This window comes from Vigna unguiculata, chromosome 9, assembly GCF_004118075.2.
Source record: "Vigna unguiculata cultivar IT97K-499-35 chromosome 9, ASM411807v1, whole genome shotgun sequence".
In the NCBI taxonomy this organism is placed as follows: domain Eukaryota; kingdom Viridiplantae; phylum Streptophyta; class Magnoliopsida; order Fabales; family Fabaceae; genus Vigna; species Vigna unguiculata.
This window is the reverse complement of record NC_040287.1, coordinates 41,561,813-41,701,971: the sequence shown is the minus strand read 5'-3', so window position 1 is coordinate 41,701,971 and position 140,159 is coordinate 41,561,813. Positions and strand designations below refer to the sequence as shown.

General features: G+C 32.1%; 20 protein-coding genes and 1 non-coding gene across 24 annotated transcripts; 11 read left to right on the top strand and 10 right to left on the bottom strand.

Annotated features, from left to right (window-relative positions):
• Positions 1–2,834: 2,834 nt before the first annotated feature.
• LOC114164012 (protein WALLS ARE THIN 1-like) lies at positions 2,835–6,020 on the top strand. The gene is made up of 6 exons (XM_028048462.1): positions 2,835–3,323; positions 3,417–3,479; positions 3,578–3,694; positions 3,814–4,228; positions 4,834–4,985; positions 5,492–6,020. Exons 1-6 carry the CDS (start codon positions 3,100–3,102, stop codon positions 5,685–5,687), a joined length of 1,167 nt encoding a protein of 388 aa, XP_027904263.1. The 5' UTR covers positions 2,835–3,099; the 3' UTR covers positions 5,688–6,020.
• Positions 6,021–11,786: 5,766 nt separating this feature from the next.
• On the top strand, positions 11,787–13,677 carry LOC114163734. Its single transcript, XM_028048028.1, has 4 exons — positions 11,787–12,079; positions 12,157–13,132; positions 13,221–13,412; positions 13,507–13,677. Exons 1-4 carry the CDS (start codon positions 11,802–11,804, stop codon positions 13,669–13,671), a joined length of 1,611 nt encoding a protein of 536 aa, XP_027903829.1. The 5' UTR covers positions 11,787–11,801; the 3' UTR covers positions 13,672–13,677.
• A 100-nt stretch (positions 13,678–13,777) lies between these two features.
• Positions 13,778–15,835, bottom strand: LOC114163732 (protein MAIN-LIKE 1-like). Its single transcript, XM_028048027.1, has 4 exons — positions 15,548–15,835; positions 14,815–15,471; positions 14,140–14,727; positions 13,778–14,067 (listed from the first exon to the last, which is right to left on the bottom strand). The coding sequence occupies exons 1-4, from the start codon at positions 15,833–15,835 to the stop codon at positions 13,885–13,887; spliced, it is 1,716 nt and encodes a 571-aa protein (XP_027903828.1). The 3' UTR covers positions 13,778–13,884.
• Positions 15,836–17,712: 1,877 nt separating this feature from the next.
• On the bottom strand, positions 17,713–21,553 carry LOC114196147 (protein NRT1/ PTR FAMILY 8.2-like). The gene is made up of 4 exons (XM_028086697.1): positions 21,352–21,553; positions 21,064–21,281; positions 18,686–19,245; positions 17,713–18,561 (listed from the first exon to the last, which is right to left on the bottom strand). Exons 1-4 carry the CDS (start codon positions 21,446–21,448, stop codon positions 17,721–17,723), a joined length of 1,716 nt encoding a protein of 571 aa, XP_027942498.1. The 5' UTR covers positions 21,449–21,553; the 3' UTR covers positions 17,713–17,720.
• Positions 21,554–26,550: 4,997 nt separating this feature from the next.
• On the bottom strand, positions 26,551–28,523 carry LOC114162782 (dehydration-responsive element-binding protein 2D-like). The gene has a single exon (XM_028046759.1). The coding sequence runs from the start codon at positions 28,366–28,368 to the stop codon at positions 27,607–27,609; it is 762 nt and encodes a 253-aa protein (XP_027902560.1). The 5' UTR covers positions 28,369–28,523; the 3' UTR covers positions 26,551–27,606.
• Positions 28,524–33,862: 5,339 nt separating this feature from the next.
• On the bottom strand, positions 33,863–37,108 carry LOC114196322 (glucose-induced degradation protein 8 homolog). Its single transcript, XM_028086929.1, has 7 exons — positions 36,932–37,108; positions 35,961–36,102; positions 35,077–35,224; positions 34,928–35,003; positions 34,722–34,833; positions 34,517–34,608; positions 33,863–34,354 (listed from the first exon to the last, which is right to left on the bottom strand). The coding sequence occupies exons 1-7, from the start codon at positions 36,962–36,964 to the stop codon at positions 34,310–34,312; spliced, it is 648 nt and encodes a 215-aa protein (XP_027942730.1). The 5' UTR covers positions 36,965–37,108; the 3' UTR covers positions 33,863–34,309.
• A 1,595-nt stretch (positions 37,109–38,703) lies between these two features.
• LOC114163182 (zingipain-2) lies at positions 38,704–42,071 on the top strand. Its single transcript, XM_028047319.1, has 5 exons — positions 38,704–39,278; positions 40,214–40,449; positions 40,808–40,945; positions 41,056–41,481; positions 41,758–42,071. The coding sequence occupies exons 1-5, from the start codon at positions 38,870–38,872 to the stop codon at positions 41,833–41,835; spliced, it is 1,287 nt and encodes a 428-aa protein (XP_027903120.1). The 5' UTR covers positions 38,704–38,869; the 3' UTR covers positions 41,836–42,071.
• An 875-nt stretch (positions 42,072–42,946) lies between these two features.
• LOC114163183 (lon protease 2-like) lies at positions 42,947–44,167 on the bottom strand. Its single transcript, XM_028047321.1, has one exon. It carries the CDS (start codon positions 43,977–43,979, stop codon positions 43,110–43,112), a length of 870 nt encoding a protein of 289 aa, XP_027903122.1. The 5' UTR covers positions 43,980–44,167; the 3' UTR covers positions 42,947–43,109.
• Positions 44,168–46,308: 2,141 nt separating this feature from the next.
• LOC114196119 (thioredoxin H-type-like) lies at positions 46,309–47,648 on the top strand. The gene is made up of 3 exons (XM_028086650.1): positions 46,309–46,539; positions 47,063–47,185; positions 47,301–47,648. Exons 1-3 carry the CDS (start codon positions 46,450–46,452, stop codon positions 47,454–47,456), a joined length of 369 nt encoding a protein of 122 aa, XP_027942451.1. The 5' UTR covers positions 46,309–46,449; the 3' UTR covers positions 47,457–47,648.
• A 3,706-nt stretch (positions 47,649–51,354) lies between these two features.
• Positions 51,355–56,441, bottom strand: LOC114195955 (beta-galactosidase 5-like). Its single transcript, XM_028086409.1, has 18 exons — positions 56,069–56,441; positions 55,878–55,973; positions 55,655–55,767; positions 55,492–55,558; positions 55,316–55,408; positions 55,024–55,167; positions 54,845–54,933; positions 54,657–54,762; positions 54,418–54,505; positions 54,088–54,206; positions 53,828–53,992; positions 53,520–53,698; positions 53,142–53,251; positions 52,936–53,045; positions 52,691–52,801; positions 52,490–52,603; positions 52,185–52,387; positions 51,355–51,853 (listed from the first exon to the last, which is right to left on the bottom strand). Exons 1-18 carry the CDS (start codon positions 56,249–56,251, stop codon positions 51,721–51,723), a joined length of 2,223 nt encoding a protein of 740 aa, XP_027942210.1. The 5' UTR covers positions 56,252–56,441; the 3' UTR covers positions 51,355–51,720.
• Positions 56,442–60,043: 3,602 nt separating this feature from the next.
• Positions 60,044–60,116, top strand: TRNAA-AGC. The gene has a single exon. It is a non-coding gene; the product is annotated as a tRNA-Ala (tRNA).
• Positions 60,117–74,216: 14,100 nt separating this feature from the next.
• Positions 74,217–80,822, top strand: LOC114164020 (cytokinin dehydrogenase 5). Of its 2 annotated transcripts, none has more exons than XM_028048477.1 (5): positions 74,217–75,328; positions 75,569–75,696; positions 76,262–76,537; positions 78,322–78,584; positions 78,708–79,826. In XM_028048477.1, the coding sequence occupies exons 1-5, from the start codon at positions 74,752–74,754 to the stop codon at positions 78,715–78,717; spliced, it is 1,254 nt and encodes a 417-aa protein (XP_027904278.1). In that variant the 5' UTR covers positions 74,217–74,751; the 3' UTR covers positions 78,718–79,826. The 2 variants fall into 2 exon arrangements, with proteins under 2 accessions (XP_027904278.1, XP_027904277.1); XM_028048476.1 differs by lacking the exon at positions 78,708–79,826 and adding an exon at positions 79,835–80,822 and having other exon boundaries at positions 74,218–75,328.
• A 748-nt stretch (positions 80,823–81,570) lies between these two features.
• LOC114164429 (ribosomal RNA small subunit methyltransferase I) lies at positions 81,571–85,771 on the bottom strand. The gene is made up of 10 exons (XM_028049099.1): positions 85,482–85,771; positions 85,303–85,397; positions 85,122–85,218; positions 84,919–85,047; positions 84,525–84,633; positions 84,300–84,444; positions 83,857–83,899; positions 82,763–82,936; positions 82,104–82,229; positions 81,571–82,008 (listed from the first exon to the last, which is right to left on the bottom strand). Exons 1-9 carry the CDS (start codon positions 85,641–85,643, stop codon positions 82,122–82,124), a joined length of 1,062 nt encoding a protein of 353 aa, XP_027904900.1. The 5' UTR covers positions 85,644–85,771; the 3' UTR covers positions 81,571–82,008; positions 82,104–82,121.
• A 1,024-nt stretch (positions 85,772–86,795) lies between these two features.
• Positions 86,796–91,277, top strand: LOC114164382. The gene is made up of 7 exons (XM_028049034.1): positions 86,796–87,291; positions 87,389–87,531; positions 88,294–88,565; positions 88,671–88,825; positions 89,121–89,383; positions 89,691–89,753; positions 90,781–91,277. Exons 1-7 carry the CDS (start codon positions 87,039–87,041, stop codon positions 91,024–91,026), a joined length of 1,395 nt encoding a protein of 464 aa, XP_027904835.1. The 5' UTR covers positions 86,796–87,038; the 3' UTR covers positions 91,027–91,277.
• Positions 91,278–93,968: 2,691 nt separating this feature from the next.
• On the top strand, positions 93,969–98,220 carry LOC114164189 (26S proteasome regulatory subunit S10B homolog B). Its single transcript, XM_028048757.1, has 10 exons — positions 93,969–94,181; positions 94,734–94,853; positions 95,144–95,280; positions 95,412–95,573; positions 95,755–95,841; positions 95,928–96,014; positions 96,100–96,237; positions 97,348–97,539; positions 97,623–97,721; positions 97,830–98,220. Exons 1-10 carry the CDS (start codon positions 94,082–94,084, stop codon positions 97,902–97,904), a joined length of 1,197 nt encoding a protein of 398 aa, XP_027904558.1. The 5' UTR covers positions 93,969–94,081; the 3' UTR covers positions 97,905–98,220.
• A 542-nt stretch (positions 98,221–98,762) lies between these two features.
• On the bottom strand, positions 98,763–102,429 carry LOC114163897. 3 transcript variants are annotated; one of them, XM_028048274.1, is made up of 4 exons: positions 102,203–102,429; positions 100,788–101,126; positions 100,162–100,193; positions 98,763–100,053 (listed from the first exon to the last, which is right to left on the bottom strand). In XM_028048274.1, the coding sequence occupies exons 2-4, from the start codon at positions 101,119–101,121 to the stop codon at positions 99,112–99,114; spliced, it is 1,308 nt and encodes a 435-aa protein (XP_027904075.1). In that variant the 5' UTR covers positions 101,122–101,126; positions 102,203–102,429; the 3' UTR covers positions 98,763–99,111. The 3 variants fall into 3 exon arrangements, with proteins under 3 accessions (XP_027904075.1, XP_027904076.1, XP_027904077.1); XM_028048275.1 differs by having other exon boundaries at positions 100,788–101,129; positions 102,203–102,406; XM_028048276.1 differs by lacking the exon at positions 102,203–102,429 and adding an exon at positions 102,167–102,184.
• Positions 102,430–104,459: 2,030 nt separating this feature from the next.
• Positions 104,460–105,674, bottom strand: LOC114162116 (bZIP transcription factor 44-like). The gene has a single exon (XM_028045895.1). The coding sequence runs from the start codon at positions 105,181–105,183 to the stop codon at positions 104,743–104,745; it is 441 nt and encodes a 146-aa protein (XP_027901696.1). The 5' UTR covers positions 105,184–105,674; the 3' UTR covers positions 104,460–104,742.
• Positions 105,675–113,683: 8,009 nt separating this feature from the next.
• On the bottom strand, positions 113,684–116,361 carry LOC114164035 (mitogen-activated protein kinase homolog NTF3). Its single transcript, XM_028048496.1, has 3 exons — positions 116,012–116,361; positions 115,188–115,613; positions 113,684–114,735 (listed from the first exon to the last, which is right to left on the bottom strand). Exons 2-3 carry the CDS (start codon positions 115,608–115,610, stop codon positions 114,043–114,045), a joined length of 1,116 nt encoding a protein of 371 aa, XP_027904297.1. The 5' UTR covers positions 115,611–115,613; positions 116,012–116,361; the 3' UTR covers positions 113,684–114,042.
• A 1,602-nt stretch (positions 116,362–117,963) lies between these two features.
• On the top strand, positions 117,964–123,414 carry LOC114164482 (AP-4 complex subunit mu-like). The gene is made up of 14 exons (XM_028049176.1): positions 117,964–118,169; positions 118,340–118,434; positions 118,935–119,138; positions 119,695–119,811; positions 119,913–120,041; positions 120,167–120,278; positions 120,618–120,712; positions 120,809–120,913; positions 120,994–121,088; positions 122,108–122,195; positions 122,318–122,378; positions 122,473–122,546; positions 122,837–122,964; positions 123,066–123,414. Exons 1-13 carry the CDS (start codon positions 118,112–118,114, stop codon positions 122,933–122,935), a joined length of 1,332 nt encoding a protein of 443 aa, XP_027904977.1. The 5' UTR covers positions 117,964–118,111; the 3' UTR covers positions 122,936–122,964; positions 123,066–123,414.
• Positions 123,415–125,903: 2,489 nt separating this feature from the next.
• Positions 125,904–128,733, top strand: LOC114164261 (omega-hydroxypalmitate O-feruloyl transferase). The gene is made up of 2 exons (XM_028048863.1): positions 125,904–126,560; positions 127,472–128,733. Exons 1-2 carry the CDS (start codon positions 126,150–126,152, stop codon positions 128,366–128,368), a joined length of 1,308 nt encoding a protein of 435 aa, XP_027904664.1. The 5' UTR covers positions 125,904–126,149; the 3' UTR covers positions 128,369–128,733.
• Positions 128,734–135,314: 6,581 nt separating this feature from the next.
• On the top strand, positions 135,315–139,319 carry LOC114195974 (phosphatidylinositol/phosphatidylcholine transfer protein SFH8-like). Its single transcript, XM_028086429.1, has 14 exons — positions 135,315–135,559; positions 135,803–136,097; positions 136,171–136,270; positions 136,354–136,620; positions 136,714–136,791; positions 136,887–136,988; positions 137,091–137,140; positions 137,225–137,324; positions 137,430–137,528; positions 137,636–137,752; positions 137,847–137,973; positions 138,382–138,716; positions 138,826–138,900; positions 138,994–139,319. Exons 1-14 carry the CDS (start codon positions 135,544–135,546, stop codon positions 139,009–139,011), a joined length of 1,779 nt encoding a protein of 592 aa, XP_027942230.1. The 5' UTR covers positions 135,315–135,543; the 3' UTR covers positions 139,012–139,319.
• The last annotated feature ends 840 nt before the right edge of the window (positions 139,320–140,159 follow it).

Genomic DNA, 140,159 nt, shown 5'->3' with positions numbered 1-140,159 from the left:
ATTTGCAACTGTCCTAGTTGACAAACGTCATGCAATTTAAGAGAATTGGCTGGTAATGTTTTTGGTTTTTTTTCTTTTCTTTTTTTCTTCTGGTTAGAAAAAAAAAATGCATAACAAACACCAACCAGGTGTCTTGTTCTTTAACGCAAACATTTATGATTCCTTTGTTACTTTTTAAAATTGTGCAGGGAAAAGAAAATCTTGTCCTCTTGATGACAGAAGCAAGTTGTTAGCGTTGGTCTCTGTTTAATCCAATGATGTGAAGATAAATCTGGAGCTACTACCAACAAGAGGTCTCATTGATATCCTAAAAGGTTATAAAGGAGCAACTTTGGATCGAGGGTTATGTATTTTATCTTGATTTAAGACTTTAATACATATTACTTTGATCAAGATGGAAATAATACTTAATTTTAAAATAAATTAGAAATATTAATACTTTTTGACTGTTTGCCCACTTCTTGAATGAATGGACTGAAGTATGTACCATTCGATCAAAGAGCGGGTCTATGGGTCTATATTTTACAATTTTAAATGTTAAAACCATAATTAATGAGAGAAGGAGAGTAATAAAAGAAGACTATGCAATTAGATATTACTCAAACTTAAGGAGAATGATACTAAGCTGGGAAGTAAAATATGAAAATTAAAAAATGAAGTCAAAATATAATTTTTTTCAAACTTGATTAATAATTATAATCTTAGTGAATTTTTATGAAATTTTCATTATAAAAATCCACGAGACAATGGTGAAATATTATTTAACTTTTTTATTATTATTTTATTTTATTTTTATTTTTAACATCTTATAAAAGTAATAAATAGAAAAAGAAAATTAAAATAAACTTTAAAATAATCGTTTAATGTTACAACTTTCTCAACAAATTTTCAGCGTTGTACTTTTTCATCATATTTTCTCAACATATTTTTGATAAAGAATTAAACTATAGTTGAAATATTTAAAGTATTCAGAGTCTTTTTGTGATATAAGTATAAAGTAGGTGGGAGATCCACGGGATAATATGATTTTATAATATATAAATGAGTAAAAGTTTTACATTACAAAAGGATTTATTAGAATCTAATTAGACTTAAATTTCATCTCTTGACATGATATAAGAACCATAAGTCAAAGAATATTCTAACTAGATTTATTCTTTGTTTGACTTATTGTGTCATACTCTATTGAATCATTATCAAACTATCTATTATGTATATGTCTTGGTGTGAATGAGTGTTATTTAACATTGACTGTTTGTTTTTTGTGTTTTTTATATTTTAGAAGGATTGGGGTAATTCTATTATATAATTTAAATTCATATTTGTTATTAATGATAAAAATAATCAGAAGCCTTATTCCCAAGTTTAAAAGTTAATTATATTTATGATAATTTATATGGTTAATTCATCCCTTCTCTTTTGGTTGATTAATAATTAAAAAGGAAAGAAAAATTACAGAGGTTTGGACCACAAGTGTTTGCTTAGTTTGCCACTTGTACTCTCTATGCACATGTAGTGTTGGCGTCACACTTTATAAATCAATAATCCTTGCAGGTTACACCTTTTTTTTTTTTATGTGCGTGCACGGTGTCAATCCTTTCAACAACTTACATGCATAATTTCTGAGTATCGCTCCCCAAGGCCAGAAAAAGGAACAAGGAAGTTTCAAAATTTACCTTTTAGAACAAATATATTTTGATAATCCGTTTTTAAAATATTAAGAATTTTAAGGTATTTTTATAAAGTGAAAACACGATAGGAATGAAACCACATTATTACCTAAACGAAAGTATGTAAGAAAAGGTGAGGTGCAGAAAGAAAGAAAAAAAAATGATAAGTGTAAGTGTGATCAGGTGCGTAGTTAATATAGTGAAAAGGGAAGGAAGTTGGTGGAAAAAATGATAAGAGTCAGAGGCAGTATCAGTGTTCCTCTTAGTTTGTTCCATCTTCAGCTTTTATCATATAATGCAATTAGTAGAATAGCATGCCTGTCACTCTCTTTATTTTCTGTTTTAAAACATCAAATCTCCTCAGGTCAAAGGATACATACACCCACATCTACATCTTTAAATTCAACTAATTTACTTAAAATAATTTGGACTATGTAATATGAGAATCGGTCTCTAAAGAACTTAATAATTGGCACCATATATGAAAAATGTTACATAATTAGATAACTCTTCTCATAACTCTCCACTTTTGAGTTGCGGAGGAGTTTATAATATTTGGAGACTCTTACTTGTAAAAGGGAACCGGTAAAATTTTAAGTATACAGTCATAATTTAAGTGCAAATAAATAACATATAGAAAGGAAAATTCAAGATTTTGAGTTGAAAAATGTATTAGGTCTTTATAAATCATTTTAAAAGGGGTGGGAGGGGCGGCATTATGTGTGTTAAAGCTAAGGGGATGATTTGAACAACCAATCCGCATATTATGGTAACTTTGGGAGTGGGAACACTTACTTCATTATCTTCCTTTTGAGCATAGTGGAGGAAGTAGCTGCAAAATATTTTTGCATATGGTACGCTTTCATCAATTTTATAATGGCAGAGTTTCCTTTAGACCGGTCATGGCATAATAAAACGCACACTCTGTAATAAGGTATTATTGAATAGGGAAAAAGGGGTTTGAGGGTGGGGTTCTTAGAACAACGCATGGGGCATCCACCACTCCACTCGTGCGCGTTATCTATCAATGGCGGCTCAGCCATTCCTCAGAAAACACTCATCATTATTCGCATGGTGTCTTAATTTCTTTCACTCATATACATACACTCACACATACTAATCTCTCTCTCTCTCCCTGATCTGACCTCACACCCTTTTGAATTTTATGTTTAATTTGAAAGCAAGTGCGGTGAGGGTTGTCTTGTCAGCGAAGGAGGGTGGAATGGAGCAAAGAATGTGGGAGACAAACAAAAACATTTGAAGCCCAACAACAGTTGACACAACGCCTTTTTAGGGTGATTGTGGGTCATACCAATCGCATTGCTTCTTCTCCTCCCTATATTTATATCCTCACTCTCCCCTCTCCCCTTCACCACTTCCCTCCCTTTCTTCCACAACCACCTTATTATTATACTTCTTTACCTTTTCAATGGCTGATTCTGGCTCAGCCTCCTCTTCCTCCAGAATGTGGTGCTCCGTCCCGGAACGGGTTCAGCTGCATGCGGCCATGTTGGCCCTGCAGTTTGGCTACGCCGGATTCCACGTCGTCTCAAGAGCTGCCCTTAACATGGGCATTAGCAAACTCGTTTTCCCAGTCTACCGCAACGTTATTGCCTTATTCCTGCTCCTTCCTTTTGCCTACTTCTTGGAAAAGTTAGTCACTCACACTGCTACCTCTTCTAACATCACATAACATAACAAAACTAACCAATTCATTAATCCCTTCTTTGTTTGTTCTTTCTCCAGGAAGGAGAGACCTGCCATTACTTTAAACCTCCTCTTACAGTTCTTTCTTCTGGCGCTTGTCGGGTATGCCAGATTTTCAGATCATCATGTTGAAAAAGGGAGGGCAAGCAAAACAATATCTATCTTTAATTAATTCTTGTACTTTTTTTTGCATTACACAGGATCACTGCCAACCAGGGTTTCTACTTGCTTGGATTGGACAACACATCCCCAACCTTTGCATCAGCGATACAAAACTCTGTCCCAGCCATTACATTTCTGATGGCAGCCATATTCAGGCAAGCCCTTAATTGCACCGCCACCACAAACAAAATATTTAGATATTGATATATATGATTATAGTGTAATATATATACAATATGCATGCCTAAGGCTTAGTGTGGGTACGTGTTTTCAGGATAGAGCAAGTTCGGCTGAACCGAAAGGATGGGATAGCGAAGGTTGCGGGAACAGTGTTCTGTGTGGCTGGGGCATCGGTGATTACCCTATACAAGGGTCCAACCATATATAGCCCAACTCCACCACTGAACGCTAGCCCAGTAATTGAGTTTGGTTCAGTCTCACTGGGAGATGCAAAGGGAAAGAACTGGACCCTAGGGTGCCTCTATCTCATAGGACACTGCTTGTCCTGGTCTGGTTGGCTTGTGCTGCAAGCACCTGTAATCAAGAAGTACCCTGCTCGTCTCTCTCTCACTTCCTATACATGTTTCTTTGGCCTCATCCAATTCTTCGTCATTGCTCTCATCGTTGAAAGAGATGCTCAGGCTTGGATTTTCCAATCTGGTGGAGAGGTTTTCACCATCATCTATGCGGTCAGTCACCATATATATACAACACTTTCATTCAACCACACCACCTAATTTTGGCTTCCCATATAGGCTTACTTTTTCCAAATAAAAGAAAGAAAAGAAATTTAATGAATGAAAAAAAAAAGAGTCATTTTTACATCAAAGTAAGAGTTATAAACTGGAATTATGCAATTGTGCATGATCAAAGTAATGTTATTATTTAAAACAGCCACTTGACATTTTAAAACGTTTTTCTTCACTTATCTGTTTTAGTTTTCTAATAAAAAGTATTTATTCGCTTTATTCTTATACATAAATATAAACAAACAGTCTATCATTTTATGTCCTTTAGCTTTTACATAAAGACTTCTTCTTTTCAAAATCACAAATCCCTTAATCACTTCTCTTTTTTTTTTATAAATTTTCTGCTTTTAGATTAATGTTAAGCGTGTAAAGAATTAAATACCATGCAAAGGTATCTCCACGTAGGCCCAGCCTCATTTCATAGAAAATGAACACAGTTGGTCGCTTTAATTATAAAAAATGAAATTGAATTTTGTGCAATAATTGTTGAGATATAATTGAGGGTAGGTCGCTTTAATTAGAAAAATTTGGATTATGCATTGCAGGGAGTGGTGGCATCTGGAATTGCCTTCGCTGTTCAGACATGGTGCGTCGACAGAGGTGGACCTGTGTTCGTTGCGGTGTATCAACCTGTTCAAACTCTTGTTGTCGCTATCATGGCTTCCCTTGCTTTAGGCGAAGAGTTCTACTTGGGAGGGTTCGTTCGTTCGTCCTATTGCCTCTGCTCTTCATTTTCTTATTTTAATTACTTTTTAGATAGTCACCTCACCTTCTATATTATAATATCACTAACCTTTTTTAATTTCTTTTTAAGAAAATATTCCATTTCACATGGTAAATAGGGTGAGTGTATAGCTTAAGAATGGAAAAATCAGTTGTGTTGAGTCCGAAAGAAGGACCACTTGGAAAACGACAAACGAAAACCCACTAAACTACAAGTAAGCTGGAGCTTAGGTAACGATTGAGGTTGAAGCTTGGTGACTGAACTTAGAAAAGGCTAAGGAATCCGAAGGAACATCTTTAAATGATTCCGCGTTCTAGAGGGTTAAAAAAGTGTTAGGATTTTTAATAGAATGGAAGGTGCCGTGTCTCTTTTTGGTTTATCTTTTACGCGCGCACACACAGACACTACTTTATTGCGAAAAAAGAAAAGTCCCTTTGAATTAATTTTGATTGTTAGTGGAATGTGTGTGTGTGGTGTAGGATCATAGGAGCAGTGTTGATCGTTGTGGGACTGTACTTTGTGCTGTGGGGCAAAAACGAAGAGAGAAAGTTTGCAAGGGAACAGGCTGCGATTACGTCCTCCACCCCAGAGCACAGTGGCATCAGATCCGCAAGCCATGCCAAAACATCACTCACTGAGCGTCTTCTTCTCCCTCCATCTACGGAGAACGTGTGATCAACACATCCATCACTTCCTGCTGCTGGGGCACCATTTTCTGGGAGGGAAAAAAGAAAAGGGAAAAAGGAAAAAAGAAGAAAATGATACCAGTGATGATACATTATTACTACTTTTATGTCAGGAACCTTGTGTGTGTACGAAGGCCTTTCATCTTCTTTCTTTTCTTTTGGTTAATTCACATGCTTTCTTTCTAGGACTTTTAGAATGAGGTTTTTCATGGGAATCATTACAATGATGGATGTCACGTAAAAGTGGCCTCAGACACCGAAATCCCATATGCTTTATATGTTAATTAATGGTTTGATTTACCAAAGCAGATTTTTAATTTCAGCTCTATGCTCGGTTGTCTCCGAGGTAATGCTAGAGATGATAATGACATAGACGGAAAGAAAAGGTAAGGGAGATATTCTCCCTCACCTTCTCTCAAAAAGCAACCTATGCAAACATCATAAGCCATGATAATATTAATAGTCACTCTCAAACGGAATCATCATTTCGGTCGGGTTTAATCAATATCTTCTATTCTCATCATTGCGCAAGTTTAGCAGCACCATTTCTTAGTAAGGCGCATGCTGGCATAATCCCAAGCACAAATAACTAAAAACCAAAACCAATGTATCAATAGATCGATAATTACTAAGTGACATGATAATCTCTTGATATAGTTTGTAGAATAATGGATTAAACGAATAAATCTCGTTAGGATAGATTTAACTCGTGACTATGATAATATATTTAAATTTAAAGTATAAATTTAACTCAACTTAAATTTATAATATTAACATTAATCATTGAGGTAAATGGATAAGTAATTAAAGTTTGCATCAAATAATTAGTATATCATGTTGGCACAGTGGCACTACTCTATATCGTCTCTATTATGTCTATGGAATGCACATGAGAAGACATAGAAATGTGACAAGCAGCAGAAGGCAAGGAGTTTTCCATAATAATGTGTTTGGAAGATGAATCCATGAGACTAAAATCCAACATCTCATCGTTAATTCCTGTGAAGACACTGGCAAATTGACAAAATTCTAGGTATAATTTATGTACAGGAATGACACGTATGTTTATTTAGCAGATCCCCAGGTGCATCAATGATATATTTATTTATAGGGTCTGAATCATTAAGATGTCCATGATCATATATATCGAGCAATTTCCCTTTTTCTCTGAAAGTTTACTTTATTGACTTTATCATTTACCCGTCGATGCTTTTCCTTTTATGAGGAAGCTTGCAAACCCATCCCTTCACTTTATGTCATCATCAATTCGATCAAATATATTTTCATACCAATAAATAATATATCTCTTTTGACTGAGCACACTAACTTAGATGCCTACTTTGTTTACTTGCTATTATAAAGGGGAAACTTGTATTCTAATTATCAATTCTCCAATTGAATTAATTGAAGATGTATTGGCTAAGGCTCAAACTATAATTAATTTTGAATCACTAATCCTTATAAAAAGAGTTATTAGAAAGTTTTATGAGAATAATTGCTAAAATTCCACTCCACTCTTACTCTTGCTTATGGTATGTTTATAGTCTAGAAAAAAAATGAAAAAGAAAATAAAAATCCTTTTTTACTTGTTCGAATGACAAGAAAAAAACCCTTAGAGATATATAAATAAGCATGTTTTGATTATTCTATAGAAGAGAGTCCTTTATACAAATAAACGGATTCTAAATAATTATAGATCACAACTTATATCTTGTTTTTCTTTGATCATTCGCATCAAACTAAAAAAATGATAGGTTTACATCAATCCATCAACTGTTGAAAATTCACATCAACTAAAAATAAGATCAATTTAGAATATATAAGTAGATGCAAACCTCATTTTATAATTTAATTTTTTGAGAATGAATGAACTTTCTTTAAACACAGTTATCACTCTAACAAGAATAGTCACAATAAAAAAATGTCACTATATAAAAAGTAAAACAATTATTAACTAATACTAAAACAATATTATCATACATACTTTTAAGGATTAAATATATTTTTCATCCTTTAACATTTAGTGAAAAATTAAAATTAGTTTGTATTCGAAATTTTGACTTAATTTAGTCCCTCAACTTAGAAATGCATGGATTTAGTTCATTTAATTAATTTTTGTTAAGTTTATTTGACGATTCAAACTCATTTCATGATACTATTAGAGTTGTTTACACCAATTGACACAGTTCCACTTCAATTTTAGTTGTAAAACACGTTTGAAAAGTCAAATATACTTAACAAAATTTTGTTAAAAGAACTAAATTAACGCATTTATAAATATAAGGACTACAGTTCCAAAGATGGACTAATTCCAATTTTAATTGAAAGTTAAAGGAGTAAAAACATATTTAACCCTACTTTTAATAAATTATTTAAAATAAATTATTTTGTATATACTATATTTTCCTTAAATAACTAAAATTATTTCTCAAATCAAATTATGAGTTTGAGAAGATGGGTGAGAAAATATTATGCGAGTTTATTAATATATTTTAAGATAGTAATTAGTCCAACTTATTTTGAGTTCGTTTTTTTATAAAAGAAAAGAAAATTGCACCAATTGTATTTTAAAGAAAATATTTTTTTTTCGTTAAATAAATTTAGAGGAGCTTTTGAATTTTACTTCTCCTTTTATGTTATTGGAAATACTTCTCCTTCATGACTCGTGTGTGTAAATAGTTATTAAAAAATATGAGTTTTTTCAAATAAATCTTTTAACTCAAGTGCGCTTTCATAAGGATACTTACGACACCAAAATATACATGTTATTTAAGAAATTTTAACTTGAAATACTCATAGGTTGAAAAAAATTATTCAATTACAAAGTACATATACTAATTTTTTTTAAAATATTTCCTTTCTTTGTCAAACTTCACATGGTTCTCAAGTTCTAAAACAAAGTCATGTCAGATTATCTAAAAATATTTTTTACTTTAAAATATTTAATACCCTCCAAAATTATGAAATAGGTTAACGTGAAAATGATTTGTCAGTGATGTAACTGCGTGGAAGGGCAGCTTGAGGAAACTAATGTAGCTCAAAGAACAAATTGATAGATTTGACAGTCGATAAAGTAAAGTAGCCACGAAGAAAATAATAAACCACTAATTAAAGATGAAAACAAATATAAAATTAGTTGTGAAAATAAAATGGTGTCCTTCCAGATTTGTTAAACAGGCCTCCCAATAATAAGCTTTTGTCGGGCTGGGCATGTGCTACTAAGCAGGCCCATGACTTAACCCTTTGAAGACAGCATGCTTGGGGCCTCTTTCCCTGCAACCTTTTCTTTGGGGCCTTCTCCCTGCACCCCAAAAGAATCTTCTGTACCCCCCAAAATTACGCTTATATCCTTATTAATTAACAGTGAGAGAGTGGGTGAAAGTCCGGTGGACGCAGTAAATTTCATTTACTGCGTCACCAACTCCTGCACCCCCAAACGTTATTTGTTAGACTCCGTTTCTTTTCTTCTCCACTCCACATTCATAAATTTTTCTCTCTGTGTTGGTGGTCCCTAAAATTTTTAATTTCTGTCTCATTCCTTCATTCTCTCTGGTTCTGGTTCGTGGTCCTTTGTATCAGTTTCCTTTATTCTTTTTTAAGGAATGTTATTTATTGTCTCACTCACTCGTGGTTCCTGGTTTGTTGTGATCGAAGGTTGAAGGAAGGTGGTTGTAAGAAGTCATTTATCTTCTCTGTAAGTGGTAGTTTCCATCAGGTTAGCCTTTAAACTTTTGATTTTTCTGTTTGCTTGTGAAATAGAAAAGCCGTTTGATAAAAAAATCGTAATGTATGCGAAACGGAACACGAAATCCGTTTCTGAGTATTCTGAAACGGATTCTGTATTCCGTTTCACAAAAAAATTTGCAAATTTTTTTATGAAACGGAATACAGAATCCGTTTCATAATACTCTGAAACGGATTCTGTATTCCGTTTCATAAAAAAATTTGCAAATTTTTTTGAAACGGAATACAGAATCCGTTTCAGAGTATTGTGAAACGGATTCTGTATTCCGTTTCACAAAAAAATTTGCAAATTTTTTTATGAAACGGAATACAGATTCCGTTTCATAATACTCTGAAACGGATTCTGTATTCCGTTTCAAAAAAATTTGCAAATTTTTTTATGAAACGGATTCTGTATTCCGTTTCACAAAAAAATTTGCAAATTTTTTTATGAAACGGATTCTGTATTCCGTTTCACAAAAAAATTTGCAAATTTTTTTATGAAACGGAATACAGAATCCGTTTCACAATGCTCTGAAACGGATTGTGTATTCCGTTTCACATGCATTTTGAATTGTGCATGGTAAAATTACACCCCACCCATTAATTTGAAATATTCTTATGTTCGTAGCTGGTTCTGGGATGCTCTAAGTTGTTAATTTAATAAAGATTTTCTTTTTCTCTGCGAAGAGGAATCCTTTTCACAATTTTTGAAATGGAAAGTGTATGCCGTTTCCGAATCCCTTTCACAAATATATGAAATGGAAACTGTATGCCGTTTGACATATATTTTGTTTTTTTGTTACACCCATTCATTAAAAAATTACACCCTCACCTTGTTCTTTTAAACCTTAGTCGTAAATAAATTTTGCATAAGATTGGTGGCATGCATGTACGTGTTATCCTCGTCTTAAAAATAGAGTTGAAATGCATATTTGCATGGTTGTTTTGTGCGACTGTAGGAAACACTCAAACATCAAAAAACCAAATATTTTTTTTCCAAAAGGATTACATAATCCGTTTCTGAAAGATGTGAGATGGAATTTGTAACCCCTGTAGTTTGTATTGAATGTTGATACGTCTAGTGTGTTATTGGTGAATTTTTAATGTGAGTGAATTTATACTGTGTGAGGGGTGAATTTTCTAACCTAAATAATGCAATCAGTTATAAATATCAGCAATCAGTTTTCCAATTTTGATACGTGTTGCATTCACTGGTTTTCTTATGTGATTCGTCTTACATTCTTTATGCATTTTTTTTAATTGCATTATTTTGTAATATTCTGATGTGAGTAATTTACGTATTAAAATACTTTTTTTTATTATAGTTCATCATGGAAGATCATGAATTTAGTTATTTGAGTTTTTTGGATTCTCAAGCGGATTCTCAACTAAATTGTAGTCTCATGTCGGACTTTTCTGATTTTGTTCATGATATCTGCGAACAAGATTATACATCTCATTTTACAACCGATGATATTTTCCCAACACGTGAAGATTTGATTAAGTGGGTTAGAGGGGTTGCTTATAATCTTGGATTTGTTGTCATTATTCTAAGATCAGATAAATATAATGGACAACCAGGAAGAAAGACCCATGTATTATTAGGTTGTGAAAGAGGTGGAAAATATAGAAAATACAAGTCTGATGCAGAACCGAGTTTATCTGGGACAAGAAAATGTGATTGTCCATTTAGATTGAGAGGGAGACCCATCTCTCAAGGGGAGGGATGGGTGTTGAACGTAAAATGTGGTTACCATAATCACGATGTCTCATCTACTCTAGTTGGTCACCCCTATGCTGGTAGGTTGAAGTCTACTGAACAGTCATTGCTTCTTGATATGACTAAAAGTCAAGTCAAACCTTCAAATATACTTCTCACCCTGAAAGAAAAAGATGAGTGTAATGTTACAACCCTTAAGCAAGTGTATAATGCAAGATATAGGTACAAACGTTCAATAAGAGGTTCTAGAACTGAGTTACAACAGTTAATGTTGATGTTGGAACGTGATCACTACATCCATTTTAGTAGATGTCTTGATGAATCTGATGTGGTAAGTGATTTGTTCTGGACCCATCCTGATGCTGTGAAGTTGTTAAATTCATTCAACATTGTGTTCTTAATGGATAGTACCTATAAAACCAACAAATATCGGTTGCCATTACTTGAGATTGTTGGTGTGACCTCAACAGGATTAACTTTCTCGGCCGCTTTTGCATTTTTATCTAGTGAAAAGCAAAATAATTTCATTTGGGCTCTTGAAAGGCTAAGAGGTCTATTTATGACGTCCGAGGGTGGTCCACAAGTCATTGTAACTGATAGGGATCTTGCTCTAATGAATGTTGTTGGCATGGTGTTCCCTCAGTGTTATCATCTTCTATGCCGTTTCCACATTCAAAAAATGTGCAGGCAAAGTGCAAAATGTTAGTAAATTCTGTTGACGCATGGGATGTTGTACTTCAAGCCTGGGAGAATGTCATGGACTGTGAAGATGAATTAAAGTTTAAGGAGTGTGTTCATCGTCTTCAGGTTGTTTGCCAGCCGTGGCCTGTATTCTTTGAATATGTTAACGACTCGTGGATCATTCCTTATAAGAAATTCTTTGTGAAGGCATGGACGAACAAAGTTATGCATTTGGGGAATACAACATCAAACAGGTATGTTTGTATTTTGCTATTAATTAAATTTTCTTTTATTAATGGTTTATATGATTTCCTTGTATAAATTGTACTAGGGTTGAGTCTGCTCACTGGAGTCTGAAGAAAGTTCTTGGAAGTAGTATGGGAGACCTTTGTTCGTGTTGGGATGGAATTCACAACGTTATTATCTTGCAACACAATGAAATTAAGGCGTCTTTTGAAAGAAGTATAAATCTGATCAGTGACTCTTACAAGGCATTGAGTTATAGAAGATTAGTGGGGAATATTTCTAGATGTGCCTTAGAACTCCTTGCTCCAGAATTGGAAAGAGTAAAGAAGATTGGATTCGATAGTAGTCGTTGTGGCTGCATTCTCAGACAAACTTATGGTCTACCATGTGCGTGTGAATTAGCACGATATGATCCTGGGATTATTCCTCTCCAAGAAATTCATGTCATGTGGACTAGGTTGAGCTTCTCCAATGTCTCGTCTTCACAAACTGAAGGGCAATTATCTATTCAGAGGGAGGTTGATCTACTGCTTAATCTTTTCAAAGAAGTTGATATTGCAGGAAAAGTGACCATAAAACATAAATTACTTGACATAGTTAGCCCTTCCATGACATCGATGTTACCACCACCGACTAAAGTTAAGACGAAAGGTGCAGCTAAGAGTCATAGATCAAAGAAGTCAACCAAACGTGATCCCTCCTATTTTGAGCATGTGGACGCCTCCATAGAGTCCTCAAGACAAGACACATTTGTTGCAAAAACAGAAAACAAGGCGAAGAGCAAACGTGTTATTGAAGAGAAAGTAATACCCATGCTAGAACAGTTCAATCCTGTTTTTCATCCATATATACTGGATGTTGTCGATGTTGTGGCGGACGGTCATTGTGGATATAGATGCATTGCTGCATTGTTGGGTATGGGTGAGGAGTCGTGGCCTCTAATCAGACATGATCTATACAAAGAACTTAGCCAATGGCGAGATGAATATGCAACGTTAGTTGGAGGCTATGATCGTCTGGAAGAACTGAGAAAGTCTTTGCTAGTTCAATCACCATCAGGGGTATAACTTCTATACACCACTGTTGAAATTTATGTATTACAAGTTTTTTATGATTTTGTTTTATTATAATCTAATTAATTATATACAGGCTAATCGAGACAAGTGGATGACTATACCAGACATGGGGTATGCGATTGCTAATCGGTATAATGTAATCCTCGTGTGCTTGTCATCAGTTCAGAATTTGACTATATTCCCACTTCGTACATCCCCACCTACTTCGCAAAGTCAACATCGACTAATTTGTATCGGACATGTTTACAATTCTCATTTTGTTCAGGTATATATGTTTACATATATATATATATATATATATATATATATTATTTTTATAAATAACTTTATTTCTCTATTGTCTAATTGCGTATTTACAGGTTCGTCTACAAGAAGGCTGTCCATTACCGACAGTGGATATCATATCATCTAGCAATTGTTACCCAAAGGCAAAAGGGTGGGCATCATTTTATAGAGATAGGATGCAAGCATTCCTAGATTTACACATAGTGGATCGTAGTTATGTAGATCTCATGGAAGACTAATATTTGTTGATTGTATTTAAGTATTTCACTGTTGTAGTTTGTAATTATTTTACCAATATATAAAATTCTAACTCCTTTGGCCAAGGGACGGATATATTTTGGCCTCATTGCTAACATTAAATAACTTAATATAAAATACCATATATAGATGAAATATCTTAACATAAAATCCAATACAAATGTCAACTCTAACATCAAATACAAATAAATCGACTATCCAGACGTAGATGGTCGTCGACCTCGAACTCTACGTCCTCCTCTAGTCTCTTCCTCTTCAAGTCCATCTTGAGCCATCTGCAATAACTCATGAGTGCGATCCCAGGCAACAGTGCCCTCAGTAACATCTCTACAGTCTATCATCCGCTGAAGACCACCTACAATGCGTTTCACGAGACCCTGTCATAATAACAAGTTAATGTCAAATATTAACAGTTACTAATACTATTAACAACTAAATGTGTGACATACCAATAAACCACTGGAAGATGATGACGGTGACGTCCTCTGAACTGTTATGTCATCTGGCAAATTCCGACGAAGTCGGGGCACAAGCACAAGGCTAGGTCGGTCGGCCTCAGCTCCACGTAAAATATATGGATGGGAGACTCTCCTAAACCACTGCAAATATCCATCCGAACATGAAAAGGGAGCTGGTGCTTGGACCACTTGATGTACAACAAACTGCTCGTGCTTTTTCCACCGATCATCAATAGCCTCAAAGTCCATCATGGGAACCGAACTAGGCGGTCGTGGAATAGGCTGGATGAAGCCAAATTGTCGCAACACACGCTCAGGCAAATGACGTTGTACGACGGTCCCAACCCTCAGGAAGCCAGAAAACATGCTATGTGTTACCAGTTGTCGTGCAGCTCTATGTGCTACATATGGGTTCCAAATCATCCCATCATATGTCAAGCCATCCAACTGGACTCTAACATCAGCTATAGCGGAAATGGCGCGTCCAGTGACATAACGTAGAGCACGGGGTTCGGTCTCCACATATGTATCCCGTACTTGCTTCCTTCCCAATGTAGGGAAGTGCTCGTATATCCAAGCCTGTATCAAATAATATTTCATTTAACCATTATCATATAAAACTAAAAACAAGTGAAATAAAGAATAAAATGTTATATAAATGGGTACCTGCAGAAGAGGTAGATATCCAGCTAATTGCTTTGTATTTGCAAAGCTGGCATCTCCTAGCTGCTCATATAAGTGGACAAGAGCAGCAACTCCCCAACCATATGTACGACATGTGGAAAGATCTCTAAATAGCTCGAGATAATGTGTACGAACATAGGTGGCGCTTTTGTTAGCAAATATCGTGCACCCTACAAGGTGCAAAAGATATGCACGTGCAGCAAACTCCCATAGCTCGTTTTCACAACAGCTATGATACAAGTCTCTCAACCAGCTCAGTCGGACCTGTGCACCCCGACTTTGATTCAGCTCCACACATGCCATGGCCCGGTCAACACCAAGAAGTGTCGTCAAAATCTGAACAGAATCTTCATATTCCAGATTTTCAGTGGAGCAAAAGTTTCCACTGATGGAAAGATGGAGAAGTGACGATACGTCATCCAAAGTCATGGTCATCTCCCCAATGGGTAAATGAAAAGTATTGGTCTCGGGATGCCATCTCTCCACGAAACCCAATACTAACCCAAGATCGATATATTCATACAAAATATCGCACAGAGGCGATAATCCAGAAGCTAACACAAAAGGTGCAACAGAAGGATGAGGACGTCCTAATTTCTTCACCTTTTTAATATGAGAGACCACTTTGACAACTCGATCCTACCAGAAGAAACAAAAAAGACTAAAAATACTTACCAACAATAAAATTAAACCTATATAAAAACTTTTTACTGACCTGACCATCCCATATCATGCGTGCAACATGATCCTGGTACAGGGTCAATAAAGATGTATCATATGGACCCCCAGGAAATCCTCCACCATCGTTATCAATGCCGTGCTCGTCCTCCTGAGGAACGTCAGAAACCTCATTCTCAACAATATCATCCTCAACCACATTACCCTCATGCTGACCCCTTCTACGAGCCGAAGCTGTGGGTCTATTCCGTGCACCACCCTGTCTAGAACTCTTTGGTGCATCATTTGAACCGCGTCTACCTAAATTTCCTCGTGTTCTAACCATATCTGTAATTCAAAGTTTGAAACATTAGAATCCAATATAAATTTCCTGGAAAAATAACTAAATGAAATAAACAACATGATTTTAAATTCCGTTACCAAATGCAATTGCTGTCTAATAATAGGAAACGTAAATTATTGATGCTAGTTAATCATACAGTAGTTCTTAGTACCAACCATGAATCAGCTCATTTTAATCCGAGCTACCGTGTGTTCTCTTTTTTAAACCTCTCTAACCATTCTTTCTTTTTCCATTTCACACACACATAATCTCCAAAGACTAAGCCTTTAATTACATTCAACAAGTCACTGCTAAAACGGATTTCACGAAAATAACAACAAAAAAAACACAAAACGGATACTAAAATCCGTTTCACCAAAATTTGAAAAAAAAAACAAAAAACGGAATGCGTATTCCGTTTCATACGCATCCGACACGGCATTCAAAAGCCGTTTCAATAAAATTGAAAAAAAAATTAAATGAAACGGAATGTGTATTCCGTTTCATACACTCCCCACAACGGCTTTCAAAAGTCGTTTCAGTTAAATTTTTTAAAAAAAAAACCCAAACGGAATGTGTATTCCGTTTCTCACTTCCCACACGGCTTACAAAAGCCGTTTCAGAAAAATTTGAAAAAAAAAGGGCGAAACGGAATGTGTATTCCGTTTCTCAATTCACACACGGCTTACGAAAGCCGTTTCACAAAACAAATGAAAAAAAAATGCAGAAACGGAATGTGTATTCCGTTTCTGATTTCCCACACGGCTTCCAAATGCCGTTTCACAAAACAAAAGAAAAAAAAAATGCAGAAACGGAATGTGTATTCCGTTTCTGATTTCCCACACGGCTTACAAATGCCGTTTCACAAAACAAATGAAAAAAAAAATGCAGAAACGGAATGTGTATTCCGTTTCTGATTTCCCGCACGGCTTACATATGCCGTTTCACAAAGAATTCAAAAAAATAAAAACAAACCAAGATTACAAATTTCAAAACATTACTTGGAGAAGATGCGGGTGGGTCTGTGGTGTTGCAGAAGACGAGAAAAGGGACGCAACAGAGATGGATGAAGACTGTGTTGTGCACGGTGGAGAGAAGAACTGTGTGGTGGAGGTGGAGGATGTGTGCGACCAACGTGGGAGAAGACCAAATGGGAGAAAATGAACAGTGTGTGGAGGCTGGGAGAAGAGGACGAACAGTGTGTGGAGGCTTGCGGGAGCAGAGGACAAAAGAGAGGCGTTAGGTCAAAGATTCCTGATCATGGTGTGGGAATTAGATTCTCTTTTTATTGGAGTTTGTTTTGGGGGTGCAGTGGTGTAGGGGTATGGGGTTTTTTAGGGGGTGCAGCGTCAGGGGTATGGGGGTGCAGGGGTATGGGGTAAAAAACACAAGGTAAATGTTATATTTAACCATGGGCAGTTATGGAAATTAAATTGATTTTGGGGGTACAGACGAGATTCTTGGAGGTGTAGGGAGAAGCCCCCCTTTTCTTTTCTTTACATATTAAAGATTCGAAGACCTGAACAATGTCTGAAATATTTCTAATAAATTTAGGCACAATAAGAAATTATAAAACAATATATATATATATATATATATATATATATATATATATATATATATATATATATATATATATATATATATATGAGAGCACATGTTCCCGATCTATATACAAAGCTATGTACAATATTTTTCAAATACTTTTGTCCTCAAGCATTTGAAAATAACCATTTCTCACTTGCCTGCCAAGCAAGACCTATTATTATTAACAGGAAAAATTGTTGATATTAATGTAACATAAAGATTGATTAAATTACGAAGAACAGCAAATTAAAGAGATGATCAAAGTATAAATGATCAGAAAACTGTACTTGGTAATTCCCCTTCATGGTTGTGAGTATTTGGGATTGGTGAATTCATCATCAGCCATGGCCTCATCCATAACAAGTGCTCCATTCCCTCTGTGACAATGCGCCACAACCAGGTAAACCAAAAAATTGACTCCATTAATAGCCGTTAAAACCCAGTAAAAGTTGTCCAACCTACTCTCATTAAGGTTGTCCCTCAACCACCCTTTGTCTTGTCCACCACTCGCAGCTTCAATGATCTTCACCAGCGCAGTGCTCAACCAGTTCCCGATCCCAATCCCACACAGACACATCGCACTGATAATGCTCCTTGTCCCATCCGTGGCTTCATCGTAGAAAAACTCCCACTGCCCCACGTAGGTGAAAACTTCAGCACTGCCCATTAGCAAAAACTGAGGGAGCAACCAGAACACGCTCATGCTTAACTGCACGGAGTAGTAGTTCCGTCTTTTCATTTCGACCAACGCCGCGGAAGCCGTGGCGAACACCGAGACGAACAGCCCTACCCCTATTCTCTGCAGCGATGTGATGCCGCGGTGGTGGCCGGTGAGGTTGCGGAGAAAGGGGACAATGAGTTTCTCGTAGATGGGTAGGAGGATGAGAGTGATGGCGCCGAAGACAGGGACAGAACCTGTGGGAATTACGAAGCTGACACCAAGTGTTCGGTCCATGATATTGGCTTGGCCTAGGAAGAAGGTTAAGGGTTGAGCGTAGGACAGAGAGAGAGCGATGGTGGAAGCCCACACCGGAAGGACTCGAATGAAGGCTTTGAACTCTTCTACTTGTGTCACCGTGCATATGCGCCACCGGTTGCTTTTGTCTTCAGCATTTACCATAACCGCTGCTTTGTCAAAAAACCTGCACAACAATTGGTTCAGTTAACTTACCACGATAATACTCCCAACCAAGCTACAACCTTTGCCCTGTGTTTTAACCTAAGATCAACGTCTTCGTGAAAAATAATATTTTCATGTCAACAAACCTATATTGTGGGGTGTGAGGAAGCTTGGTTGAGCCAACGACATCGGACTCCGTTGTTTGAACCTCAAAGAGAGGAGTTTCATGATTTGTAAGATAAACCCCGTTGAGATGATTCCTGGTGGAAGCTACCACAACCTGAAGAAACCTAGTGAAAGGGCTTCCCATTGGCTTTTTGAAACGGTAATAAGGGACACCGGCAACTACGATAAGGATAGAACAAATGGCGGCGGCTGCGGATAATCCAAAACCCCAGCGAAACCCAACAGTTTGTTGTGCGTAAACCAATAGCGTAATTCCAAAAATGGCACCGACGTTAATGGCGACAAAGAAACAGTCGAAGAATAAAGGTTTCATCTGAACTTCTTTGTGGTCTGCGTCGTCAAATTGATGAGCCCCGAAGGAGGAGATGCAGGGCTTGATTCCACCCGTACCTAAGGCAATGAGTGCAAGTGCACAATATATGAAAAAGGTTTGACCTTTGGTCGCTGCTTCGCATGCCGTAAAGCCGCAGTGTCGCCATATAGTAGTCTGGGAAGCTGAAAATGTCAGCAAAATCATCCCCTGCATCATTCACCGCATGATTAAAAGTCAATATTTATCTCCTGCACGATCCATGTAGTAATCAGCAATTTTGTTTTCCTTTAACACTACATTGTGTAATAGTATATTATATATTTATCACTTAACAAATTTTTTAGACAATATTTTATCTTTCAAATTTTCTTTTTAAATATTAAAGTTATTCTTTTAATTATAAAAGTATATATTAGTGGGTTGCCCAGATTCTCAAAACAAAATACATTTTCCTATTATATATTCTAAAATATATTCCAAAAGCAATTATTATCTGTAAGAAAAATAAAAAGAGAGATTAATTTTTGAAGTTATATTTGATAAAGAATTTGACATGAATGCAGTGGATAAAAAATTTATTTATTTTTACGTTGAAATGCTTTACAATGGAAAACTCACTAATGTCATTTAACACTGTTTTTTATTAAAGAAAATATCAAATTTATATAACCGTGTAAAAGTAAATTTTCCCATTATTAATTCCTTATCCAGATACCAAACCCTGATTTTATTCACAATCATAATTTATGGGATAAGTTACCAAACCCTGATTTTATATTGAAAATCATAATTTATTGGTATGACGTGGGCTGTTTTCAATATTAGAACAATATGCTTAAAAAAATGCCATTTTGATAAAAATATTATAAATCCACTTGTGGTCTTGCTTCTTTATATTATAAGAAGGAAGATCGAGTAATGTGAATCACTGACAACAATATATTGAATGAGTCGATAAATAAATTTTATATATATATATATATATATATATATGATAATTTATTGTGGAACACGTTATAAAAAATTTAATACATTATACGCCATTTTACACGGGTTCATATATCTTTTCCAAGTAAAAATACGAAAATTTTATAAAACACATTGTTTAAAAAAATAATTATAATAGTATTGAAGTCATATTTTCTTATATTATTTCATTTTTGTTATAATAATAATAGTTATAAAATAATAATATTTTAATATTAATTTTATTATTATTATTATTATAATAATAAAACTTAAATAATTTGGAAAGGTATGATTTTAGTCGAAATGAATTCATGTTTCTTTATATACTCTAAAAAAGATTAAAATGAAAATTGTATTTAAAAAATATGACTCATTATGTACTAGTTTCCTTTAGAAGATTTATAATACCGTTATATATAATTTTTGTATTCTTTCATCAAAATAATGCTTTTAAAATGAAAATAGATAAAACTTTAAAAAGCTGCGGAAATAAGTTATGTTCGAAAAGAATATTTGATTTTACAAAAGTAATGGGTCTAAACACAATTTTTTCATTGCATGGTTTGCTAACAATTTAGAGTGATATATTGGTCTAACAAAAAATAAAACAATATACAGAAATACAAGTTTATTAATCGGTTTTAACTATGTTTCTGTCACTTGATTTTCGGTGAAAATTGAAATGAAATGAGTTATTCTTTGAAACTTTAGACTAATTTAGTTCCTCAACTTTTAGAAATATGTGTATTTAATATTTTTAACCAAATTTTTTAAGTTTAATATTTTAAACGCATTTTATAATAGTATTTGAGTTATTTATATCGTTTAACTCACATCTTCGCCTTGATATTTACTTATAAACATTTTTAAAACCTCAAATAAACTTAACATGATTAAAATAACTAAATTTAACCATTTATTAAGGATGAAAGAATAAATTAATCTAAAGTTAAAAAAAAATTAATTCTAATTTTTATTTATTTAAGAACCAAAAGTATATTTAATCTTAAATAAAAAGACAAAATGCAAATCGAAGTTGGAAAATATAATACATACTGCAGCATAAATGGCGGAGAAAAGTAAGATGGTTCTGAAGTGACCCAAGTAAGCATCAGCTAGAAAGGCTCCGAAGAGGGTAGGCACATAAGCAGCTCCAATCCAACCAGTAACGTGAGTGACAGCGTCGGGAAGAGATTCACTCCTTACATAAACTAAATAAGACACCATGTTCGCTGCAATTGCAAAGAACGCCAACCTCTCCGTCACCTCGTTCCCTACACCCACCACAGAGGTCAAAATTGGAACACTGAACAACGTAGTATCTATATGATGTCTCAGCAGTACCTATGATAAAGGATGAGGCCTTCCATCCTCCCGTTGTTCGCTTGTCAGCAATCCTACCATGCACGTCCAAGAAGCTATGGTTGCTCACTAATTCCATCTTCTCTTTCAGACAATAAAAACTACATCACCATCTAATTAACTCTGCAAATCATAATTTGTTGAAGAAAATTTCACACAGATATGGCATTGTGTGTAAGACATTTAAGAGTCTCCTTTGTTTATTGATCTGCGCCTGTACATAATAAAATGGCATACTGTGCCGGCCAAAATTTTAGACTTTAACTTTAACAATAGAGACGATGGTGACACCATTTGTTTTCTCCCTCCATAGTCAAACTGCCGTCTAATAACAAACTTTCTGTTAACTTCATATTCATGACCTTCCATCTTCTGCTGTCACTTTCTGATAATGATAAGCCTACATTACGAACTAAGTTTGTCGTTTTTATTCGTTAAATGAGGAGTCTTTCTTCACCGTCAATCTGCAAAACTATATTTCTCTTCGGACAACGATAAATATATGCAAGGTTTATTTTACACTTTTACCATTTGATTAAATTGATTTAATATTTTAGTTAAATCAATATAATTGGTTAACTTATATCTGAACCAATATGTCCATGGTAATATATCTACATATTACACAAACACATACTATAATACTATATAACAATATGATACTTATACACTCCTATTCAAGACTATACACCAATTCTAATATGAAGCAAGTAACTTTGGAAGAGATAGGACATTGAAATGAAAACAAATGGAAATGAAATATGAGTAGAAGGAGGCAATGGTTTGGATGGAAATGACACATATAATAGAACTAAAGAAAAAATTATCTACAATATTATTAACTAAATAAAGGGATGATACTTGGATATAGGGTGGTGAAGATAAAGACTATTACTCTGTTCAAGATGCGTATAAGAAGTTGTATGATAAAAGTATAAGGAAAGAAACCATGATTACAGAATTATGGTAGTAAAGGTACTATCATCAGTCCAATGTTTAGCATGGAGGGTCATGCTAAATAAAATACCTACTAAGGAACAATTAAAACGTAGGGACTAGAGGTTGGAAAATGAATTATGAATTATGTGTGGGGAGAGTGAGGAAACAACAAGCCATTTGTTTTTGGATGCAGGATAGCGACTAAATATTGACAAATATGTGATTTTTGGATAGGAGTTAGTAATGTACATTGTAACCATGTAAGAATAAATTTTAATCACTTTCACTTAATGGAACTAAGTAAAAAAGGAAACAACATTTGGAAGGGGATGTGGATAACTATCATATGGAGTATATGGAACTAAAGAAATAACATTTTGTTTCGAAAAGCAAAGGTAGATGAAGAAGAAATCATATATATGGCATATGGTCTTAGATAAGGAGCAAATATAAAACATCCTCTTTCTCATACTCTGATTGGCATATTGATGTCCTCTGCATTGCATTCAAATATTGTTATAAGATGTCTACACAAGTTACTTTGCACAAATAAGTAGGCACTTGGATAATATATAAGACAATAAACTGGAGGGTTACATAAAGGGCATAATTAATTAGGACTAACAGATCTCAGACATTTAAGTCTAGAGGATTATTTTTGCACGAAAATGAACAGAGAATGAAGGCTTACCCAGGACGAAAATCTATTCAAAATCTTTGAGAACTAAAACCAATCAAATACATTGTGATTGAGCAAAACATCACAGGAAAGGAGGTTTGAAGTGCAAAAATTGTGTGAGAAATTCAAATTTCAAAGGCTATGTTCGGTTACATGATGAAATCTTGTTGGACATAAATACTGTATGGACAGAGCACAAGACAATAGACAATGAAATAAACACATTGTGTATGAAGATAACTTGTGTAATTAATATCATACGAAGAATTATAAATATTATTGTCATGATTGAAATATATAGGAAAAAAGTTTTTGGATTGCAAATGTAAGGTATCATCTTATACCATAAGGACAATTTATTTAAAAAACATTGTACATAGTTTTGTATATGGGTTGGAACACTGAGTACTCATATATATATATATATATATATATATATATATATATATATATATATATATATAAAAGTTAATCTTAAACACAAGTAGACACTACTAATTTGTTGTCAAACCAAACTATAATAATAGTTATTTCTCATAATCAACATGAGATTGCTTTTCTTGAGATAAGTATAAGTATAAAATGATTATGTTGTAAGTCTCGTCTATTATAAAACTGGAGCAAATGGCTCATATATCTCTACCGACAAATAATTTTGAGATCCTAAAAGTAAAACTTGATGTTTGCTGAGTAAGGAGAAGTGTGTCAGCTGTTTAGAATTGTTGCTTTTATTTTATTGTTATTCATTCATGTTTTTTGAATCAGTAAAAGTTAATTCTCTGGTTGTTAGAAATTGAATTGGTTTAAGATTTTGAATTTGTTACTTCCATAGAAAAATTGTTATTAACGATTAGTTATTCTATATTGATCATATGATTTTAAATTAATAGAGAAATAACTTACTGTTGTATATTTGTATTTGTTTTTTCTCTGTACAAACCTGCACAAATTTGTAAAAGGAGTTTCATTTTATTTTATATTATCTTTGTCTATGTACTCAGAATATCAACCTGTATCATACATTTATGATTCAAAACTCTTCCTCCTGTTTGTGTTCATGATCCCTATCTCATAAGTGATTATTAACCCTTCCTCTTCTGGCATATGTTTCTGTGCTTAACTAAATTAATTAGCTGTGCCTTCAAAATTTGTTACTATGATTATCTACCTATGACTAATTGACTAGGTACTTAAATATTTGCTGAAAAAACCCTTTCTGATTAAACTTCCACTTGGACCTGTACGTTCTGAATATTATTCACTCTTTCTCCAGAAGTCATTGAAAATAAATAATAAAGCAAAAAGGTTAAATTATTATGAACTTAGTCGAAGTAATATCCTCATTTTGAGTGCTATAAAACTTACAATTTTATCTTTTTATGACTGTTGGGTGAAGCCAGACAATTCAAACCTTATATATTGTATCCTATCAAGAGAGCTTCCACATACATCATTGTTATGTCTTCTTACTCGTTAACAATTTTTTTCTTTCCAAAAGTTGCTGGTAACCATACTTGTTATTAAATATCATCCCATCAAATAGGTAGCTAGAAGATTCATTCAAATGTGGAATACGGAATACTACCCTACTATATATATTGTGTTACAACAGCTTAATTCATCAAACTACAATTTTTTGTTCATCAAACTACAATATTTATATTAGTTCATCAAACTACAATTTTTTGTTGACAGTTTAATTGTTGTTTACAACAGCGCATTTAGAATATGATTTTTATGTTTGGTTAATAAAAATTGATTTAAAATTTTTATATTTAAAGATTAAGTTAGTTTTTAATTTTTTTAAGGAAAATTAGTTAACTTTCGTATTAGACTTTTTTTCTTAGCTATAAATACGATCTTTATATAATTAAAAATATGTTTGGCAAAATTAAAAATAATTAAAGAATACAGAGCAAATAAGAGACATCCGAGTGATTTGGAACTTTAACAAATAAGCTTTTGAAGCATTACCTGAAGTCCAAATAACTTAAAAAAAAAGACATATCTAACAATAGAACTCTGTTTTGGACCAATTTTAATATGCTCAACAAGTTTGAGGTTTTGAGAAATCTAACTTTAAGAAATTTTGAGAAAAAAAAAAAAAAGTGGGAGAGAATTGTTCAATAGAAAACAACTTACAAGATAGAGATAAAACTTCACTAAAGCCAGAAGCAAGATTAAATAGAGAAATCTTGATAAGTTTAAGCGTTTCTGGAATCACAACTCTCACCATTATTTATTTGTTGTGTCTTGATAAATCATAACTTATAGAATCTTATTGATTGGAAATAGATCACTGAAAAGTTTCTAGGAATAAAATTTGATTTACCATATTGTTTTTACACTATCTGACTGTTGAGAATTTTCTTCTTTCTTACTCAAACTCTTGTGGCTAATAACTAAATCTATTGGCTAAATAATTAATAGGTGGTAATTTATAAAAATTACAGATAAATATATGTATGTGGATTGAAAGCGAAACTGTTGAAATTTGATGGCAACAATGTCTTTGATATTGATTTTTTTTTTAGTTAGCATCTTTTTTAAAATCAATTACTTTTATTATTTATGGCCCACTCATTTGAATATTGTGATTATGTTTAACTCTATGTAATTTTTATCTACTAAACTATAAATAATGGGAAAATAATTATTATATGCAAGTATTTGAGAAGACTATCTTTATTATAACATGAAAGTTACTTTAGAGAAACACCTTTTTATATTTATTAAAACTATGGTATATTTTAAGAATCAGATAGACGATATACTGGTTGCATATTTGACTATATACCATAGAAGAAATCATTTCAATCATGATCTTGACATTATCCTCTTCTTTTTGTTTAAGATTTTACCCATAGTATAGTTTATATGTGTCATTTTCAAAAGACATATTTAAAATTTAAAAAGAATTAACATGAAGTATAATAAGACAAAAATCTGAAAATTTTAGTATACTGGTGATAAAATATTAATAATTAACCAAGTAAGAAAATGTAATTAATTATATCTTTTCCAGGACTAAAGAGTTTGTGGCATATATTAACTTCTAAAAATGGAATATATTGGCCTACAGAAACTGGAAATTAAAATGTCTCATTTTCCCTGTCCAATTACAGAAACTGCAAATTAAAATATCTCACTTTCCCTGTTCATTTCAGTGAAGGAATGAAACTAAACAGAGCGGGATTAGACCATATTTTTAGAATGTCTAGTCCAATAGTGTTTTAGGCAAACTGTTTATTGGTTTGGTATTATAAGATTACAAATAATTTAAAATACAAAACTCCATAGATCACCTTAAGATAGTTATAGTTAAGAACCGATTCAATAACTTGGTTCTGGTTTTGTGTCATGGTTTTGTGTCAAGAGATAAATTGTTTTCATAATTTTCAAACTTGACAGGACAGGACACTTAGCATCTTAAAGTTTTAGTGAAATCTTGAATAACATAAGATTGATTAGCTAAAGGATTAAAATTATGTGTGAAATTAAAAACAAATCTTCTAATAAAGTAATTAAACATAGAGAGTAAATATGAACTGTCATAATGCAGATAAACATAAACAGGCATAAGACATCTTATTATTTATGCAGATAAGAAAGTGCATACATACTTTATGACATACAAGTCACAAGCTGCTCTCACATATCTCATAAAACTCATAAGCTGCTTACAAACATATCTCACTTTGCACCATCGGTTAATATAATACTTATTGACATAAAAGTCACAAAACACAATCTGCTTACATATATCTCAGGCTGCAGGAAAGCAACATGATCTCATGCTTGCAGCTTACATATATCTCGCTCGCTGCACAAAACCAACGAGACCTATTGATATAGTACTTATTGAAGACACAGATGGATATTCATATAGTACTTATTGAAGACACAGATGATACACTGCACAAAACTGTGCAAAACCTAAACAAAACAAAGGCCGAACAAACACATAGGGCACAAAATCTAAACAACTTTTGATACAAGTCGTAGGGTACAAAACCTAAACAACTTACTAATACTTTATTGATACAGGACGATAGGACACAAAACCTAAACAACTTATTAATACCTTATTGATACAGGACGATAGGACACAAAATACCGAGACGAGACGATAGATGGGGCACAAAACCTAAACGAGACGATAGATAGGGCACAAAACCTAAACAACTTATTAATACCGAGACAATAGATAGGGCACAAACCGATATTTGAGACGAAACCTCTAAATGACTTATTTGGTAATAGGGCACGAGAGGACACACCACTTAGGGATTATAGAGGACGAAAGGGGACACTTAGGGATTATAGAGGACGAAAGGGGACACGACCACCATCCCTAACACTATTAAGTAATATTTACATACATATATGTGGTAACTTAAAAGACACATACACAATATATATAGTAGTAGTACAGTATCTATATATATTATATCTTATTACCAAACCAGTGGTAACACAGATGTCTTTACCCCTCTATACACCGTGTATATATATATATATAGAAAACACCAGATCGCAGCTACTATAAGGTATAATAGCTGCTTGTCCTTGCCCTTATGAGATGTGACTCAAAGGGAGTTGTGACTCAAAGGATGACATTACATGCACCATGGAGTTTGAGGGTCCCACATATCCACATCTGCCAAGTTGTTGTTCTCCGGTGTGTAAATCTCATTCTCTGCTGCAATTAGAGGAAGATCTAGAGACATAGCAGCTTCGGCCCAGATAGAATCATCAAAAACAGGTAAAGTCTCGTTCATTGTCTCCCAAGATGGAGAAAACTCTCCCTCAATCCCCTCAAGTTTTGGGTAGGTTGCAATTGGCTTAGGATTGGTGTCCAAGGGAAGGGACACGATGCAATCACTGGTGTAAATTGGAGTGACTCCAACCTCCTGAGAGGCCATGGAGACTGCAGGGTTGAAATTGAAATTAGAACAAGTTGGAATGTCTATGTTGTTTTGCATCAGGGGCTGTTGCAGATTCTCCATATCAAGAGTTTGAGTGCTGGTACCAGGAGGTGGTGGTGGGGGAAACTGAGGTGGTTTCAGTGGGGGCAAAGAAAGGTCTGGTAAATTGAGTTTGGCATCAGGGCCATAAAGCTTACGTGCTGCAGCATCATAAGCCAAAGCAGCGTCATGAGAGGTTTCAAATGTCCCTAGCCAGAGTCTAGCACCACGATTGGGTTCACGGATTTCAGCAACCCATTTCCCCCAGGTTCTCTGCCTCACACCTTTGTAGGTGCAAGTGGCATTCTCGGGACCTCCTTTACCTCTCATGCACCCCTTTCTGGAGCTGGCCTGTGCTGTTTTCTTCCCTTTTTTCTCCTCAATTTTCATGCCTGATTTCAGCATTGTGGACATGTTAGGCTTTTGGAGGATTGAGATGATGAGGGAGACACAAAAAGTAGAGATAAGCTCAAGGACTTGCAGATGGAGTGAGGTTGATGACCCTATTTATACTGAAACAACAAGAGAGTAAATACTATGCAGAAGAGATTGCAAGTTCATGAAACGTGGCCCCAAAGTGGGGCCAAGAAGAAACTTGGCAATGTAAGCTACACAGACCGTGTCCACGACCAGCTTCAATGTTGATTTCTCTTATTCACACTTGGCCTCCCCTTTTACTGGCATACTGCAATCTCATGATCATGTGGCAAACACCACCAAATAAACTATGATTATTACTTAATTTATACTTTCTTTTAGTGTTTTTTTTATCTGTGAAGGAATTTTTGTGATGGATAAGATGGAGGGAGAATAAAAAAACAATAAAAAAGTAGAGCAAAGGGTAAAAGAAAATTAAAGGTGTGGGTGAGAGGATGCGGTTGCATGGTGACTGTATATAGATAATTCGGATTCGGATAAGTCATTCATTTACCATAGTGTGGGATCGGTGTGATATTGGAACGAAACGGTTGAAGATAAGTGCTTGCGGGGGTTCCAAAACTGCGCACATGAAAATTAGCAACGATGCATTCAGACGTGTAACGAAAACAATCCCAGGTGTTGGTGTTTCACGCTATGGAAAGGGCTTAGAAATCAGTGAATAGTGAAAGAGATCCAATGGACTGTGACACCACACATAGCAAATGAGACACGGATAAGAGTTTACAGAAATTGGTCGACATTGCACACCCCCTTAATTACAATCTTACTTCTTCATACTCCTACACTACCTAGTGCATTTGCCTTTTTTTGTCGTTTGGTGACACTCCATCACAAGTGTGAAAATAGAAAATGTGGTGTTGAAGAACTCAATTACTTGATGGTTGTCATCACAAAAGAGGACCGTTAGTAATATGGAATATATTTTTCCCCACAACATTAACACCAAATTTAGCGGTGGATCGAAGGGACTAGATAAGGAGTAACACAAACCGAGAGATAAGCAGTCTTTAATGTTTTCTTCTTCATCAATTGCGGAATTCGAGACTCACATGTCATTATTTTTGTCACACTTCACTGTGCTTCACTTAAAACTCAATTACAAACTTGTTACCATAATGTTTTGTTAATCACCTCGGTTGTATAGCAGTAATTGTGATCCAAGTGTTTTATATGTTAGTCCTTATAGTGTTAAGTTTTTACAACAAGGTCAGAACAAAACCAGACCGAATCTTCATAAACTATTGCAAGTGCCTGCAATGTTTAAAGAAAATTACAGTTGACTTTGCAGTGCAGACTTCACTGGAAACATTCAAGTGCAGCCGTTATGAAAAGAAAAAGAAAAAGCAAGAAGCACAACTTCGCAGTATATTTGTTGTCAAAGCAATCTTCGTTTCCTTGTACACTTTATTTTTTATTCATAAAAGAATTAAAAACTTAGAAAGATTGTAATCATCACACTTTATTCATCAACTGTATAGGAATTAAGCTACACACAGCTCACAAATTTTATTTATTTTTCCTTGCATAAGTTGTATGAAACAAACCTCGGATTAACTTTCTTCATAATTTTTGTGATTCATATATGCAATGTTAATGAAATTTGTGTAAAATGAAAGGGCAATTTCATCCTACATTTTAAGAAACAGAGAAACACAAAGAGATTGATTAAGATGAACCTCTTCTGACACCATAGTGTATGGGTTGAGCCAAAACCTTCACCATTTCACAGCAAACAAAATCATTTTTATTTTTATTTTTATTTCAAGTATTAGAATGATAATTAACAAATATTATTTCCTGGGTTGGAATTCTCACACATCATGACGCAATATTTCAAGGCTTAGACACGTTCAACTCCCGAAGCAGTTTGGCAACATCGATTCACTATCACGACAGAGAAAATACTCACTCCATTAATAATGTCAATGTCAAATGATGAAAAATAAAAATATCGTTTTTTCTGATCCCTCGAAGATGTGAATTTGGTTTCAGAAAAAAACAATTTTTTATTCCATTTTTTAATATCTAAAAAAATGTCATAATATTTAAAGATCAATCCAATATTAAATTTCCTGATACTAAATTATTAAAATTAAAGACTTTAAGGACTAAATTAAATCTTTTAAAATGTTTCAGGAGCTAAATTGCATCTGCTAGACACTGTGTATGGATAAAAATGGACAATTTTATTAAAAAAATTAAAAAAAAAATGCCTCGCTTTGAGTGATCTCTGAGACGAGCAGTGATTGCCACGTAGGCGAAGGGTGGTCTAAACACGTGATTCGTTTGTATTTCGACACACATATGAAACACTTGAAGTGACGTGCATTTGTTTAAACACGTAGAAGCTGTTGCATTTCTAGAAAGACATGCGTACTGTGCATTTAGACACGTGACGAAAACACCTTATTATTTTAATTACGATTTTCCTCGCATTTGTCCTTATTAGAGTAAAATATCTCAGGTCTGCTCAGGTCTTGGATAATCTTCTCTTTTTTAAAATAAAATAAATAAAATTGATTTTTTTTATTTATTTTGGGGACCAGTCTGATTTTGCATAAAAAAGTTGTAATGAAATTTGTTTCCTTTGTAAAATCTTTCAAACACTAACAAAACTTATTGTATTCTTCATTTATATAAGTGTTTATCTTGTATAAGTTATTATGAAAAATGTTTATCTTTCCATTAGTATTCCAAATAAGAGTTAGCATTTTTTAAACTTTTTTATAGGCATTTATCTTCCTTATAAGATGCAAAATGACTGATTTTTAAAGTTAACAAGTACATATTAATGATAAGCATTTAATAAATGTAAATATTAGTGTAATTAGTCTGAAATACCCTTTTCCTTAATTGTAATATAAGATGTAGATGTGATTTTTTAAGTAAGTTGTAAATGTCAATTTTCTTTATTGATGTTAGCCCGTTCGTACTGCTTGATTTTAATATATTTAGGATTTCTTAAATTAAAATTTTTTCATGTTTTAAATTTGTAAATTTTAATAAAATCAAAAATTACAATAGTAGTTACTACTGAAAACAAATCAATTATAACTTTATGGATTAAAAAAAATGAAACTGTTTTTTTTTTTTTAATTTTAATAACTAGTTGATTCTAACATCAGTTTTTCTTAAGCAGTGTATCTACATGTTTAAAGTTGGTTATACTAATTTTCATGCATTAAGATACCAAATCAGTGAAAGGTAATTTAATGTCTCATAGTGATTTTCTTTCTATGAATGCTAGCACAAATCATTTCTGAAATTCCTTTAAGTTGACAAGAAAATTAAAAGTATAAAAACAAATACCCACAATTAGTGATTAACATTCTAATATGTGAGAAATGATGTGAACAAAATGAAGACTGTACGAAACTTCATTCATTTGATTCGGAAGAGATGAAAAAAATAGGAAACTGTGAAACCCAAAATAACTTTCACACTTTAATAAGACAAAAATAAAAAATTAATTGATTTTTACAATATTACTTTTTCATTTGTTCGTGTTGGAAAGACCTAGATTACTTAAGTTATACAAGACTCTCTCTCTCTCTCTCTCTCTCTCTCTCTCTATATATATATATATATATATATATATATATATTGAGTAGTATTAATTAATTTTGAATTGAAATCTAACATAACTTTTGTTCTGAGTTTATCAAATAGTCTAACATCGTAGTCGAAATTTAGAACGGTTGAAATATTTGGTTTAAATATTTTCTTTCTTTTCGATTTTTAAAAAAATATTTTAAAGACAAAACTATAATAAAATTTTAGACTTCAAAATAGATAATATCTAAAATATAGTAATTGATCCACCAATATTATATTAGAAACGAAACATTAAAATGTAAAATGAAAACGATTTTCCTTAAAAGTCCTGGAGCTTATGACTTGTCTTACTAATTATGTGCTGATATTCTCCCTGTGGGAAAGGTAGTGTTACTATATAAATATTTCTTAAAAACCTAGTTTCATAACTATAGTATTATACTTTTTGACGTCACAGTATAATATACATCTCAATGGAGTTGACTTCTGAAAAAAAAAAGTAAATACAGTATACAAAACATCATTTATCTCATTATAATTATTGATGACAGTCATACATATCAAGCAATAAAATATAGCACCAACATCCACGAATAGCAATAATAAAGTTTTAATTTTGTGAAGTGATCCATTTTAGGAGAATGTTAGTATCATTGAGAATATCACAATCATTAGTGTTACTGTTAAGAGTAAGGAATAAAATGAAATAAAGATAAACTTGCTAAAATAAAATTAAGTGTCCAAGCAATTAAATAATTAAAGTAAAACAATACTTTTATTAATAATCAATTTACTTTTTACTTTTCTCAATTAAGTAATAATTTTTACTTATACTTTATTTTTTTTCACACACCTACCTCAATTTCTCATTTTTGTATGTCTAATGCAAATGAGTCTCAGACATCGTTGTCACATTAATAATATATTGTACATTACATTTTCCGAATATTATTATATTGGCACCGTCAAATAATACAGGATAAGGATCCCCTACAGCTGGTGAGCACAACGTTTAAGATTCGAGTTTAATACAAAAGTTTTCAACTTCTTCTGAAAACGCCTCTTCAGTATATAAATACTATAAATATTCTCCTTCTGGCATGAGAAAAAAAATATATTCAGAATTAAGAAAAAAAAACATTTATATATCAACGACATAAAATTTATACTATTTATTATCTGATAAAAATTGTGATGTATTATAAATTTGGCTTCCATAACAAGTGGGCAAAGCCCTTAAGATTGCTTTCCTGGGCCTCCAACTTTACATAAATGGGGACGGCTTGCAACCTAATTTTTACTAACTGCACTCCAAACTTACACCAAAAAGACTAAAATATCCTTCTTCACTACATCACACCACCTAATGTTGCTACCATCTATCAACTACACTCCTTGAGAAAAATAAATAAAAACTCAGTTTGAAAATTGTCATTTATGTTTCGAAAAAATTGTTTCAGAAATTAAGTTTTAAAGAATTCGTTATGAAATGCATTTAGGTGGTTTGGATAACTCGTTTTGAAGGGTATCATGTGTTCTTAAAAGTTTATTTTGAAAATATTGTTCCAAAAAACTTTTAAAAGTTTATTTTGAATATACTGTTCCAAAAAACTCGTTCTAGAATATATTTTTTATGCATACCAAAAAGTTAGTTCCAAAAGTTTTTTTCTAAAATCCTATCCACAAAACTTGTTTTAAAAAACTTACTAAACAGAAAAGCCACGTTTACAAAAAATAAAAGTCTTTCAACAATTACATGGGTACAGGAAGAAAAAGCTATTTTATTTTGAGGAAAAATTGTGTCTATGGGCATGAGAGGATAAATAATCAAAATTACATTATTGAATAATAATGGCACTTAAACGGTCATTGTGCATCATAAAAGAAATATCGACAGTCTCTCAAACCAAAATAATGAGAGTGCTAACTGAAATAAAATTATAAAATCATACAATGACCACATAGAAATTTAATCCAGACACGCAAACTTTTCGTACACACTTCAGCTCAACCTTAATGGATTAAAAATCATCTAAATTAAGGGAATTGTGATAATTAGTTTGTCTGTTCAAACTTGTAATGGATAGAAAATAACTTAAATTAGCCATAAACGAAACCAACTAACTGCCTCAGAGAGGAAGGATCATCTCTATCCGGTTCCAATTGCATCTTTTTGCCATAGCTAATCATGGATTACTCATGCTTCACAAAATTGCAGCAAGACCAAAAAGATCAAGATCGCTTAGCAGCAAATAATTTATAGATGAAAAGGTATTAAAAAACTTTACACCTATGATAAAACCATTAATCAATCCAATATGTGACAAGATAGGCTTTTCATTTCCCAATCGACTCTCCATCAACTTTTGAGAAAATCCCTTAAAGAAAATGGTGGAGGCCCATCCTGCAAAGATAATGAAAGAATCAGTTTGAACACCAATTGTGCATACTATAGTAGCTGGCTACATATCCTTTTACTGGTCCAGAAGAGATCAGCAATCCAAGGTCTTGCAGGTTAGATAGAACTTTGCATTAATTCTTAAATTTCATAAGCTACCCCCATTACCTTACTCGCTTCTTGACTTAAGCATTGTCTAACAACTGTGGTCTGCTGTATTAGCCTCTCCATTGCTGTGTATCTGGGAAGATTCAAGTGTGCTGCCAATTACCCACCATCACAGAAAAAAAAATCACATTAAACATTGATAGGAGAAAGTTCCATGATTTGCAACAAAATATATTAAAAATATGCAGATAACAAGTTAACCAACCAAGAATAGCCCGATTCAAACTATCTGCAACCTGTTGCCGATACTCTAAGCTAAGGAGATGAAACATTGGGGATTTCTCTGGCTCCTTGTAAGCAAGAAGGGCCATAAAATCCTGCAACAACAGTAGCATAATAAAAATTCAATCTTAAGCACACACAAAGTCACACACGTAGATCACAAAAAAACTATGTGAAATTCAGACATACTTCAAGTTTTTCCATATATTTGGGCTCCTTTCCAAAAGGGCCCAGCTTGGTCTGAGCAAACTCCAAAGCTTCTGTGCTGCCAATAAAATGAAATTCTATGAAAGTAGGAAGTCTACGGGTTCTTTGAGAGACAATTAAATTATGCTCACCATTTCCTGGAGCAAACAAGCTCAACAAAATGAAGGCTTAGTAGATCAAACTGCAAATCTTTATTCTTCTCTAAAATATCCTGTGCTAGCTGCTCAGTAAGCTCAATAGCCTTGAGTGCATTCCCCTCGAGTGCAAAGTGAAAGATTCCTAAAGAAAAGATGAAATTTATCATCATGATGAAGTGTTTTCATTAGTAATAATAAGATCCAATAAAAAGCCTAATTATCTTCATAGGTGTGTGGAGAATTTCCCAGCACCCTTTGTGTCACAGTAAGATATCTTAAAATGTCAATAGAAACCCGGTAGAGATATCTTAACATAGTAAAAAAGATCCACAAGAAATCTAACATTTAGGACAAATCTCAATTTAATCCTCCAAACTTACAGAAGTTCTTTTAGGCCCTTGAATGTTCAAAAAATAGTTTTATCCCTAAATAATAAATTTGAAGGACATAAAATGTTTATTTAAGGTTGTTTTTAGTCACTCTAATTTAGTGTTTAAGGACTAAAACCACATATTTTTATAAATTTGAGAGACAAAAATGAACTTTTTAAAATTTAAGGAACCAAAACCAGATTCACTCCAAGTTTCAGGAAGTGACACCATAAACAAACAAAAAAAGTCTAATCACAATTCAAATATATTTTAAGACAGAAGTCAGAAGTCGTTTCAAGTAAAAGAATCACAGATGTAGTATTAAAGCACCGCTCGTGTTGGGGTTGACAACGTGCATTTAGATTTGAAAAATTCTTAAAACCTGTGATGTATGAACACTTAGTGTACACACAAAATTCTAGGATAAGCAGGCAAACAAAATATAACCAGAAAACACCAAAAAAATCTTGAATGAATTCTGTGTACCAAAAATAAACACAAACCTACTTTTCCTTTTGTCCATGTCCTCCAAATAATCTGCGGGCTGCTTTGTCCCAGTGCTAGTAATGAATGATTCTACCGATTCTTTGTAGCAATTGTGTATAAGATATGACAGAACAATACTGTGGATGTCATTATCATTTATAGCCTGTAAATTCAAGTAACCAAGAAAAAATTATGGATTAATTACAGTAAGAGAATCAATGGAACCAGAAAATCAACCATTCAAAAACAGAAACCCAACAATGCACACTACAAGGGTTGAATCTCAGCTCAATTCTTTTCCTTTTGTAGATAAAAATTAGAAGGGGGTGACTTCCAAATCCAAGACAAGTGAAAAGTGAAGTCTCTAGACGCAAAGACACTTAACGAGGAACTTAATTTCACTTCATCCCAAAGAAACGAGTGATGGTTTCAAAGACCCAGACATGCAAAACCATGCCTTATCCACTCAACTAACCCACTGGGGATGAATTACATTCTCTCCTAAACATAAATTTGAGGGCAAAAGTTTTAATCACCGGAGCAAAAACGCATAATAGTAGTAATTCATGTGAGAGCAACATAGAGTATACAGAGCAGGATAAATATTACATTCCATGTTTCCAATCCCTCTTCTGTTCAATTTTCTACCATGAGAAATTAGGGTTGGGAAATATCTTTCAGAAATTAATTAATCGGAGAGTTTCCCAGAGAGTAAGAAATCTTTTATCGCAGAAACAACATATTATTAATATCCACAGGGCAACTACTCACGAGGGTCTCCACTGTAGTCAAGACCTCAATAAGCATCTACGAGTTCTACAAATAAGACTCGACGAACAACGAAAAGTGAAAGGAGCACGGAAGTGAATAGTGACCACAGAGGGGATCGGGATATGAGAAATTGACAACACAGTACAGTCGCAAAAGATAAAATCATAACGAAGAAAGTGAAGTCGAAACAGTAGAGCACGGACAAGGAGAAAGAAACATACAACGTTTTCGTATTGACGAGGATCGAGGTCCATGGTTTGGTAGAAGACGAGAGAAGCGAACAGTGAAAGGAGGCGCCAGTCACGAGACTGAGGTGCGGTGGCTACGAAACGATCCGATTGCAATTCACACCGTCCGTGTTCGTGATGACTCCAACGTGTGGTGAGTGTGTGAGTTTTCTCAAAGCAAACACGTGACCTGCCTCTCAACTCGTTTGCTGAGTCAGCCGGGTGCACGTGAGCGAGTGACCCACTGAACCAAATCAACCAATTACAACCTTTTTCTTATTCCAAAAAATCAGATTCTTTGATTTTATTTTTCAACTACCATAGTCTCGGTATTATATTACAATAATATATAAAAGAAATTCTTTTTTTATTTACATTTTATAATATTAATTATACTTTTTATAATATAATTTTTTATTAAATAATATAATATTACTCATATTATTAATATAATATTTTATATATATATATAGTACCTGTATTTATTCTAATTTAATATAAATAAATTTTATATTATATAATTAGTTTTTTAAGAATTTAATAATATTTAAAATTAAGTATCTCTAATAAATCAAAATGTTAAGGTTTATTTTATTTATACCCCATAATAACTGGGACCAGGAAGGTACACATAAATTACCACACGTTATGAATATGGTAGGTCAAAGAGACTTTATGACATATATGTATCTTCTAGAACTTAGAATACAACTGACAGGTCATAAATGTGGACTCCAGTATTCGCGAAAATAAAAATATCAGTATAAATTAGTTTTTACTAAATAGTTAATACCTCGTCTTAACTATGAGAACATATTCTTGGAAGGTGTAAAGTATTTATATGACTAGGCACACACACACGTCAATATAAGGGGTAAACTAAAATCTCTTATATTTTTTCACAAAATTAATATTTGCCAATAGATTTTTAATAAGAAAAGGCAAACATAAACACTAACATGAGACAAACAAATAGACAGTACGAGAAGAAAATAAATCACTCCGCATAAATAAGATTAAAATATTGAGTTTGTACATTTTTTATATTTTTATTTTGCATTAATCATATAATTAATTAGATGTGAAGTGTAATTATTAATTTAAATATTATTTTTCGACATGTTTTACCTTTTTGGTAATTATTCTTAACAATAATCGTTTTTAATAATGATTGACGGACTTGAATCGAATCTGAACAAATTTCATATCTTTTAAATGTTGGTAAACAAATTAAATTACTTTTTCTTCCAACTTCTTTTATTAAATCAATTTTATTTTTAAATATTTTTAATTATATTATAATTAATTATAATAATTATTTATTTTTATGAAAGGTTTAACTTCCACATAATAATTTATTTAGTTTATTTCAATTTTATTCCTAGATTTATACAATGCACTCAAAATATAGAACATTAAAATAGGACAATTATTATAACATTTGCATAGTTTTTCTTTTAATTTTGTTTATACAAACCAACCAGCTGACTTGACTTACAGATCAGATATTATGCAATACAGATCAACACAATTAGAAAAATTAGCTCTTAATTATTATGCAGACCAAATATTAGATGAGTTAAAACGAAATGGACCAACCCAATTTCTGATCCTAGACCAGACTCTAATATTACATACACGCAGTCTTTAAAACAAATCATATGCCTCAGGTACACTCTTTTGCGTGTTCAATTTTGAGACAAACATGTTTATTTACTTTTTTTTTATAAATGAAATATACTAAATTTTAAGTGGATAGAACATATATTGAGTGTGGTTTTGTAGTTGGGAGTTGGGACCGTGTGGATCACTGGATGTCCAGAATCGATCCAAAAGTAGCTTCCTCAAACCTTCTACCACCTACGTTCCTCCTTTCTAGGAATTCCAACTCAAACTCAGCGTTGTTAATTCTGATTTTCCACGAAAGGTCCGATGAAATTGTTGTTGTCTCTCATCCTCCTCTTCACTCTCTTCTTGCCTTTCGCCTCTGCCTCCGACACCTCCGATCTGTTCGAAAGGTGGTGCAAGGAACACGCCAAAACCTATTCTTCCGAGGAAGAAAAACGCTACAGGTTCCGTGTGTTCGAGGACAACTATGCCTTTGTCTCGCAACACAACCACAACGCCAATGCTAACAATTCCACCTACACTCTCTCCCTCAACGCATTCGCCGATCTCACCCACCATGAATTCAAAACCTCACGCCTTGGCTTTTCCCCTTCCATGCTTCGATTCAAGCGGCTTCAGAATCAACAACCCCATCAGCTTCTACACCTTCCTTCTGAGATCGATTGGAGACAGAGTGGCGCTGTTACACCTGTCAAAGACCAAGGAGCCTGCGGTACTCCCTATATCTTCTTTATACGCCCTTTTTCAAAATTATCAAATACTTTTTCTTCTTAATCGTTCAACATTAGTGGCAGTAGTACCTAACTCTCGTTCCATGAGCTCAATTTTGAAGTTGTATCAGACACCAGCTTAGGCCACATGTTTCTTCTAGTAAGTACTTTTTGGAAAAAAGAAGAAGTTAAAGTTATACACTACTGTAGCTTAGTAGGTTCTATTGTACCATCTATTATAGCCCACTAGCATATATTAGTTGTGGAAATTTCATATTGGAGATACTTAATCCTTCGCCTAAAGGTTACGTTAGAGATTGTACATTAACTAGTGATATAATCTCATTATGAAGTTTGGTCAATTTAAGATTCTATGAATGCATATTCTAGTTGTTGTAAATGTTGGGTGGTTTATACCAACCGTTTCTGAATATGGAATCCTACCAATTTGATGCTCACGGCGTGCTAGAGATTCTAGCATATATAAGTGAGAAACAATCTTAACTTGATGAATTCGCTTTTGGGAATATGCTAATCTCAAATCGAAATTCCAACATTTATATTTATAATTAGTGAGTAGGTTCAGAGAGATAATTATTTTTTCTAAATGTTTAATAGGCATAGCCAGATTACTGTTAGGAGTTTAGGGAGTGTTTAGTTGGCCTCTAATTTGACAAACAACTATTGTATGGTCAGCTGGTTTTACGATTTTGCCAATTCGTGGCATAAGACCTTCAAGGAAAATCCGGTTTAGTTAAAAAACTTTTGATACAAGAAAGCTACTTATCTCTCTTGTATATTGTGCAAAAAATTCATTAGTTGATTTTGAATTCGTCATTCTTGGTGACATGCTATTTGTTCTTCTTGGACTTTTTAGTTGTCACTATGATTTGTTCATGATACAATTCGGTGACAACTTAAGATGTGTGTTATCTAGGTGCATGTTGGGCGTTCTCAGCTACTGGTGCAATTGAAGGTATAAATAAGATTGTTACTGGGTCTCTTGAAAGCATTTCTGAGCAAGAATTGGTAGATTGTGACACATCCTACAACAGTGGTTGTGAAGGTGGACTCATGGATTATGCATACCAATTTATCATTGACAACAAAGGGATTGATACAGAGGATGATTATCCATATCAAGCTCGGCAACGGCCTTGCAATAAGGACAAGGTATTTTTGCTTCTTCAGCCGCTTTCCCTCCAAAATGTTGAATTCTTAAGTTTCAGTCTATCAATTGTATACCCACACCTGTTGGTTCAAGCACCATATAGTATGATTTCTCTTTAACCAGTACTTGAGATCAAGTGGAAAGAAAAGAAGAAGATAAAACTTGTTAATGAGTCCACCGAGTTTGACTGAAACTAATCAGTGTTTAATGTGACTTCTGGTACCTACCAAGGGTCTAAAACCAGAAAACTGCTTGTGAAATTTTTTGTCTTTCCTTTCTTCCTTTTCTGTTTATTTGTTTTGCTGATATTAGTATGTTTATTATCTGTTTTCACCCTTTCTTCCTGCATATAATCTACAGTTGAAAAGGCGTATTGTTACAATTGATGATTATGCTGATTTGCCTTCGAACGAGGAAGAGATACTAAAGGCCGTTGCTTCACAGCCTGTGAGTGTAGGCATATGTGGTAGTGATAGAGCTTTCCAGTTGTACTCACAGGTTGGTAATCCAGTGATCAATATGAGCACTGACTTATTTGTATTATTATCACATATATCTGTACCATCTATCTTAAAATTAACAGTGGCTATAAAATATTGATGTATTAGGGTATCTTCTCCGGACCATGTTCAACTGCTTTGGATCATGCAGTATTGATAGTAGGTTATGGTTCAGAAAATGGAGTTGATTATTGGATTGTAAAGAACTCATGGGGAAAATATTGGGGAATGAATGGTTACATACACATGATACGGAACAGTGGCGATTCCAAAGGGATATGTGGAATCAACACATTAGCTTCATATCCTATCAAGACCAATCCTAATCCTCCTCCTCCCCCAGCTCCTGTAAGATGTAATCTGTTCACTCACTGTTCAGAAGGAGAAACATGTTGTTGTGCCACGAGCTTTCTTGGAATATGCTTTTCTTGGAAATGCTGTGGGTTAACTTCTGCTGTGTGTTGTAAAGACAGGCGGCACTGTTGCCCCCAGGATTATCCAATTTGTGATACAAAAAAGAGCCAATGTTTAAAGGTTAGTATTAACTCCTTCTTACCTGTGCTCATCATCACAATTAAATGATCTAATATGGTGCCCAAAACGTGGGTGATCGATTTGTTGACGTTTATGTTCCACTAAAACATATTTCAATTCACAATTTTTAGTTCATTACCATTTGATGCAATCTTTACTAAGAAATACTAACACGTTGTATTCATCCACATAAAGAGAATGTATCAGAAAATTGTGTAATTAGCATTGCATTTTTTAATAAAACAAATATACTTACTGATTTTCTCTATACCGCAGATTACAAATGGGACCACAGCAATCACATCAGGAAATCAGGATTTCTCCAACAAGCCAAGAGGTTGGAAATCTCATTGAAGTTTTTTCAACACCATCCATTTGTATGATTCATAGTTGCTATCCTATTTATTTGTGTTAATGGGTTATTTTATCACGGGTAGCCTATTAGCGCTCAAAAGGAATCAAGTGTTGACAAATGGATTATATTCGATATTGTGTAAGGATATTGATTGGATAAGCATGTAGGGAATGCTTGTACAACCCGAATAGCATATCGTTCTATTATAGAGGAAACGTTTTTGTTTTAGCTACAATCGCTAGCTTCTAAAATTGTGCATCTACATTGGGAGTTTGTCCATTTTAAAGTTGTCGGAAGTGCGTGTCTGAAAATGGATCTCGTATGGGATTTTCGTATCAAAATAAATGTTACCAATGCTAACTTGTGGGGTCTTTACATCATGATGCATGCGTTTTCACACATATGCTTGAAATTGATTATGAACTGTAACATAAATGAAGTATATGATTAGAATAAGTTGAAATAAACTTCGGTTATAAAATAACATAAAAACTAAAACAGGCATTTATTTTTTCTTTACTTTAGAAAATGGAAGAATTAATTTTTAAGCCCAAAACAAAAGGAGCTAAGACAGGGAGGTGACAGATAGTGACAATATAAACCACCCTGAATCCTCCATCAGTGCCAGTTCTGCCAATGTAGATGTTTGTTTTCATTTGCAGGATAAGTGAAAATCGGGTAGCCAATTGTATTAATTTGGATTAGTGATGCTCTGATCTTAGTTTGCACACCTCAAACCTCAGTCTGCAGATACAGACTTGAAACTAATAATCAAATATGTTCAACAAAATTCTAGGCACAAACTAAACATTGTCTCAACATCAATAATTCCCAAATTGCAAATCCTATTAAAATCGAAACGCTTAAAGTCGATGAACAGTCATAACAATTCACATCCACTGAGCACTTAAAAGAGCAAGTTATAGAAAAAGCATTACTAAAACATCATCAACATAGAAGAACATCAATTCATTTGATGTGCATTTTTATTCTAAAACAGAATATGCATCTAACTGTCTGCATCAGGTGGCGAAATGAAACAGATTAAATATTCTATTAGCCTGCAGCACTACTTGTATTGAATCCGCAGATCAAATGGCATATACCATCTTTATCTATCAAGCAACGCAATATATAATAGGTATCTCAGTAAAGAACAAAAATGCAAGCAGAGTTTTCGCACGAAAAGAATTTACATCTATTTTCTCAATATGTTGCCACGAAGTTACACTTACAAGCAACAATACATTGGGTATAGAGTATAAATCACCAATCAAGAAGAATTGGAAGAAGAGGGAAAAACATCTTTAACAGCAGAAGCAGCAGTGAGGTAATTAAGAGTGTTCTTCAATGTTTCCTTCTCCCTCTTCAATCTGGCGGCGGTGTCCTCCAATTCAAGCAGCGCTTGTTGCTCCCTTGGCGCGCCCTCGAAGGTGCTGCCAACGAAGAACGAGAACGGCGTTGGAAACAGGTTTCTTCTCAAATCCCCAACCTCCTTCTCCGGTTTCCCTCCCAACCGGTTGGATAACCGGATAACGTCCTTCATGTAAGTCTCCACCTCGGTGGCCAGCCCGTCCAGATCGAGGTCGGTGGAGGGAGATGGCCGGTCCTCGAGCCACGTCACCTGCGCGACCAGGTAGGGTTTCGTGCGCACCACACTGTTCACTCGGAACCGTTCCTGGCCCTTACAGATGAGGAAGAAGCGGTCATCCACGAGGCGCTCGTGCTTTATGACTTCGCCGACGCAGCCAACGGCGGCGGTTCCGGAGACGGCATCCGTGTAGATGACGCCGAAGCGGAGGTCTGTTTGGAGGAGAGTATGCATCATGATACGGTAGCGGAACTCGAAGATCTGCAATGGGAGGATGGCGCCGGGGAAGAGGACCAGAGGGAGAGGGAAGAGAGGAAGCTCGACGACGTCATCGGAGTTGGGGGAGTTCGTGTGGTGCTTCTCGGAGAAGGAAGAGGCAGAGCAGCGGAGAGTGGAATTAGGCTTCCGGCAGCGGTGGCGGAGAACGGCGAGATTGAGATTGTGCAGAGAGTTTGGGGATTTAGGGTTTAGAGATAGTTTTGTAGGGTTTAAGGAGGGTTTGTGAGGTAAAGAAGAAGAAGAAGGAGAAGGGATAAGCTGTGGGAATGCCATTTCTTCCAATGAGAAATTTAGAATAGAATATAAGAGAAGCAAACGCAGAAGTAGAAGTGAATGTTACAGACAGAGTTTTGTTGTGTGGTTATTATTGGACCTCTTGCTAATTTTATTATTACTATTTTCTGTTCTGAACTTCACAGTGGCTAGCTTCCCCCTGCTGGAGTTAGATTTTGTGAGTTCAAATAAGATTATGTGGATGACATAATAATAATGAAGATTAAGCATATGATAGAAGATTTTCTTTTGTTTGTGGTTCTGGATATACCACGTGCCAATTTTAGATCAAGATAAATCAGGCCCCAAAAATTTTATTGGGCCTAATCTAACATTTGGCCCAATATTCGAATTCAAAACCTCCATAATCTTTTAATGAGTTATAATATTTTCATTAAGAAAATATATATCATAAGGTCAACACAATTGAATGCTGATGTGTCATATGAATATCAATCTTTCAATGAATAAAACAAAATCAAAATCAAGATCATGTATGATAAATTGATTTCATCTATTTACACGTAACTTACTTGGATTTTGGTGTTGAATCCTAATATCATACTTCAACATACATTTCTTTTATATACTGATCTATTGTCACGTAATTTAATACTTGAATTATAATTTTTATTAATGCTATTTTGACGTCTTTAACTAATTGAAACTCTCACTGTTCCAATTATACACGTAAATAAGAGAGAAGTGGATAAAAATAAATATTATCTGGTTGAAAAATAAATAAATAGAAATAATCTTTTTATAAACTATGTAAAACAAAAAGTAGACTAATAGTATTTTTGGAGTATTTAATTTAAAAATTATATTTTTAATAGTATTTTCATTATTATTACTTATGTTGTTCTTATTATTATCATTGTTATTATTTATTTCGTATTATTGTTATATAGAAATAACTTGAAATTGAGAAAAAACATCATAGTAATCGATATCATGACATAATATATCATCGGTTTCAAATAAAACAATTATTGTTAATGTAATGAATTATATTTTATTTTGAGTAAACTTTCTAAGGTTTTCTGTCACATAAAATATTTTAGTTTTTAGCTTTTTTTATAGTTTATTAACTTTCGATTATTTATAGATTATTTCAAATTTAGTTCAATTATTTATCATTTTATATAATTATTACAAGAAAATGATAGATTGTTGACGAATTTTATCTAATGAAAATTTTGATAGTTTACGAATTTTATTATATAATTAAAAATATTAATTAATTAATGAAAACGTTCATTAATAATGAATTTATCAATAAAATTTGTTAATAAATTAAAATTTTTATTATTAATAAATTTATTGATAAAATTTATTGATAGTTTATAATATTTATTTATTGATAAATTATATTGATAATTCTTATCAATAAATTTTATCGGTAAATTTGTTACTAATTAAATTTTTTAAATATTTATCGATAAATTTATCGCTAATTTGACTTTTGTAAAATTTGTTGATAAATTTATCTATGATTATTGTTTTTAAATCTGTAATAATTTTATCAATAAAAAGATAAAAATACAAATTTTATTGATGAGAAAAAATTGATCAGTAATTTTGATTTATAATAAAATTATAAAAATGTGAATTTATTACCATAAAAGAATAAAATATGAAACAATATAACTATAAAATAAAGGTATAAAATTATAGAACCCTAAAATTGTTGGATTATAAGGGTGTCAAATTGTAAAATTCTAAAGCTATAAACTTGTAAAAATATATAAAAAAAATTGAAAAGGCAAAGTTATAACTTGATATCAAGTAATAAATATTCGAGACAAAGTCAACGAGACTTGAAGTTTTTAAAATGTTTTTAAGATCCGTAAGATGCGTGAAATTTACAAAATATACACTATCTGTTTCAAAGCATCTAGTTCAAGAAAGAAGGAAGGGAAACGTTGGTGTTTATTTAATACAGCATCCTCCTTATTTAATTAAGGGTAAACTCTGAGAATATTTAATTTTATTAGTTGTTATTTTTCTTATTTATGTTATCCCTTTATTTATAAATAATATTTCAATTACCATTTGACTTTATTTATTTTTTGTCAAGTAGGTTGTTGTTAAACATATAGTTATTCAAACTAATAGAGTATTATTAATAAAAGATTGGATACAAAAATAGTTTGAGATTAAAATGTATCCGACATTTAATTAATGAATACGAATAAAAATTGTACGCCACAACAAAGAAATAGGTGTGAGAGTTTTACACTCTCTCTCGTCCCTGACGTCATCCATGAGGCACAACGTAAATTACTAGGTAGCCCTTGACACGGGGACTTGCGCCGCTTAAATGTGAACTCGCAATAAACGCGTATTCTTGTACTAATATTTAATATTAAGAAATCTATTTCTATAAATATGTAGGGACTTCTTCTTCCCTATTGCATCCACAAAAAAAGAAAAGAATCCAAAGAAGCAGAGGAAGAGAAAGAGAACAATGGCCGCCGAAGAGGGACAAGTTATCGGTGTTCACAGCGTCAGTGCGTGGGAAGAACATCTCAAAAAGGGACAAGAGTCCAAAAAGCTGGTAATTTTTAACTCCTTAACTTCCTCTCTAGTTTCATTTTCCTCTTTCCTATGTCTTAATTTGCACAGCATTATGCATGTTAGGGTTTTTCACATTAGCTTTTGATTTTTTAACCAACCTTTGAAAAGACTGTTTATTGTGGTGATCTATCTTAGAGTTGCTCTTTCTACTTTGATATTGGGAATTTTGGATTCTTTGATATATTTAATCAATTGAAGTGCCTGTGATGGAAGTTTCAATTGCATGTACTGTCTTGATTAAACTAGTATGGGGTGTTGCTGTTTAGAAGTAGCTGCAGAGGATGTTGATCCCCTGAAAGTACCCTTGTTGATGAAATTTTTAGCTGCCTTTGTGATTTATTAGGTTATTGAAGATCTGTGTCATGATTAGCACGATTCGTGATTCTTTAAAATGTGGCTTATGTTTGATCTGTGTCGTTACTGCCTTCATTTGTGATTCTTTAACATGGTTTATCTTTTCATTACGCAATTTTAAGAATACTGAAATGAAATTTCTTGAATAGATTGTGGTGGATTTCACCGCTTCTTGGTGCGGTCCATGCCGATTCATTGCTCCAATCCTAGCTGAGATTGCTAAAAAGCTGCCCCATGTCACCTTTCTCAAGGTGGATGTAGATGAACTGGAGGTGAATATGACCATCTAAATCTTTCACAGAACATGATTTACTTCATTTTATTCTAGATCCTATAGCATTATCAGGAATTTCCTAATTCATTCTTGCAATCACTTTGGTTCTTCAGTCTGTTTCACAAGAGTGGAAGGTTGAAGCTATGCCAACCTTCCTGTTCTTGAAAGAGGGCAAGGTGGTGGACAAGGTTGTGGGAGCCAAGAAAGATGAGCTGCAACAGGCAATAGTCAAGCATTCAGAGCCTGCTGCTGCTGCTAGTTCCATATGAATGAATGTGTTTAGAATAATAAATGTATTTCTTCAAGTCATTTTGCTTTTACTGTTTTTTGAATCTGTTTGGATGATTTCAGCTTGGTTATGGAGTTAGTAAAACATGGACTGAGTTATGTATAAATGAAATTGTTGCAGTGCCCCTGCATATGTCACCATTAATAGTATTCATTTTAATTTTAGGCGATAACTTAATATGTAAAAGATTAGATTGTGATGTAATTCAACTTATAACTACGAAGTGTTTACAATGAACTATAGGGAACCGATAAATCAGCACGTAATGCATCAAACTATATTCTGCAGATAATATAACTGTTTCATCAAATAATATTATATTTTTAAGGAAATAAAATTATATAATTAATATATCTGTAATTAGACTCTGTTACAATATGATTGTTTCAATCCTTATTAGAAAAATAGATTTTTCTATGAAAAAAACCAAGAAAACCAGAAGACAATAAAAAAGTCAAAAGAATGTTCCTATAGACATAATTGGAAGTGTATTTTGAAGGGAACTTTTTGTCCCAAATTGCATGGTTTTCAAATCAATCCCAAGGATATTGTAAATTCTGATAGTTGAAATAATTTTGAAAGACAGGAAAAGCATCAAAAATAATTTTGAAAGAAAATAGTTGAAACAGATTAATAAAAAATAAAATTTAAATAATGTGGCTTAATAATCAATTATATTTTCTCCATAGAGTTTAAATGAAGAGTGGAAAAAGTAAAAGAAAACAATAAAACTAGTTTTGAACTAAAATATTTACAATAAATAAGTTTAAATAATATAAACATAACAATTGTTCAGTTGAATCAATAAATTTGACATGGTGTTAATCTAAACTAATTATCGTGAAACCCACTCAAATTGCAATGAATTTGATGTTACCTATAGCATAAATTAAACTATCTCTTATTTTTATTTGTTGAAAATGATATGCCAATATTATTAAATATCAAACAGTATATAATATACTTAAATACTTTCATGTTACACAGAGTTGTTAATAATTTTGAAGAAGAATGTTAAAGAGAAGTAAAAGAAATATTTTCAAAAAAGTTTAAAAAACAACTTTATTTCTGAAACGATATAACAAACTGTATATTTAAACACAAAAGTTAGTGTTTTAAACACCTTATAGAAATATATAATTTATTATATAAACAATTAGTGATGTGAATCTTTAAACTTATATCATTGAAAATAAACTTAATTAAATATATCTTTTCCATATTATCATAAATAGATAAAAATTATGTCATAATTTTGTAAATATATGTAAGAAGAAAGAAATGTAACAGCTGTAAAATAAAAAAAAAGCTAACAACCTGACATTGACCTCACACAATAACGGCTTAGTGCGCTTACACTTGACGCTAACCAGCACAAAAGACAAAGCAGAATGAGGGTAATAACGAGTTTCTTTCTTAGCACTCATTTTCTTTGAGTATATTCATAATAAACATATGTAAAAGTTTTTAATATGGAAATTATTAAATTATAAATATATTAAAATTATGATTTTTTTAATTTTTTAATTTTTAATTTTTTTCTTCGTTTCATTAAAGATATCGTATTATAATGTTGGTCGAAAACAATTTTAAATAACATTGATTAAAAGTAATATATGTTGATATTGAAGAAAAAGAATTGTGTTTAATTTAAGTTAAAAACATTATTGGTGTTGACAATAAATATTAACTAATGTTACCTACTGAACAATATTAGTGAATATCAGAAAAAATATTATTGGTCATTAGAATTAAAAATAATAGAAATGATAAAATGGATTGAAAAATAATCTCACTTATATTGAGCCACTAAAAACGAAGTGATACGAGTTAACCCATAAATAAATAGCTTGACAATCCTCGTTATATGCATATATATAATTTTTCAGTCTTTAATTAGATAATCACTGTTTCGGGGGTAGGGGCCAAGAGCCTACTGAAGAACCTCTTCAAGCTTACTCCACTTCTCACCACAGCGATAACTTCTTCTCCAAGAAAATCTACTCCTTCGCTTGATCGGTTGGGATGACGATCGAGGTACCTGTCTAAAGGACTCCGATGCTTAAGTCAGTAATGAGCCGATCGGTGTATCAGTGTAACTGCTGTAATAAATGCGAATTAAAGATCTTTACCAACCTACCTTTGGGCCCTATTTATAGTTTTCGGTGTGGGCCTGTGATTAGGGTTCCTTAATTACGGTCCAATGACCCCTTAATCAAGATTACTGACTCGTTTAGCGTTAATTAACCCGATTGATTGGTTGTTCGACCGCTCGACCGATGGCCGCTTGACCAGATTAGTCGTGTCTTGTTTTTAACGTGAACGACTCGTGTATGGCTGATCGACCGACGTACGCATGTAAAGGATTACGCAAGTCTGAAGAGATTGATCAACCGACGGTTGGTCTATTGATTTGTCCTTTGTTATGTTTAGGTGTTGCTCATGCTTGTCCGATCGACCGATGTGCCATTAGGGATCAGAGTCGCTCGATTAAGCGTTACCGATGGATCGATGGACCTGACTTATTGGTTTAACCGTTTGACCGATGGTCCTACAGCTTGTTCACCAGCCGTTCGACTGATAGTCTTTTAACGATGCTATGTGATTTATTGGCAGAGCCGATTGGCCGATGGTCCTACAGTTTATTTATGAGGCCGATCGACCGATAGCCTTTCATGTATAAGATTTCCAACCTTGGCCAATGGGCCTGGGGATTAGGTTTGGCCGATCGACCGATGAGACATACAGTACAATCCCTGTCTTTAATTTGATAAATAAAACTTATTACTGCACTTATATCTTAAATTATTTCATTACAATTGATTATTGAAACTTAACTTGCAACATTAATTATTTAAGTTGTAATCACATTGCATATTTGCGTTATCTAAATAGTATACTATTAAGATTTTTTTAAGTATTACTTGATTTCTAAATTTTGTTATAAAAATAATTGAGGGAGCTAACAAAAACTAAAAATATCAGCTCCCATTGATTGTAAACTAATAAAATATAACTTTAATGTGTAAATGAATCGAAAAAAAGAGTGTCAAGTTTAACATGTCGCGATTGAAATTTAGTTTGTTAAAGTGTTAATGTGAATATGTTCCAACTCAAATCAAATTCATGATATCTTAATCGAGCTTCTACTGAAAGATAAAATATAAAAAGTTTACAAATTCCTGCTTTTTTTAATAAAACTTTAAATTCTCTAATATTAAACAATAAATTACTCGAATACATTTTTTTTATTTCAATTTATTTAAAACTTCTCTTTCCAAATATTTTCTTTTTATATAATTTTATATTCTTTATAAAATTAAATTAGCATGAGAAGAAACCCGGTCCTTAGGTTTGCTTAGTAATTTAGGCGTTCATAAAGTATTTAATAGTTATCATAAAGGAAGGAAAGTCAACCTTTGACTACTAATATTTAGAATGGAAATAAAGAATGTGGTGGGTTATATTGTTTGTTTAATCACGGTCATAGTTACCTAGAGATTATGATTCTATATGATTAGGATATTAGTCTCGACACCACTTTAATCCTAAAATTTTAAGACAATGATGTTATGGGTCTTTATTTTTATATAGTGTTTAACTTTATCTATTTTATCCAATGTGGAACTTTGACTCACTTGACTATTCCCAACAATCTCTCATCAAATGTGAGTCTCTTATTTTTTGTTTTTTTTTCTTTTCATATGGATATATTTCCCTTCAAATGTATGAGTGACTCCTTTTTTGTTATAATTATGCGGTCAGTCATTTTGGTGATCCTTTTTATTATGGTTATACAGTCAGTCACTCCAAACAATCAACTCTTATATCACTGTTAGATTATATATATATTTTATAGTTATCTAGAGATTGTAGTTCCATATAATTATAGGACATTAACTTTACACATAAGGTTTTTGACACCACTTTAATTCCAAATGAAGACAATGGTGTTATTCTTACACGGTATTTAACTTTTATTAAGAAAAACCAGCGGAAGAGGAGATGATACATAGGTCGTAGTTGAAAAGAATAAATTACAGATAATCTGGGTGTTGGGAACCATAGAATAGAACTAACGATAAAACACTTGCAGCCCTAAACGGTTTAACCAACTCAAGCTGATTTATTGCCAAGTCGATGACTTATTGTTCCAAACCTACCTCTGTTTCAACCAATCCCAACGAAAGCGACCGTGGACACACAACTTCTTATTCAGGTTCTTCAAATTCTCTGAATTGGGTTCACTGCCCATGACCTGCCGGAGTATGTACCATTCTCTTCACCAAAGATATTTTCCAAGGATTTCCGCCTAATTCTTCCAACACTACGATCAAGTTCTTCGTTGGCTTTAGCCAGGACCTCGGAACGTGATACCTGCCAAATTCCAAACACAACAACTGGTAAAATCTCCATTCTTCAAATCATTAGCATAAAATAATATTCAGCAGCATTGGATCTGGCACACCACAAAAAAAGGTTGTGGCATTATCATTACTGTATCTGGAAGGAAATGTAATGATACCGACACGACCAAAGGTAAACACACAAAATGATAAAAGGTTGCGCACTATTTTTTTCACGTGACACTGACATGTCAGACTGCACAAGCTCAACGGCTCCAAACAGTAACAAAATGTTAAAGAAGACTCAATAATAAAGCATGTTATTAGCTTATACGATATCCTTTACAGAAGAAAAGCAGTACCATCGTTGAGTGGGTTGGCCACAACCAAGTTGGCATTTTACAGGACGAAAGCCTCCAGAATAGGAGCAAGAATTACAATCACCCTTTGCATAGGCCAACCAATATCTCCCTATGCTCTGTCTGTTGATCCATACCTGACCCTTACCCATGCTTTCTAGGTCCAAAGCCAGTGGTTCCTTTCCACCAGGTGCATCAAAATAAGCCTGCAGCTCCCAACTTAATAATAGTAAGCTTCTAGTTGTGATAAATTATGTGATAGAAATATACTGTTATATGAATAACACTGATCTTAACTATTATCTCACCTTGTACCATTTCAATTGCGACCGACTTTGTGTACCCTGTGATTCTTGAACCCAATCAACAGACGATACCCCATTGGGAGACGCCAAATCCATATCTTCTCCTCTTAGGCCAACCTATTGTAATTAGAAAACATTTTCTGGTCCCATCAATTGAAACTTACGAATACATATGTTAGACTAACAAGTTTGAGTGCATCAGACCTTGTACGACCACTTATTCCATGTTAAATCTTTGTGTCCCTGGTCGAGACCATGTAGCAAGACTGGACCAGTGATCCCTGTCTCCCATGTTTCATAATGCCGACCAACATTCTTCCAGTGAAAAACAGAAAATCAATCAATGACCAGTAGCATAGTGGTCGAGCAAAGCAATGTACTAAATATACTAACTAGAAAATAATAGGCCATTTCAAGTTGGATTTACAAGCATGGTATTCAGTACTAACAGGTAATCCAACAGTCACGCTGAGAAGAGCAATTTTATTTGTTCCAGCGTGGAGATCTATGGCTCCATTAAATGTACAACTTCTCTGCTCCCTTGTCCCAAAAGCTGACCCTGTAAAAGAAACCAGTTTAACTCAGAATCATTCAATACGCAAAGTTGCAATCTGCAAACAAAGGAACTGCACGTTCAACTACAATCGGAAAAAACCTGAAAATTGCCCATTAACGAACACATGAACAGCGTCTCCAGCAGACTGCACATTAATGCTGGGTTTTTTTCCATCTCGAAGAAAGGTTTCTGATGAACTTATGTCAACGCTGCAGCACGCCGACCAGAAAAAACAGTAAGATTAAAGGATGAAGCTAGCTGACAAGGAAGGATAACAGAATCTATCTGATAAAGAATTTAAATCTGAAATATGACAAAAGTGGCTAGGTTCAGGGAATCCTTGAAAAATAAAAAGCAATTTCTTCGTCATAAATCAGCATCCTGTTCCAATAGGCATTGCATAATTTATTTTGTCATTATGCAGACAACACTAAAATTCAGTTCATTTGGTAGCTTTTAGAAAATCAAGCAAATTACCTGGTTATGTACCATAGGTAGTCACTGGTGTCCCTGGTAACGTTGAGTTGTTCTAATAGTCCAGGAGATGTAATCCTTGAACTCTCAGCCAGAGAAGATAGATCTTCATCATAGCTCTCCCATGAGAACAACTTAGTACTGACAGGAACCATTTTTACCTGTGAAGTTTGAACTCTCACCTTCATGGAGACACAACAATACAGTCAATTTCTTTGTGCAGAGGGAAAGGCTGACAAGAAATAATACTGATGGGAAAAAATGTTTTCATCACATTCATAGCTTTAGAAGGTCTCGTGAAGTATTCTTACTTTTGCAGTATTAAATGCATCAGTTTTGCAATCAGGAAGGATGCTTATGGACCAAGGAGGCAAATCATAGTTCCTGTTATTGAACGTCACCGTAGCAGCAGAGTTTGCATTGTAGTTTGCTAGAAAAGCTGCACATGTTCCAGTACCTGAAGAGTATACATGAGCCTGGAAAATTTCCAAGCACAGAGACAGGACTAACTCATCATAAACAAGCACAAAAATGCCAAGAGGACAATTGCTTCACATCAGAGGCAACTTGCCTGCTGTAGATTTCCTAACGACGCAACTGTGGGATCCGAAGAAACCAAAGCATGTTCACACCGCTTAATAGCTCTATGAAGCTCCTTCAAATGACTATATTTTGGTTGCCTGATCAAACCTAAACACAACACATCACATTGGGTTAGGATGAAACAAACTATAATATGAACTATCTTTGTGCCCGCAACTTACGCAACTTATAAAATACACTTCAACAGAAGAACTATGATTCACAGCTCAGTAGTAACTATATCTATAAGTGGCAATGAATAACGGAACAGACAAATAATAAAAAAAAAAGGTACTCATTATAAGCATAGTTTTCTCACCATATTCATCAATTGGAGCGTCATAGTCATAGCTTGTAGTAATGAATGGGCCTCCAGCTGATCGTCCAAAGTTTGTTCCTCCATGATACTATCATTTTTCATTAAGAACATAAGCGAGATTCAGATTTTAAAGTAACGCAGCCAATGTTTCATCACAAGAGGAAACAGAACTGAGCCTTATCCAAGTAATGGAAGTATTTTTTCATAAAAATAATAAGAAAAACTAGAAGGTGACCAACCATGTAATAATTCACATACGAGCCACCCTTTTGAATGAAACGAGCAACTGCAAATGATAGATCCTGAACTGGTCGCTGGTGAATTGGGCCACCAAAATCTGTAAACCTTGTGATCGTAGGAAAAAAATTACCCAACCGAATCTATAGTTACAGAACCAACTTCAAATGTAAGACACTGTACAGCTTACCAGCCACTCCAAGACTCAGTCCACATGGTAGGCTTGTATGGTTTATTTGGAGTGAAATCATCACAGTAAAAACCATTACATGAATTGATCTGTAACCGAGAATTGGATAGATCATATTCAACCCTCAAACAAATTAATAAGGAAGCAAATGAAACAAGCAAGAGAAGGAGAGAACTTGCCACAGGATCTGGGGCATCATTTTGCTTGCACATCACCCAGGGCACTCCTGTGCCCAATCCAACAGCCATGCTTGCAGCCCAGTTTAAGTACGCACGACCAGCAGCTCCCATTGCTCTGCTCTCTGGTCCGTACTCATTCTCAATCTACAAAAACACGAGACAATAAGAGAAAAGAACACAATTTAAGATTGTCTCCTGAAAAAGTGATTCATTGGTATGAATGCAAGTGAGCGCCAGGTCAGTTTTTTGAGCATTTCTTCACTTATACCACAAAATGAATTGAATCGCATACCTGAGAGAGAATTATTGGACCACCCTGAGACTGGAACAACTTCTCACTCTTCATCATCTGGACAATTTTCTGCGTGAAACCTTGCATTGCTGCCTAAGAATGAAAAACGGAAAAGTCAGATTATCCAAGACCTGAATCAACAGAGAGAATCCATGTGAATGAAATGCAAATCCAACCTTGAAAGGCTCATTATCCGTTCTAAAGCTCACACCGGGAACATACTTCAACCATACAGGAATTCCTCTACAGTACACCATTAAAGAACGACATTAAGAATCACAACCAAATCTTACATTAACAGAGAGATAGAGAGACATGGATTATGGAAGAAAAATGTACCCAAAGTTCCACTCAGCGCACACGTAAGGTCCAATTCGAAGGTTGGCATAAAGCCCCACCTTCTGCACCGTCTTAATAAACCGTACTAGATCATACCTTCCTTCAAAATTATACTGCAACGCAACATTAAAAAAAAAAAAAAAAATCACAAAGAACCAGAAAAATGTTACTTTTTTTAAAGTAAGGTTGATTAATGGGGAGAGAGGAAGATCCAGAGTAGTACATTGCCAGGTGATGGTTCATGGACATCCCAGAAGACATAAGTGTCTATGACATCAAGGCCTCCATGTTTGGCCTTCCTAATTAGATCCTCCCACATCTGAAACCACATAATTTGAAGCAAACAAAACAACACAACAGAGGTTGAAAGCTGAAACACATAAAAAGAGTAAAGAAAATGGGAGACATAAATACCTCGGGGGTGCTTCTGGGATAGTGAATGGAGCCAGAAATGAGGATTCTCCTCTGGCCATTGATGAGAAGAGACTTTCTATCATAGGTGACATTGCAATGTATGAGCTGAGAACCCACAAACAAGAGCGTGAAAAACAAAGGCAGTAACTTGGAAACTGAATTGGTAATGGTAATGGTTTCCATAGGCTTAGGCTTTAGCTAGCTGAGTAGAGGGAAATGTCATAAAAGGAACAAGGTTTAGCCGTTAGTTGAGGTTCTCCTCTTCGGTGTAATCTATGATCTGAAACACTCTCCACCACCAGCAACCATGGATGCTGCTACTGGAAAGAAGTTCCACTCCCTACCCCCTTGCTCTGTTTCTTTATTAATTATCTGTGTCAGATTTGGGATTCTATTAAATGCATTTTTTAATTGTGTTTTTTTTTTCCTTGACATTGATACTAGTTTTTTTTTAGTTGAACTGTCACTCACTTTCCTTTTTCCTAGATTTTCCCCATTTTTTATTTATTCATTTTTTGAAATCTTAATGACTTCTTATTGGTTAATTTTTGAAATGTAAATGATTACAATGAACTTTTTTTTAAACGTGAACTCTGTGAAACAATATGTTCTAGATTTATTATGTTGCGTAAATTATAATGAGAAATAATGTATTTTTCTGATGAAAACATATAGTAATAATTATGTATGGAATTACGTATTATTTTTATCTCTGTGATTGAGTGATGAAAAAGTGAGAACATATTTATGTGGCGATTTTTGAGACGCCTTGTAGGCATTGCCGCCAACTACTCTTTGTTGTTTGCATATATGTCTCCCTCTGCCTTCTAAACCACACTACCGTTAAATCTTCCAAGCTTCAAAATAAATTTCGTAATTGTAACTTTTTTAAAATGTAGAACACTAAAACGGGATACGGTAATATAAATAAAATCTACCAAATTAAAAATATACACTAAATTTAACAAAAATAGCATCACATTAAAAAAAATCGAACGAAAACAATGATCATTATTTAAGCCAAAAATAACTTTTAACTTAAACAAATTAACTAAATATATAAGCATAAAATACTTACAAAAATCAGGGAGTTGAGTGCTACTTCCCTTGTACGTCTTAAACAGTCATCTTGATTTATGATGTTTTGGGTACCTATTCAATTGACCTCTCTAGAACGGGTGGTACTAGTTGACACCCATCAAATAAAAAATATCATTACAACTCTAAATTATAGTATTTTAATTGTACTTAGTTTTATTTTTAATTTAAAATCTTAATATTTATTATTATATTATTAAAATGAGTTGCAAAGTAGGAATAATTTTTTCAACATTGTCAAAATATTCTTTTCCTTTTAAAAATCATAATATATTAAGAATTATGGAGAATATAATAATAATAATAATAATAATAATAATAATAATTTGAATAGTCTTTTAAATTCAGATAAATATATTCTGATATTATTTTATTATTGTAAATAATATTGGTCACTTTTTAATTGATATTTATATGAAAAACTTTAAAACATAAATAAATGAATCCGAAATTTGGAATCATTATTCTTATGCTTTTTATGAATCCAAATTTTTATTTGAGTGGATTACTTTTTGTTTAATTTCGGATGATCTCCATTATGATAGGAGTTCGTCAACTTAGTCAATTACATCCAAAATTTAAAAAAATAAATATTTCGGTTAGAATCAATTTATTATTAACTTTTAATATAAATATAAATATTTAATTTTTAAAAATATATTTATACTTAATTGGTTTTAAATTTTTGTAGTACATTCATTATTTTTTTTTTCGAAATAGTTAACAAAAATTAATGAAAGAAAAGGATAGCTTTTAAGTGCTGTAAGGTTCAATAAAAGCTAAAACGTAGCATCAGTTGTTTATTTACTACATATACATAAACAATAGCTGGTGGCCACAATTTCAAAACCCCAATTTTCTTCATCGATTACCGACGTATGTACGCGGAATGGAATCAATAAAGGAAAATGTACTGATTTTTTTTATGTAAAAGTTTTTTTTTATCTGATTGTAGTACTAGAAAATTATTTCCTTTTAAAATGTTGACAAAATAATATTATTTATCTAAAATATTTTTTGATATTTTTTGAGGCAACAAAGAGAAAATACTTTTGAGTTGCGTGCAAGCAATGCTTTTGTTTAAATCGAAAACGCGATGTTAATAAGCACATATTTCTTCCAAACTTATCACTTATATTTTCTGTTTAGTCCCTTTAATTTATGTACCCCCTTCTCCTCGTTTTTGTTATTCAACATAATAAACTCATTGATGCTCGTGAAAAATCTTATCTTTACCTGTGCACACTCGAAATAATAAATTATTATTTTACAATTATTTCCGGTCTTATTCTAACCATTAAAAAACAAAGAAAGTAATTATTTTTTAATTAAAAGTTAAATTAAGTAGTTGTTTCTTATTAAAAAAAAAAGCAAATCAATAAGATATAGTTAATCAACATTAAATTTTGTAAAAGTTATAAAAATTCATAAGTAACTCTAATATTAAATAAATCCCAACTTTAATAATTATTAGTGTATTTTTATTGTATTTAAAAAGCAAAAATACTCATAAGTGTTACATATTTTATAATTGATAATTTATTTAATATAAAAATAATTAAATAATGCAATAACTATATTTTAAGATTGTTAAAAATTAAAATATAAATAAATACAAAAAAAAATAATAGAAAATAAATATTATATGTTTTTTAATACATACAATATTATGTTAATTGTTTCTTTATTAAAAATAAATAATATATTATTTTTCTACTAATTTTTTTGTGTTTAGTTATATTTTTAATTTTAATAATATTAAAATACAATTATTTTTTTATTTTTTATATCAAATAAATTATCAGCTACAAAATAAATAATTTTTATGGGTATTTTTGTCATCTAAATAAAGTGCACTAATAATTACAAAAGTTATGATTCATTTAACATTATAGTTATCTATTAATTATTACAAAATTCAAAATTAACATTACAAAATTATTTCTTAAATTATCATTTAATAAAAATTAACACTGATATGTAAAACATAATCCTAAAATCATTAATAAATTTAATAAGCAGGAGTTTTGTCTTGAAACTACATTTCACATCTCATAACTTTCATAAATCAAAACGGTAGTTTACCCAAAATATTTTTTTGTAAACAGTTCCCTTTAAATATAACTTGCCAAAACATGTTTTATTCAACAATATGACTCAAAATTATCATACAATATCATATTATTGAAGGTTGAAACATTAAACCCCAAATTCACAATTAGCAACTTAAATATTAGTCTTTAAGAAAATAATTAGAATAAGGTTATATACTAAATATTAACTTTTATATAATTTAATCACGTTATATAAATGAAATCTAATTCCTTTAAGATTAAAATAATCGATAACTATTTATCTAAAGTGAATTAGCAGTGCCTTTGGATATTTAATTTTAAATAATTGTTAATATTGCTATAGTTTATTACATATTTTAGTATAACTCTAATTATTATATATTTTTTATAATAATTACAAGTGTTAGCCAAAATAGTATACTGTTAGTTTTTATATCTTATTTATAATTTTAGTTAATGATAATAACTATACTCTTTGTCCATAATTGTTACTTCATAATTATAAAAAATAAATTTAAAAAACATTTAGAATAAATAAATAAATGTTTGTAATCAAGTAAGATATGTTGCATATGTTTGTGGAATTTAATTTTACACATGAATTGAATACGAGAGAAGATAAATGATGATGCATTAAATATAATTTTAATTTCATTAGTAATAGCATTCATAGTAAGACAATTATTTACATTTTATTATAATTTAATCATATCTTTAATCCTTAAAATTTAAGATTCATTTATTGTTATTATTCTGAAATAATAATGTAATTATAAGTAATGTTACACTTATAAAATAAAAAGGGGATGTAGCTCAGATGGTAGAGCGCTCGCTTAGCATGCGAGAGGTACGGGGATCGATACCCCGCATCTCCAAATTTTAAGTTTTTAAACTTTTGGTCCACGTCCACAGAGAATGGGCCTCGATACCCTGCTTAGCTTTCCAACGGGACAGGCCCATTTACCTGCATCTTCAAATATTTTTTTTAACGTTTAGTCCCATAATATATGGGCCTCATAGGACGTAATTTTTTTTATAGCGACATGGGCCCATTCTATTCACACAGTTTTTTTGTTCACTTTTTCCTCTTCATGCTTCCTAATTATCCCTTGAATCTTCTACTTTTTCGCATTTTTTATGAAAATTAGTTTCTGTAATAATGTGTACAAAAATTTACATGGTAAAGGTAGGACTAGTTTGAATATTTTCAAAAAATCCAAGGAAGACGAAAGAGATTTTATATGTATTAATTAATACCATATGGCATTAAGGTCAAGGCTGTTATTTTATTGGATCGTGAGTTTCTACAGTCCAATTTTGTTTTTAGGATTGATTGGGCCCAAACCTCATTGTCACATTGGATTGAAGTTTCAAAGTAAGGAATATAAACACTCATAAATTAATCTTAAACTTAGAAATACCATATGATGAGAAAAAAAATTTACCAACATTATAAATGTAGTAGCATTTATTAAATCAATAATAATATAGATATTCCGAGCCTGCATGGCTACATTAATCAATAATATATTATACTGATATATGATCATTCAACTGGAAAAATCCTTTTTCTTTATGCCAACATAAACTTGTCCATTTTTTTATATGTACCATAAAACTTAATTTCCATTATACAAGAAAAAGTTAATATAAAGCAACCTATTAACAGAATAGTATAATATGACAACGTTTATTTATTATTACTTCCACATTTTCTTTTCGATTCAGCTCCTCCCTCGTATTTTCGTCTCTATAAAGTTTTCCAATAAAAAAAAACATAAATTTAATCTGTTCCATATATAATAAAGGACATGCAAATTAATGAAAGATGAGTTTAGTATAGTTCGAATTTTGACCCAAAGAAATATCAGCATTTAATTTATGAAAAAGCTACAAACAAAGCGAGGAAGCTGACATATACAAAACAACAAATTGAAGATTGTTAGTTTCATTTTCTTCAGTCTTACTCTTTTGTCCTATTCCTATGCAAAGTAAACCAAGTGCATTATTATTACTAGAGTAAAATATTATCTGATTCATATGAATATGACAGTATTTGTCTACTGATTCTACATTCACAACCATTAATATTCCTTTTATTATAGAAAAAAAAAATGTTTGATTACAAAGAAAAGAACTATTCAAAACATTAATTCAATTATTTTTAATATTTTTATTAGTATCACTATTCTTTAACTGTTCATCGTTATTAAAATTGAAAAAACAAAAAAACAGAACCTATTTAATATGAAAATGTTTTCAATTATAAAATAAAAAGTTGTATGTCACTGAAGCAGTGAGAAAAGTTCGAAGCACTAGCAATATTTTTTGATTTAAAACCAAATTAGTGGAGCTAATGAGTCCAAAATGATTAGCACAGAAGCAGTTCCAAACATTAACTACCAATATTTGTTTTTGTCTTAAGAGTTATAGTGGATCAAATGAGTCCAAAATTACCAGCACACAAGATAAAAAGGGTTTGCAAGTGCAAATAACGACATGTAAAAAATCTTCTGTATTCATTAATTAGGTCATTTTTTTTCTGTTGGAAATAATAAATTAGGAGAGTTAAGCATGATTAGATTAAGTGTTTGGTGTTTTTGTGATGAATATAGACAAACACTAATGTGATGAATAACTTGGTCTGTTCGCATAATAAAATTTAGACAGAATTGATGTTTGGCATGTAGTCACATGGATAATTGTCCTTTATGTTTGCAAGTTGATCAAACATTTAAGAACAAAGAAACAGATAAAACTCCTATATTCATACACCTATAGTAGGCGTTGAATTCCATGTAACCTAAGTAACATAAATAAATAACAATCTTAAATTAAAATTTGGAAATCAAGATAATAACGATTATAGTAACAAATTAGTTTTAAAAATTAACATATATAATATTTAAACAAAAACTAATTTATGATTTAACGGATCATGGATTCTATTTAAACTTTAAATTAATCGATTAAAAATAATATAAGGGTGGTTAATTGTTCACGTCTTATGCTATTATTAATTGGGACCACATGTTATATGATGATTTTGAACCATGTAATAAATTTCAATTTCTTCAGGAGTCTGTTTCTTTTTTCTTTTTCGTGGTTTTACTCAGAGTAATGGAGGTAAATATGTTGTTTGTCTTTTTTGTTCTTTTAGTTTCTAACATTCAACAAATACGTTTGATTTATTGAAGTTACCCTAGTTCAATGAAAACACAAATAATATGATCATGGTAGCATAATTTCACACGTGGTGATAACCTTTTAAGTGTTTGTAAAAATTTTTGTTAAGTAGTCATCTTTTATGAATTAGAACCTTTTTAAAAAATTATCATTAAAATATACTTATTTCAAATTCTGGAGGTCGAAAACATAAGAGAGAAAAAACACTGATATATAATATCATATTGAAATTAACTTTTATTGATTGATTTAGCTTTCTTAACATCGAAGTTGCAATACCTTTAATAGTATTGTAGTTGCATACACATGGTTACATTACATGTCAAAATTACATTATTTTTAATTACAATACTATAAGGAAGCATATTTTTAAAAAAATAATATAGCATACAAATTATAATTTTTTAAATTTAATATTTTACATATAAAATATACTTATTTAACAAGAATTTAAAAGGGTCAGTTTAAATCTATAATCTAACAAGATGACAAGTTAAGTGAAAGGGATGAAAATGAACTAATAAATTTTAAAATGTCAACTCAATCCACCCATGATGAGTTTTGCGATTTTTATTTTTGATTTTGATGTTTTTTTTCCTTCATGAAAGTATTTGCATGTGAACACTTACTTACAGATTGTGATATCCACCCACCTTCCTTTTAGCCAAACAAATAGTTTTTAAAATACAATTAAAAAAATGTAGGGAAAAATAATTATTATGAATACTTAATGTTTGTCACGTTGTTACCATAGCTAGAAAGATATGCATATATTAGCCACAATTTTTCACCGAAACTGTTCTAAAATGTCATGTAAAAATAGGTATTGTATTGCTACACTTTATTGTGCCTAGTTGCACTATGGTGAAAGGCCTCTCTCAAATTATCAAAGCATAATTTTATGTGGAAATAATACTGTTGTATGTAAATTATATATTAATCTTAATATTTTGTACAAACTAATTGCGGAATAATTATATTTATTTATTTACATTTACAATAATAAAATTGATATTTTATTGGAATTTAAATTTATATATTTAGGATCACTACTCAAATTTTGAATTTTTGCGTCAGTGTAATATGTTATTCAATAGCGGTTATAACCACCATTATTTTCTCTACCATCAATTAATTAACTGCCACCGAATTTAACTCCACAAAGTCATTATAACATCGGATTACTGTAACCGTCGGAATAACCGTCAATAAAAATTTTAATGTCGGCTTTAACCGTTTCTAAATAATCTTTAATTTAAAAAAAAATTAGCGACACTAGCAACCGCCAGTAAGATTAGGAATTTAAGAAATTTAAAAAAATTTCGTGATGGTCGTAATTGCTAGTAAATGGTGGAATTTAAAAAATTTCGCGACGGTTGTAACCAAATAAAGAGACCCTTCATTTTTCTTACCATTCAACCTTGTTCCAACGACCAATCTAACATTCAATCTATGTCGTAAGACTCTGATTAAATTCATCACGTCGTATTTCCAAGCAACTAAGCCATCAAATAACGTACAAACACTGCATGACCACAATTACCCCAATCTTAATCATCAACCCTTCATATTTCCCGAACTCCATTTCACAAGATCTTCTAGTAGTAATGCGTGGATCGACTAACATAACTCTCATCCCGATGCATAAAAATATTTATCTAAATCATCCAAACGCCAGGAAAAAATATACTACAAACAAAACAATCTGCCAAACAACACCACCAAATAGTGTATTCTAGGATGTGATCATCGTTCAAGCTAGGCTTCAAAAAAATTTAGGATTAAGATTTATAATCTAAAACTCAATAATCTACACGGAGAAAGAAGAAATACTTCACGAAGAGAGAAAATACTTACAACTTAGCTTTCCGAGACAACAATGGAAGACAAAAGAAGAAATACTTCATGAGAAGAAGAGGATGGCTCCTTGAGAAGACTTCAATCGGGAGGAGAGGATATGGTCGCCATTAGGTGATCTCTGTTGATGATAAGAAATTAACATACAGATGAAGAGAAATGAAGTATTGGGAGGATGAAGAAGCTCATGTAACAAAAAGAGAAATGAATAAGTGGGAGAACAAAAAAGCTAAGATAACGGGAAGAAATTAAAGCACAAATTTTCCGTTAGTTTTAAAATGACCTTAAGTACAAATTAAATTTAATCTTTTAAAAACATTACATCAGTTTTAATAAACCGTAAATTTTCACCACTATAAAATACTTTTCTTCTAGTGGGTAACTTCATAATATTTATTAATTCAGATACATTTAAATTAGTTTTAGATATATTTAAAAAATTATTTAGCGGTATTTCTGTTTTTATTTTAATTTAGTTGCATAAAAAAACTCATTATTTGAACTTTAAAAAAATATCGAATTTAAATGTGGTTTTAAATAATGTAAGACTCTTGTATCAAAATACCTCACCCAATTAAATTTGTGCCACGAATCTAAAAACCCCTTTGGTGAAATTATGCTTTTAAAATCAATAAATAAATATAATAAAAAACTGTTATGACGTGGATATGGAATATGGTGATTGATCTTGTAGAAAGATGAATCTTATAGAAATGTTAAAGTAAAAAAAAAAAAAAAAAACCCTAATTATTCCTCCGAGGAAAAGGTGACACCAAACACAACAAAACAACCACACAAGGATTCTTCTAAGGCACTTGGAACTGAGCTGTAAAAGTTATGAAAACAAAAAACAATGATTTCTTATCTTTCTCTTTGCATTAAGAGATTTTTATTTTATTTTTTCAAACTTTCTAAAACCTATATGTGGCCAGATATCTCGAGTCACGATTCACCCAGACTTTAGAAAAAGGCATGTCTAAGTTAATAAACAAATAAAAAGTAAAATGTGAAAAGTGAAAAGTGGAAGAACCTAACTCAGTGAGGAATCATAATTGGCATTAAGAGAAGAATAAAAAAAGGTGATTCTTCTTTGTACTTTGGGCGCACGTTAATGAGTTCTTGCATGCCATGCACTCATAGTCTAGTGGAATTTTCCAATACAGCAATGTCAGGTTTAAGACATTTTATTTATTTTTTTAAAATTGTAAAATTATGTATCAATATTTAATAATTAATTGATTATAATATTTCATTAAATGGATAGGACGATTAGCTCGTTTAAGTTATGTACGCCATTGTTGGTATTAAACAATTTTTAACTCAGTTTTATTTCAAAATATTTATTTTATTAATTATAATCATCACGGTATTATTTTTATTGTATAACTAATAAGTCTGTATTGAAAAATACATTTAGTCACAATATTTACATTTTTAACGGTAATATTTGCATATTTTTTTATTCACAATATTTAGTCAAACTCTCTCTGCTTAAATGTATTTTTAATCTCTATTTCCGTCTCCTTATTTTCTTATAGATGAATTTCATCCTCATATTAAAAAAAAAAAAACTAATGTCTACTTTTTAAGAATTAATGATATTTTATAAAAGTTAAAAATAACTAACATGTTTTTGAAAGTTAACTAAATTTGTAAATATAAAAACATTACCATGTTTGAAAAGAAATATACATTATAAAAAAATCTTTAAATAACGATCAATTTTACATAAAAAAAATAATTTATACAATTTAAATACTAATTTATAAATTAAAAATAATTAATTTTAAAATAATTATTATTATAAATCAATATGACTTAGATTTTAAATTAATTAATAATATTAACTATCTTTAAATTAGTCACGTAATGATCGATTTCTTTTGTTACTAAAAATAGTTGATATTTAAAGATTTTTATGGTGATAGATAATAAACTCCTTTTAAAAAAATGTATAAAAAATATGCACCACGTGAAAATTATAAACGGAAACAATTGTAATGATATGGTGAATATTAAAATGCAAGACATATTTATAAATTTGTATTAAACATTATGTATATAATGAGAAAGTAAGAAACTTTTAAAGTTGTTTCAAAAGTGTTAAATTCATTCGTTTGCTAGTTCCTTTGCAATTATAAAAATGGCTTACGATGTCTTGAAACTATTTTCACAGTATTATAATAGTTTTCTTGATAATCCTTGGCAATGAACTTAGAGTGTAATAAGTTTTAGAAATAAGAATATAGTTAAGTTATGGTGCTAAGAAAGGAAAACAATTATGGAGACATGAAACCTGCAAACTGGCCACTTGCATAAAGTGTCTAACAATATCTGGGTGTTCCTTTCAAGGTTAAAAGGTCACAAGATCCCCAACAAAGATCTTGGGATAGATTTTCCCATTTTTTTTATTCATTTCTGACCAAAGGTTATACCATGAAAAAGAGTGTGTTGGCCTTTGGTAAACATAAACATGCACAAAGCTTTTCTCACGAACAATATTACTTTTTTACCTTCAACAATAATTCTATTAATAAAAAATTAAAAAATACAAATATCACAACTGTTATCAAAAAATAACATTATGTAAATATTTTTACAAAATATAAATAATTTTCTTATGTTTTTTTTTATCTAAAGTACACTTATTTTCTAAAGGAATGATAATCTAATCTTAGAAGATTCTACTAAGATACTAGAGTATAAGAAAAGTCAAATATAAACTTCAAATATCCTTAAGTATAATAAAATATAGGGTTAAATATGTTTTTGATTTCTCAAGTTTCATTGAATTTTGGAATCAGTCGTTTTTCGAAACTTTATACAAATTTAGTCCTTTATTTTTATAAATGCGTAAATTTAGTCTTTCTTATCGAATTTTGTTAAGTTTATTTGACATTTTAAACGCAATTTATTATAATATTTGAGTTAACATTGAAGCAAAAATGCGTTAAACGGTGTAGACAATTCAAATACTATCATGAAATGCATTTGAAATGTCAGATAAACTTAACAAAATTTGGTTAAAATAACTAAATTCACGCATTTTTAAAGATGAAAATTGGTAAAAAATTTTGAAAAAAGACTAATTTCAAATTTCACTAAAACTAGAGAAACCAAAAATATATTTAATTCTAAAATATACTATGAACTTAGAGTCAATTATATAATCTTCTAAACTCACTTCTTAATTATTTTAAATGATTTAAGATTTGAAGATGTATTATATTTATCTTTGGGATGAAGTATAAGAGAGATGAAGTGAGTGACTCGGTGTGATAGAAAAATTTGATCGAAACATGGAAGACATGATTGAATAATTGAGGAAGATGAGTGATAGGATTTGTTTCTTGTAGGTTTGTCATGAAGTGTTTACGAAGGAAATGCAGCAACATATTGTATCTGTAAGGTGTGAAAGATGGTTAGATATATTTGGTAGGGACATGAGAAGACTCGCCCTGTGTTTTAGACAGAGAAAGTGAACGAAAATGCCAATTTTGTGTGTGCTATTTTGTGGACAAAGGCTGGTCCCAAACACTCTATTATATGCATGCATATCTACTCAATAATTAACCTCATGCAGGATCTTGTCCCAACATATAATTTTTAACTTATAATAAAACTTTATACTCCTTTTATTTTTTTCAGTTTTTTCCTTTCGGAAAAGCATAAATATGATGAGGATTACTAAAACGTGTCATTAAATTGAATGGGAGAATGTTAAATTACTCCCAATTAATTGCATTTGTTATTAATTACAGTCTTTATTACTACCATTCAATGATCTTATCCATAATTTTAAAAATTTTAATTAATAATAAAATATGTTAGAACTAGAATTCAGATGTTTATATATATATATATATATATATATATATATATATATATATATATATATATATATATATATACTAGTGTAAACACAGGCGCTATCGCGCCTGTGTGTACGCATTTTTTGAATTATATTAATAATTGATGATATTGTAATGTTATTAATTTAATAAACAAAATAAAAGTATATTTATAAAAAATAAAATAAAATGTACGGAGAAAATAAGAGAAAAATAACTGTTGATGAATAGTAAGAGAAAAAAGAAAAAGGAGATAAGTAAATAATTTTATAAAAACTTGTAAAAGTAACCGTTAATTTTTAAAAATTTAATAAATAATTAAATTATAAAGGGTAAAGTTGGAATTATGAAATGTGGACACAAAAGAGGGAATCCCCTTTATATATAGTTATAGATATATATATATATATATATATATATATATATATATATATATATATATATTAGTATCATAATCTTTTAATTATAACTCGATTCATTCGATCTACGACAACACAATTAAATAATAACTTGTTATGAATAGTAAAAAATAAAATAAACTATTAAACCTGCATGTTCAACCAATTTTAAGAAGTTAATAAGAAGTTAACGATAAAAAAAATTCTTAAATAATGATTAATTTATTTTAATAATAAAAATATATTTAAAAACTAATTTAGAGATTAATTTTTAATTAAAAAATATTTTTTTATAGCCAAAATTTTGTAGTTAATATTATTGATTAATCTAGAAATAAATTTAAAATAAAAACTAATTATAATTTTTAAATTATTTTAGTTAATAATAGTTTTTAGTTTTATATAAATTAGTCACTATAATGATTAATTATTTTTTATCATTAAAATTAAGAATTGTTTAATGATTTATTTTAGTGGAATTCTTGCTATAGGTTAATGTTTATATTATCTTTCTATCAATTTTTTTTGAATTTAGTGATTATTGTTTAAACTTTATATTAGCAATAAATTTTAATAATTGTTTGAGTAATTTATTTTATATTAACAATATATTCTATCAAACATATCTAAAGTTATAACATGAAAATTTCATGATGAAAGGAACCCGATCAAATGTTAGTATATATAGGGATATGTTTCTTTAAATAAAAAAAAAACATATATAAGTGACTATTTGATAAACAATTTTTTTAAGTAATATTTTAACATCTATAAATAAAAAATAATTTGAAAACTAATATAATAATATTTTTTATTATTTTTTATCGTTAATTTAAAGCATTAATATATATTATTATATTATTAAAATAGTTCGAAAACTAGTATTTTTTTTAAGAATTACCAAATTTTCTTCGGATAGTTTTAGAGTAATTACATTGTAAAAGAATAAATTTATACTTTTTAAGAATTAAAAGACCGTGAATGAGAACTGAGAGTTTGTAAACTACATCCAGGCAAGAATTTGAAAATCTTTATTGAGTCTAATTTTGATATATTTGTCGTGTAAAAAATTAAATTATAAATTAACTAAAAAATAAATTTACGTATAACATTTAAAGTATTTATTATAAAATTAATAGTTTTGTTACATGATTATTTAAAATTTAATTAAGTACGCGCTAATAATGTAAAATATTGTTATATTATCATCATTGAATGCAAAAATATGATTAATATGATTTTTTATATATTTTTTAAATTCAATATAAACTCGTATGCAATTGAATAATATCAGAATTTATGTTCATTATATACTATGATCACATCAATACATGACTAAGGGAGTATTCAATTTGGTATTTTTCGTTCTTGTTTTCACATTATACTAGCAGAGTATTAAATTCAAATATGGCTAGTAAAAAAATAGTTAAAAATTCTAGCTAAAGTCTTAACAATGTCGTTTAATAAATATTATTGGTAAGATTACCAAGTCAAAGCTGATGAAAATTAATTTTTATAGTCATCGTGCTGTAATAAAAAATATATAATAGTTTGGATAATAAGTTTTTCCTCTCCTAAAAACTTAGTAAAAATAAAAAAACCAGATAAAGTAAGACTGTCAATTTTGCCTAAAGAAATAAAAGTTAACATCCTGTATATATTTTATAAATAAAATAATATACGGTATAATTATTTATTTGGCTTGCATAAATTATTTAATTAGGTTAAATTATAAATAAATTTGGTTTATAAAAATAGAATAGAAATTAATAGTTAGAGAGAGAAAAAGTTAACAGTGAATTGCACTTTATTTAAAGAAAAAATAATCTTATATATTATTTTCACACCATGAATTGTTGCAATATTATATATTATTATTAAATGGTTGTATAAATTATGAAAGAAATGAAGCAATCATGCATGTTAAATATGCAGTGAAAACATTTTTGACACAGTGAAATGAAATCACATTGCGATTATTTGATATATTCCTTAATTAGTATTGATTGACAGCAAGGACATAAAAAATAATTGATATAGGTCTCTATGAATGGATAGATAGAGACAAATAGATGAAGGAGTGAGGTCATTTAGGTTTAAGAAAGCATAAAAAAGTCGAAGAAATTAAAACTATGCAGAATCGAGCACATGTATACTAGAGTTTTTTAAGAAATTAAAACTACGTCAATTTCTTTATCCTTAATATTCATCTATGTTTCATGGAAATAAAATATTCATCTATGTTTCATGGAAATAAATGTTGATCATAAAATCACACATGCATATAGCTTCCTTGTTATATAAAAAATATGTATAATTTGAAGGTTATTTATTTTCACATTTTTTTTTTCTGTAAAGATTTTTCATAATTCAACTATTGGTTTTCTTTTTTCATTTTAATTTATATTAAATATGATCATTAAAGTTATAACCATGGATTATGTGAAGTTTATTGATGTATAAGTGCAGGAAAAATTATAGCCATGGATTATGAGAATGAATCATTTGGTGGATGCATGGACAAAACAATGACTCATATGCACCCACCCGTGTAAGTGTAAGTATCGAGCATGCAAATTATATCTATGTTTTTATCTGTAAATGGCAAAGATGTCAAGTTAGATGAAGATATAGGATTAATTCTTATAAATAAAAATAAATAGTTTATTTTTATATAGAGAGGAAAATAGTTTAAATTAAAAGAAAATTAATTAAAAACATATTTAGATGAAAATGATGTTCTAAACACGAAAATATAAAAATAATTAAAGTTTGACAGAGAATTTTTCCGTACTTTAAAAAAAGCATGTTGAAAAAGTATAATTAAGTGACAATAATTATTTTTATAATAATTTTCGTATAAAATTTACCTATGGATAAGTTTTTAAATAAAACATGTTTATTTATTCTTTTCAAATTACACTTTTATCTTAGCAATGAAAATAATATTTAGATTAAATTATATATTTAACAAAAAATTATTTTGACCATTGTAACACAGACACGTATACCTTTCCAACTCTGGAACATTTGTTTATCGTTCGAATGAGGTTGGAGATTGAAGTCACATCTCACTATGCAGCATTGCGTGTAATTAGAATAGAAGTATCAGCTCAATGTTAAAGTGCATATTTTCTTTATAAGTATGATTGATTTCAAAAATAAATGGCACATGTGAAAATATTTTTATATGGCTTTTTCTTAAAAAAATATTTTAAGAAAAGAAAAAAAGTTGAAATACTTTTTTTTTTATATTTTTTCTTTCACCTATTAAGATATGTCTTATAAATATAAAACCATAATACAAATTTCAATACAGACAATATATTAATTTTATAATTTTACAATACAAATTTCAATACAGACGATATATTAATTTTATAATTTCAATAAAACATTATTTATTATATATTTAATTACTTTTTAATTTAACTTTTTTTTATGTTTATATGATTTCTAAATTTATTTTTCTTCTCTCTTATTATATATTCGGTGTTTTACACCTTATGAACCATTTTTCTTATTATCAAATTGATTGCGGTCAACTTTAGTTTGGGTTTACTCTTGGTGAACATTTTGTTTTGATAAATAATAGGTGATAATATTTTTTATAATTAAATTTTTTTAACAATATTTTTTTATAATTTGAGGTAATATTTTTTAGGTAGTGTTAAAATATAGAAAAAAAAACTTAAAATATATTTAATAAAAAATTGTTAAAATTTAATTGTTAGAAATTTATTTTTTATAAATAACAGAGTACTAAACATTATGAAATTGCATAAAACAAAGTTTGGATAAGATGTTTGATTAACACGCAGCAGCGACTAAGGAAGCTAGAATATATTAATTTCACAACACCACTTGCTCCATTGTTTTTTGTTAAAGGAAGAGGTTTAATTAATTAGAATAATGTATGTATATGTAGGTAGTCCATAATAATGAATATTAAATAAAGTGTACAACTACGTGCCCCCATGCAATCTAAGGCTTAGATTCTATGATTTTCTAATTTTGGGACCCTTGAGAGTTGGGAATAGCTAAGGTAGCTTCGTTTCAAATGGGAACATAATTCTGTGATTATGACCTTATCATTTTACATACAGCTAGCATAGCAGACACATTCATATGCTTCTGTTCAGTCTTCATGACTGTCACAAGTGCCTAATTACACTGCGCCAATAATAAGAAAGTGAAAATTATTATTTCACATATTTAAATACTATACATTAATAAAATTTTATAAAAAAACTTTATATCCATTTTTTTTTAATTTTATTTTTATAAATATAAAAATTAATTTTTGTAATGTTTAACATATAGTTGCAGTTGAAGTTGACAAGGATGATCCCAGTGGCAGTGTCTGCACCCACGTGAACCATCCTTCAATTACTGTCCCCACACAGATCCTCCGTATCCATAAATGGACCCTTTATAACCTCTTCTCATCAAATTTACACACTAATTACTCTTCTGCTTCAATCAAATTAATTCATACCTTATTTAATAATTCTTCATTTTGTAGCTCTGTAAAATTGGAGAAATTTTTTACTACAAGCGAATCTTGGGTAATCACAACCTTTACTTTCACCGTGTTTTTTTTTTCCTGCTTAAATTTGCTTGTATCTATCCTCAAAGACATTTCCTTGTTCAATCGAATATGGGACTACTCATTCAATGAAACCTGGGACAGGATAAATGCAATGTGTTATTTAATATGTGTGTGATGCTATTATTTTCATTTATTCTATCGGTCTTCTTATTTTTGTCATATTATCTCTCACTTTCCATTTTTCTTAATCGAATAAAATTTATTAAAACTAATTATACATAACACATCTTTTAAGAGAATTGAGTGTGAAAGATTTTTTTTTTCCTTAACACCCTGTAGTCATTTAAAAGAAAATATATTATTATTATAGTTCTTACAATATTGTAAGCTTGTTTTATATCCATTTTATATAGAAAATTTTATTTTAGTCTTTGTTATTTAAAAAAATATATATATATTTCAGTCGTCAATATTTATGTCACGTCTTAAAAAAACATTTAAATGTAAAATATGAATATGAATATAAATATAAATAAAAATATAAATAATAAAAACAAAGATAAAATATAATAAATAATCACATTGTGAGTTAGGAGTAAAAGTTATTTACTTTTTAAGTGATGTTCGGAAATGGTGGTATATATTACCTTATAGTATATCTAATGAAATCTTGTATAATAAAAACTCGCATAATATATCTTGTGTTTTCTCGTCTCAATTCTTCACTTTCCACCGCTATGTTGTATCTATCAATTAATTCCTTTCTTTAAAAAAAATATTTTTTAATAACTAAATTTTAACAATATTTTAATTTTTTTAAATAATTTATTATTATTTTATTCTTTTATATTTTAAAATTACTTAAAAAATATTGTCAAAATTTAATTATCAAAATATTTTTTTATTTTTTCAGATTACTGTCTACTCCTTCGTACTTGAACTGTGTTACTTTGTAAAGTGAGAAATACTTGGCTAGAGACCTAAAATCAGTGGTCCAAAAGATGTGCTGTTTCCACAATGAGAGGCACGTGTCGCCTCGCTCCTCTCACGTGAACATCCACGTGCCTCTACTCTCACCTTCACCCATTTTCTCGTGGTCCTCTCTCCTATAAATTCAGACCCTGTATCTCACATCCTAGACACACAGTAATCACCAATTCCTCACAATTCACAGCAAGAACCAAGTTTTTTCTATCTATTTTCAATTTCTTTCTTTCTTATGTTGTGTTGTGTTCTCATATACATACATGCATACAGAACATACCCCTCACAGGCTTGCACATAGAGATTTTTCTCTCTTTAAAAAAGAGAAAGAAAAATAATGAGGAGAAAGGTTTGGCAGGAATCGAAGAAAGTGAGAGAGAGCAAGAATCTTCATCTTTCTGCATGTTGCGTACAGAATCTTTAAAGCGAAATCCTGCTTACGTTAACCCACGACGCTGTTCCAAGATTTTGTTCTTTTCTCTGGAACTTCCCAACATTCTTCTTCCTCTCCCTCACCCACCATCACCACCAAAACCCCACAACCCAATAACTCATCATCATCATCGACATCGTACACTACACACATGACATGCATGTATCTTCATTAATTGCTCAGTGAAACCACACGTACTACCGAGCCTGTGGGGTACTTTTCTAAATTAATTATTATCTTGTTCAATTAATGGCCGTCAACAACACCAACAAGCTTCTTCTGTTAACATTCGCCATATGCCGTCTAATAGTAACGGTGGGATTAACGGTGGTCCCGGAGCAGCTCGATGTGGGACTGGAGGGTCGACTGAGCGTGGACACGTGGGAGCTGGAAGCGGCTTCGGTGGACTTCGGGAGGCTGAGCAGAGGGGAGCCTTCGGAGGTGGTGCACCCTGCGACGGCGCAGGACGTGGCGAGGGTGGTGAAGGCGGCGTTGGAGTCGGGGTTCGCAGTGTCGGCGAGGGGACACGGACATTCGATAAACGGGCAAGCACTGATAAGAGAGAAGAAAGGGGTGGTGATTGAAATGGGAAAGGGTGGTAGCGGTGTTAGAGTGTGTGAGAAAGGAATGTATGTGGACGTGTGGGGTGGAGAGTTGTGGATAGAGGTTTTGAGTGCAACATTGGGGTATGGGCTGGCTCCCATGTCTTGGACCGATTACTTGTATTTGTCTGTGGGTGGAACCCTATCCAACGCAGGGATTAGTGGACAAACCTTCAATCACGGTCCTCAGATCAGCAATGTTTATGAGCTCGATGTCGTCACAGGTAATTCTTTCACTGTTAAACCTATCATTTTGGACATGTTGAGATGGTTTTGTTTTGTTAATGTTGGCAAAGTTGGTGGTTTTACTATAAAAAAAACGGTGCGAATGTTGTAGTTGTTCCTCGGGGGGAAAAAGTTTTGAGTAATTAAACAGCGGTGTCCCACTGGTTTGTCACGGTGCTGGGTAGGAATGAGTGTGGTTTGTCTTTAGCGTGGTTGATTAATGGGAAGTGGTGTAACAGGAAAGGGTGAGCTGGTGACATGTTCAGAAGATCGTAACTCGGAGTTGTTCCATGCTGTTCTTGGCGGTCTTGGACAATTTGGAATCATCACAAGGGCTCGAATTGCTCTCGAACCAGCTCCTACCAGAGTATCTCTCTCTCTCTCTCTCTCTCTTACGTACTTTCTCTTTCTTTGTCTCCTTTTCTTGCACACTCTTTTCTCATCCTACTCACTCGTCACCTCTCACAGACTCATAATTTATTAATGCATACACTGCACATTGCACTCGTCATTTTTTTTTCTCTTAACTTTAGAAAAGCAACGTAAATAAAGTTGGTGTGTAAAAAACTGGTAAATGTTATTTCCTTTTTTCCATCCGAAGAAAAAGTCGGTTGAAGATGACAACCATGAGATGAGATGATAGGAGGAGCACACGATACGTCTTTTCTCCAAAATCTTTCTTCACATCAGCGACAAAACCTAAAAAGGGTCGTTTTCGAAGGGATGGTTTGGGTTCCTTATGATATAAAGCTAGTGTTGTTTGCCTGGATATTCTCTAATCTAGTTAATTAATTTCTGTTAACGAACTGATAACAGTATCCACAAAGGAATATTAACAAAATTCTATGGGTGAATGAATATGCAAGTAGACGTGATGTTAAAGTGTTTTTTGATGTAATTAAGATGTATAATATATGATGAAAATTGAACAGGTTCGGTGGATAAGGGTTTTGTATTCGAATTTTGGAAGGTTTTGTGAGGACCAGGAGTATCTGATTTCTCTGCATGGGAAAGCAGGGAGGGAGAGATTCGATTATGTGGAGGGTTTCGTGATAGTTGACGAAGGGCTGATAAATAATTGGAGATCTTCGTTTTTTTCACCAAGTAACGCTGTTAATATCACTTCCCTCAACGCTGATGGAGCTGTTTTGTACTGCTTGGAGATTACCAAAAACTACGACCAACAAAACGCAGATTCTGTTGACGAGGTACACACCCAAACCAACGTAGATTTTCTCTTCTTTCACACTCTCACTTAAAATAATATTATTCACTGCCACACACTTAGTGCGTTGTCACCATAAAACATTCATACATCATTAGATTTTATCTTATACTCTATTTATAACGTGTTATTTTTATTCATACATTATGTATCTCATCACTTTAATGTGGAAAGAGATTCCGGTAAAGAGTAAAGAAGAATATATCAAAAACTGTTTTTCTGATTGAACATCAGCAACAACAACAACAAAAAAAACATTGTTTTCCATAGCAGACAAACATGAAAGAACGAAAACAGCATTATGCTTTATATAACAGTTGTTTTACCGCATTAAACTGGAATGTTTAGTGAGACACTAGTTTGTCTTGTCTTCAAATCATTCTACTACTCTTGAAAGGAACTTCACGTTCTGAAACGTAGTGAGTTACAAATTTGAATGTTCTGAAATCCTCAATTACTGTCACTTTGAATGTCCATTATTTTTAAAAACTAAAATTATTTAGTAATTTCTTAATCACATGAAATCTTAAAATTTAATTATTTTAAAACAGGAGAAATCAATGTGTCAAAATCTCATTATTCACTTAATGTCTTACTTTTTTTGGTTCAGAAGTTCATGCTTTGATCAATAATTCAATATCTGTCAAGTTTTGGCTAAAAGCCAATTGATTAGCACCTCCATACAGCTAGCAATAATATATAACATGCATGTTTTCTCTTGTTATCTCACTTTCTGGTAGAGTTAGATGACAAAGATATTTTATTGAATTTGTTGGCTTATTTTCATAATTTGTTGAATTTAAAGCTTGTGTCGCTGTCCTCGTATATGATTATTCTCTGTACCAAACACAGACCAGTCTGTAGTCGTACAACAGAATGCAATAAACACACAGAAAAGAAAACCTGTGGAAGATCTTGTGCAATCTAGCATGTGGATTCAATCGCAACATTGAATGCAATCTTCACAATAGTTAATTTTACTGTTTAAAAGTGCCGGCATTCACCACAATAATCTCTTGCTTGTTTTTAACTTCTCTTGGTTCTTCTTAAAGTTACACACACACACACACTTGCTCAAAATAATGAGTCTCATTCCGACAAAAGCATGCGGCTACCTTAGCTACCACCTTTCTTTTTCATGTTTGGCTTATTTTAATTTCGAAAAATAATCTATCAATACCCAAAATGTTTTTTTAGCTATAAGACATAATTATATATTCTTTTTTTCATAAGCTATTATATAGAAAAATAGAGACTTTTAATTAATTTATTTATTTAGTTGTTGCGCTGAAGTAGGTGTGCTTTTAATATTTGGTTTTCCTGTTAACTTTTTTACATTCTCACTTTTTATTCCAAATATTTGATCAGTTACATTATTTTAAATAATTTTTTTTATTTGACATCAATCCACCAAAACATCATATTTTTCAGAGTTAAAAGGTATCTAAAACTCCCCCTGCCTAAAGAATAATAATTTTACAACATACAAATTTCTTCAAATTTGATGAAATGCTTACTTCATTTTTATGTTTGATGAAAAATTTGATGGGTTTGGAAAAAAGAAGAAGAAGCAAAATGACTAAACGAAACTGGTTTTGAAAATAGAACAAATAAACATAATTGAGTAAAATTAGATCCGCATGCATTATTATTACATTAGTTAGTTCCGTTGGGGTTTTGATTGTTCTGCATTTTGCAGTTGCAAATTGCAACGACAAGAAGGACATTTTCATAGATTTCTACGTTGTACGTTGTTATGATGAACAGGAAATACAGGGTCTGTTGAAAAAGTTACATTTTATATCAACATCGGTGTTCACATCAGACTTGCCTTACGTAGATTTTCTGGATCGTGTACATAAGGCAGAGTTGAAGCTTAGATCCAAGGGTTTATGGGATGTTCCTCATCCATGGCTCAATCTTTTCGTTCCTAAATCAAGGATAAGGGACTTCGACAAGGGTGTGTTCAAGGGCATTCTCGGAAATAAGACAAGTGGGCCTATCCTCATCTACCCTATGAACAAAAGCAAGTAAGTTTATAAAAGCATATTTCCACATGCATCCATTTACTGCACTGTATATAGTTTCACACTCATCATTTTAACGCATGTCTAGTCATATATATGAAGAATAAAACCACTGCATGCTTGCAGGCATGTGTAGATCTCCTCATATATAAACGACATCTCTGTTCCTGACAACCTCTTATCGGGTGTCAGTGTTAAGGTCTATATCTCATTCCTCTTTTTGATCCAACTTGATTAAGGTATATAGTGTAAACAGAAGGAAACAAAAACACACTATTAAATTCAATGGAGTAATGAAATAGAGGAAGAAGTTCTGTGAAGAATTGGATAAGGAAGAGAAAATCTGTGCAACAACATAATATATAACGAATATTCCCTATAAGTGTGGAACTTAATAATGATAATGCGTCCATGATTGATTGATTGACAGTAGTACTGTTGTCGGAATTAATGGATTAGGGATATAAAAAAAGAACTGTATGTTATCTTTCCCTAATGATCCGTTTGTTTCCAGTTTCATTATCATGTGCAATAATCCAATGTTTGTAGAAAATATCAATAGAAAAGTTTTGATAAGTTGTAAGGTAGTGCAGAACTGCTGCACCCGACCATGTGAAAAAAATATCAGGCAAGCCTAAAAACGAAAGAATGTTTACTCCAATAATTTAAGTGGAAATGTGTGAAAAGAACAAGAAACACAGCTATAGCTATGTGGATGTAGTAGAAAGGCACAGAGACACACGAGGGTTGTAATGTAGCCAACACGGGAGATGAAAATCTTGATCAAAGCCAGCTAGGAAGTGACACGTTTATTTTCTTTCCCTTTGTGAAGACCATAAGAATACAAAATGGATGGCCATGATCATCCAACTGGGGAGATTCTGGTGTCAGAAGATCTTCCATAGGGGCCACTCCTCCAATGGTAGGGATTTACACTAACCTAGTTCCATAGACACCGTTGAGGTCGATTATTTTCAGTTTAGAAAGTGTCAAAATTAAGTATGATGTGTTGATGAAGGAAAAGATAGGTGTTGTTTAGTGTGTGTGTGTGTGTGTATAGGTAAAAAAGAAAGAAAGCAGCACAAAGGGCATAAAGAATATGACAAGGTAGCAATGTGTCTGACAAGTCAAAGGATTGTTAACAACGTAGTAGTAAGTAAATCACAACAAGTGTGTAGTGTGTGTAGAATGATTGCATGGATGAAAAGAAAGATCCAAAAGATGATTTTGGTGATGGTGATGGTGATGTGTAGGTGGGACCCTAGGAGCTCGGTGGTGACACCAGAAGAGGATGTGTTTTACCTGGTGGCATTTCTGAGATCAGCATTGGATACTGAGACACTGGAGTACCTGACTAATCAGAACCGTCAGATTCTGAGATTCTGCCATGGTTCGGAGATCAAGGTGAAACAGTACCTGCCCCATTACACTACGCAGCAGGAGTGGATGGACCACTTTGGCGATAAGTGGACCCAATTCAATGCCAGGAAGATGCAATTCGATCCTCGCAGAATCTTAGCCACAGGCCAGCAAATTTTTCAATTTCATCCAACCTCGGTCCTCACCAAGGAGGATGATATGTAATGTAATTTTTACCTGGTTAGCTAGAAACATGCAAAACATTTTCTCTTTAACAGATAAATAAGGAAATCCAGTGATGGGTTCAAGTTTATCAGTAGTTATGCAGTGCAGAACTTAGTATTATTGTTATTAGGATCTTAGAAAGAAAATGGAAAGAGAAGGATGAAGAGTTGTTATGCGAGGAAGGGTAATAAATTGGAGTTAGGGTTTTGTTATATAGAGTGTGAGAGAAAGAGGCATAATGAGGTAGGTAATTAAGTGGGGTAATTTGGCCCAATGTATTTATTTATGATGTAAGTTGGAAAGGGATGAAAAGGGCAATGTGCATGTGCACATGATATGTCGCTGTGCAGTGCCCGTGATCCCGACCGCCCGTCTGCTTTGGCTGTCTCGTCCATGATCACGCAGCTGTTCCACTTCCACTCCTTTCTCAATCTTTTTCCATTTTCACTCTTTCACATTTTTCAATATATATATAATCCTTCATATCTGTGAATAATGCCAATAGGTTAAGAGTTTAATGCACATGTCTTGTGAGCTTAACTTTTTTTTTACTGTTGATCAATTAGAAGTAATAATTTCATTGGTAACATGGGTGTAACAGAATCCGGTGTAGCATGCACCTGTTTGACATGAGATGCTATCTATATATCAGTTAATGAATTATGTATTCTAAGATGCGAACACTTTTTAGTTTCTTAAGGTTAAGTAAGATGTATCGAAATGGAGCATTGGCAAGATGAATTTGACCTGTACTAGGTAATGTTGCTGCAAAAGCAGTCTTTATGCATGTTTAATGACCTTTGAGTTTAATTGTACAAACCAGTTGCTAAATTACTACATTCTCTTTTAAATAGTGTAATAAGGAGGCAACTCTTTTTGTCCATCTACACATAAGTTTCGATGTTTTTATTTTTTTTTATTTTTATATTTACCATTAAAACTCGGGAATTAAGCAAGACATTCAATTAGTAAAAACTAAGATAACAGATTAGATATAAGAACTAAGATATAATTTGTTTAACTATAAGGATCAAATAAATAATTAAACCTATAAATAATATTTAATTGACTTTTAGCCCTGGTTATATATACACCCGCAATTAGTTAGGGTTGTGATTTCTCAAAAACATATACTACCAAACCACGCGATTTCACCACTGAGATACTCATTGCGGGAAAACAAGCTTGAAGTCAGACTAATTATTCTCTTTAATTCCGCATGTCCTCTAGAAACTTGGTTTGGCATTATGTTAAAATGAACTAACAGAATGGGACTGCAGAATTAATGACATACCAGTACGAAGAAACCTGGATGCTATTGGTTTTGTTGTGTTGAATGTGGACCGAGAGGAGGGTAACTACTTAAATATTCTTCATTGGCGACACTGCATAAGTATATACCTAATTTTGTTATAAAATAAAATCCACAACGCATGATATATTTTAAATAAATTATGTCTCAATCTGTACATCTTACAATGTCATATATTTTACTACTTCAGCTAAAGCCTAAAGGAAAGGGCTGAAATGAATGAATCCTGATAAAATTGGCGCCAGATGCTAAAGCAATATGGAATTCAGCTTTGCCATTCATTTGCCTCGCCATCACGACTCGACCCAACAGCTATCTTGCCCAGAGTAAACATTTAAAAACATTTTTGTTGTGTCATGAAGATCGGAACCTTGGTAGACAAGAATACACTGTGGAGAATTGGCATACCAGCCCAACCATTCTTAATATGATCGCTAATAGAGCTAAAACAGCAGGGATGGATCATTTCATTCCACTCTAGGAGGAAACCCATCACCATCCCGGTTGAAAGTTTGAAAAGAGAATCTTTCGCTGTTAACAATAAACAATTTTACGCTTTAATAGAATAATAACTCGACTAAAATACGGTAATCAGTGAAACAGAAGCAAATAAATATCAAACTTACCTGCAGAAATAGTCCACGCTAATTTGAATCATCTTCCACTTCGAGTTGCTTCCCAAACTTCCTTAATGCCAGTGAATATATAGTTTTCCTACTCACTGATGTTTTCTGGGTGACCAACTTGACAGCCTATTACAGACCCAACAGTTGAACTTAACCAAAAAGTGTGTTGGAATACACATCAAACAAATGCTGAAATTAACTGTGAATACTCAAAAGTTAATTGCCCCGTAAATTAGATAGTTTTACGCTAGTTTCAGGATGATTAAATTCAATTCTAAGGGAGTGAAACAGAGGGAAAGAGATATACGAGGGAATTGTGAAACGCTTTAAGAATGACGACGAAGTTTTCTTATCAGAGCTGAGCAGGATCTTTTTCACAAAAATGACGGGACGACACTAACTAAAAGAAAGAGAAAAAGGCAACCACCATCTTCAGTTTACAATGATGTCATAATATGGATAATTTTTACTCATTCCCCATTTCTTTTAACTCTAAAGCTAGAGAAAATTGATTATCACTTTTGTACACAGCCACCCAGGACCAGCGTTCAAATCCACAAACCATTTTCGTTATCTCGACTTATAAACAACATATAACCATATATCAAGCTTCTGTTTAAACAAAAATTGAACACGCGCAAATGTAAGGAGGTTACTACCGTAGAAAGACTCTCGCCACTTGAAATCAGTTCTCTAAGTTCACTCTCGAGCTCAATGTCTGATGGAGGTTCTACTTTAGAATTTGCTTGCCCCTGAATCAATATAGTAAGTTCTCCCTTCACTTGACGAATAGAAAATACTTCCTTGGCCTCACCGAGTGTACCACGCCAAAACTACATAAGTAATATCTACTGCATCAGTTAAAAAATATCATGAGAGCAGGAATACTGCATATTGATTAAGCTAACTACTAACAAAATTCTATTAAACAAAGGCATACTGCTGGGTTGCTATAAGTGTCAAAAGAATCCATTTATTTGCATCACTACATATTAAGTGAAATATAGTTGCAGAATCAACAACTTCAAAATAACCATAACGGAAATATTATGATAGTTAATTGAAAAGAATGAATTCCATATAGTAAATCTCACACTTATTCTCTCTTCCTCTTCACAAGTACCCCGGTCAACTTCTGCAGAGACACTGACAATTTTTTTCATTCCTCTCACAGTTCCACCTCATCGTTTTCTAGATTTCCGCTCTTTCTCACAATGCTTCTTTCTTTTCTACAATAGATTTTTCTGAACAGATTTCTACTAGGTTCCTCAGTTTTCTTCTATCAATTGCTTGCATTTCTCCCATACTTCTCCTAGCTCTTTCTTTTCTAATTTGTGCTCTTCCTCTGGACAAGGCTCCTTTTTTTTTCAGAACAATTTTCTCTGCCAAGGTTCCTCATTTCTCTTTGATCAATAGCTCCCACAACCAAGATTTTTCCTCTCTAATATATTTTCCGATTTTTATTTCATGGAATTTGAAGTTATGAACTGATGAGGCAAGGTTGGCTCTCCAGGACTTTGGATCCACTAGAGTTATTGCCATTAACTTAGTGGTTTAAAGAAATATGTCAGATGGTTCATTAGCCAATACTAATTCACTCAAACTATCCAATCCAATCCATTCATTTTTATTTTCTATAATTTGATAGCTTGGTTGGATCCGTTTATGGATGAACTGAAGGAATAACTGATAAATAGATTCAATGACCATCCCCATGGAACACTGACTACACAGATTTAAATGCTAAACTCACCTCTTCATGTAACTTAGTCATTTCCCGAGCAATAACACATTTCCTGCAATATCATTCAATTGAAGAGTCAACCAATCTGATCTGACACAATATTCCCTAAGCCACACCTCTGAGATCCTACATTGCCCAGAGGAAGGTTTTGCCGAAAAAGTAATTACCTCCCAGATAAAAAAAGCAAAACGAAACAAAACTTATATAAACTATTACTTGTGCAACTTCCTTCTGTTTATTGAAAACTTTTAATGCATAAGACGTCAAAAATCACTCTAAAGTTGAATGATAAAATAAACAAATAGATCACAGTTCAGAATATCAATTATTAATAAATTGAAAAAATGGCAAACAAATGATTATCCAACTGGGAAATTGGAGAGGAGAGCAAAAGGTATATAAACTAGAAGAAAAGACTGACAAGTGTACACTTTTAAGCTGACTCTCAGTACCTTGCATCACCAAAAACTGAAGAACTCTCATCAAGAAACTGAGAAAGCTTGTGAGGAGGAACGTAATATATTTGTGTAGTAGTTTGATCAGCTGAAACCATAAGCCTTTTTTTTCTAGAACCAGAATGTTTAGGAAGAAAACCAACTGCAAATTAAACATAACAAAAGCCATTTTATGTCCCAAAATACCATGAATGATAAAATTCAATTAATTCAGCACATTACCGAATGTAAATTCATCAGTAGGTAAGCCCGAGGCAGAAAGAGCCGACACCAAAGCACAGGGACCAGGGATTGGCACAACCAGGATATTCTCACTAACACACAATTTTGCCTGCATTTTTTTATTAAAGAAATCCTCTACATAACCAAACAGCCACTTAAGAGACATGTTGGAATATTCACAACTAAGGTTCTAAGAAAAGGTCCTCAACTACAATTGCCATGGCAAATTTATTGTTGTCAACAAGGTTAAAAATTGAGGTCGGGACAGTAATTGTAGCCGCACTTGTCTGCAATTTTCCACATTATGAAGAAATTTGAGGAAACTGCGTTCGCCACGGCAAAAAATGTAAAACCCCGTCGACAACAAAAAATTTGCATGCAAAAACACACTTACCAACTCCATACCCGGATCACTGATGCCTGGCATTCCAGCATCACTTATAAGAGCCACAACATCACCCTGCTTCAACCTCCTCAGCACAACCTGTTCCCTTTGTAATTCGTTGTATTTGTGATAACTCATCTGAAGAACTACCAAAGCGCATCAGAACACGCAAATTGGAAAGTAATCAGACGTTGCTATTGGTCGATACTTACGAGAGGCGTTTTGATGTTATAGTGATGAAGCAACTTCCCCGAGTGCCTCGTGTCCTCCGAGAGTATAACATCAGCTGAGTTCAGCACGCGAAGAGCCCTGCGCGTGAACGTCAAACAAATGCAGAATTAAAATTAAACGCCAAACTGAAACGAGGAAAATGAAGAGTTAGATGTTCTGTACCTCAGAGTGATATCTTCGAGATTTCCGATCGGTGTTCCGACGAGGTAAAGACCAGGTTTCAGAGATTGCGAGTGACGAGTATCCGTTTCTTGACCCTGCGAGTGGAAACTCAAATTCGGCGAGTGATGCAAGATATTATATTGAAAAAAACCCTAGGCATGGCGTGAAAACGAAATTACCGGTTGTGGGGGAAGGTTGATGCCGGAGCTATAGCAGAAGGAGTAGGGAGAAGAGTTAAGGTGCTTTCGAACGGGAATGCGAAGTCCATTTGAACCACCGGAACGACAGGGAAATGGTGCGGCGATCGAAATCGCCGACCAAGGTAATCGTCGAATCAACATTTTCCCGCTTCGGAAAATTGGGAACGCTATCGTTGCAAAACGCAGATGACATGGTTTTCAATTAGGCCCAATGGATTCTACAACAAGCCCAACCACGATGCTTTGACTTTGACCTAAAACTTGGAACAAGACAAGCCTTAGAAGAGGTTGAGAATCAATGGGAATATATAACAAAAAAAACCGGCACCTTGTTAAAAATGTTATATAATAGCTAAATATGTTTTTAATATACTTTTTTTTAATTAAAAGTTTAAATTATAAAAAAACTAAAGACAATTGATATATCAAATTATAACAAAAAAATCAAATTGGACTAACAATAAAAGATGAAGGAGCTCACTGGTAAGGCAGAAAGAAGATGTTATGATTCGGACAAAATTTTGTTGAGAATATTAAATGTATCTTCACCGATTTATATGGAAGTATAAAATATTGAGTATAATTTATTTTAATTGAATTGTATCGAATTTGCATAAGATGAATCGCTTTAAAAATTAAACTGGTTTATCATTAATATGACTTATAACATGATGGAATTTCCTAGTTGTCAAATAAAATCATTTTATAATAAATTTTGGTAAGAGTTTGATGCAGTTTAATTGAATGTATCAGCCCCAGAAATTTTACTTGTTTTTAAGACTGTCCTGTTTGTAGATTTTGCATTATAAATCATTTAATATCTTTAAAGTCTTTAATTCATCTTAATTTTTTCTATATATGCATAACTTAATCTAATAAATCTAAAGTCTTTAATCATTACATTCTAAACGTTTTTATTCAAACAATTTTCTATTTTTCATTTCACTATTTATTTGGCTCTAATAGATATACAAACTTCTTTGATCTATGTACTTAAAAAACATGAATTTTTAAGAGATGAAAATATATTAAAAATGATATGCGCAGAAACAACAAAGCATAAGAATTTATATGTAAACATTACAAGAAAAAATTTCCAAATATAGAAGTAAAATTATTTTTGTTCCGTAAACGTAATTTATTCAATGATTTTTTTCTAACTACAATTTATAGAACTAAAATAAGATTACTAGATTAGACTTTTATTTTACTTCTATCATTCTTAGTTTATAAGACTGGAGTATTTTGATTCTAAATCTAAATTGGTCTGGGCTTGTTGCGAGATATATAAGCCCATTCTGAAGGGGTTTGAGTTTAGCCCGTTCATTTCTTCGCCCCCATCACGGCGAGAAGATTAAGACAGTGTATCAGCTCAGTTTAACTGTGATCTGGAAGTAGAAGAGAGAAGTCCTCGTGATTCCTAAACCAGGTTGCGACCAAGTTTGCAATCGTACCTTGAATCAATCGACACCGAACGCAAACCCTAGAATCAGAAATACAATGGGAATTTAAAGATTGCAGAAGTTGGGAAGAACAATGGCGAAGCATCACGTGGCAATGGCGAAGAAGCGCTGGCCGATAATTTTGGCAGCATTTTTGTCCGTCTCGACGGTGACAGTGCTCTTAATGAGAGCCACCAACTCCGATTCCTGCAACATCAGTCGTTTTACTGTAGCACAGGATAATCTGGTTCGCTCATCCGTCCAAGTCGGAAATGCAGCTTCGAGTCCTCTAAATTTCATGAAGTCGAAGCTAGTTCTCATGGTATCACATGAGCTATCTCTTTCAGGTTCTTTGTCACGTGCAAAACCGAGTCTTGTTTTTCTATTTCTTTTTTTAATTTTTCGTTCCGTGAGATGAAAAAAATAGACTCGATTCACTTACAGGCGGGCCTTTGTTGATGATGGAGTTGGCGTTTCTGTTGAGAGGCGTTGGTTCTGATGTTGTTTGGATCACCAATCGGAAACCGGCGGAACCTGATGAGGTCATTTACAGTTTGGAAAGTAAATTGTTGGACAGAGGAGTGCAGGTGATTTACTTTCCCTTTTAGTGTTGTTATTTTGGTGACAATGGTGTATGTATCAGTAGGTGTGACCTCATGTCATGGAGCTGAAGGTAGAAAAGGGTAGTGTCATAGAAAATCATTTTGTGATTCATTGAATTAGATTGTTGTACAAATCAATACAACATGCATTTATATGATGGGGGAGATGAGTATCATGCAAACTAATATGCAACACCAAATAAATGGGATGGACTTCATAACTACCCTAAAAGCATACACGTACAACAGATTCAGGGATTCACTTATAACCTACTCTCAGACCTAACTAAACTATGTGTATTATATGATTCAAAAACATGTGTGTACTATACAATCACGTAGCTCCAGCGTAAATCATGGGGAGCCAGAATGAGTGCGCAATATGTAATTCAGTTACTGGTTGTATTATATGCCATTCTCCCCTTGGTCTGTTCAAGTTAAACTTTAATTGATAATATTCTCCTAATTTTCTATTTACATTTAAGTCGTAGCAATTTAAAAAACTGTAATTGAAAGTCCTTTGAGGTGAGTGTGTGTGTGTTCAAATATCTTTACACAATTTCAATTTAGCATTTATTTCTTAAAAAATTTGATAGAGAGGACTTTTTCTGCACCCGTTTCTTCTATTTCTTGAATTGATTTTTTTATTAGTTCGAACATCTAAGAAATGTCTAGACCAGCATTTTGTATCCATGTGTCATTGGACTTATAAGTGCATCCTCTATTTACATTTTTGACTCCTCTTAGGTCTTCTCTGCCAAAGGTGAAAAGGCTATAGATACAGCTCTTAAAGCAGACATAGTCATTCTAAACACCGCTGTAGCTGGGAAGTGGCTGGATGCCGTTCTCAAGGAAAAAGTTTCACGTGTGCTTCCAAAGGTTTTATGGTGGATTCATGAAATGCGAGGGCATTATTTCAACGTGGAATATGTTAAGCACGTCCCTTTTGTTGCAGGTGCCATGATTGATTCACATACAACTGCAGAATACTGGAAGAATAGGACTAAGGAGCGTTTAAAGTATGCTTCTGACATCATTTGATAGCTTTTTACTGCTACCTGCTCTGTTTTGCTGCTATAATTTGAGTTAAGTTTCTAACTCTACGCTTTGATCCAACTTTATAGGATGGAAATGCCTGAAACCTTTGTTGTACATCTTGGAAATAGCAAGGAGCTTATGGAAGTTGCAGAAGATAGTGTAGCAAAGAGGGTTCTGCGTGAGCATGTTCGGGAATCTCTTGGAGTGAGAAATGATGATCTACTTTTTGCCATCATAAATAGTATGATTTCTCTCCTTAATGATCATTTTCAGTATTCATTTGATATTCATTTTAGTTCATTGGACTAGTTTTGTTAGCAAGGTATATTACCCAATTAACATCTTGTTTATAGTAATTTGTAGTTTGTCTTTTCTTTTTGTTGTATGCACTAATTTAATCCTACCTATTCATTACACGCACACACAAACAAGTACACACACAAACGCATATACACACACACACACACACACTTGTATTCATGTTGACAATCTTTTTACCAGACTACAATCTGAGCCCTAGGGTGATATTATTGCAGGTGTTTCTCGTGGTAAAGGGCAGGATCTGTTTCTTCAAGCCTTTTATGAAAGTTTGCAACTTATCCAGGAGAAGAAACTCCAGTTGCCATCTTTGCATGCTGTAGTAGTGGGGAGTGATTTTAGTGCTCAGACAAAGTTTGAAATGCAACTGCGCAAATTTGTTATTGAGAAAAAGATTCAGGACCGTGTTCACTTTGTGAACAAAACCTTGGCTGTGGCTCCTTACCTGGCTTCTATTGATGTTCTTGTTCAGAATTCTCAGGTATCCACTGATATATACTCTATTGAATTGATTATGAAACGAATATATATTGCATTCTGTTGTTTTGAAAAATGAAAATAGCAATATAACGGCAAAAGGGTAATAAAGATATAGATTAATAGTAAAAATCTTTAATTTGTAATCTTTCCACTCAGCAAAATTCTTATTCATTCATTGATTTATTTTTTACTGCCATAACATATTAAGTCAGAGTTCAGTAAGGGACTTAAAGATTTTATTTCTAGTGTTTATGTTCTGTATTTTGGTTTTTGGGATTCATTAATTAATGTGCTTCTCTTCATATTAGGGACGGGGAGAATGTTTTGGAAGGATAACCATTGAAGCAATGGCATTTCGCCTGCCTGTACTGGTATTTCTTTTAGTACATACCATAGTGGCCTTGTCAATATGACCTTTCCAGTTATAATATGTATAATTGCCTCTTGTTCTGTACTCTTCATCCAGTTTTATATGATACTTTACTTTGTTAGTTTGTTTATTCCCTTGTCTGAAATCTCTTTTATATTCTTAGAAATTAAACCTAACTTGATCGCACAAAATTAGTTTATAAGATAAGGTATGCACCCATTTATATACTATAATTTGTTATACCTGTAGTCAATAAGGGATCTATAACACACCACACACGCACTCTTGTCTGGATAGATTCTGATGTCATCTTATAAGATGAAATTTAAGTTTAACTTAATAAAAACAAGGTTTGCACCTACTTATATAATTTGACCACTTCAACAAATGTAAGAGAAAAGCGTTTTAAGATATCTTAACTAGCTTACAACAAAAGCTTAGGGAAAGAGAAAAAAGAAACCCTAGGATGCTAAGTTACTGATAGATACAACACAAAACAGCTTTCTGCTCAATTCTAACATTAGAAAAAATATGGGGATAACTTATGGTAACAAAAGTTTCATACTTTGCACTGTTCAACTGAATTTGTCAACCTTTGTCACTTCTTTACTTCCAATTTGTGAAATCTTCTACATCCACCGTATTGTTATCGAAATTGTTTTCAAGGTAAGCTTCTGTGATCATTGAAATAGGGGAGAATTATATTTTAGTTTATGACTTTATACAAGTAATTTTTATCAAGAAAGTGATATTTACTCAAATAGGAAGCTAGTAATCAAGTTTGCTTGTATTTTCGATCAGAGAGGATATACTTTTGCCTTCCAACTATTTCAACTTGCTTACTGCTGTTTGGGAATCTACACAGTTGCAAACTTGTGTGTGCTTGTATATTTGTTGTTCTCTTTTATTTTTGCAAACGTGTATGTGCTTGGCTATTATTTATTGTTGCTGTTGCAAACGTGTATGTGCTTGTCTATTGTTATTATCTTTCTTTTGGTAACTTGTTTGTTCATTAAAAACTTTTCCAGGGAACTGCAGCTGGAGGCACGATGGAGATTGTGGTGAATGGGACAACCGGTTTGCTGCATTCTATTGGAAAAGAAGGCGTGACACCTCTGGCAAAGAACATTGTGAAATTGGCAACTCATGTTGAGAAGAGACTGACCATGGGAAAGAAAGGATATGAGAGGGTGAAAGAGAGGTTTATGGAGCACCATATGTCACAGAGAATTGCATTGGTTCTGAAAGAAGTTTTACGGAAGTCTAGGCAATAGACTTTAATTAACCCACGTTAGGTACTTATCTGTTAAATTGTATATTGATTCCACATGAAAACGAGATTGGTTCGGTTCTGTGAGAATGAATTGTATATCCAAATGTTCTTTAATACCATACGAATGCGAGGAAGTCTCTTGCACTCTTTTGGACACGCCCTCGTTCGTTGTTAGTACAAATCAATGTAAAATGGGCTGAATGAAGTGGCTATTACTCTTTATTTAGGGAGTTTAACATAAATTTAAACTAATCATAATTGTCTTTTATCTAACCAAAAATTAGAGTTTGTTGGAAATAGTGCACATACTTATTTTTCTTACCCACAGCATCCAAGCAAATACTTGGCTAAAATTCAATTAGGTTTAGGTTGGTACATATCTTTTTTTCGATGGTGCCGACTTGTTTTATGGTCGGATCAGGTTATGATAATGAACTCGTAGCCTGTAGAAATACATATTTATGACACCATCATAGTAAAATGAAAGATGTAAAATTGAAAATAATTAGAAAAATCTTAATGACGATAAAAAGTAATATCAAGTTAAAGATAATATATTAAAAGTGTTTATATTATTGTAAATTTTTAAAATGTTTTTTATAAATAACGTTTGAAGTCACATTCCATACCTATTTGCTGACAAAAAAGCATTCGAAATGCATATTATATCTATGCATGTGGAAAGAAAATAAAGGAAAACACAAGTATAATTAAAACTGTTGAAACTTGATTTCAAAATGAGTTTAGATTTTCTTATTAAATTTTTAAAAATTATGGCACGATTCATAAGAGATGTCAAAATGGGTTTCAATCTGGTTCATCATGGGTTTGTACTGGGTTGAGTTGAGAATTTTTTTTTTTAAAAGTGGGTTGAACTGAATCCGACTCACTTAACCTGTGGGTTCTAGACGGGTTGAAGGTGAGTTGACCTACTTAACTCACGAAGATTCTTTTACAATTTTTTTTACATATTTTTGTTATAATATTTTACTACTTCTAATTATATATGTTCACAATTACATATTTTTAAATCTCATAATGTTGTTCAATAGTATTTGAATAATTTGAATGTTGAATTATTTTGTTTGTCAAATTAGATACGTTGATACTTTTATTTTTAACTATTATTCTTATAATAATATTTGGAAAATTAGATGAATACTTGAATTTCACTATTATAACAAATAAATTAGGTCAATTCACTCTCATTTTAATAATGCAATAAATATATAAAATAAATTACAAAAATAAAATTTGTAAGTGAATCAACCTGTGATGGGTCGGACCGAAATACAAAATTTCTGGTTCACCAAAGAGTGAGTCAGGTTGAGTTGGTATTTTTTTAGATCAATCCATAGTGAGTGTGATCGTGTAGACCGAATTGAATCACTTTGACATCTCTCATGACATAAGAATAAAAAAAAAAAAAATCGAGAACGGATGTTTTGTTAGTGGGATGGATATATGAGTCGATTGAGTTTGTTTGAGGTCTGGTTCGTAAAACTTTTTAAAGCTTAATACATTTCACTCATTAAATAAATGGTCTTGCTTTACAATTCAGTATCAGGCACTCAAAGCTTGTAGATAATTGGACTGATTCAAATATTCGTCCAGGCTTTTGAAAAAAAAAAACATTTTATTATAGAATTATGTCACTTTTTCTTTCATTTTTGTCAAAATATTTTTTTTTTATGTGCGTGCTCATGTTTGTATTAGAAATTTTTTTTTGGAAGGTGTGTACTGCTAAAACATGAAAACTATGTTAAACTTATGTAAGCAAAAGATTTTTCAAAAATTACCGTCTTTTGTGATTATCAAACTCGAGGGATAACACTATCAACTGTTTCCAATTTTAATTTGTAGAAATAGGATCAAAAGTTGAATTGAACTTATGATTATAATGTTACTGAACGAATAAATAAATTTAAAATTTTGTATCCCTGATAGGATTGGTTGATGAATGACAAATATTAGTTATCAAAAAGAAGAAACAGCGCTACATGTATAAATTTTTGGCCTAATATATTATTAAAATATTTTTTTCTCCAACTAGACTATTTGGCTCAAAATTTATAAATTGAAATAATAATAATTATAGCAAAAACTCCCGATTACTGATATACAATCTACAAAATTGTAATATTATATCTAATAGTATTTTATAAATAGATCACACTAATCAAATTGTCCAAATTATCCTTTATAATTCTTTTATGATAAACTAGCATAAATACAGACACTGTCACGTCTGTGTGTATATATTTTTTAAATGTGCATGATATTATATTAATAAGTGATAATATTGTAATATTATTAAGTTGTTATATAAACTAAAATTATATTTATTAAAAATAAAGTGAAATATATCAGAACAGATGAAAGAATAATCATTAATAAATAAAAAAGTAGAGAAGAAGAAATAGCCGAATTTATAAAAACATTGTAAAAGTATCTGTCAATTTTTAAAAATTTAATAAATTATTATATTTAAAGAGTAAAATTGGTATTTTGAAATGTGGACACAAAAAAGGGAATTCCCTTTATATATTGTTATTTTTTAAATATGTGTGATATTATGTTAGTAAGTGATATTATTGTAATATTATTAAGTTGTTATATAAACTAAAATTATATTTATTAAAAATAAAGTGAAATATATCAAAACAGATGAAAGAATAATCAATGATAAATAAGAAAGAAGAGAAGAAGAAGAAATAGCGAAATTTATAAAAAAATTGTAAAAGTAACGATCAATTTTTAAAAATTTAATAAATTATTATATTTAAAAGATAAAATTGATATACAATACTATTTTTTATATAAAAAAACTGGCAAATTATTTATTTGAAATTTAAATTTAGTTGGAGGAATGGCAATTTGGTGGTTTAGTTAAAAATACAGGGGGTTAATCGTAAAATACTAAAAATTGCGTCACTTTACGTGCCAGGTTAGGCTTCCATAGTCACAACATAACTCGAGCTACTCCGTTCCGCTTCGGCGTTCGTCTAACCGACCTCACTCTTTCTTCCTTCTTTCGATTTCGAAGCGCAACAGCGATGGCCGACGCAGAGGATGCCCTACGACGCCGTAATGCGGTTGCGGAGTATAGAAAGAAACTTCTTCAGCACAAGGAACTGGAATCAAGAGTCCGATCCGGTTGGTCTATCGTTTTTCTCTCACTTTAATAGCCTCTGCAGTTACACCATGCTTTTAATTTTCACTTATTATCGTTCCTCGTAGTTTTAGGGTTTTGTGATTGTAGATTTGCTTGACTTCGGACAACCCTATTATATTCCTTGGTTAGGTTTTTGTTTTTTCTGGGACAATAATTATGCGGTGAGGTTGAGTTGAGAGTCTGACCTAGAGGAAATTTGTTTGTGATATTTTACATCATATTCTGGGGCCTAGGGTTTCTTTATCAATAGATCTATTGTTATAATCAAATGAGGTTCGTTTGATGAAATAAGTGAATTCCTTGTCGAGTGATGAAATATTGACACGGTTCTTAGTCAGAAAGGACACCGTCGTTATATCTTAGCATGGTTGCTGATGGATAAGAACCACAATCTGTTTTCTGCTGCCCTGTATTGTTTCAGAAAATGGAAACTCCTTTATGTTGGCACAACTCCTTTACTTTGTCTTCTATCTATGATGGACTTGAATCCTTATGCGATGACTCTAGTAACTTACTGACCTTGAAACTTGCAGTGAGGGAGAATCTGCGTGCTTCAAAGAAAGAGTTCAATAAAACAGAAGATGATTTGAAGTCTCTTCAAAGTGTTGGGCAGATCATCGGCGAGGTTCTCAGGCCTCTTGACAATGAACGATGTAACTATTCTGTCCTTTGTTCGACTTCATTCTTTAATTGTGTTGCCAACCTAACGTTTTATAAGCATTGAGTTACATTTAAGATTTTTTTCTTTCTACTTTTTTCACCGACTTTATCCCTGAGAGAATTTTGTTTCTTACAGATACCAAAGACGTGTTGGGATTATTGGTTCTTTTTTATAATTCAATTTCCTGAGCTGATTACCCTGTAATTTTTTCCTTCTATTTCCTGATACAATGAACTTAAGAGTAAGTCATTGGTTATAGAATGTTTGTTATTGTTTTATCAGTGATTGTTAAAGCAAGCAGCGGTCCCAGGTATGTGGTTGGCTGCCGCAGTAAAGTTGATAAGGAAAAATTGACTTCTGGAACAAGGGTGGTTCTGGATATGACAACACTCACCATAATGCGAGCACTTCCTCGTGAAGTAAGTCGTCACAGTTTATTATTTTAATATTTTCACTTTGTGAACATGTTCTTGTCTTGTTGGGATATCATCAGATTTATTTAATCCCGGTGGTCACTATTGTCTCTAATTCTCCGTGTTTGAGTTACCAGGTTGATCCAGTAGTTTACAATATGCTGCATGAAGATCCTGGTAATGTCAGCTACTCAGCCGTTGGTGGTTTGTCTGATCAGATTAGGGAATTGAGGGAGTCAATTGAACTACCTCTGATGAATCCTGAGCTCTTTCTTCGAGTTGGAATTAAACCTCCGAAGGTGATTTGCCTTTCACTTCACTTTTTAGTCTCTGACCTCTATCAGTGTTAATCTTTATTTTAGACAGTTAGTATCTGTGTCATGTCATTTTTTTACATATTTTTTATTGGAAGTTTATTTGTAATAGCTATACTTTTAAATTTTACATTTGATCAACATCTTTTCAACTCATATCTTTCAGGGTGTTTTGCTTTATGGGCCTCCCGGTACTGGTAAAACATTGTTAGCTAGGGCAATTGCTAGTAATATTGATGCTAACTTCCTAAAGGTTAGATTATTTTTCTTTTTTGTCAATTATGTGCTTTGAAGTTTTCTTCATTGTAAAATTTGTTACATTCCTTCATTCTGATGTAGGTTGTTTCAAGCGCCATAATTGATAAGTACATTGGAGAGAGTGCCAGGTTAATCAGGGAGATGTTTGGCTATGCACGTGATCATCAGGTGAGATGTTTGTGTGAATTTGTCTTCCTGTATGTTTACATGTACTAATTAAAAGATTATCTAATTATGTATTTTTCTATATTAGCCCTGCATCATTTTTATGGATGAGATTGATGCCATTGGTGGTCGTCGATTCAGTGAGGGAACAAGTGCAGATCGTGAGATTCAGAGAACACTAATGGAACTGCTTAATCAACTTGATGGATTTGATCAGCTTGGAAAGGTATTTTATTCATAATACCATTAAACTTGATTTAAAAGAACTGGTCAACCCTAACTTCTATAGAAAAGCTTGATCCCTTGCAACAGATTCCGGGGTTAAGGAACCTCTGTTCTTTTACTTATTTTTATTTATTTTTATTATTATTATTATTTGTTGGAGGTGGTGGTTTGTGGTAACCCTGCTCAAAATGCAATTCATCTTTTTTTAAAGAAATTATTATAAACATTGCTGCTAATAATATTAAAAAAATGGAGAATTCTAACCAATGTCATAAGGGTACTGAACTAAGGAATATAAATTGGATAGGTTTATAGATAAGTATTGTATAAAGTTTATAGTTCTCAATCCACTCTCACCAAGTCTGCTACTATTTATATTTATACCGTAAAAACGTAAAAAAGTAACCTGAGTTAATTTTTATCCATGTCTTATATGCTCTCTGTCATCGTCGTTTTACAGTGTGGGTGAAACTTTGTTGTACTTTGCGATGGTTTTGCGTAGAACAAGAGTGCAAAAATGAGAATATGTTTAGGGACTGAATTGGCTAGGACATGATTATGCATGTAGCAATTTTTTGGGCAATGAGTATTCACAATAACCAAATGGATATGTGAAAAATATATATATACTGGATATAGATGCATCATCTATCTTTAGTATCCAAGCCATTAAGACCACTTGTTAAGATACATTTCAATTTATTATTGTGATTTTATTTTCAGCTTCTGATTTTACTTTCACTTATTGAATTGTTTCCAATATGAAAAATGGAGTAGCAAATCGTGTCATGAATTACAGTGTTTACAAATGAATTCTTTGCTGACCATTTACCAAAAAAAGGAGTAAGAACTATATTTCTTGGCTTGGTGATAATGAAATTGTGAAGTAGAAACTCAGTCGTTTACATGCTTTTTATGGTATGAAATATTTTATGCGACAGTTCATTACTTTCTATATTTTTAATTCAAATGAAATAAATATAAAAGCATTGATCTATTTTCTTCTTTGAAGTATTCTCATAGATATGGTGATTTTTCTGCAAAATGACTATTGAACAAAAACTTTAATGGTGGGTTCATGATGACATTGCTGTCTACATTTCTATTGTAGGTTAAAATGATAATGGCTACAAACCGACCTGATGTACTTGATCCTGCTCTCCTCCGTCCCGGAAGATTGGATAGAAAAATAGAAATCCCTCTGCCTAATGAGCAATCAAGAATGGAAATTCTCAAGATTCATGCTGCTGGAATCGCCAAGCATGGTGAAATAGACTATGAAGCTGTTGTGAAGCTTGCAGAGGTGAGTGCAATTAGTTGCTCTGACTGCTTCAGAGACTTTTGTTAACAGGTGGTGCATGTCTAATGTATTTGTAAATGGCGCAGGGATTTAATGGGGCTGATCTTCGTAATGTCTGCACGGAAGCTGGAATGTCAGCAATTCGTGCTGAGCGTGATTATGTGATCCATGAAGATTTTATGAAGGTGAGTTCCTTGTTTTGTAAGTAAACTTTCTATGTATTGATGGTTGCGGAGGACTATCTCCGTTGGCACTTACGGGGACAATAACTTTATTTAACACTTTGGTTCCAGGCTGTTAGAAAACTGAACGAGGCAAAGAAACTTGAATCCAGTGCACACTACAATGCGGATTTTGGTAAAGACTAGAATCTTTGCTAAATTCCTGCAGAGCCATGGATATCTAGGCAGTGCATCTGGAGTTGGAAATACCTCGGGCAACTTACTGAATTCGTAGAGCTAAGCGTGATTTTCCCTTTGGGTTATGGTTTGTGTTATCCGAATTTTAAATTTGGAAGGATAACTTAATCTAACGGTAAAGGGATGTTCAATTGAATTGTATTTTATCGTTGCCCCTCGAACCCCTTTTATCTGGATTTTATTATTGACTCACATGTTATACTGGATCTTCATGTGCACAATTACTTTTATATTTAAAAAAATTAAAATTGCTTAATTTTGCACATTTAATTGATTATCTGTTTATTGTTTATTTAAATAACAGAATAGCTACCTATCTAATTGTATAGCTTTGCTTTTCTGGATGTTATTGTTGTATGTGGAGACGTTAAAACGAGTCTTTTTCGAGAGGAAAAAAAGGGTAGGTGGAGTTGTACATTATTTGCTGGTATAAATTTTAAAAATGGATGGGTTTTTGATTATATAGTTCTTGAAAATATTGTAACGTTCTGTGAAACTCTGCGCTTATAAATAATTAGAGTAATTTAGAAACTGCAAAGAGTTGTTTCCAAAAATAGAAAACTGCACAAAAGGGCTGCAATCGAAAATATGCATTTCTTAAATTAAGTGCCCACAAAATTCTCGGCTGTGGCTGTACAGACGGTATTCAAGCAAACTTTCATTTGCCAATGTCGTCCTGAACAGACGTATTCGTTTAACTAGCGATATTATCTAGTTTTCCTATTTCAATTGCTTGCAAAGAATAACACGCCTTACTATTTTTAAAATTTGCTCGATTCAAAATTAATTTAAAAAGTTACATGCATGTTTCAGAAATTATCACCCACCGGAAGGATTTCTTTCACTTTCAATAATTGGAATGAGATAAACACCGATGACCGTATAGGATTTTTAAGCCGCAAAAGGTAGAGTGCAACAGAAAGAATGAGTATTGCTACAACAACCAAGCGAAGCTTGTGTATTTGTGTCCTTGGCATCTTGTGTTCGTCGATGTGACTTTTAGGAAGTCTCATTCTTGTATGAAGCACGTCAACAAGATTGGTAACTTCTGATGGCAAGTCAAAATATATATCTAAAAGTTCTACTATAGCTAGACTAAGACAAATCCAAACTTTTATAGAGCTAGAGTGCGACTAAAAGCTAGGGCTAGAGGAGCTCAGTCCTTGCGGTATCTGGCCCAAAAGCCCTTTTTCCTAACCGAATCATTATCCAATAGGGAGCGACTCCACTTTGATCCCAATGAAAAACGTCGCCTCAAGAAGGGCTTTCCAAATGAGCTCCTCCTACTGGAGCTAGGCTCCATCTTTGAAACCACGTCTTTTAGGCGATCAAAAACATCTAACCCACCATCAAGGTAGCTATCAACTACTCGGTTTCTGGATATTCTATAGTTCTTGCCCTTGCTCTCTGATTCATTCCTAAGACCCTTTCTGGATAACTTTGACAAGTGCTTCTCTCCAATCATACAAATTGGACAAGTTGGATCACAACTATCTGCCTCTGATGTCATAGTCTCCAAGCATTCCCCGTGATAAACATGACCACACGCCAGTACAGCAACAACTGAGAGGTCACTGCTGCCCATAAATTTTTGGCTACCCCATGCAGTTCTCTCGGTCAAGAGCTTGGAGCAAGCCCCACAAGATTGTACGTCCATGGAGGGAGAATAAGAGAACCTGCTGCTTGTTCCACTCATCTTGTGACGACCTGAACCTGAATACTCGCTGTCAAAAGACCATCTTTCCTTTTGAGATGAGACCACCATTTCAGAAAAGGTGCGCATAGACCAGCCATCAGATGAACCACATTGGGATCCTGATGCCATATCGTTGCTGCAATTAGAGAGTACAAACGATGGCCTGCCTTCAGAAATTGACGGATCAGGTGATTTCAGACCCAGAATTCGACTATCAGAAATTTGTCTCGATAGTGGGTACCCAGGAGAACGATGAGCCCATCTGGATGCCACTGAGGTAGGAAGAGTGTGATAATTATGATTAGGCGTTAAATCAATTGTAGGTGTTGAGAAAACTGGAGATGTTGAGCAATTGGGTATTGAACATTCTGCTATCTCTGGTGATTCGATCAGATTCTTCACCTGAGGAGAAATATAGATAGAGTGAGGCAAGTGCGATGCAGTAAAATGGCTTGCAATTCAGATAATGAACATTTATTTCTTTGTCAAATTTAGCAGTTCAAAACTCACCACTGCAGAGCAATTACTTGACATGGACATATCTGCAACAAGCAACAGAGGAAGATGAAAAATTAAATCCCAAACAAAAAAACAGAAACCCACAAAGCAGAGGGCATATTCATCCGCGTGTCAGGTAGTGACACATGCCCAATTCAGCCTTACATTCACCCTCACTTCTCCCCATTGTGTGGTAGTGAGAGAAGTTAAGTGCATGTTTGGTTTGACATATTGGAGCCTTGGATCCATGTTTTAGATGTGAAAAATATAAACTACTCAAAGTAACTTCTGTTTGAATGTGAATTATTTGTCCACATTTTGATTTGCTCCAACGCCAAACCAAACATGCACTAAATGACCAAAGCAATTCTAGACACCAGTATACAACGTTATTAACAAGTATAGAGAAAGGTACAGAAAAAGAAAACCAAAAATTGGGTTGGGTTTCAGCCAGAGGACTTAACCAAAAGTTTCCCTATTGCCTCTGTTGGAAAGACAAAAGTGAAGTTTGAGAAAGTGAGCACAATAAATTTGAGGATAGCGAAACTAATTTATTCACCAGCACAACCAGCTTTAATTTACGGAACGGTCATGTTCTAATTGTTCGAGTAAATCCCACAAGTAGACTTAAAATTTACCTGAAGATGGAGTCGTGTGACTTCTAGCCAAGTACTCACGAACAGGGGACTTCAGAGATGTAGGTGTTACAGAATTCTCCAAGGTGCTTCCCCCATCAGAAAAATGGCCTCTTTCAGAACTGAGTGATCCTTTAAATTCCCTGCTGTCATTTCTGCTGACTCCGCGAGATGTGTGAAAGGAAGGATTCTCAATCTCTCTAGCAACACGGCCCCAACTATCCCATCGAAAATTCCATGATGGTGAACATACAGCATTTCTACGTAAACTTTCACCTCCAGTCCTGTTGGGAATAGTTTGATCCTTCGCAGCAGCAACACAACAAGCTGATCCCATGATAACTGCTGGGCATACACACAACACAACAGTCAATCTATCTTACATTCAAAGATACAAATTAAAACAAGGTAAGTTAAAGACCAGGCAATGCAGAAAACACATCCACTTACATATCAGAAGCAACCCAAACATTCCAACAACAAAATCTAATCCTACCGCCTTTTAAGAATAAACAAAATGAAAATTCAATTAAATTCAGTTTACTGCCAACAAGTATTAAAAACCATCCAGAGGCCAAAGCTCTAAATATAAAAAAGAACAACATAATCATCTCATTTGCGTGCAACCAAACAATCAGTGAACATCACGACACATTCTTCAATCAGTAAAAAGCACTTATATAACAAACAAGGAAAGCCAATTAAAAAATAGATACAATGGTGGATAGCTATCGAAGTTATGGAATTATGGAAACGACAGTCCCAAACATAAATTTGCATACAGCTGAAACCCTCCTAGAAACCACAAGACAGTACAAAAGTTTTGATGAACATGACTCTGTCTGGTAAAATAATTACAACCATGGAACATGTTCCCTACAAAGACACCAAAACCATCCTCACTGCCACCAGTCCAAGAAAAAACGACTCCATAACAAATTAGAAAAAACAGCTACAGCATACATTCTAAACGGGACTCCAAGCATTCATACTCGGTTGAAAGTGCAACAACACATAATCGCACTCCAAAACCAACACTGAGAAATGCTCAGTTAAATGTTATGACTAAAATCCATGAAACTCTAAAAACTATAACAAAAAATAAAGATACTCGCAAACAAAACCACCAGAAATAAATGGTTAGACAAAAAATAAATAAAAATCAAAGAGTTGCATATTTTTTTTCTCCAGAGTGACCCGATTCACTTGTCCGTTAACAGTTAACAGAAACAAAGACGAATAGTTCAACGAGGCACAAAATAAGGCGTAGTTTCTGGTGTAGTGCAGGATAAGAACAAAATTTTTCAACATAACAAGAAGAAGCTAGGGTTTTGGAGTGCTGAAAAGAGAAATTGATGAACAGAGAAGGAAAGAAAAAATACGAGAAGGAAGAAAAAACTGATGTTATATTGCATTACCTCTTCAAATGAAAAGTTAGAATCCTTTAGGAGAAAAGAATGAAAACCATTTCCAATTAGTCATTTTCGGCTTCGTCTTCGTTCTAACCTTGTCTTTCAGCAGTGTACGGTGTTACTGAGTAACACGGTCAGAGTCTGTTTAAGACTCAGACTTTGACAACAATCGTTATCACGGCGTTAGGTCATAGTCTACTGCTAGAGGATGTTTGTTCAACACTGTGTTTCCTTTTTTTCCGGCCTTGTCTCTTCTGCCAACTTCTTATATGTTAATATATAATCTATTCTGTGTACCTGTAACAAATTTTTAATTTATTTCTAATCAATATAAATAATATATTTTAAATTTTGTTACTTTTAAATATAAAATTTTTAGACATTATTAGTAAAGAACACTCATCCGGCAAAAGAAGAATCCGAACCAAATTTAGATAATATTGAAAAATAAAATTAAGTAAAATAAATAATGATGAGAGTTAAAGAGTGAATTATAATTTTATTTATATTTATATTTCAAATTTTATTTTTGCTATGATATTTTTTATTAATATTTAATAATAAATTAAATATAATTATATTTTATTATACAATAAAATTTGCTAAAACTAAATATATATATTTTTATTAAAGTTTTAGCATATTTATTTTATTTATTTAAAATAAAAATAAAATTGTTATTTAAATTTTTAAATTGAATTAAATTCAAATAACTCATGTAAATTAACTGGTAAGATATACTATGATAAATTAAAATGTGAGATATAATTTTTTTAAGTATTAAATTTAAGTTGTACTTGAATCTAAGCTTATCCAACCCAATAAGTGTTCAAATATACTCAATAAAATATGAAAAAAATATAAATACGGATGAAAAAAAAAATTGCATAACAATATTATGAGTAAGTTTCAATAATATATAAATAACATTAAATTTATATAAATAATTAAAATTTTCTTTAGATATTGTATAAGCTGTACATTTATTTGAATTATTAGCATTAATATTGGTCAAGCAAAATTCATTTTTCAAATAAAAATATTTAAAATAACATCTTTCTTTATTTATACTGTAATAATAAGATAATGAAGATGATAAAAAAAATAATAAGAATTTGAATGCAAGTACAGAATAATCGGGAATTGACGGAAAAGCTCCACAGTTAGTTTAATTTTGTGTATTTTAGATTAAACTCCAAATTCAATGTGAATCATTGTTTTCCACGTGAAAGGTAATATGACCATAGTGCTCTTTTATTTAACTACAAAAATCTTAAAAGAGAGATTATGTTTAAGTGACAAAGCGTGTGATTGCTACTACTATGTTTCGGTTTTGTTGGCTGAATAAAGTGTTTTTTGAGATGCATAGTGTTTTAATGAAACAAACATAGAATCAAAACGTCAAGTACAAGCTTCACAGTCTTTAAACCACTTCATGTATTGTTTGAAATGGAGGGAAGAAGAGACAAAGATAAGGAAAATATAAAATTAAAGTGAAAAAAGAAAAAAGTTGTTTGATAAGTTAAAAGTAATAGAAATTAGTGAAAAAGAAAATAAGTTTTATTTATTATTAATAATTTTGTTTATTATTTTTATATCCATTTTAATTATTTACTAGTATTATTATAAGAAGTAAAATGATTAAAACAAAATCATAATGGAGGAATGTCTCGTCATCACCTTTGCTCTTCCTTTTCTTCAATCTTGTTTCTTAACTTTAATCAACTAAAACAAACTACCAAAGTCCTCAATAATTCTCTCTTTTCCCTTCTTTTCTCAAATATTTTTCATTTTCAACTTTTAACCAGGTAATTAATTTATCTATGTTAATACAAAAAGTTACGAGTTAAATATGTTTTGAATCTTTTAGTCTTAAGTTAAAATAAGAATTAGTTTTTTTTTTAATTTTAGTTCAATTTAGTCCTTTAATTTCAGAAATACATATATTTAATTATTTTAACCAAAATTTATTAAATTTATTTAACACGTTTTAAACATGTTTATCAACTAACATTGAAACAAAAAATGTATTAAACCGTATAAACAACTTAAATACTATAATAAAACAGGTTTAAAATATCAACCAAATTTAACAAATTTTATTTTAAATGGTTTAATATAAAATTAAATAATCCTCAACTAGTTAACAAATATGAAAACACCTCCACCCAAACAAATAAAGCCTAAAGCACACATAATAATTATAATAATAATGATAATAAAATAGTTTGAAAAATAAATATTCATTAAAGACAACATTAGATGCATTAACAAAATATATATATATATATATATATATATATATATATAAATTACAGCAGCACTGAATTGTTTATTTGGATGAAAGTAAAGAAGAGTGATTAGTACTAATTAATGAGCTGTGACACAGTCGAAGATGAGTGTGTCCCTTTCATAAAGCCCTTGCCACAGATTTTGCTTACCCATCTCCCACTTCATACAATGCGTGAATAATATGCGTAACTCTTTCCAACAAAACCAAAACTACATTCAACATTCTTCTTTTTTTCTTCTCAGATCCACACAATTCACCACTGAAAAACAGGTTGGTTGAGACAGAAAGTGTTGGTAAAATTTTGTGAACTCGTTAGATAATAACAGTCCCTTTCGTAGGAGGTGTTTGTGTTGATGATGTCCACGATGATGTCGTTCAGCGATTGGAAGCGTTGGTTAAGCTCACCCATCTGGGCCCTCAGAACGCAGTTTTCAGCCTCCGTTTTCAGATAGTGTTGTGTGGTCATGTCAATGGTCGCCATGATTTCCCTGTTCTCCTTTCTCAACTCTGACACTTGCTTCCTCAGGTCTTCCAGGTGGTCACGCTTTCGCATCCGAGATCTTCTCGCAGATTCACGATTCGATTGTTTTCTCTTGTTCTTTCTCTCGTCCATCGTCACAACCTGCAAATCTCCTTCAGAGCCCGAGCTTTGAATCTTGGTGCAGGAAGAAGAGTTTCCACTTGATGATGCCATGGAAATGGTGGAATAATATCATACAGAAAAAAAAAAAAAAAACAATTCTGAGACGCAGGACCCAGAGATGACACTGATAATAATTTACACGTGACTTGGATTTGGATTTGGATTTGGATTTGGATAGCTAATAATAATAATAATTATTATTATAACTAAGTTATATAATACATGAGATGAAAGAAGAGATTAACGAAAAAACATAGAACCAGTAGAGGAACACAACAGAGAAAGATTGAACCAACTGGGTCCTGCGTCTGAAGGAGGAATTTATCATAAACCTAAAACCGGAACGAAGGGTTTCACTGGGAACTTGAAACATTAACACACAGGTATGTTAGGCATCAAGGTTCAAAGGAAGAAAAGCAAGAAGAGCAAGAAAAAGGTGAAGACGGAAAGAGAAGATGCAGAGTTAGAAATGAAAAAGATGAAGAGGAGAAGGGGAAGTTGAATAGGTGCGTAGAGGTCAATTTATAGAAGAAGAGGTTGATTAGGAGACACAGTGAAAAAAAAATAGTTTTCAAAATCAAAGGTCGGAAAAGTAAAGCAAATGAAAGGAGGAAAAAGCAAAAAAGCATTGGAATCTCCTCCAAGGTTTGGTGGAAACAGAGACTTAACCCCTCTTTTATTTTATTTTCTGATGTTGTTTTGAAGAATCGTTAAATACAATAAATTTATTTCATTTTAATAAAACATCTATACAATCTAATACTCTTTTTTTTTTCTCTTTAAATTAGTGCAGTGAAAATTGAACTATATACATATCAATTAATTGTTTTGATTTGTAGTGTATGTATTTTATTCGTAATTTGAAATTTATTACAATTTATGATAAGATGTTTAATATGTCACATATTTGATATTATATCTGTCAAAGTTTTGCTTCTCGGAAATAAAAAGAAGAAGAAGCAAATTTAACATTATGCTCAAATTAAAAGTGAGTTGACGCTAAAATTAGTTAATATGTTAAATAAAAAAATATAGTCCTAAAATAACTATTTACACTGACCACACTAATTTTTAAGATACAAAATTATTGTGTTTATAAAACTCAATTTTAGTGAAAGGAATATAATACAAATATTAAGTGCTAATAATATATTAATATATTCATATTTTTACACTATGAATTAATAAACATCATCCCAAAATTATTATAAAATAATCATAGTAAAGATCAACAAAACAATATAATGTACATTTTAATTAAATTTCCTTTTAAATATCAGAGAACCTAGCAATATTGTATTTATAAAAGTAGAGATGTCCTCGTAAGTCTAATATAGGTCTTACAAGTTGTTGTTTCTTAGATGATTGTTCACTTATTTTTGAACATGGGTTGATTCCGGATGAAAATGTCGATGAATTTTTATAAAGACATTTTGACGATCAAATCAACAAATATAATAATAATAATAAATATTTTGATAATAAATAAACGACGTTTTACCTCATGAACCTCGTGAACAGACGAACATATTTATATTATTTTAATAAATTTTTACTTAGATAAACATAGTTAAGCAGTTCATTTGTTGAATTTTGGTTCTATTAAAATTATATATGTTGTTCATTTTTCACATCTCCAAAATAATAAATATTTTTGTAAAAGTAAAAACTCAATTAAATGAAACTATATAAAAATCAAAATGATTCAAACATCTAAACTAAAAACTAAAATCAACAAAATTATAAATATAATATACGGTATATGACTTATAGTGCTAAAATGAAAGTTGTGGGCGTCAATGCTTTAAGATGTATAATCTGCTATTAAATCTTTATTTTTCGATCCGACCTTTTTTTTAATAGAAATTTTTTCAGTTTTAGTCAAATTTTTAAGTTGAGGTGAAATAATATTAAAAATTGAAGTGTTAGTTTAAGTTTTATGTTAAATAAAAATTAAAAGATAAAATATTATATAAAAATAAAGATCTAAAAACTCTTTTTTTTTTTTATGAATTGTATTCGTCCGTGAACTTCGTAACAATTAACAAATGATATGAGATGAATTTATTATCTCTTTCCAAATAAACTAAAATTTAACCTATGTTCAAAACACATCATATGAGTCTTTTTAAAAGTTATGGAAGCTGCCCCGAAATTTCATTTCAAATCAGCAATAACATAAAAGAAAAAAAGAAAAAAAATGTTGTCAACAGAACACTCTGGTTGTGTCTCAAAAGCTAACACGATTGATATCTACTTCATAAATTCATATCCATCTATCAACCTTTACTAAGTGATGTCAAAATCTAACCTTTTTTTTTTTTCAATTTGACGTGGTAATGAAATGGTTCTTGTTCTTTTATCATTTCATGCTCTGGTAGGTAGAAAATAATTTCATAATATAAACTAAAAGCAACTTTTAAAAATCATAATTTAAATATATTCATAGATCACTTTATTAAAAAAAAAAAACGAAATCGATGAAGTTGTTTATAATGTTGATAGAAATTTGACAATAGTAAGAAAGTTAAAAAAGAAATGGTTAAATATATTTTTGGTTCTTAATGAATTTTGGAATTAGTCTATTTCAAAATTCTTGACAAATTTAGTCTTTCATCTTTCAAAATATGTGGATTTAGTTATTTTAATCAAAATTTTGTTAAGTTTATTTAACATTTTAAACGCGTTTCATAATAGTATTTGACTCAACATTAAAGCAAAATAAAAATGTGTCAAACAGTATAAACAACTCAAATATAATCCTGAAATACGTAGGAAACATCAAATAAAGCATAATAATATTTGATTAAAAGTACTAAATACAAATCTTAATTGTTGTTTCTTACGTATTCCATTTGAGGCAAATGCATAAGAAAGAAAGTGAAGGGAATAATGATGGGAAGAGGAATGATGCCAAAACCCAAAAACATTGTGCATTGTTGAATAAGGAGAACAGTCACTATAAATGGATATACCATATATTCGTTAGGTGTGCAAACACTTCAACCATCATACATTCAATAACATAAGAATTAACCCTTTCTAAAATTAACTAAATATAAACTACGCAACTTTAATTATTCATAACAAAATTAATGCACAGTTTTATATATAGTTATAATATATACTCATGCTACCACTATTTACTTTCATTTTTTTAAAGACAATTTATTTATACTTTTTAAAACTAATTTTAAAAGACCCAAGTCAAAAGAAAATAAAATAAATAGGGAACCACTCTTGTTTAGAAAAAAGAAAATCAAATATGATATATTTTCATGGGTATAGCTTATTTCGCAAGTCATTTTTATTTACTTATAATTAACTTGTTGTTATATATATATATATATATATATATATATATATATATATATATATATATATATATATATATAGATAAGGAAAAAAAATTAATACATGCTGTGAAGTTAACAATTATTTTACCAGTTGAGTTAAACTATCTTAATTAACTTATAACTTGTTTAATTAAAAGAAAAGGTTAAACGTGCCAATGTTATATTCCCTCTAAAAAAATTAATACATGCTATGTTGTATTTTAATTATCTCTCTTAATTAAAATACAATTTCTACTATCTTCTTTGTTGCTTAACTTTTAATTTTTCTACTTTGATTTATTTTGACATATAAGATTAAACGTGCCAATGTTATATTCCTTCTAAAAAATGTCAATGTTATTAAAAATTAAAGAATATGATTTTTGTAGTACGAAGTTTTATATAAGCAAGAATCCGAATAAAAACAATACAGGCAAGTACACTGATGTAACAGTTAGATGAAACCAATTTCTGTAAGTTTTGTATTTTATGGAATTTTCTACATTTTTATATTTGTGATGAAAAAAAAAACAAAAAGGAATTAATGCATTAACACTCCATGTACATATATAGAGCAAAAATTGCAGTGGTATAAACAGTCATCTACTTTAACTTGTAATGTATGGTGTATGTATCTCATCTTCTAGCTGCTTTTTCACTTTCTTTTTCTTTTTGATCTGTTCTTTGTTATCCTACGTACTCCTACAGAAACAGAGAGAAAATGTTGTAGGATAATAGGAGTTCCTTTTTGTAATGCGTTATTGATTGATTGATTTGAAGATGGTGTGTGTTTCCATAAATGTGAAGGTAGGGGCAAATTATTGTTCATAAAGTGTAAAGTCAGTGAAGTAGGGTTTCCCAGATTGTTGTAGCTCATCACTCAAACTGCAATAAAGTGGTCCCTTCAAGATGGGAACCTCACAAAAACAAATGCAATATTTTTAACTCAAAACCTACATTTCTAAGCAAGTTGATGGAAACTAAGTTCTCTGACCTCCCTATCTTTTCAGACCTTCATTTCTGAATCAATGTCTCAAATGGAATGATTTCTATGAACATTTTGTATCCTACCTTTCTCATCAATGTCCGTTTCTTGTTTCTTTACCAAGGGTTAAGATAACAATCTATTTTCTTAAATATCTATATACTTCTTTAAGAGATTAAGCTTTACTTAAAGGGAATAACTTTTCATAAAAAATGCAGCAACGGATTAGGAGTGAGATCTACGTTTGTTTAGGTAAATTTGAGAGCAAGAAAAGGTGACGATTTGTGGGATTTACTGATTCTACACTCTCAGTTAAGTTGAGGTCGTTTGAGAGGTTTTACAAAGGGGGTTTTATTGGGGAGAACAACACCAATGAAACCTTGGTCAATGTGGGACTTAGACTCATACTTGTATTCCTAACAATCTCCCCCTCAAGTCCCTTCAACCACATTGGTAGACTCCCCCTCCAACGGAAGCATTCTCAACCCCGGGTACATGAGGGTGGCAGTGGAACCAATCCATGAGGAAATGTGAGAGTGAATTCGATCCATGACAACTGGATCCGATCTATGATAGTCCCAAATACATTTTTTATTAAACTAATGGGTCTTCCAAATCCATTATAGAATAGATTCGATCCATGACAATATAGTTTTTCTTCCTTTGGACCATGTTTGTTTTTAAAAAGCAAGTGAGCCACCAGTCTCTTTGAAGTTCTTTTCTAAATTTATGAACAATGATATATTATTAGAATGTAATCTGAATTTGAAGTGCTTTTCCAGGAAGATAGACAATTACCACACATGATGTCATTATTAATTTATTACATATATATTTTTTAATTTTATTATTTTAAATAAATTTTATAAAATAAATGTAACTCATATAAATATCATTTTATACAACCTTTTTATATAAAAGAACATTTTGATCATTTTAATTTTATATTTATTAAAACATTTTTTAATCTATCACATCAATTAAATCACTCATAAATTTTTATAAAATTTATTTCTAAATCTTTTTATTATCACTTCTAAATTTAAAAAAATAATAATAATATATATTTCACTCCAGAATACATTATACGGTGTCAATCTAATTCTGCATCTTTAACAAATCAAATGTTGAGGTACCTCTCGTATTTAAAAATACAGAGTGTATATTATCTTTTTAGGAAATTTTTATGTTCAAATTTTGCATAATATATAATGGAACGAGTGCATGTTTGAATATTTTTATATATTACTTTTTATTTAAGTAGTTAAATATTACATTAAATAAATAAAAGTACAATCGAAAATTTCTAGAAATATTACTCTAAATCTATAAAATAACTATAGTTTTGGAACAAACTAAAATACTAGAATAATATCAGCGGAATTAACATTAAATATTACAATTAATGAAATATTACTCTGTTATGTATTTTTAACAAAGGGTTTAATTGATTTATCGTAAAATAGAATATATTTCTTTTTAGTTTTTCATTCAATATTTTATTCTGTCTTAAATTTAAATGATTTGTGGTTGAATTTCTCCTGGTTTACAGGTATAAAAACTAATTCATTCATGACATGCCATAATGACTAGGTTCATTTCATGAGTTTTTGCATAACATGGATAGTTTCTCAATTATGTGAAAACAATACAATCAAGCTATAAGTTTTCAATTTATAATGCACTTTCATTTATTTTTCTTAATTTATCTTCACATTACTTACCTAAATTATCGCAGTAAATGCAATGCATTTATATCTTCCATCAAAACATCAAAATATATTGTTATTTTCAATGTATATGTAAATTGTTTACATTTCTCGTTATTTAAGTTAGACGAATAATATATTATCTCATAATAATTAAATATGTTTTTCTTTTTTATCAATAATAAAGAATATAAAAAAAAATTAGAAATATTCCAACTTTTATACACACCTTAAAACAAAGATGCAAATACAACTAAAAATAACATAGGCAATTTTGTTTTATTTATTCTCTCGAAGTGCATTATAAATTGAATTGAAAACTTATAGCTCGATTTTATTGTTTCGCATAATTGAGAGTGCATTATATAAACAAGGCAAAGTATTTTTAGTTTTTTCGGATTATACAATCCAAAAATAAGTTTTGAATTATATGTCGAAAGTAAAAAAATAAAAAATTGACTTCCAAAAGTTACGATTAAGAAAAATATAATTTTGATTATATACTCCAAAAGTAATTTGACTGTCAAATTACACAATTTAGAGATTTTTAAATGGTTAAAATATATATTAGGTTTCTGATTTTTTTTTTAATTTTATCATTTTAGTCATAATATTTTTTTTAATTAGATCTTAATTTTTGTCAATTTTATTCAATTTGATAATTTTTGTTAACACTATTTAAATAATTAATGGTGATTGATGATAACTGTGTCACTTCGTAATTTTATATTTTATTCATAAACAAAAATTAAATGTATATTTGAACTTATAAAATTTTTCTTAAAGAGAAAATGGTTTCTTGATTACAAAGTCAAATAATCATTATTGTATATTTTAAAAGTTATTTTTTATTAAAATATAACTTCTAAATTGTATAATTAAAAAAGGTAAAAGCATATTTTTCATTATATGAAAGTGCAGAGAGAAGTTTATGAAGATGTAGGAAGAAATGGTCCAAATCATTTCATTTTTGTTGGGTCAAGTTAATAGAGATAGGAGCCCACCAAGATTCTACTTAAAAGCCATATCAATTTTATGCACGCTTGCATTTGTTTGCAGAAGAGGAAGGATGAGATATTTGTTTTTTCAAATATAAAATAAAAATTTTCTGGTATTTTTAATGTTTATTATGGGATAAATTCAAGTGTTATCAAATTACATGGGTTGACATGCAACATTACTATAAAATATTACACAATAATAAAAAACATGTGAATAACTAAAAGGTAAATATGTTATAAAACTAATCTTGACTTAGTTAAATATTTATGTTTTGTTTTTTCTATTCAGGAATTTTTAAATATTTTGTCCTAGGATGAAATTTTTAAAGTTTTAAATATTCATCCGCCGTTTAGCCAATGATAATTAACTTTATCAGTCCAGTATTCCATACAGAAAATTGTAATAATTTATGAGATATATCATATGTGTATTTTTTTTAAAGAAGTTATTGATGTTAAGTTAGTAAAAATTAAATTTAAGTCATTTAAATAATAATTAAATATATGTTTATTTATCCAAGACAGTTTGGTCTATTTAATAAAAAAATATCTGCCATTAAAATTTAAAGAGCTAAGTTGAAATGTATATAAATAGCTCAAATGATTTTTTTTATATATAAAATATTCAATCAAGTATTTGTTATAATCAACAACTATTCGTATATATAATAAAATATTTATATATCATCTTTCAAACTAATTTTATTAATTATTTTTAGGTTAAAATTGTAAATGTTTGTATTTTATTTTCTAATCTATCTCTAAGATCATTAAAATAAATATATGTTTACTATAATAAGTTAATATATCATTTTCATTGGTATTAATATATTTTTTCTATCATAACAATTAGTTTAATCTCATAAAATAGAAAACTCAATTTGAAAAAGGTCCATCTCAAAACAATAGGAGAAAAATGAAGAAACTAAACTAAAAAATAGAACAGAAAAAGTATTGACCAGCTGCAATAAGTTATTATTTTCACAATACTTATTATTACAAAGTAACTGCTTACAAAATTTACTACTATTTGCCGTGATTATATTTTGAAGTGATACATGCTTATCAAGAAATTTAATAAGTACACAGTGCGTTTTTAAGAAAATTATCACTTAATATTTTTTCTAAAAAAACAAGAACTGTGTTATATTTTTTGGAGTAACAAACATTTTAACACAAACTATAACACGAAAAGTGACATATCTAAGAGAGTGTGTTCAAATAGCTCAAGCTGTAAACAACATATTTCCATCACAACAGTTAGGAAATGCAATCCCTGATACTATCAAGCATTATTAGTTTTGGCTAAGGTTACTAAATTAATATTCAAAGGCAGTGGAAAAACCTTTGACGGGTAAAAGACAATAAAAAAAATGTTACAAGTTCATCAGATGTTTTGATAACTGTGGTTGAACTAATCTGATTTGCCAAAATTTTTGTCTACTGGTTTGAGATCTATCACATACAAAGGTGATTAAAAAGTTATATGATCCGTTTACATGAACAAAATTGCACTTCAAGTTTCAAACAGTAAAACATATTATTGATAAACATTAGAACATAGTATACAAAATGGTTTATGCATGACACTAGAACATGTTTATGTACAATAAAGGAGACAACTACAATACAGAGTTCAGTACAAAATCAATCTCTCAACATGGCGGTTAAAAACTATATAGTGTATCATCAGCAGCAGTAACACTTCTTTTAATATGATAATGTTTTTGCTGTTTCTCTCTACTTTCAATAAATAGAAAACAGGGCATATAATGACCTAACAGACGACAACCCCTCCTAATTATTCGATGCAAGTTATGATATTAGAACTACTTGGCACCAACAGAAGGAAACATAACCATTGAAGGGAAGAAGTATGATTAGCACAGCCCTGCACTTTCTACAGCAGCTTCAGGATGGTAATGAAGCATTTCTTTCCACATCATCTCCCTTATCATCTCTTCCCCCAGATCCTCGTCAATGTCAAGATCAATTGGAATCACAGCTGGGGGGTCACAGTTAGGATCGTAGAGAGGGGCCATGAAAGGGTGTTGAAGCGCTTCAGTGACACTGATCCTCTTTGTTGGATCGAAAACAAGCATCTTTTCCAGAAGATCAATTGCCAGAGGATGTGCATTAGGATAAAGTCTCGATAAGGGGGTTCCAGGAGAAGAAGGAAGTGACTTGATATACTTTTTTGCCTTTGGATTGTCAATGAACTCAATGTCCTCCTCCCTCTGACTACCAAGGGTATTGATGATCAATTTCAGCTGGTTGAGACACTCTGAACCAGGAAAAATCGGTTTTCGGCCAAGAAGCTCAGCAAAGATGCATCCAACAGACCAAACATCAATTGATGTCCCGTAGTTGTCACAGCAGAGTAGGAGCTCTGGTGCCCTGTACCACCGAGTCACAACATACTCGGTCATGAACTGGTTCTTGCTGCAGTTAATTCTTGCTAACCCAAAATCACATATTTTTAGGTCACAGTTTGCGTTGATCAGAAGATTCCCAGGTTTCAAGTCACGATGAAGGATGTTAGCAGAATGAAGATATTTCAAGCCACGAAGCAACTGCAGATGAGAACATTCAATTAGTGAATTCAACCACTAGCTAAGCAACACAGAAAAAGAAGCCATATAGATGTGCCACAACATGATTGATGTCAGTTATTTAGGAAGGACGACAGGTTGACAAGATCAAAAGATCAAGGGGGAATATAACAGACAGAGGGGTAAAACGCAGCAAAATCAAGAAAAACAACTGTTTCAAAACTACAAGATCACACAACTTCCTAATTATGATCGACCTTGTACTAAAATCCCTGTAAAAGATTGTCACAAACATAAAAACAAGTTTAAAATGCATGTTTTGTGCTCAGTGTCAACTCTACAATACTAAACATTCACAAACAGTTGGCAGGCATTGAAACCGTGTGCTTTATGATATCAAAATAAATTGTTGACAAATGAGAAGCCAAGAAAATATTATGGAATTATACCAACAATGGGCCAAAGGTTCATACCTGAAAGAGGAAATACTGGCAGTGATCGTTAGACAGTGCTTGAGAAGACTTAATAATCTGGTGCAAATCTGTGTCCATGAGTTCATAAACCAGATAGACATCCTTGAAACTATTCCTATGAACAGGCATCATAATATCCTTCAAAGCAATGACATTCTCATGGTGAAGGTGGCGAAGAAGCTTGAGTTCACGCAGAGTTCTCAAAGCATCAACCCGGTTCTCAAAGGCATTCTGTATTTTTTTTATGGCAACCTTCTCGTTGGTGTCTTTATTCACAGAAGAGCACACGATCCCGTATGCACCGCGACCAATCGGCTTGATTGGCACGTATTTTGAATCAATCTCAAACAAAGCTTGCCACATGGAGAAATAATGCTTCCCTTCATTCCTGATTCCATTAGGAGGATCAACCGGAGTAGCCATTCCCTACAAATCAAACCGGTGGTTTCAACCAATCATCACAATTCAGAAACTTTCAGTGTTCACTGACTGGTAAGTGTACATAATCATAAACATACAGTGGTGTAAGGTGTTGTTGGTGTATCATTACAATAATTTCCCCCAAACACAATTAATTAAGAGACTATTGGAACCTTTATGACTAACCTACCAAACTAAGAACCTTAGATCCATATCAAATTTTCATTTAATTAATCTGAAGTTGAGAACATGCAGAGATCTGTACCCAAATAGAACGTCATGTAGAGAATTTCAGGTTCAAACACAGAAACACACTCGAGAGTAATTATTAATTAACAAACAGAGAAAGAGAAAAAAAAAAAGTTTATTTACAAATGTAGAAAAAACGTAAGAGAAAAGGTTACCTTTTATTTGAAAAAAAGAAAACTTTATTATCACAGTGACGGTGGCGAAGAATCGGGTCTCATAGGCCCAAAATTTATTGCGAGAAGGGTGAATCGGAAAAAAAGAGAATTTAAACAAGTTGGAATGCAGACTGTGTTGGGGGCTGCATAGGTTTTATCAGCGATCGAGATTCCTAAGGTTGTCGCCTCAGATGTTTGGAGTTTCTGAATGGAACTGCATATCCCTTTCTCTCTCTCTTCCTAACAAGAGTCACACACCCGCGTTTTGCTCCAGTACTCGCACCTAGCACTACCTTCTCATTTTTCCCTTCTCATTCTTTCTTGCATTTTTGGCTACACCATTTCTTTTTTTACAAAATTAATTGTATTTAGTTTGTTGGGTTCTGCCACTTGATTTTTATAAAATCCTATTTATAATTTAATTGCTACTAAATGAAGCTATTAATTAAAGTTTAGTTATTTGATTGGTCTGCTACATCATCATTAAAGATTACCTGGTTATTACCGAAAGCTTAGCGTGGATACAACGATAGCGTGACAGGGTTAATTTTAAAAAGCCCCTCCAAAGTGTTTTTTTATAATTCTCTCCAAAGTGTTTTTTTATAATTCTTACACGTTTTTCATATGATCTTGATAAAAAAAATCTTAATTCTATCATTCCGCAAAACACACAGCAGAGAACTTTGAGTACACAACTACTTGTAAAACTGTTTTTTGGCTGAACTAAATTTGTTTTCAATTTATATGAAATATTTTTTTTTCAAATGTAAGCCTTTTATTTCTAAAGTAATCGATCATGTATCAATTAATTAAAAAGAAAATTTTCTGGTTTCCTCTACTTGGCGAGTGAATTAACAGGAAGTCCAAAGAAAGGATACTTTTTTTATAAACCTATTAATCTTATTAATATACATATTTAACAACATTTAACATGCTTACACAAATTAACACGATTTAACATAAATAACAACTTAAAACACCCGTTAGCATACAAAAAAAATTGATATTTGTAAACTAAAAAAATTATATATTAATTTGTTTTTAAATTTAGAAATCAAAATATAATTAAAATTTAAAACAAATTTTAATTTCACGTAGAGAGACTCACCCAAACATATTTCAACCCAACTAATTTCACAGCCAATTCAAATCTAAAAGAGAATACTTGTACACAAATATGAAACCAATAATATTAAAAAGGGAATTAAAACCAACCTCAAGATGCAAAGAAGAATTCTTACAACAGTGGATGGATCCTCGAGTGTTTAGTATTGAAGTCTCACAGAACAAATATAATAAAAGAACACAAATTGAAAGGTGAGTGGTCTTACTTATATAACTTCTTAAAGATAATAAATCTCATCTAATCTATAATCTAGGCAAATCTGCTATTAAAATTTTGAAATTAAAGATAAAATCTTTATCTAAAAACTGAAATAAATAAAATAAACTAAAATCTTTAGGATAAAATAAATCTAACTGAAATATCTTTGTCAAAGATTATAATATTTCGATAAACAAATCTGTAAGGTTACGTTAAATAAATATATAATAATAATTATTATAATAATAACGTTTATTTAATAGAAAGAAAGTGAAAATAATAAAACGATAATAAAAGAACACAGATTGAAAGGTGAGTGCGTCTTACTTATATATCTTCTTAAAGATAATAAATCTCATCTAATCTATATTCTAAGCAAATCTACTATTAAAATTTTGAAATTAAAGATAAAATATTCATCTAAAAACTGAAATGAATAAAATAAACTAAAATCTTTATCTTTATAATGGATAAAATAAATCTAACTAAAATATCCTTGTCAAAGATTATAGTATTTCGATAAACACAACTGTAAGGTTACGTTAAATAAATATATAATAATAATAACGTTTATTTAATAGAAAAAAAGTGAAAATAATAAAACGACACGAGTCAAATGATGCTGCCACCTTCTGGGCCTGGCTCGTGCGTGGCAAAACGGCAATGTCGTTTGTTGGTAAGCGTGGACAAAGTAAAGAAGGAGGACATGAGTTGAGTTGAAGACAGAGAAAACTGAAGAAGAAGAAGAAGAAGAAGAAGAAGGAGAAGAGGCAAAGATGATATTGCAGTTTTTCGTGCTTTCTCAGAGAGGCGACAACATCGTCTACCGCGACTGTGAGTGCTTTATTTTCTCTTTCTCCCTTCCGTTTCCATGATAATCCATTTTCATTAAAACAATTTCCAATTAAATTTTTCTATCCGACGGGGAGTGATTGCCAACAAAATTCACCCACCCTGCACCTTATAGCTAGGGTTTCACTAATTAATGAATTAAATGAATGCAGATCGTGGTGAAGCTCAAAAAGGAAGCGCCGAGACATTCTTCCGAAAAGTCAAGTTCTGGAAAGAGGATGTCGAGGGAGATGCTCCGCCTGTTTTTGTAGGTATTTCATTCATTATGTCATTTATCATCTTTTTCTTTTCACATTTCTCGAGAATTTATTCCAAACATTTCCAAATATATATTTCTGGGACTGCATGTTCCCTCAGGGTATGGTAGTTGTTGTGCTTTGTGTCATTTATTGATTATTGATTAACGATGAAAAAAAATCAGGAAAATTTGCACTTTGCTTGTTTTAGTTTTTAAATGATATTCACTATTCCCCGTTTAGATTTTAAAAATCCCTTATGGGTGTGTTGCCACTTCTTTAGTAAATGCATAAGGGAGATGGGAAATGAGTGTCTTTGTTTAAAACTGAAGGTTAGAGAGTGTGTTAAAAAGAGCGTATTACCTATCACTTGCCTCGCTTAAAACTAAAGGGGTCAACGCAAAAGTCATCTAAAAAGACCTAAATGTGAGAGCAATTTGTCCTAGTTTTCTTACTTTTCTTTGATTTTTAGCCGATCGTTTTGATTTATGTACCTTTCTGTTTTTCGCAGAATATAGATGGTGTGAACTACTTCCACGTGAAGGTTGCTGGATTGCTATTTGTTGCTACAACCAGAGTCAATGTCTCCCCTTCTCTTGTTTTGGAACTTTTGCAAAGAATTGCGCGTGTCATCAAAGATTATCTCGGTGTTCTTAACGAAGACTCCTTTCGAAAGAACTTTGTGCTCGTTTATGAATTGCTAGATGAAGTGATTGTAAGTATTTACTTACTATTCTTGCTTCAACTGATGGTTTCTTAGGGAAAATACCTGTATATGCATGTTGGATGTGAAAGCATGTTTGCCCAAACTTCATTGGTAAAACGTTTGTCCTAGCACCTTTGATTTCTTTTCGTCATTTACACTTTAGTGATTATTCCTATCAGTTTTTATTGACTGTTGTCTACAACTATTCACATGCCAAGTCTCCCATGAACAAGTTTCCAATTTTCAACTCTCGATGTGCTAAAGCTGACAGGTTGATCAGATATGAAAGCACACTTTTGTAAAATTACCTTTTAGTCTAAGTGTCACATTTTGGGAGGCAGGAAAACTATTTAATTTGTACAGAATCTACAGATGCTTGATAGTTTTAATCCAACCATGATGTATGGATTTTTTATTTTTTTACGAGAAAAGTGAAACTTAATTGTTTACTTCATTAATATTTCTACGGCTTCTCCAAACCATTTTAAACCTTAATAACTGTTGCATGGTTTTAACTGCTGCATTTTCTGTTTGATTTATTAATACTGAAGTTTATTTGTGCCAGGATTTTGGTTATGTGCAAACAACATCCACTGAGGTTTTGAAGTCTTATGTTTTCAATGAGCCAATAGTGATTGATGCTGCACGGATGCCTCCCCTTGGTCCTGCTTCCATTTTTATGGTATGTAGCTAACTAATTGGAAATCCATTCATTTTCTTGCTGCTGGCATATTACTGGATTTCATGCATGATTTTGTTGACTTGTTACTCCTATATTTGCAGCAAGGGACCAAACGAATGCCAGGTACGGCTATTACAAAGTCTGTGGTTGCTAATGAACCTGGTGGTAGGAAGAGGGATGAGATATTTGTTGATGTAATTGAGAAAATAAGTGTTACATTCAATTCTAGTGTGAGTATGCTGGTCATCCTTTTTATGGTTTTTCCATGCTTTCTGTTGTGATGTCTTCCTTCCCTTTTACATACATTTACTGCTATAAAATTGAGGCATTTTGATGAGTTTGTTGTTGGAAGCAGGGATTTATACTTACTAGTGAGATAGATGGAACCATACAAATGAAGAGTTATCTTTCTGGTAACCCAGAGATTCGACTTGCTCTCAACGAGGATCTGAGTATAGGGACAAGTGGTAGGTCAATCAACATTATATTTTGTTCCCCTTGAAAGTTAAAACACTGAGAAAAAGTGTGTTACGTTTCTTTGTCATGTTATTTTCTTGGTAACATGTCCGGCATATTTCTTGATCGTATTCCCTGTATTAATATTTAGATTATTATGTTGAAATAATTATATATTTAGTGTTAATGGGGGATATTTTTTGTTGAGTTTATATATTTGTTGGTCTAATCATTGATGGATGGATAATTTTCTTGAAGAGATTTTTGTTGGCTAGTTGATTTTTTCTATCGTATTTGCTATTGGTATATCTTTTCATTCTCTCTTAATCCCGTTCTATCATCTTTAACAGATTATAGAGGTTCGGGTGCTGTGATTTTAGATGATTGTAACTTCCATGAGTCTGTACACCTTGATAGTTTTGAAATTGATAGAACTTTGTCATTGGTAAGTACATAGTACAGTAACTTAAATATATAGATAACGCAATAACATGTTATGCTTTTGAGTTCCTTGACGAATTACTATTCCATTGTTTGGTAGGTACCTCCAGATGGTGAGTTTCCAGTCATGAATTATCGTATGACTCAACCTTTTAAACCACCATTTCGTATTACTGCATTGATTGAAGAAACAGGATCCCTGAAGGTGGTTTAGATCCCCCTTCTTCTAACTTTCCTAGTCTACACGTTGTTTAGCATGTACTGATGGTCTTCATATTTTTATAGGCTGAAGTGACAATTAAAGTGCGAGCTGAGTTCAACTCAAATATCAATGCTAGCACTGTTCTTGTACAGATGCCTCTGCCATCTTTGACAGCTCGGTATATACATTTTCTTCACGATTATTGCGCATTTAATTTCAGTCATAGTTGACAGTAATGATTTAGTGCTCTTCTCCATAATCAGCTAGTTAGCTGAGTAACAGGCTAATTGGGCTGTTTAATAGGTTGGGATGTTTGATAGATTGTCAAGATTTAACTCACTATAGGCCATATATTGGGTTTGTCAAATGAGATAACCTTCAAACCACATAAAAAAAAAAGAAAAATTCGTCATGCTTTTAAAATCAAAAGATTTAGCGAATAACATTTATGTTAGCAGAATTGGTGCAATCTTAGCCTTTGAATAAGCAGCAGAATCTGTTTCATTTTTCTATCTGCACTGCATCAAGCCCAAAAGATAGACATTAGTAATTCACCACGTAGCCAGAAAATCACTGGCTGATGACAGGTTTCGTTGTCACGCCTGGTTGCTTGCTTGTAAATTTTTGTTGCTACCAGTAGAATGGATGGACATTCAACTGCAGGAGATTTTGAAATATAGAAAATATACGTGAAAACCAAATATGGCAAATGATATCAATACGAACAACAGCCAATTTTACCACACTCACTTGTAATAGCAAGCCGTTCCTTTTTCAGTGCTAGTATTCCCACATAAGCATTCAAGATCAGAGCTCAATGCCCAATATTGGGTGTCTAATCTTAAATCAGAACTCAAAGCATTCAACGTACAAAATGAAAAGAGGAAAACAAAAATGGCTACTGGGCGATGCACCACTGGTAGTCACAGACTCAGGGGTGAGTGGCTGGTGGATAAGAAAAAGAAATGAGATAAGTACGGAAACTATTCATGTATATGCTGGAGCCTGGTTTATTCTTGATGCGATGGGATGGTTGGAATCTGATATACTGAATATGCTACCTTTTGTTTGTCTCTGTGTTTGTGATGTAATTTATTGCACATACACGCTGAGATGCTCCATTCATTACATGATTTAAGTACTATCCCGGTTACTTAATCTTACATCTTTTTAGTAAAATTATTTTCAATTTTTCAGTGTTAATTTTGAGTTAGAACCTGGAGCAGTTGGACACACCACTGATTTCAAGGAAACAAATAAAAGACTGGAATGGGGCCTGAAAAAGGTAACATATACTGTTTGTTTTCCACTGATAATCAGTATATCTTTAAATACTTATCTACGGATGTTCGAGGCTAATACCCGTCATTAGAGGAAAACAATTATGTTTGGTCCATCCTCTTGCAGGTTGTTGGTGGATCTGAACACACTTTACGTGCAAAGCTGACGTTTACACAGGAATTACATGGTGCATTGCTTGTTAATAATTATTTTTTAGCTCACTGTTTCAAAAGGCGTTGTTCTTCTCTGTAATGAATTAAATTGTTTTATACTGAGCACAGGAAATATCATGAAAGAAGCAGGACCTGTTAGCATGACTTTCACCATACCTATGTACAATGCTTCAAGGCTTCAGGTAAACTGCTAGGGATTTTCTTGGAACTATGTTTCTTCTATTATATTTATTTAACAAAATGTGTATTGGAATGTTATAGTGCCATAGTTTTACTGCTAATCTATAAATTAATCTTACTATGTCTTTGTTGATTTTCGAAGCTGGTGTTACTGGGCTAAATCGGATAGTGTTATCATTCCTAATGATTTTATATGTAGATTCAACTTTCCTGCATTATTGCAATTTGATTTTGTATCTGGTTTACATGAACTCCACCTTAAATAGATCCAAAAAGCCATTTCCTGATGCAGGTTAAGTATTTGCAAATAGCGAAGAAATCAAAAGCGAATAATCCTTATCGCTGGGTTAGATATGTAACAGAAGCAAACTCATACGTTGCCCGGTTGTAATTGGAATCTCTGCAAATCCGAAGTCCGAGGTTACTTGCTTTCCAACTCATTGATGTCCATGTATGCTGAATTATTCCAGAAAACTAGGAGTAACATTTTGAGTTAGTTAACGTCGTTGTTTAATTTGCAGTTAAATATGGGGGTATGGCTGCGTAAGACTGTACTGTACATGTCAAAGATGATTTACACGAGATAATGAATGACCAGATGGAACTTGAGTTGATTATTGGATAAATAAAAAATGTACAAGACAAATTACTAGGAAGGCTGTGATAGTAAAACTGTGTAACGTTGAGGGGCAGACTGGTAAAACTCAAACTTTTTAAAGACTTTATGTAATCTCATTAGTGTTATGATGTGGTGAGGCTCCTAAGTCATGGGGTGGTCTAGAGATATTGGTTGGAATGTATATGCGCCATTGAACCTGAGCTGGTTTTGACGAGAATGCGATTCCCTTGGCCCGTCGTTTGTCGTTTGTCTCCGAGCTTTAAGAAACAGTCAAAAAGGAAAAAGTGAGATGAAACCGGAAAGTCGTAGAAAGAGTAAGTGCAGTAGCAATATACTTTTTGTTGGGTCGATGTTCCTTTGTCCAAAAGCATATTGAAAATCACACGATTCAGTTTCGAATGCCTTCGATTAATAGGAGTATATGATCAATATAACAAAATAATACACTTTATAACAACTATCGATATACTGAAAACGTATACAGCCTACAGCCTTATTGCTGAGTTTAGGGTTATATTTTACACCTTCAAAGTCATAATCTTGTTTTTTCATCTCAGTTCTTCAAACATTGGTAAATAATGTGCGAAGGTGTCACACTGTAAACCACGAATGATTATTTAGGTTGGGCATTAGAGGAATTGAGCCAACCTAGATCTTATAAAATGGTGTTCCATGTTTTTCTGTCGCCAATAATGTGTCGCATTGACATGTTTGATTGAGCTAAAAGCTAGAAGGATTGGACTGTTAACAGTTGTTCTGGCAACATTGTTTTGTTTGTGCAGAGCTGTTTGCCGTTAATTTGTAGTGCTTTTTGTTTAGTTTGAGTTGATTTAAATCAAGCAGAAACGTATTCTTGTTAGGTAGAAGAATTCGTCGGCAGAACAGTACAGTGGCCATTTAAGTAGTAACATGATGTTCAATTTAGTTGTTACTATGAATGCATCATTGTTGGCAGTGATGTTACATTCTGCACAATCATTTGATATAATATACATATTCAAACGTAATTTTTTGTTTTTCAAAAGGATTCCTACTCATGTTACCAGTCTTATATACCATAATTAGCATGAACCCCTTTTTTTTTCGCTTAATTTGGTCTCGATCAGAATTTAAAAGCATATCTGCAACTATAACAAAGCAAGTGAGAAGGGTAGGTGCATCTTTTGATTGATATTTTTTATGGAATTCTTAGTCTCTAAGCATACTTTTGTATATATGCCATAGAACAGCTAAATATTTTAGAATACAAATAGAATTTTTTATGCTAAAGTTTAGCATTTCTATAACATTCAATGGTGCGATAAGTTTAGTATTCTTAAGATTAAAATTGCAATTATTATATATAAAGTTATATTCCATAGAAGAAAATACGAAGATAAAAAAAATCACGTCTTTTCGCTACTATTATATACGAAGACATTAAGGAGTGCGTTACACCTCACTTTGACTTCCTTAATAGGACCTAGCCGCAACATGTATATTATATTAACCCTCCAGATTGCAGTTACTGTACGAATTACGAGATCACATTTTAAACCTTAATATTATGTTAGTTACAGGAATAATATCCTTTCGATCAGAAAAAATATTTCTTGCTCTACTTTTTTCACTTGTAAAGATTTTCCAGAATATATTTTATCATTTCAGCATAAATTTTTAAAACAAAATATAAATATATCTTAAAATCTTTTACATCAGAGAGTTTCATTTAATAAAGACATTTATTTTAGGATGCTACAAAATCTTATCGTAGTAGGTTAATATTTAGAGCTTGTTATTGACCAAATTAACCCCAGATAAAAGTTTTTTAAGTATATCATATATGACCAATAAAAAGGCTCCTTAAGAATGTAATGAACTTGTTAAAGATGTGATACGTTTTAGTTTTTGCGGCTGAGTAACCAAATTTTAACCAGATAATGGGAATCTACACGTGATCGAATGATAGCCATTTTGAATTATTTATGTTTCCAGAGATTATCCACTAAATTAGAGAATATCAGCCATAAAATACGATTTACCTTCTCTATTAATGTATCTGTCCAAATACAGGTAACTGTTGCTCTCGTTAATTCTTTTCCCACTATCGATCTTTATTTTATTTTGTTTTTACCGATCATTTTTATATACTCACTGTTTACTTTAGTTGTCCATTTTTATATTTCTGATATCAACTTTTTAGTAAAAGCATGTAAATATGACGTGTTAAATTTATGTGTATAAATTCAATGGATTGTTGCTCTCTCTTTGACCTTTCTGGTAAGAATAAGAAAAGTTGAAAAGTACTGAGGCATGGACCCTTTCAATTTATAGTACAAATAAATCATAACCTGACAAATTTATGAATAGTGGCGTCTGATAATTCGTTTTTGAAAAGAAAAGAAGAGAGAAAAATTGTAGACTAATGAAGTCCATATACATCTGATATTTTAAACAAGTACAGCAGCAAAATCACCACCATTTACTCTTACAGACACGTGCTACTCACTTTTATATTTTCTGGTTAGATTAGATTAGATTAGATTAGAACTCTGGTTTAATTTAACTCTTCTTTCATCAAACTCAAATACTCATAAAATAACTTCATTCTTATCGATTACGTCAAGCTTTTGATAAAGGAATGGGTTAGTGGGTTGACGATTAATTAAAGTGAAATAGTGCACCCCTCTTATCGGCACAACCTGCTGCGCTCTGTTGACTTAGATAGCATCATTTTCCCCTTTTTTTCTTTTCTCGTAATTTGAAAGGAAATCAAAGTGAGTATTAATTACCACAAACAGATGGTGCTCAAGAAGTGAACCCTGAAACCATAATCCAAACCACAAATTTGAGCATGACCCGTTTTTGTTCCTTGGACACACATTCATAATAATAATAATACACCCTCTGTTTCCACTCACCTTTTTATTCAATCATCTTCTCTTTTCTCTTTCCTTCACTCTCTTCAGTTTTCCCCATACCTTATGCATCATAACTAATCATTATTATGGAAGCCCCTGATTGTATCTATCGTGGCCAAGTAGTGAGCATTCTCCCAAGTGCTCCTACCCCAAAACATTCTCTCTACTTGTCCAATCTCGACGACCAAAACTTCTTAAGGTTCTCCATCAAATACTTGTACCTCTTCAAAAACTCCTTCAACTTGGACTTGTTGAAGTCTTCTCTCGCCAGAGTTCTAGTGGATTATTACCCCTTGGCCGGTCGCTTGAGAACCGTCGATGATCACAAGCTTGAGGTCGATTGCAATGGACAAGGTGCTCTCTTTGCCGAGGCTTTCACTCACACCACTCTTCATCAACTTCTCGAATCTTCCAAGACTCCAAACAAGTCTTGGAAGAAGTTCTTGTACAAGGTCGAAGCTCACTCTTTCGTCGATGTTCCTCCTCTCGTAGTCCAGGTTTCATTAACTCTTTCTTCCTTCAATTTTTTTTTAATTCTTCAATCCCTGCTTAATCTTCTGATCCTCTGTTCATGAAAAGGTTAATAGTGACACAGAATATGTAACTTGTGCATTTAGTGTCCACTGTTTACGTTTAGGTTCAAAGAACTTTGCTTTGACGTGAAGACGTGTGCTAGAAATATCTGTCTCTCTCTCTATATATATATAATATGAATTTATTGTGTCAAGGTTCTACACTTTTGTTTCTGTTAAATGAACGTCTTTCATCACTATGTGCTATCATCCACTTTTCTTCCTTTTCTAATTTGTCTCTTTCACATGGATGAAATCCATTTTCATAAAATATTCACATTTTCTTTACAAAATATAAACTGCCCAGTGAAGCACACAGATATATGAAAGTTGGTATCAGTTTGAAGTGTTTTTTGTTCTTGATTCGTTCATGAACTAGTAGGTTCGTCACTGCTTTTATAAGTCATCAAATATCAGATTAAAACTATCAATCACCAACTCTAAACAATGTTTTAAGTGTTATTATTTTCATAACTCTAAAGTTCTTCTCTTCCACACAAAAAACAGAGTTTTTCCCGTAAGTAGTGTTATTTTCCTTACAACGATTTCTTAATAATAAAATAAGTAATTTTTATTTAAAATTCAATAATTAAAAATGAGGCAAATTTTTTTTATAAAAATATTCATGGACCTGGTATATTGAATGATTTTTATTTTTTTTACATTCGCTCAGAATTTCTTCCATTAATCCATCACAGAAACTGTTATGTTTCTCTATCAAATGTATCCACAATTTTCTCCAATATTATAAATCACAGCACAGCCATAGTTTATGTGCAGAATCGGAAAAAATATAAATATATAAAAAAAAAATTGAATGTGAATGTTATTTGCAGGTAACGAAACTGGGTTGCGGAGGAATGATCCTGTGCACGGCGATCAACCACTGCGTGTGCGACGGCATAGGCACGTCCCAGTTCCTACACGCTTGGGCACAGCTGACGAAAACGCCAGAAGCGGAATTGACGATCGTGCCCTTCCACTGGCGCCACGTGCTGAAACCCAGACACCCCGCGCAGGTAAAGTTCCGTCACGGTGGCTACACCGCATCAAACCCAACCCCTCAAGTGGACCTCCTAAAGTTGATACAGTCACAGCCCCTGGTACCCACGTCCTTCACCCTCACCCCCTCCCACGTCCTTGGCCTCAAGAAACAGTGCGTCCCTTCCCTGAAGTGCACCTCCTTCGAAACCGTTGCGGCTCACACCTGGCGCTCTTGGATTCGCTCAGTGGGCCAATCCCTACCGTCCAAACTCCTTGTGAAGCTACTTTTCTCGGTCAACGTCAGAACAACAGTTGACCTTCCGCAGGGGTATTACGGGAACGGATTCTTGCTAGCGTGCGCCGAGAGCAGCGTGGAGGACTTAGTGGACGGTAACCTGCGCCACGGGGTGAGGCTTGTGCAGGAAGCCAAGGCGAGGTTGAAGGAGGAGGAGTACGTAAGGTCAATGGTTGACCTGTTGGAGGACAAAACTGTAAAAACGGATCTTTCGACGAGTTTGGTTATTTCGCAGTGGGCGAGACTGGGGTTGGAAGAGGTGGATTTTGGGGAAGGGAAACCTTTGCATATGGGTCCTTTGACTAGTGATATTTACTGTTTGTTCTTACCCGTCGCCGGTGACGCTAATGCCGTGCGAGTGCTGCTGTCTGTCCCCGAGACCATGGTGGAACGTTTTCAGTATCACATGATGAGACAAAGCTGGGAAGAAGAAGAAGAAAACGGATTCTTCTGAAATCTTGGTTCCCTTCCCCATGCATGCGTACTCCAGTTTCGGTGTGTTCAACGTTGTTATATCGATCTTTGTTTCGGTTTTTTTTTTTTTTTGGGGGCAGTAATTAATAAGAAGCTAGTTTTTTTTTTTTACCTGGTGGCTTGGAGGAGAAGTTGATTAGTGATGGTGAAAGACAGGTTGATGTGCATCGTATCCTCCTCATTTTCTACAATGTTGTTGGTCCACAGAGTCCGTGATTTCTGACTCTGATTTGTGATGGACGCGTCGGTATTACTGTCCCACAAATTATGTCTCAACACTTTCTTTCTTCCATCAAATCTGTGACATCAAGTTACCATCATAATAAATATATTATTTAAATAATATGCCTCCTATGCCGAAAGTTGCCAAATTTCACGCTACTTAAAGTTCATTTTTTTTAATTGGTTTATCGTAAAAACTTTGTATATGATATTTAATTTGAGAAAAAAAAAGGGAAGTATGTTGATGAATGATTTAATTAAAAACTGTTTATCTAGAATAAAATGTTTCACTTTCCCATAATGTCATGTCAAGATGATGGAACCTTAGGATGGTTCAGTCATGAGATTGCCATAAATCACGAGAAGCTAAGAGGTCCATCCATATATATATATGATTTCAGTTCCAAAATCTAATTAAACCCACCATTCACGTCTTAAACCAAAAAGGGAAAATTTACTGTTCTAATCCCTTACCGTGTGCTAATCTTATTTACTTTATTCTGTGTTTAAATGAGTGAAAAGTTGAAGTGGTTATGGTAATCCATGATTGCTTATGTAATTTTACTTTTAATCTTTACAACAGTGAAAGCAAATAATGTTGGGGAGAATTAAAAAAGGAATGAATGAATATTGGGGAAGTCAAAAAAATGTATTGGGGGAGGTCCAATGGTTGAGGAATTGATAAGATAAGATTATGGTTATAATTATAAAAGTATAATAATAAAAGTAAGAGTATGCAGAAGAGTGAAGGCACATCATATATTGATTGATGATATCTTTTTCGTTTAAATTTGGTAGATATAGATGCACACATAAAAAAATAGAAGATGCTTTTCTGATCTTGCACCTGTTGCTCTTCCAATCTTTTTCACAAAAAGTGACAAGCATTATCCAATCAAAACCTCGTTAACGGTACCTAAAAAGTGCCAATTCACCGACGCAACCTCCACTTTCTAATACCAAAACTTTAATCCAAGTTTATTCATATTGCTCCTGTATATTTTAACAATATTTGTATACTTATAGCATTATTGAGACATTCAATTATTAATTAGCCAGTGTATATTGTATTTAAAAGATGGTTCAATCAGGTTTTTTTCAGTAAAAAATTATTAATGACATCGAACACTACTAATATTTAAAATGACTTACAAAATTAAGTATTGATATTTATATTAAAATTTAGTGAATCAAGTCATTAATAAAGTTAACAATATTAATAATTTTTGTTTGAAATGAATCAAATTGAGATATTTTTTTTAAAAATTGAGACTTGATTGACACCTTTTAAAAACTGATACTAAATTGACATATAAGTACCGCCAAATTAATTAAACCTGTAAAATAAACCTTGAGTGTACATTATTTAATAGTCATAAAAGTGTCATCATTTCATATAATTGTTCTGACTAAGATAATAATGAGATTCCATCTTTAAATATTTGATAATTTAAGTAAAAACATATTTTAAGTAAACGTTACACGCACCTAATCCAACCATGAAGCTATGCTTTATTGTCTCTATTTTTTTTCATTGAAATATGATTTCAGTTAATGCACACTTTCTGAGGTTAAAGAATACTGAAACAATTATTTTCTTGTTAGTCAAAATATATATTTTATTTCATATTTTGGCAGTGCGATGCAATACGTCGTCACTGCAATGTACTGCAAAAATCCCACCCAAACTTTACCTGCGCGTGCCATAATAATAATAATATAATCTATGACAGTTGGTTATGGACAATAAATCTAATATATTTAAAATTATATATTATTTTGACCATAAATTCACATTGAATTAAGTGTATATTTGATCTGAAATGAAAAATTGGGTTTTGTTTTATGAAAGAAAAAAGAGTGACAGTATTTATCCAACTCCTCCACCACCACTACTTTGGTCATGCTCCTCATCATTCTTACCATACGATATTATCAAACTAGCTTGTTACATCAACAATTTTGAATAATATAACCATATTTTAATATCTAATAGATTTTTACATTTTTTTTTACATATATAAGTTTATTTTCTTAATGATTGCGTTATTTCTACAACTAGATTGTCAAGTGATTGATCAAATTATAAAAACTCAATAAAGCTTTTGTTATTAAGTATGTATAAGTTAGAAGAAGAAAAAAAATGAAAAAATACGTATAAAAGATGTTTGATGAAAAATAACTAAGAGAACTTTCTTATTTTTTAAATTTTAATATATATTAGTTCATAAACTTTAAAAGTAAATAAACATAACTTTTTAATGTACAATTTTTTTTTCGTGTTAAATGACACTTCAGATTAATATTTGAGCTATAACATATTGACACGCCGGCCTCGTCAACATAAAAAATCATAATTTGATTAAGAAAATTATATATTTTTTTAAGCTTAAGAATTGAATTGTATTAAAATTTGAAAAAAAAACAAATTCTAATTTGGTGAAAGTGTAAGAATGAAAAACAACTGTGAATTAATTAATAGATAAAGTATATACGATGAATATTTTAAAATAAATAGTGTAGTTATATTTTGATTCAAATGTTGTACGTGAACATAATCCCAAAAGGCATATTTATATCCCATAGGTGAGTGGTGGACTGAAATCTAAAATATTCTAGTGAGTACATTGATGACACACAAAATAGCATAAAATTGAAGTAATATTATAAAACTCACTGTGTTCATGAAAGCCATGTTGTTATACTTTATGATGAGGTGGGATATTTATAATTTGGAAATTATTTAAAATACAAACTCAACGAATGTCTTTTTTAGTGTTCTAATTATTCATCTGGGTATAACTGGTAATCCATAATAATTAAGGGTGTCTGAAGTTAATCACAATATTGCAAGATGACATTAACATTAGATAAATAGGTATAGTTTTATCAAATAGATTTGTTAAAAAACTCACCCAATTATATATATTTGTTTTCTTTGAAGGTGATGATATTGTATTAATCATAAACAAAAAGAATCGAAATCTTTTGAAATCTAAAATATAACATACATCGCAAATGTCTTATTTGGAGTATCACAAATATTTGAAAGGAGTGATTGATGTGTCTAGTCTTGTAAGCTTTTTTTTTTTTTTATGGAAGGGACGTCTTTCTAAGCTTATCCAAATCAACAAGGAATCATAAATTTCACCTATCTCTTTAATATAACCAGCTTCCTTCTTGAACTCCCACGTTTAATAACTTCATCTTCACATACATATAAAAAACTAAATTACTTTTTATTTCTATATCATACGATTTTTGTAGTCATCATTTTCATTATTACAATTGTCACCAAGGAAGAACAAAAGAGAGAAGAAAAAAAGAAAAACAAATATTAAATATGATTTTAGTTTTTAAACATAGACTTGAAATTTTTTATTATTCTAAATTTTAATATTTAATTTTCAAAATTTTAACAATAATGAAATATAATTCTTTTATCCTATATGTTACTGATATTTGAGCAAAACATATTAAAAACTTTAACAATTTAAATGTCGTTCTGAATTGTGTTTGAAAATTAACATTAAAAAATTTATATTTATTCATTTATAAAGTTTGAGAATCAAATTATATCAAAATTTAAAATATAGAAGAATTTTAATTTCAATTCCAAAATTTAAAAACTACAAATATATTTAAGGGAAAAAAAAGAAAAACACTCGAGAACATATTTTATGTGTTTTAAAAAACTCTTTCGACATACATTTTATGTGAGATATTCCAGAAAATTCATTTTAAAAAATATCAATACATTCCAAAACGTTTTTTTTCAAAATACATTTTATAGGTTCTGGAAAAGTTTTTTTCAATTTTTTTTTTCAGAAATTTCGTTCTAAAAATTTCATTTTGAGAATTTAGAGAAACTTGTTTCATAAATTTTCTGAAACATATAATTAAAAAGTCACTTTTATGCAAGATAAAATATAATTTTAAAAATTTGCTAGGTGCGCGAAGAAATTGTGGAATGCTGAAAGTATGTTTTACTATTTTCACCCTCAATTTTACTGTTTTCACCCGTATGTTTTATTAATTTGGACATTACAAAATTAAAATTATCCTACAACCTTAACTCGTAGTAAAATATCTTCATCCTTGTGCTTATTCTTTTACCATCTTCCTTCTTTACATGCATAGATTTATGTTAAATTATAGAAATATTTTTTATTTAAAGTTATTTTTTTAGTTAATTGTAAATATCTATAGAACTATTTACAAATTATATCTTTTAAGAACGAAAGATTTTCAAGTTTGATTGTAACATAATTTTTTGAGTATTTAACATTTTCTTTTCTACCCAAATCCCTTACTAAAATAAGTTATTTATATTTTCTCACTTAAACAATATTTCAAAAATTAAATCCTTTTGTTCAATGCATAGCAAAAACACTTAACTTTTATAGTTTTGTCAATTGATATGAGGTGTAAATCTATTATTACACAAAAAGAAAAACTAATATTTCGTCGTGCTTTGGATCTACATATATAACAAAAACTACTTGTTTTTATCGCATAATCATACATATGAAAACTAATTTCCGTCCACGGTAATTTTAATTTGGGTTAAATATGTTTTTGGTCCCTTAACATTTAGTGAATTTTTGAATTAGTTTATTTCGAAACTTTAGACCGTTTTAGTCCTTCATCTTTCAAAATACGTGAATTTAGTATTTTTAATCAAATTTTGTTATATTTATATGATGTTTCGTATGTATTTCAGAATTGTATTTGAGTTATTTATATTGTTTCACACATTTTTATTTTAATGTTAAGTCAAATACTATTATGTAACGCATTTGAAATGTCAAATAAATTTAACAAAATTTGATTAAAAGGACTAAATTCACATATTTCGAAAGATGAATGACTAAATTGGTCTAAAATTTTGAATTTTTTTTAAATGAACTAATTTCAACATTCACCGAAAGCTAATGACCAAAAACATATTTAACCCTTTTAATTTTTAAAACAAGTGATGCGAATATTAAACAGAGGAGTGTAAATAGTGTGGGCCGTGTATTTATTTGCACGTTCCATTAAAAGGACTTTTTTTTTATTCATACACTCATTTTGTTGAGTTTACACATTCCTTTTTCTTCACAAAAATAGTATTGTCAAAATCGCATTTCCACTGTGATCATTGCACAGCAGGAAAAGAAAATGTTTTCATGGAATAATTTTTATAAAGTGAAAAAAAAAGAAATGTAAGAATAAAGAAAAAGAGTGTGAGAATGACCCAGTGGAAATATTAGAAATTTAAAGTTATGAGTGGGCCTGGCCTAGGAATGTTTTGGTTTTATGATTCCCTAATGGGCCTGTGCGAATAAGAACATTAATGGGAATTTTAATATATTAGAAAAAAAAAAGGAAGCAATTTGTGGGCATAATAAAAGATTAAAATTGTTCCTGACCGACATTTAAAATTCGGATTAGGTTCTTCTATACTTCTACTGAAACCTTTGACTTATTTTTATTCAATACAAAAAAAAAAAGTGTACTCAATTTAATTATAATAATGGGAGCACTTACTTTTAATTATTGGAGTTTTGATTGTATTTTCAATTCAAAATTTTACATATTTTTTTTAACTTATCTACACTCTTTAGGTTCTAATAAGTTGCTATTTTGAGAACTTGGTTTTGAATTCCACTTTTGTGTATAAAAAAAGTTCGTAAGGGAGATTATATTTTACTAATGGAAATTACTAAATAACACAGCTAAAAAAATACGAGCACCCTTTAAAATGTATGAATTTCACAAAAATTACATATTTCCTATTATTTAGTTTACAAATTTCAATCTGTTCCATAAATTCATCAAAGTTAAATCGCTTATTGTAGTAAACATTTGAAATCATTAAATATTTGATGATATAGTAACTTTAAAATGTAATTAGAGTGACCCAGAATATATAATAAATGAATTATAATTTTGCATATTTAAAATAATAATAATAATAATAATAATAATAATAATCTAATTTAACATTTTTTAATAATATTAAATCATCACAATTTCAAGATAATTCTGGTTATTTTTCAGAATACAGCATATATTATGTTTCATGTACTATTAAAATTTATTATCGCAGCGGGATTTAATTAGAAAAAAAAAATCATAAAATAAAAGGATGTTTGAGTAATGCTTAATAGGAAAGACTGTAGGGTGAAAAGTGTATGACAAAAGATATTTTCAATTTTATGAAAAATAAACGTTTTTGGTAGACGTATAATTGATTTCTTGAATAAATGTTTGTAAAATAATTCCATCAAGATTAAAAAATCATTTGACAATAATTTGGAAGTGATTTTACCATTTTACATTTTTCAAAATGATTTTTTTTTTTTATATAACAAATTGTGACACTGTATACTCCAGAGCACACTAAATTATCTTACATGATTCATGCTATTAGAAAGGAGAAGAAGGATAAAGGGAAACCAAAATAAGAATTAATATATATATATATATATATATATATATATATATATATATATATATATATATATATATATATATATATATATATATATGAAAAAGTTAAAGAGGGAGGTAAAATTGGCGCCAAGTTGCACATGATGAACTCATAAATGGTGGACCCACCAATGCAGAGTTAGGAAGATAACATCTGAAACATGGAGATAATTTACATGTGAATGAGGTGAAGCATATATAAGATAGATTCGTGTATCAATTTGTTCATAGATTTCTTTTGTTTCTGAAAATAGGATGTTGTATCCAAATTTACTGTACCATTAATTTTGTCTTCCGCCGACACTCCGTGTGTCCGCTTCATTATTAACGAACACTCCGAAAAGGAATGAACCAACTTACGTGTCATTCACCCCAAAACAAAAAACAAAAACGTTATAAGTTTTCAGATTTATCTGTCTTGGATTTCTGTTTCACTTCCCCTCCGTCTTCGTTGACATGTCAACTAACCTCTGTGAGTAATAAAAAAACTCTCCCTTTTCTTTCTTGTTTCGAATTGTGCTTTATCATCGTTATTTCGATGTTTCTTGGTTAAGAATTTGTGTCAAGATTTCGTTTCTTTTACATTTTAAGGTGTAGAACAGCTAGCTGAGTGTGATTGACTGGAATTAAACTTCAGTGGATTGGATATTTGCCAAGAAATTATTAGTTCTGTATGAAATTTAAAGTGTTGAGAGTTTATTGTTATTTTGATTAGGCTTTGAAGGATTGGATGAAAGAAGAGAGAGGAAACTGAGTTTCGAGAATAATTCAGAGGATGAGCGGTGGAGAAGAATTGGAAGTCTGAAAAAGAAAGCACTAAATGCATCAACCAAATTCAGACATTCTTTTAAGAAGAAAAGAAGCAGAAAAGGTTGTAGCAGGAGCAATTCCCTCTCCATTGAGGATGTTCGAGATGTCAAAGAGCTTCAAGCAGTGGATGCATTTCGACAAGCACTTATGTTGGATAACTTGCTACCTCCGATACATGATGACTACCATACGCTATTGAGGTCCCAAACACTCTAACTAGTTTTTTTTTTTTTTCTTACACAGGAAATTCACGTATTAACACATTTCTTGCAGATTCTTGAAAGCAAGGAAGTTTGATATTGAGAAAGCAAAGCACATGTGGGCCAACATGATCCAATGGAGGAAAGAATATGGAACAGACACAATAATGGAGGTGAAGCATTTGATAAAATAATATGTATTCGATTTCATGATCTGAACATTGATGTATACTACACTGTGGTTTCTGGTGTGTAGGATTTTGAATTCAAGGAGTTGAATGAGGTTCTGAAACACTACCCTCATGGCTATCATGGCGTGGATAAGGAAGGAAGGCCTGTTTATATCGAGAGGCTAGGGAAAGTTGATCCCAATAAGCTTATGCAAGTAACTACCTTGGAAAGGTATTTGAGATACCATGTTCAGAGTTTTGAGAAAGCTTTTGCTGTTAAGTTTCCGGCTTGCTCTATAGCTGCAAAGAGACACATAGATTCAAGCACAACTATTTTGGATGTTCAAGGCGTGGTAAGTTTTGTGTGTCTAAAAGACCAATGAATGTTTCCTAAACAAAATTTAAGGTTGGAGTTTGTAATACTATACTGTCTTTATGCTTTCCAGGGCTTCAAAAACCTAACAAAGTCTGCACGGGAGCTGATCACCCGTCTGCAGAAGATTGATGGTGATTACTATCCTGAAGTATGTAGGTTTTATCTTCATTTTGTTTGAATTTTCTTATTGTTCATTCATCTAGTGCTTCTAAGTTCTATTCTCTAAATGATACTACTGTGTAGACACTCTGTCAAATGTTCATCATCAATGCTGGTCCTGGTTTTAAGATGCTCTGGAACACAGTGAAAACATTTCTTGATCCCAAGACCACTTCAAAGATCCATGTACGTGATAATTTTGATTTATTGTTTACGATTAACATTCCATATTTTTGGCTCGGAGGTAATTTAGGTATAGATTTAATTGACACTTGAATGTTCCATTAGGTTCTCGGAAATAAGTTCCAGAGTAAATTACTTGAGATTTTAGACGAGAGGTAACTGTACATTCAATTCTGGTAATGGAGTGATTTCTCAATCAACTTGTTATTTGAGAATTCTGACTAATCGTAACTTTGCAGCGAGCTTCCAGAATTTCTCGGTGGTACGTGCACTTGTGTAGATCAAGGTGGTTGTATGAAGTCAGATAAAGGGCCATGGCAAGACCCAAACATTTTAAAGGTGACTGCTGTAATCAATAAATTTTAATTAGCTCTCTCAGGTTTTTAGTTCTACTTTGCATCTTACTGAGTCTGTGATTCAAGTAGAACAATTTTGAGCATGCAGATGGTTCTTAGTGGTGAAATGGGATGTTCTAAACAAATAGTTACTGTTAATAACGACGAGGGGAAAGTGATTGAATGTGACAAGATATCTTATCCAATGGTAAAGCTTCCATAACCATCTTGAATTAACCCTGAAAATTTGGTGAGTTTGGAATTTTCAGATGTTATATTAACAAATTCTTGTCTTCTGGGCTTTTGATAAAACAGATTAGAGGTGGCAGTGATACATCTACAGGAGAATCAGGATCTGAAGTTGAAGATATTGCTTCTCCCAAAGCGTGTGGGAACTGTATTAGCCCTATGTTAACTCCTGTCTATGAAGAAGTGAGTGACCATGGTACATTGATACTGATCTTGAGGTTGCAAGAAAAAAAAATGTTTCAATAAGTTTAATTTTAAGTGACTTTACGTTTATCAGGCAAGACTGGTTGGTAAGGCTAGTGATGGTGGTCGAGTAGTTGAGCATGTTCCCATGGTTGACAAGGCCATTGTTGTTGGATCAATGCAGAAACAAGCAACATCGAGAAAGCTACTTTGCTCAACAGGTTATATAGTTCATGCACAATTATTGGTTTTGACATGCCATTATTGTTGGCTGAGAATGGATATTATTGTTACTTAAAACCTGCTGGGATGGATGTAGACACTTATTTGTTTTTTCTTTAACTGAACCAACAAATGACATTTTCAAAATATCTGTCATAATTAATTTCTAAGTTGGCATACAGAAAAAAAAAATCTAAAGGAATGAGAAGCTTGCAATTCCAATTCAATAACCATCCGCGTTCATTGAATCTGTACTTTACTACTTACCATTCCGAAGAGAGATGAAAATACGTCAAACTACTTTAATTTTTGCATGTAAAATAAACAATGTTACTTGGATTTGATTGCTGAATTTTTTTTTCTTTCTATCGAGTACTGAAATGTGAAGAATCTCCTGAGTGTTACAGCTGGCATCATTTTGGCCCTGTATACTTTTGCTCGTTCAATAGCATTTCGTGTGACGAAGGGAATACGGCACTCAGAATCTGGTTCTGCCTCAAATGTTCTTAACATGGCTGTTGGTTCAACAAATAAGGAGGAATCTCGTCCTCCTTTACGTGCTCCCGGATTCACAACGACAAACCTTTCCTCATGTACCTTAAAACGCCTCGGGGAGCTTGAAGAGAAAGTTGACATGCTGCAGTCAAAGCCTAATGTGATGCCATACGAGAAAGAGGAGCTGCTCAATGCTGCAGTTTATCGTGTGGATGCATTGGAAGCAGAGTTGATAGCCACAAAAAAGGTTTATATCCATTTCTGAATCACTTTTTAAACTTTTGGTGTATGTGTGTGGCATCATGTTCAACAATTTTGTGTATATCTATAACTGGTGTGTTTAACTTTGTGAACAGGCTTTATACGAGGCTTTGATAAAACAAGAAGAACTTATGGCACACATAGACAGTGAGGAAAGAGAGAAATTCAAGGCAAGTCGATGATGTTTGCATCTTGTTTAGATGAAGTTCTAGTTATGATGTATGGGGACTCTTAAAAGTGTGTTCTATCTGTTTGAAATGCAGAGAAAGGTTTGCTGGTAAAGAAGACAACGTGCATGGTCGAGTTGTTCGATGGGTGGTTTCAGTATCATACTTCTCTCCCTCCACAAATATATACATTATATGAGGAGAACCAATTGACGGGCAATGATGTATAAAATTGCAGGGAAAGATTGGTTTGTATTTCTGTCATTTTCCAAATAAATTTTCATGACATCATGTTAGAATAAAAAAATCACAGTGCACGAACATAAGCAATATTTTGCTTGGCAGAAAGATTGATAATGGTACAACACCGATTAGACTGAGTTAATTACATAATGAAACAGTAACTACTATATTACATCGGATCTCTGACATGAATTCAACTTTTATCTCATCCATCATCTTTTACCTGAGAACGTTTGTACTCAACTCCTGTTAATTTTCGGATCATGATGATTTTCATTGCATCGGGTTCTTCAGTCACAGTCACCATGATTACGTACAAATTGAGGACGTAATCATGCTTTTACAAGTTGCTTTTGCCTGCACCTTGAACGGAGCAGTTCTACTGACGCTAGACTTCTGCAGTACATAATAAGCCCGTCAGATATGTTGGTACCATTAGCAATGTACCATTGATCAAGCTTCCATTATGATCCATTTCAATTAAAACAAAAGAATTGAGGAACGTACAAACGTAGGAAACGATCCGGTGTATGCTAGAACAAGATTAGCAGCTCCTTCGCCCCGGTAAACCCACTTACCTGCGTCCTCTTCCTGTAAAATGACCTCCATCAAACAGCTCTAGTAATTGCGGCTCAGATCCTTCATTTGTTGTAACTCTGACGTGATTCTCGAACCCAAATTTTCATTAGCTTAAACTATTTGGTTAATTATTCAATAATTGTTAAATTGTTTTTTTTTTTCTGTGTGGCCTAACACAAAAAGGACATTCGACTGCAATATTATTTTGTTTTCTCATAAACATATAAACATATATTGAAAATGGATGTACCTTAGTCTAGAATTATTATTTTTACCGGATGTCAACCTTTCTATCGCCATGGGAATCGGAACGATGGTTTGAAAAAGAAAATGCATTTAAAAAGAGATTTGAAGTCGTCTATTTTGGAAAATTATGGAAAATCATAAAAATAAAACAAGTTTGTGAAAAATCAGATTTTGGATCCGGGAGTTAGTTAAGC

What these genes read in the sequence shown, in the direction of transcription:
- LOC114163897 (XM_028048274.1), bottom strand. Translation starts at nt 101,121, where the DNA reads ATGGGATCAGCTTGTTGTGTTGCTGCTGCGAAGGATCAAACTATTCCC. An exon ending in TCACACGACTCCATCTTCAG is followed by an intron (nt 100,194 to 100,787) that starts GTAAATTTTAAG and finishes TGCTTGTTGCAG; the next exon opens with ATATGTCCATGTCAAGTAAT. An exon ending in CAAGTAATTGCTCTGCAGTG is followed by an intron (nt 100,054 to 100,161) that starts GTGAGTTTTGAA and finishes ATTTCTCCTCAG; the next exon opens with GTGAAGAATCTGATCGAATC.
- LOC114163732 (XM_028048027.1), bottom strand. Translation starts at nt 15,835, where the DNA reads ATGGTTAGAACACGAGGAAATTTAGGTAGACGCGGTTCAAATGATGCA. An exon ending in GATATCTACCTCTTCTGCAG is followed by an intron (nt 14,728 to 14,814) that starts GTACCCATTTAT and finishes TATTTGATACAG; the next exon opens with GCTTGGATATACGAGCACTT. An exon ending in CATCTTCCAGTGGTTTATTG is followed by an intron (nt 14,068 to 14,139) that starts GTATGTCACACA and finishes TTATTATGACAG; the next exon opens with GGTCTCGTGAAACGCATTGT.
- LOC114163182 (XM_028047319.1), top strand. Translation starts at nt 38,870, where the DNA reads ATGAAATTGTTGTTGTCTCTCATCCTCCTCTTCACTCTCTTCTTGCCT. An exon ending in CTTTCCAGTTGTACTCACAG is followed by an intron (nt 40,946 to 41,055) that starts GTTGGTAATCCA and finishes TTGATGTATTAG; the next exon opens with GGTATCTTCTCCGGACCATG. An exon ending in AAAAGAGCCAATGTTTAAAG is followed by an intron (nt 41,482 to 41,757) that starts GTTAGTATTAAC and finishes TCTATACCGCAG; the next exon opens with ATTACAAATGGGACCACAGC.
- LOC114162782 (XM_028046759.1), bottom strand. Translation starts at nt 28,368, where the DNA reads ATGTCCACAATGCTGAAATCAGGCATGAAAATTGAGGAGAAAAAAGGG.
- LOC114196119 (XM_028086650.1), top strand. Translation starts at nt 46,450, where the DNA reads ATGGCCGCCGAAGAGGGACAAGTTATCGGTGTTCACAGCGTCAGTGCG. An exon ending in GACAAGAGTCCAAAAAGCTG is followed by an intron (nt 46,540 to 47,062) that starts GTAATTTTTAAC and finishes TTTCTTGAATAG; the next exon opens with ATTGTGGTGGATTTCACCGC. An exon ending in TGGATGTAGATGAACTGGAG is followed by an intron (nt 47,186 to 47,300) that starts GTGAATATGACC and finishes TTGGTTCTTCAG; the next exon opens with TCTGTTTCACAAGAGTGGAA.
- LOC114196322 (XM_028086929.1), bottom strand. Translation starts at nt 36,964, where the DNA reads ATGGACCTCGATCCTCGTCAATACGAAAACGTT. An exon ending in GGACATGGACAAAAGGAAAA is followed by an intron (nt 35,225 to 35,960) that starts GTAGGTTTGTGT and finishes TCTTTTCTTTAG; the next exon opens with GAATCTTTCACTTTGCACTC. An exon ending in TTTGAATCGGGCTATTCTTG is followed by an intron (nt 34,609 to 34,721) that starts GTTGGTTAACTT and finishes GGTAATTGGCAG; the next exon opens with CACACTTGAATCTTCCCAGA.
- LOC114195955 (XM_028086409.1), bottom strand. Translation starts at nt 56,251, where the DNA reads ATGGAAACCATTACCATTACCAATTCAGTTTCCAAGTTACTGCCTTTG. An exon ending in CGGATAATGAGCCTTTCAAG is followed by an intron (nt 55,409 to 55,491) that starts GTTGGATTTGCA and finishes TTTCATTCTTAG; the next exon opens with GCAGCAATGCAAGGTTTCAC. An exon ending in GTCCAATAATTCTCTCTCAG is followed by an intron (nt 55,168 to 55,315) that starts GTATGCGATTCA and finishes GTGTTTTTGTAG; the next exon opens with ATTGAGAATGAGTACGGACC.
- LOC114164429 (XM_028049099.1), bottom strand. Translation starts at nt 85,643, where the DNA reads ATGTTGATTCGACGATTACCTTGGTCGGCGATTTCGATCGCCGCACCA. An exon ending in CTCGAAGATATCACTCTGAG is followed by an intron (nt 85,219 to 85,302) that starts GTACAGAACATC and finishes GTTCACGCGCAG; the next exon opens with GGCTCTTCGCGTGCTGAACT. An exon ending in TCAGTTTTTGGTGATGCAAG is followed by an intron (nt 83,900 to 84,299) that starts GTACTGAGAGTC and finishes ATGATATTGCAG; the next exon opens with GAAATGTGTTATTGCTCGGG.
- LOC114163734 (XM_028048028.1), top strand. Translation starts at nt 11,802, where the DNA reads ATGCCGTTTCCACATTCAAAAAATGTGCAGGCAAAGTGCAAAATGTTA. An exon ending in GGGAATACAACATCAAACAG is followed by an intron (nt 12,080 to 12,156) that starts GTATGTTTGTAT and finishes AAATTGTACTAG; the next exon opens with GGTTGAGTCTGCTCACTGGA. An exon ending in TAGTTCAATCACCATCAGGG is followed by an intron (nt 13,133 to 13,220) that starts GTATAACTTCTA and finishes AATTATATACAG; the next exon opens with GCTAATCGAGACAAGTGGAT.
- LOC114164020 (XM_028048476.1), top strand. Translation starts at nt 74,752, where the DNA reads ATGGCCGTCAACAACACCAACAAGCTTCTTCTGTTAACATTCGCCATA. An exon ending in TGAGCTCGATGTCGTCACAG is followed by an intron (nt 75,329 to 75,568) that starts GTAATTCTTTCA and finishes GTGGTGTAACAG; the next exon opens with GAAAGGGTGAGCTGGTGACA. An exon ending in TCGAACCAGCTCCTACCAGA is followed by an intron (nt 75,697 to 76,261) that starts GTATCTCTCTCT and finishes AAAATTGAACAG; the next exon opens with GTTCGGTGGATAAGGGTTTT.
- LOC114163183 (XM_028047321.1), bottom strand. Translation starts at nt 43,979, where the DNA reads ATGGCATTCCCACAGCTTATCCCTTCTCCTTCTTCTTCTTCTTTACCT.
- LOC114164012 (XM_028048462.1), top strand. Translation starts at nt 3,100, where the DNA reads ATGGCTGATTCTGGCTCAGCCTCCTCTTCCTCCAGAATGTGGTGCTCC. An exon ending in TTTGCCTACTTCTTGGAAAA is followed by an intron (nt 3,324 to 3,416) that starts GTTAGTCACTCA and finishes TTCTTTCTCCAG; the next exon opens with GAAGGAGAGACCTGCCATTA. An exon ending in GAAGAGTTCTACTTGGGAGG is followed by an intron (nt 4,986 to 5,491) that starts GTTCGTTCGTTC and finishes TGTGTGGTGTAG; the next exon opens with GATCATAGGAGCAGTGTTGA.
- LOC114196147 (XM_028086697.1), bottom strand. Translation starts at nt 21,448, where the DNA reads ATGGAATTAGTGAGCAACCATAGCTTCTTGGACGTGCATGGTAGGATT. An exon ending in TCTCCGCCATTTATGCTGCA is followed by an intron (nt 19,246 to 21,063) that starts GTATGTATTATA and finishes TGAATGATGCAG; the next exon opens with GGGATGATTTTGCTGACATT. An exon ending in CCTCACACCCCACAATATAG is followed by an intron (nt 18,562 to 18,685) that starts GTTTGTTGACAT and finishes ATTGTTGTGCAG; the next exon opens with GTTTTTTGACAAAGCAGCGG.
- LOC114164035 (XM_028048496.1), bottom strand. Translation starts at nt 115,610, where the DNA reads ATGGCTACTCCGGTTGATCCTCCTAATGGAATCAGGAATGAAGGGAAG. An exon ending in GCCAGTATTTCCTCTTTCAG is followed by an intron (nt 114,736 to 115,187) that starts GTATGAACCTTT and finishes TCTCATCTGCAG; the next exon opens with TTGCTTCGTGGCTTGAAATA.
- LOC114164261 (XM_028048863.1), top strand. Translation starts at nt 126,150, where the DNA reads ATGGAAGCCCCTGATTGTATCTATCGTGGCCAAGTAGTGAGCATTCTC. An exon ending in TTCCTCCTCTCGTAGTCCAG is followed by an intron (nt 126,561 to 127,471) that starts GTTTCATTAACT and finishes TGTTATTTGCAG; the next exon opens with GTAACGAAACTGGGTTGCGG.
- LOC114162116 (XM_028045895.1), bottom strand. Translation starts at nt 105,183, where the DNA reads ATGGCATCATCAAGTGGAAACTCTTCTTCCTGCACCAAGATTCAAAGC.
- LOC114164189 (XM_028048757.1), top strand. Translation starts at nt 94,082, where the DNA reads ATGGCCGACGCAGAGGATGCCCTACGACGCCGTAATGCGGTTGCGGAG. An exon ending in TTGATGCTAACTTCCTAAAG is followed by an intron (nt 95,842 to 95,927) that starts GTTAGATTATTT and finishes ATTCTGATGTAG; the next exon opens with GTTGTTTCAAGCGCCATAAT. An exon ending in GATTTGATCAGCTTGGAAAG is followed by an intron (nt 96,238 to 97,347) that starts GTATTTTATTCA and finishes TTTCTATTGTAG; the next exon opens with GTTAAAATGATAATGGCTAC.
- LOC114195974 (XM_028086429.1), top strand. An exon ending in CTTGAGATTTTAGACGAGAG is followed by an intron (nt 137,141 to 137,224) that starts GTAACTGTACAT and finishes GTAACTTTGCAG; the next exon opens with CGAGCTTCCAGAATTTCTCG. An exon ending in TAACTCCTGTCTATGAAGAA is followed by an intron (nt 137,753 to 137,846) that starts GTGAGTGACCAT and finishes TACGTTTATCAG; the next exon opens with GCAAGACTGGTTGGTAAGGC.
- LOC114164482 (XM_028049176.1), top strand. Translation starts at nt 118,112, where the DNA reads ATGATATTGCAGTTTTTCGTGCTTTCTCAGAGAGGCGACAACATCGTC. An exon ending in CAACATCGTCTACCGCGACT is followed by an intron (nt 118,170 to 118,339) that starts GTGAGTGCTTTA and finishes AAATGAATGCAG; the next exon opens with ATCGTGGTGAAGCTCAAAAA. An exon ending in GTTTACACAGGAATTACATG is followed by an intron (nt 122,379 to 122,472) that starts GTGCATTGCTTG and finishes TACTGAGCACAG; the next exon opens with GAAATATCATGAAAGAAGCA.
- LOC114164382 (XM_028049034.1), top strand. Translation starts at nt 87,039, where the DNA reads ATGGCGAAGCATCACGTGGCAATGGCGAAGAAGCGCTGGCCGATAATT. An exon ending in AGGACTAAGGAGCGTTTAAA is followed by an intron (nt 88,566 to 88,670) that starts GTATGCTTCTGA and finishes CCAACTTTATAG; the next exon opens with GATGGAAATGCCTGAAACCT. An exon ending in TTCTTGTTCAGAATTCTCAG is followed by an intron (nt 89,384 to 89,690) that starts GTATCCACTGAT and finishes TCTTCATATTAG; the next exon opens with GGACGGGGAGAATGTTTTGG.